Consider the following 116,804-nt stretch of genomic DNA (forward strand, 5'->3'; position numbering starts at 1 on the left):
AAAGTTATAAAGGTAATTTAAATTTGCAATATGTAATTTTGTATCTTTTTTATTATTTTTCTTTATTATTAAAATTATTTTTTTACTTATTTTTTAATATTTTTCAAATTTTTAAATATTTATTTATTTGAAAAAATTTTCAAATCCGGTTATTAAAACATTTGGAAAAACAAGTCCAAATCTTTGAACTAGTTCCATGAATTCCTCTCACTCTCGCTAATGGAAGCCCTGCTCTGCATGCGAAGCTCCGGAGATCCCGGTGGTGCCGATCACCTCGCCGGCGTCGCCGATCACCTCGCAGAAGACCACCCTATCACTTCCCTCACCTCGCCGACCTCCGTCCGTGTCCGAGGTCCATGCGACGAGCTTGAACTATCATGCAAACTACCTCCAGATACTTGGGAGGTACCAGGAGAAGCCCCCGCTTCCTTTCATCCCTGGCTCAGGATTATTCTGGTGTTGTTGAAGCCGTCGGAGAAGCGGTCTCGCGATTCAAGGTCGAGTGATCGTGCCCTCTCCGTCGCCGGTCTCGGATCGTTCGCTGAGTTTATTGTTGATGATGAGAAGGATCTGTGAGTATATTTGGTTTGATTTCCTGTTCATTTTGGTTGTTCAATTTATGAATTTATGCTGATTTACTGTGGAATTTTAATAGGATTTTTGGTTCAATAAATGTGGATTTTTTAATATTAAATTTAGGGTTTTGGCTTTAGCTAGCAATTCTAATTTCTTGTTTTTATTGAATTGACTGAAGAACGCGGTCTGGCAGGACTGTATTAATTATGAAATTAGTGAATCAGAGGCACTGTTCATGGTAGGATATTTTTGTTGCTGAATAATGCTACTAGGAAATGTTAAGAATCCCTAAAGCCTAACAAAGGAACGAGTGTTACTAGCTAATACCAGTAAACCAAGCTGTACATGGAGAAAATGCAGAGAGAGTCAGAGTAAGAAAGCTAGCAAGTTGGGCAGGATTGTGATGTGCTCTTTCAATGGTGAAGGCTTAATAGATAATGCAAGTAAATCTAATTTTTTGAAGAGAAGAAAAATATAGGAGTCATTAATGTAGTCCTTGCTCACAACTGAACATGCATAGTGCCGGGTGTTTGGACACATGTCAAAAGAACATTGAGAAGTCAAAATACAGCCAAAAAATGACAAAAAGATATAAAGTCATCATACTTGTTATTTGCAGTCATCACACAAGCAAAGCCATCGGCCTACTAGATCTTCAGAGGTGGGGTACCCACATTCAGAAATGTCAATGATGTTTTTGGTCCCTATCCACCATGGTACTATAAAGTTCCCTAGTAGAAGTGTGCTCTTTTCAAAATCTAAAATGAAAATTTTCTCCCGAGTTGGCTACATTAAAAGAAAGACACTTGCTCCTCTTCAAATGTTTATTATTTGAAAAGGCAAATTAAAAGATTAAGTTATAAACAAGTCCTTTATGTTTTTATAACTATCAAGGGAATTGAGATGGGAGTCGTTTTCCTACCCTGCTCCATCCCTGAGTGATCCTCTCATGTCTCTGCTAAAAACTTGAGAGATTGAATTTTTGAATTTGGGTTAGGCTAGGCCTGCAGGTTCGGTTGGCTTGCTATCCTTATTCTTCAGTGAGTTAAATGAAATGTGGAGGAGTTTATCTCTTCACGGATCATCATTCGTTGAAGTACATTGGGCAGCAAACTAGGATGAGCTTCATGCAGGATGGATGAAGTGCAACAATTCATCTCAGTGGTAGAAAATTAAGTGCTTGATGCCTTGGGTTGTAGGTAACATTTAAATCATACTATTACCACTAACATGACATTTATGAGAATGTTAAAGAGTTATATTTTTACTAATCGAGACTTCAACAGCATTCAAAGAAGTATACAGTGGAACAACACAATCTATAAGTGATCTTGTGCAGGATAGATTTCTTTTTGTCAGAAATTTATTATTTATCCCTTTATTTTTTACTTTGGCAGCGTGTGATAAAAGGGTTGCAATCCTTTTAGGTACTTTGGGATGTTCTTAACCAAGGCTATATTAATTGCTCACAACTCAATTTTTAATGAACTGACAAACATATAGAAAGTATCTGCATCTTGATAAAGCATCAGCTAACATTTTTAACAGGGGCATTATCTCTACGCTCAGATTTTTCTAAAATGATGCTCATATGCTAAGGTTATCCATATGCTCAGATTTGGTTGTAAATCATTGAAGACACATGCATTGACGACTATATTTAATTTCTTTTAGAGCAAACTATGACGCCCATTCCATCAAGAGTTTGGCGAGGGATGCTAGAATATTATTATTAGAGATGAGCCATCCGAATCAGATGATTCGATCCGGTATATGATTTTTGAGCTCGAATTTTGTGAGTACTGATCCGAATTTTTAAAGATAAAAACCGAAATCAGAATCGATCCCGATTTTCAGTTTATTCTTATATATATATAGATACATATTAATAAATTTTACAGTTTTGTAGGGGCGATAAGTCAAATCAGAAAAAGATTCAATTCCCTAATAAAAATTATATTCTTTTTATTTTAATTCCTTTTCTTATAGTTCTTATCCCCCATGTCTTCTTTTTAGTCTTCATTTATTGATGAGACATTTGATGTTTAGGTTGTTTGAGTTTCTTAGGATTTTGATAAAACTTTTATTATTTTTGTTATGATTTTTGTTGTATAAAAATATAAGATTTTAATGATCTTTGTAAGATATCGCTTGTCATATCTATTTTTATGTAATGTTATTATATAACAAAGTTCCATAAGATAGATAAAACGTAATTTTAATCGGATATTCGAGTTTTTCCCTATTAATGTCAATTTCTCATACTAGAAATGAAACCACTGCCGCCGTGTATAATTTGGATAAAACATTGCTCTACACTTTATCCCCATTTCGAGAAACAAAAGTAATTTGATAAAATATTGCTCTACACTTGATCACCATTTCTGGAGAAACAAAAGTACCGTAGTCTATTTCTTATATTCGATTGTTAGCATCACACTTTTATACTGTTTCTTACAGATAATCGTGCTCGAGAATGGAAAGGTGGTAGAACTCAGGGTCCGCGTGAAACTCCTCAATGTCAAGGGCAGGAGAAGATATCGAGAGGCTTTTGAATCAACAGACCAACATAATGATGCGGTAATACAGTTTCAGTAGTACTTAAGCAGTGGGCTCATCAGGACCCAACAAATGATGCGATGCTATGGTGCTACCAATTTAATTTCGCTGCGCATAAAGTTCAATTGCTAAAGTTCAATGCCTACAAAAGACAACTTTCGCCTCAAATTTTCTTCTCTTGTATACATATGTATGTACACACACAGATGAAAAAGTAGGTGTATACAATGTGTTCAAAGAGTTATTTTTCCTGTCGTTGGAATGTGTGGAACAGTAAGCTTCAGTACACTATACAAGTTGCATGTACGAGATTTGTAACATACACATTGCTTGCTTATTGTATGGACAGACTTTGTGATGTGCCTGTGAGAACTAGTTACCCTAAACAAGTTTTGCGCGCTGAATTTTGATACACATTCCATCTGTATATACTTACTTGTACCTTTCTTTGCGCAAATGAAATGTCTTATGCTGCATCAATTTAGTTTCAGAGAGTATGTTGTAATTAACATCCAGTCTTGTTCTCATTCAATTATGTGTTGGGTTGATATTGATGTTCAGGTCTCTGACCATTGTTAACCACCAAAATAGTTCAACCTGCTAATGCGCATACATATATAAAGATCAGAAATTGTTCTCCAGTTTAATCCCAACAAAAATTCAATTCTTTTTATTGCATTAGTGAATAACCTTGAGTTTTTCAACCTTTGAACATATATCTTACTAAATTAGTAATAAAACAACATGATTCATAGGTGGTAGCCAAACTGAATGCCCATCGATGTGGCTTATCAAACATACAAAATATTGATCGCAATGATTAAATCATCTGTTAATATAAAAGCTTCTCTGGTTACAAAAAAGAAAAACCAACACTAGATTATTTTTAGCTACCAGACTTGAACGATCTCCTGAATTGAAAAATCTTTTGTGAAATCATTTCACATTCTTGATGCCTGAAATCATTTCACATTCCTTTGTGAAATCATTAGGTCTTTGTAAAAGATAAAATGGAATATGATCATTGCCTGAAAAATTAAGAATCTTGATGCAATCAAAACATAAAGGAGATCCCTAAACTTCAATTTTCAACAAATAATAAGAAAACCAAATTTCTAATGGTTTCACAATTTCCTGAATTGAAAAATCTTTTGTGAAATCATTTCACATTCTTATGCAAAACTCAAAAAATACATCCCAAATTATCAGATCTAGTTTGCCATCAGCCGGGCGTGATTCTTTAGAGAATTTCTAATATGCAATATTTATTTAATTACAAGGTAAAATCAAATAGCTAAGAAGTATAACAAAAATGTCATGCACATTATTTATCATGCTTATAAAATATTATGATATTGCATTCCTTTCTATTTTCATCATCACTGCAAGAATTTCACCAGGACCATCATATTGAAATGAAGATCACAAAAACAACCATTCAACAAAAAGCTTAGGCTGAGGATCAAAAACTGAGCTCATGAAGTTTTTAAATTCACACTCGCAATGCAGTCTCCCTTATGTGCACGACCACAAGGATGACAAATTTCTCTCCTTAAACCTGCAACATTAATACATCAAGACAATGTAAATTAGTCAGTGTATCGATACAGCTCTTGTTCTCTAAAAATTAAAATTTTTCGGGAAAAAAAATTGGGGGCAAAACTGACTTCTAGCATCAAAACCAAATTTCTAATCATCTAACAATTTCCCAAATTGAAAAAACTTCTGCGAGATCATTTCACATTCTCATACATAACTCAAAAAATACATCCCAAATTATCACATCTAGTTTGTCATAAGCTGATCCCCCATATTTACTTAAGCACAAGGTAAATCCTAATAGCCAAGAAGTAAAAGAAAAATAACATGCACATTATTGAATTGCGCTTATAAAATACTATGAGAATTTAACACTACAAGAATTTCACACTTGTTATTTTGATGTAGCCCCTCATATTGAAATGAAGATCACAAAAAACAACCAATCAACTAAAAACTTAGGTTGAGGATCAAAAACTGGGCTTTCATTAAAACAAACACATGGAGTTTCAAAACTCACACTCTCAATGCAATCCCTGTAAAGTGCATGAACAATGAGGATGAAAAATTCTCTTCTCATACCCGCAATATTAATACATCAAGAAAATTTTGATTAGTCAGTGCGTCTATATGGCTCTTGTTCTCTAAAAATTAAGGCATGCCAGAAGACAAAAAAGCAAAAAAGACTTCTAGCATCACAATGGCCAATGACACCAAAATCACAAACACAACTAACAAAAAGTGTGAGAAGAATTGGAATTGATTTCTTAATTATTGGAGTACAATGGGCAGCACATATATACACACATTAACCCTAAATTAATCCCACAATTTATGGGATCCAAACAAATCAGAAAATTATTCCAACAAATCAGAAAAATCATCCTAATTTTGAGTAACTACCAAAAAAACTTCTAGCATCACAATGGCTAATGACGCCAAAATCACAAACACAGCTATATGTAAAAATGAAAAATACCTACAAAGCACCAAAAAAAGTATCTTCCTGAGATAAAATTAATACCCAATTCAAAGCAGTTTTACCAGACTTGCAAATTAATCATTCACATAATCAAATTGGTAACTGAAAAGGAAACAAGATTTGTAAAACTCTAAATGAGGGATGGCCAAGGTGATGATGATAAAGCCAAATTTTTCCTTTGTTAGAGGAAGAACGGTTGGTTATTAGAGAATAAGGTAGACTGCCGCCCCAGTTAATGTTCGATCGGGATGATATGCCAAGGTAGTAGAGGCCGTCCTTTCTTTAGCAAGTCCAATCATCCTCCCCGAATCCTCATCCTAAAATACACAACAATCATGATGAAAAATCACATTACATCTTGAATCTTTGGTAAATTTTTGGATAGAGATAAGATTGGTAGACAAAGTTGGAACATGAAGAACATTTTTTAAGGCGAGTGATGAATTTATTCTAATATCTCCTACACCAGCCACGGTTATTAAGGAACCATTGCTGTGGCAATTTTTCCATTACTTGGACATGGGGTGTAATTTAGGAAGAAACTAGGTGAGTTGGTCATATGGTCAGTTGCACCTGAGTCCATGACCCAAGAGTTGATAAAGGTGTTTTCCAAGACATTCAACCCAATAGAAAAAGGAGACTCACCTGAAGACACCAAGGAACAAGTACCCGAGGATTTTTCCAGGCTATTGATGAGAGTCTTCAATCTTTCAATGTCTTCTTGGTTGAATCCACTAGATTCTTATGGAAATGTTGTTGTTTCTTGAATTGCAGCAACATTTGCATTTCTAGCCTTTGTTTGTTCCTCTCTTGGTGCCCATTCACGACTTGGTGGCTTGCCATGGAGTTTCCAACACCTATCCCTGGTATGCCATTACTTTTTACAATAACTGCACCACAAGTTATCATGGTTTTGAGGTCGTCCTTGTCCTGACTCCCCATTTTCTGAATTTTTGTTCTTCATTGCTTCTCTGGTGAGATTGCTATCACCATCTGCCACCATGACCGAGACATCATTACTCGGGGAATCAAGCATTAGTCCCCTTCTACTTTCCTCACTCCGGATTATTGCAACAACTTCATTAAAGCAGGGAATTTCTGGTTTTCCAAGAATTTGAATCCTAACTTGATCAAACTCATGATTGAGTCCTACAAGAAAATCTTAGATCCGGTCTTGTTCAATGAATTCTTTGAGAATTGCAGCATCATCTGGACATTTAGTTTTAATCACCCTATAGTGATCGAGCTCCTGCCAAAGAAACTTCAATTGATTTGTATATTCTGTAACATTCTTGTTCCCTTGCTTTGCAGCCATTGTTTTCACCTTCACATCATAAACTTGGGCAGCATCCTTTGCCTTGGAGTAGGTTTGTTGAATTGCATCCCAAATCTTTTGCGGTTGACAAAAACATGCACGTATCGCTGATTTATGGGATTGAGTTCCATAGCCACGCCATAATCATTGAGTCTTCATCCCATGCTTCAAAAAGTGGATCATTCCTATCCGGTCCAAGCCCTATGATGTGGCTGATTTTTCCTCTGCCTTTGAGAATGGTTTAAACCAATTAAGACCACTTCAGATAATTCCTTCAATTAAGTCGATATGCTGCCTGAATACTCTGAAGTTCTCCTTAGTGCTGTGACCGAACAGATTCTTCCAATTGATTCAAAACATAAGATTCAGACGTCTCTGATATTGCCATGAATTCAATTAGAATTTGGAAAACAAAAAACAAGTCTGTGATGAAGGACTTGTTAGAAGAGAAACTGCAGCAATGAAGACTGCTCGAAGAAGAAAAAAGAATCCAAAGAAAAAAGAGAAACCGCAACAATGAAGGCTGCTCGAAGAAGAAAAAAGAATCCCAAGAAAGAAGAGAAGAACCTAAAGCTCTGATACCATAACAAAAAATGATACCATAACAAAAAGTGTGAGAAGAATTGGAATTGATTTCTTAATTTTTGGAGTACAATGGGCAGCACATATATACACACATTAACCCTAAATTAATCCCACAATTTATGGGATCCAAACAAATCAGAAAATTATTCTAACAAATCAGAAAAATCATCCTAATTTTGAGCAACTACCAAAAAAACTTCTAGCATCACAATGGCTAATGACGCCAAAATCACAAACACAGCTATATGTAAAAATGAAAAAAATACCTACAAAGCACCAAAAAAAGTATCTTCCCGAGATAAAAATTAATACCCAATTCAAAGCGGTTTTACCGGACTTTGCAAATTAACCATTCACATAATCAAATTGGTAGCTGAAAAAGGTCGACAATGAAAAAAATAATTTGAAGCACTTTCAAACGAAAATAGAATTTGATTTCAAGAGCCTCACTTTCACTGAGAATGCCATAAATATTTTTCGAACTAACATCTTCTATTAAGTCGAGTAATTTATTCTTGCCTTTTTCTTCTTGTCGATTTTAACAACACGCTCCCACGCAGTAATAGTGACGATGAACTTGGTGAGTGCTTTCTATTTTGAGAGCTGCCATTTTCATCCTTACTTGTTAAATCCGCAAAGACGATAACCTTGGCCTAGACGGCGCAAAAGCCAATAACTTGGTTCAGAGAGACTCGCTCCGTTCAGGATCCCTTTCTGAAACGCGCTCCGTTCAGGATCCCTTTCTGAAATGCGGATACTGATTCCAAGGTATGATCTGCTCTTCTTTCACCAAGCAAAGAATTATTTAAATTTTTTCTAAATCTCCTTCTCTTTCTTTCAGATGCCTTATCAAATCGATGTGCTTAACATCGCATAAGCAAGATCCCAATTGCTAAAGCACTTTCATATTCCATTTGCGACTGAAAAAGCATTTGATTCGATTATGTTGTCGTAGAAAGGGTTTCTTGCTACATAGATCAGGACTATCTGTTGATCCATCTTTCTCGTTTTCCGATTTGGTTCAAATCTTAGGTATTGTTTTAGGGGAAAAACAGTTATGCTGTTTTTATGATCACTTGACAAAAAAAATCATAATATTGAAGCATGTGAATCTACTATTATTTTCGCAGTAAACAAGCTCTGATCTTCTTTTCTAATTTCTTGTTTGCCAATTTCTCATGGTAAATTTATTTGTTGAGCAGCATTCTTTTCAAATGTTTGATTCAAACATCCCCCAAGGCTAATAAACTAACAGATCTGCAGAATAGTTCAATTGTTTAGGCTGCCAATGTCTAAACTTTTATAGAGGGAAATGATGCATGCTAAATCTAACACTACTTATTATGATTTCATACAGTTATCCTTCTTTAAAAAGTGAAGGTTGCTTAAGTTTCAATAGTTGTCCTACAACAATCATTTTTTTTCGTTGAAAGGAAAAGGAAATTAGGGATGGCTGCAAGGGATAAGCGGAAAAACATCTGCCTAATGGACACAGAGAGAACTGATACGAAAGGAAGAAGAAATTTGATCAACCAATGGATACCAATCCTGAATTAAAAGCATCGAGAAGCAAACAAGCCAAAAGCGTGGCAGAAAGAAGAATATCAAACAAATCTATAAGGTGAAAAGTTAATCTAGTGATCCATTTTTGCACTAAAATGATCACAACTCTCACTTGCCAACTGGATTAGACAATGGTTTGTGTAAATTCAGTAGTAATTCATGATTTTTTAGCAAAGATTTCTAAACATTTTTTCTCTATGCAATTTGATTTGGTTGTCATAGCACATTCGACAGTTGAATCAGGTTGCATGCAATAGTCTAGAATGGTTTCCGTGCCCAAGTTTCATTTCTGCTTCTCTCTTTCATATCCATGTTGACTCCATATAATTCCTGATTGTGCGCAACCAGTTGCATAAATTTAGTTAGCATAGTAGGTTGGCTTATGCAAGCATGAACCAAATTGGGGCTGGAGCAATACAAGCAAACATTAGCGGGGTGTCTTTTGGACACATAATAGGTTTTTCTTTTCATGTTTATCTTCTTTCCCTCAACATGTGCCAATGGTTTGAGAAAGTTACATGCTTCTTGCAATGGCCATATGTTTAACTTTATTCAAAACAATTGCTTAAATATTTCAGTTAAGAAGTATGCCTCTATACATGGCCAGAATAACCAATAATCTAGTATTATTCACCTTGAACATTTCAGAACATTTAGCCATACATGCCAGTTATGGAGACCTAAGGGCCAGCTTTCTTCAAATAAGGTGATGCTTATATAACGCATGCATGGACCCTAGTGTTGAAATGTTTTCCTTAACATGTGTGGAAATAAAACAGGATTCAAGCAAACATGGAAATGCACAACTAATTTCTTAGTCAGAGACCTTCAAGGTTGCATATGTTATGGCAGAGAAAGCATGTAATGAAATCACTGTCTTTGCCGTATGTATCAGGAAGGGTCAAATTATAATCAAGTTCACGATAAAGCAGGAACGAGCAAAGACACTCGAGATGAAGTGGAAGAAAACAATGCAGCACCAGATGGAGTTGGACCAAACAGTGAAGGACCAGAAGGAGCTGAACCAAATAACAAGGAACCAGATAGCGGTAGAATGCCCAATCAAGAAGAAATTGGAGCTAGGCCAACAAATGAAGGTGATATCTGATTATAGGATTCAATAAATTGACATTATATCTGGCATTGTTCCATTCTAGTTAACTACGAAGGAGTAAAATAACTTTCCCTTCCCCAGATAAATCATCAATATACACACCCTTGATTTCCCAGAACCCAACTGAGAGGTTAATCACATACATTCTCGATGTTTTAGAAATGTAAGTATATACTCACAGTGATGGCCCTTATGAATTTTCTATCTAAATAGTTGAGCATGAGAAGATCATGATTGCTCTTAAACAGTTTTAAGGTCCTGAAAATAGTATGCAAATATTTCAAAGATAATTCATGGTTTTTACTGGTTGCAGAAAAGATGAGCATGAACTGTTCTCAATGCCAGAAAACCTCGAGGTCGGTTGTCAGACAATACTTACGCAATTCAATACAAATGTCAACACTCCAAGCACTGCTAACGCGCTATCACTTCTTTCCTATTTAGGCTTATGATTTGGGGAAAAGCATAGATGTACCAGGAGACTTGGCAACCCTCAGGCAAAAGCATAGAGATGGAATGTACCAGTCTCTGGAGGAATTCAAGGTTCGTTCGCCTTTCTATTGGTTCTGATCTTCCTCTTTGAAATTGTATGATTTCATACCTAAAACAGAAATAAAAATTTAAATTCTTATTCTTGAATCCATGAATGCAGAAAGATGTTTTGAATGTGTTCAACAAGGCATTAGAATCCAACGCCCCAGACACCATCCCTTACCAAGAGGTGAGATCAACCTGAAATAGGGGTTCCTCATCTTGTTGATGCAAAGGTTTGCAAACTAACTGTTCAATCCCTTAACATCAGAGATTGACTGCTTGCTCTTGCAGGCGAAATCTCTTCAAGATCAGAGCCAATCAGATCTTCAGATATCTGAGATCCAACCCGCTCTATGCAGAGAAGGAACTTGCAAACTGGCATCAAAAGTATTTCAAGTATAAGAAGAAGCCAGCGAAATTTGAAAAAAGTCCAGGAATTTTTTTAAAGTTGAAATTTTTAGAATCTAGGTTGCGCCCCAGAGCTGCCAGCAACATGAAGCAGAAAAACGCTGTCAATGATGATGCATCAAACAGAAGAGCACAATCATCGAGGACCAAAAAGAATCCCAAGCAAAGGGTTGGTAGTTCCAAGACCTATGGTAAAAAAACTGGCGTGATTTTTTATGGTAAGAAGGAAGTATCCCACAGGAAACCATACCATTCATGAGTATTTCCAATATAATTTCACAAGCTGAAAGGAAAAAATTAAAGGCATTATATATCATATATCATTTCTGTCGAGCATTCTTTGTTGAACAATTGTTTATTCTGTTCTTTTCATCTTTAAAATCTGTAAGCACATTATAGGGCCTGTTTCCAAGTTTTGAAAAAGGCATATCTACCAAAAAAAAGTTTCAAGAAGGTATTTTATTCGGTTTTCATAGAACATATGCTTTTTATATTCCTGTTAGTACTATCTCATTCAAATTCACAGTAGCTAAAACATAACTTTTGGAAGTGTTCCTATTATTCAGACGATGAATTTAGAAGACCAAATATTTTCCATTATTCGCAGATCCTCAAGATTTTGAGCAGTCCAACTCTCCAATAGAAGACAGAAGAAACACATATAAGCCTGAGAACAATTCATTTGATGAAATAGCTTCAATGGCCTTTCAACCCATGAAACTCGTTCGTGTAAGTTGTATTTGTCACATCTATATTGCTCTTACCACCATTCCAATTTCCAGTGTTACTCTTCAAATTGTTTGTAATAGATTGTCAGGTATGTATCATGCTGCTCTCTATGTATTCAGTTGCAACTATAAAACATGTCTCAAGCTTAATGAAACCAACCACTCAATAGTAAAGCCTATTACATTTATAAGTTATCTGCAGCAAGATGACACAACAGTACCAAATTACCAATGTCTTGTACGAACTTTAAATTCTCACTGAATCTAATTTTTTAAATTCCATCACTTTCTCATATCACGCATGATTAACTGAATACCTGCTTCTAATTGTTGGTGTTTAAGATATGCATCACTCTAAATCACTGACAACAGTCATTCTTTCTTCAGCAAAATTGCTCTCATAGCTATGAGGAGAGCCTGAGGAAATTTGTCAAGGATGCAGGTCCTGTGGCTAAGTTGTTGGTGGAGAAAAAAATTCAGGAACTTGCAGAACAAACCCAGGCTTATCAAGCATCTAAATATGAAGAATTCTCCAAACCTCAAATGATTTCCCAAATGCCTCAAATCGGTGACTGGTCCAAGAGCAACAAATTAAATGCTGATCCAACCAACATTTCACTGCTGACAGAATCATACCTCCAAGGAAACAGTGCTTCTCCACTGCAAAGCAATAGCTATGCTGCAATGTTTGATTCAACCCTTTCCGTTGCATCTGCAACAAACTATTTCAACATGTGCAGCTCAGAATATCCCCCTCCTGATAATAGCTTTGCTGAAAATTTAAATTCTGTTCAAGGAGCCAGCTGTGAACCGCACACTGATGATCTGGTTAATTGGTTCTCTAAGATTGGAACACCTGAATTCTTACAAGGCAGCATTTCCAACATGGAAACAAGTTCAATGGGAGCTTCTGAAAGTGCTTTAGGAGTGAATTCTCAGCTGCTTTATGGAGAAGGTAGCCAAGCTGTGTATCCAAACTTTGCTAGCTCAGTTACCGCAGGTTTAATGACACATACAAATAGGAGTTCTGAGCTGAAACAACCTGAATTCTCGCAAAACGCCATGTTCAACATGGCACCAAGTTCACAAGGACATCTCGAGACTGATCTTGGACTAAATTTACAACTGTTTTCTGGTGAAAGGGTGCAGGGTCGATACCCAGGTTATGCTAGCTCAGTTACCGCAGGTTTAATGACACATACAAATAGGAGCTCTGAGCTGAAACAACCTGAATTCTCGCAAAACGCCACATTCAACATGGCACCAAGTTCACAAGGACATCTCGAGACTGATCTTGGACTAAATTTACAACTGTTTTCAGGTGAAAGGGTGCAGGGTCGATACCCAGGTTATTCTAGCTCAGTTACTGCAGGTTTAATGACACATACAAATATGAGCTCTGATCTGAAACAACCTGAATTCTTGCAAAACACCATGTTCAACATGGCACCAAGTTCACAAGGACATCTCGACACTGATCTTGGACTAAATTTACAACTGTTTTCTGGTGAAAGGGTGCAGGGTCGACATCCAGGTTATGCTAGCTCAGTTGCTGCTGATTCAATGACACAGATAAATAGAAGCTCTGATCTGAAACTACCTGAATACTCATCAAGCAGCATTTTCAGCGTGGCACCAAGTTCAAGGGAAGCTCTTTTAGGAGGCAATGCACAACTACTTTATGGCAAAGGGAAACAAGTTGCATATCCAAGCAATGACACCACAACTAATGCCGGTTTCATGGCACAGAATGACAGTAGCTTTGATATGACACAACTTGAATATTGGCTTGGCAACATTTTCAATAGGGCACAGAGTTCGACGGGAACTCTTGAGAGTATTTTCGGAGGTAATTCACAACTGCTTTCTGGCAAAGGGAATCAAGCTGTATATCGAAGCAATGCAAGCTCAAGTACTGCTCATGCAATGACACAGACAATTAGTAGCTCTGAGCCGAAAGAACCTGCACCACAAACAGCCTTCAACTTGCCATATCTGCAAGCACAGCTTGGCCAGTGGAACCCGCCAGGACAACAGCCATTTTCTGGCTTTGAAGGAAGTCGGCCATCAAGTCCAGTGGGGGAATTTTCAGGCGTGGCAAGCTTCGACGAACATGCAAACCCAAGTTACCTGCCTGGACCAACCAAGGATGCTTGAGACCTGCTAGGTCCACACTGGAGGCCTAGCAATGGGTAGGTTTATCTATTAATAAAGTTTTATATTCCGTATATCAGTTAATCATAAACAAGGAGTTCAACCTATGTTTACATAACTAGAGAGACTATGAAGCTTCTCATCAGCATGTAATTATTAAGGATTGAGGCATTGCCTGTAAGCTATGTTTACATGTCTAGAGAGACTATGAAGCTTCTCCTTAGTATGTAATCTAAATGGTCTGAAACATTCCATGCAACTTGGTTTTACATGGCTAGAGAGACTATGAAGCTTCTCCTCTGCATGCATTTGTCAAGTTTAAAATATTCTGTGCAAACTATATTTACATGACTAGAGAAACTATGAAGCTTCTTCTCATCATGTAATTTGTAAGATTTGAATTATTTTGCGCAACCAATGTTTACATGACCAGAGAGGCTATGAATTTTCAGCATATGATTTTTCAGGTTTGAAATGTTGTGTGCAACCTATGTTTGCATTGTCGGAGAAACTGTGAAGCTTCTCCTCAACACATGGTTTGTCAGGTCTGAAACATTGTGCTCAAACATTGTGATCAAACCAATGGTGGCATGATTAGAGAGGTTACTCAGCATGTGATTTTTCAGGTTTGAAATATTGTGTGCAACCTATGTTTGCATGCCTAGAGAGACTATGTAGTTTCTCCTCAGCATGTGGTTTGTCAGGTTTGAAACATTGTGTGCAAACCTATCTTTGCATGACTGGAAGGACTATGCAGTTTCTCCTCAGCATGTGATTTGTCAGGTTTGAAACATTGTGTGCAAAACCTATCTTCGCATGACTAGAAAGAGTAAGTTTCTCCTCAGCACACAGTTTGTCAGGTTTGAAACATTGTGTGCAACCCATCTTTGCATGACTAGAGAGGCTACGAAGCTTCTTCTTCTCAGAATGTGTTTGTCTGGTCTGAAATATTGTGTGAAACCCATGTTTATATAATTGGAGAGGCTATTTAGTTTCTCTCAACATGTTATTTTTCAGGTTTGAAATATAATGTGCAACTATTTTTGCATGACTAGAAAGACATGTAGTTTCTCCTCAACATGGTGTTTGTCAAGTTTGAAACATTGCATGCAACCTATCTTTGCATGACAAGAGGGGGTGAAGCTTCTTCTCAGCATGCTATTTGTCAGGTTTGAAATATTGCCAGCAGCCTATGTTTACATGATTAGAGAGGCTATCAACCTTCTCCCACCACATGGTTTGTCAGGTTTGAAATATTGTGTACAGCCTATCTTTAAAAGCTAGAGGCACAACAAAGCTTCTACTCAGAAGGTAATTTATAAGTTCGAAACATTGTGCATTCTATGTTTACATGAGCAAAGAGGCAATGAAGCTTCCCCTAAGCATGTAATATATAGTCTCCCATAAAAGCTTCTAAACAAAGAATCCACTCCTATGACAATCAAATGCATCACAAATGAATGAACCAACAAAAGAACAAACTTTCCACTCACTCTAACAACAGAACACACACCTGAGAGTAGACACACAAAAGCCCTGCCAAACACTGGGAGTTCACCATGATAGTCACATCATCGCTTTCTCGGAAAAGTTTCCTCTAATCTCTCCTCCATAGCAACTTAATCAAATGCTTGGCCTATAAATTGTGCACATCCTGTTCTGTAAAGATGGGAATTTGGAATAAAAAACAAACAGCTCAAGTATTTAGGCTATAAATTGTGGGCATTCTATTCAGCAGCAACTGGATAAGATTTTGTGATCATCAATAACAACACGCTAAAAAAATCAAAAGAAAAGGAAACATTCTTCCAAACTAATCCTTACAGAACTAGGACAGTATCTAGTTTCTCTAACTGGTCTTCACAGAAATAGGATGCCCTGAATACATTAAATGTTAGCTAATCAATAAGATGAAAATTTCCTAAGTTCTCAAAATCAACCTGATTCCAAATTGAACGAAGGAAAGAGGGACTTCGAAGGAAAGTAAGTTGATCAAGTGTTTGGCATGTAAATTGTGTGCAAGCTATTGTGCAGCAACTGGATAAGATTTCATGGTTGTCGACAACAACAATCACAAAATCAAAAGAAAGGAAAAATTCTTTGAACTAATGCTTGCAAAACTAAGATTATATCTAGCTTCTCCGGCCAGACTAAATGATAGTTAATCAATAAAGGGGAAACTTTTGTCTGTTCCCAAAAATGAACCCAATCCAAACTTCACAAAAAGAAGATAGCGAACTCTCTCTCTCTCTCTCTCTCGAACAACAACAATAGACTTAAAACAGAGGAGGAGAGAGGGGGCTTGAGGACAAGAAGCAGCTTTGTCTCCCTCCTAACAAAACACAGCCATAGAAAACCCATGATTTCAGCCCCAACTAAGAGCAATCATAAAAATCTCATCCAATTATCCACAAAATGACATCCTATGATGTGGAACAAGGAGATATGCTTGTTCACCTCAAACCCAACCCAAAATTCCAACTTTCTTAGGCTTCATGAAACCTTTCCCGCATGAATACAACTAAATCTACATCTAACAATTCCTACGCCAGTAGAAAGACAAAATCACAGCATAAGACAAAATTCTTCATAAAAACCAAAACTTTATCATCTAAACAACCAATCCAACATCAAATCCACGCGAAAAAGATCATAAATGTTCATCCACTGATTATTCTATGAATCACACCAAGAGAAACGAGATAAAGAAGAAGTACCAGCTCATGGATGGATCATAAATGTAGTGAAGGAGAGGTATTGAACTGCTGGATCTTGATAGAAAGACAAGGTACAAGATAGAAACAAATGAATGAAGGCCTTTCACTCATTCTCTTGCCCATTCTCTTATTTAGTATATTACAAAACCTTCCCTTTATTATTATTATTATTATTATTATTATTATTATTAGTTTAAAAATAATAAGCAACCACTAAACTAATGAGATAAGAAGGCCTCCTCTGAACGAAATGCATTATAAAATTATAAACTATATATATATATATATGTATATATTGGGGAGTTTCCAGAAATCATGGCTGTAGGCCACTTGCATGTATAATTTTATAAATTAATTTTTTAAATTTTAAATATTTATTTAAAAAATAAATAGAAGACAAGATGCATGAATCATATTAAATATTTTTAAAATATTGTATGTGTGCGTGTATATATTGGGGAGTTTCCAGAAATCATGGCTGTAGGCCACTTGCCTGGATAATTTTATAAATTAATTTTTAATTTTTAAATATTTATTTAAAAAATAAATAGAAGACAAGATGCATGAATCATATTAAATATTTTTAAAATATTGTATGTGTGCGTGTATATATTGGGGAGTCTCCAGAAATCATGGTTGTAGGCCACTTGCATGTATAATTTTATAAATTAATTTTTAAAAAAATTAAATATTTATTAAAAAAATAAATAGAAGATAAGATGCATGTGTAAGTGCAACTCCAACCCATCTGTATATATGGCGTTTTTAAGCAAATTTGGCGCAGAATTTGGTCCAATCCAGCGCCAAATTCTGCGCCAAATTTGCAGAAGCGCACCACTGTAGCAGCGCTATTTTTTTATTTTATTATTTTTTCTGTTTTCATTTTGAATTTTTTTTTCAGTTTTATTTTTTGTTTTTTTTATTTTTCAGTTTTATTTTTTTGTTAATTATTTTTTATTTTTTTAGATTATTATTTATCTTTTTTTATCCTTTTTGATTTTTTTGTTTTTAATTTTTCAGTTTATAATTTTTTTCAGTTTATTATTTATTTATTTTTATTATTTTATAATTTTTAGTTTTAATTTTTCAGTTTATATCTTTTTTATTTATTTTTTTATTTTTATAAAAATTTATATTTATAATTTATATTTCAATTTAATTAAATAATTTATAATTTAAGTTTGTATTTTTTTCAATTAATAAAAAAATAAAAATTAACAAAAATAATACATGAAATATAACTTCATTAAAAATAACAAAAATTACACGAACAATAAAATAAAAAAACATAAAAAATAGTCATAACATAGATTATCGTCGATAGCAATAATGTGTTATTTTCACTGATGGTGCTTGTTTGTATGTTATGTTTTTATTAAGTAATTAATGTAATGTAATGTTTGTATTTATATTTGTAGTTTATCAATCAAATTTTATATTTAATAAATATTTATAAAAAATTATAAAAATAAAATTTATATTTTAAAATAATATAATATTTAAATTCAATGGTTAAAAGTGAAAAAATTAAAGATGATTAAATTTATTACTAGTATGAATATAAAAGTGTGAAGTAAGAAGAATATTCTTAGAATATTCTATTTTAGAGTTAAAAATAGAGATGATGGTTGGAGAATTTTTTACTGTAGCAGCTGTATTTTTGTGTATTGAAGCGCCAAATATAGAGTTTTGGGTTGGAGATGGCCTAAGGAAATGTGAGAGCACGTTATAATTCTCATTAGAATAACAACCCAATAAATAAATACATGAATATGTAAGAGTATGTATATATGAGCAAGAAGATATAAGGTATATACATATGCATTATACATAAAGGTATATTACTCTAACACACCCCTTCAAACTCACAGTAGATCATAAACCGAGAATTTGTCAACTATGAATTGAAATCGAGCGACATTATGTGCTTTAGTGAAAAAATCAGTAAGCTACTGTGTAGAAGCAACATACGGAAGAAGAATACTGCCAGCATGATAATGATGGCGAACAGAGTGCAGAGAGACCTCAATATGCTTTGTGCACTCATGAAACACAAGATTTGTAGCAATTTTGATGGTACTTTGATTATTACAATAGATAGGAGTGGTGGCAGATGTGATGATACCAAAATCTATTAAAATCTGACACAATCAAAGAACTTCCTTAGCAGTGGAGGGCATAACATCATCCTCAGCCTCAACAGTGGAAGAGCAACAGTGGATTGATTCTTGCTTTTCCAAGAGATAAGTGAATCTCCAAGGAAAATGTATAAACTAGTGGTAGATCTCTAATCAGTAGCATCACATATCCAATCAGCATAATAGTATGCTACCAACTCAAGAGAGGACGTGGCAGAAAAAAGTAGAGATTGAGTGATAGTGTCACGGAGGTATCAAAGAACTTGTAGAAGTATAGCATAATAAGTAGATTAGGGAGCACTGACAAACTGGCTAAGAAAACAAATAACATACACAATATCTAGCCAAGTGATGGTCAAATAAACAAGAGCCCACAAGTGCTCGATAGCGGGTATGATCAGTCAACAGCTCACCGTCAGAAGAGGAGAGATGATGATGCAACTCAATATGTGTGGAGGCAGTGCGGAGATCGGTAATGCCAGCTTGTCAAAAAATATTAAAAATGTACTTTTGTTGAGACACCAAGTAACATAAACGAGAATAAGCGACCTCAAGACCTAGAATATAACGAATGGGTCCAAGGTCTTTCATCTGAAACTCAGTGTGTAACCGCTGTTTCAGAGTAAGAATAGTATTAGCATTAGTACCAGAAATGACCATATCGTCAACATAAAAAGAAAACGAATAGTAAGGCCTTAAGGAGTCTGCCGAGTAAAGAGAGCATAATCATGAGAGCTCTCGGTGAAACCAAGAGCATGAACCACACTGTGAAAAAGCTCAAACCAGGCACGAGAAGCCTGTTTGAGTCCATAAATAGGCCGACAAAGATGACAAAAATGTTGGGAAGGATGAGAGAAACCAGGAGAAGGAGTCATATAAACATCCTCAGAAAAATCTCCATGTAAGAAGGCATTGGTTACATCTAACTGATGAAGTAGCCATTGACGAGTCACTGCAATAGTGAAAAAAAGACGCACAGTAGTCAACTTGGCCATAGGAGTAAATGTCTCCTCATAGTCAATGCCATACTCCTAAGTAAAACCATAAGCAACAAGACGTGCCTTGTGGCGCTCAATACTACCATTAGCTCAAGTCTTGACCCAATAGACCCATCGACAACTAATAGGAGTAACACTAGAAGGAAGTGAAACAAGCTCCCATGTATGCATGCGCTGAAAGGCATCGAGTTCCTTTGTCATAGTCTACTGCCAATAAGGTGACTCATAGCCTCATGATAAGACTGCGGCTCAGAATGGTGGTGAATAGTAGTAAAGAAGGCCTAGAACTCTTGGGAGTAAGTAGAGGAAAGAGAAATTACATACCAAGTAGGAGGATGGCGAATACAGTTTGGGTAACAAAGGGAGACATCAGGAGCATCTTTCGGAAAGGATGAGCCGGTGGGGAGAGGAGGCAAATCACCAAAATCATCAATGCACCCAGAGGATGGAGGAACAGAAGAGGTTTCAGTTGAGACTGTGGGAGGGGGCACTAAATTAGCAGTGATGGTGAAATTTGAAATGATTACAAAAGGTAGGGAAGGGGGCGCACTAAAGGAAGACTGAAGAAAAGAAAGATTTGAAGGAGATGAAGAAAAGTAGGGTGTATCTTTAAGAAAGGTTAGATGATGGGAAATATGAAGACGATGAGATAAAGGATCATAGCAGTGATAGTGTGATGTTAGTATGAAACTAAGTGGCTGTCTCTACTAATTGATGTCGGCCAATGGGATGTTACTATAAAGCCAAGTGGTTGTCTCCACTAATTGATGTTGGCAAATTTGATTGAAGTAAAACCAACCAATGGGATCACACCGGACGTTGTCCCATTGGTATCACCAACAGGAAGTAAGAGCTCAATCAGCTCAAAAGGGGAGAATGCAAGGATGTGCAATATAGTTGAAGGAATTTCATGCAATGATGTATAATGGCTTGAGTTATGATGCTTGTGTTAAGCTGATTGCACAGTACTCTTTAACAGTGTTGTAGGAAGGTTGGAGGGGGAAAGGGGGGCTGATACTTGTCGGTTGAGGCGCTGGTGCGGCTCGGAAGCTATGAAGGAGGACATGAGTGGTGGTATGCGAAGGTTAACAAGTTTTTTTTATTTAAGAGAAAAAATGGGTTTGGATGTTGTTGGCGAGGTAGTCATGGGGGCAAAGCAGAAGCTTCAGATCCAGCAAAGAAATGATGACACCGATGAAAGAGGGATAGTTCTAGCAAAGATGTGACAACTCCGGCGAAAGAGAGACGAAACCGGCGAAGTAGCCATAAATCCGACGAAAGATGGACAGATTTGACAAGAGGCCAGATAGCCGGAGTTTTATCGAAAAATCGCCGAAAATTACCTTCTCTGATACCATGAAAGAAAATGTGAGAGAAGAAGTTATAATTCTTAATGGAGTAACAACTAGCCGTGGATATGGGCCAGGCTGAGTCGGGTCTGGGTTGGGCTAGACTCAAAAATACAACACATATATCCGAGTTGGGCTGGGCTGGGCCATGTTCAGGCCAAATTGTTTTGGTCCAAACCCGGCCCATTTGATTGTCATTAGGCCCAAGCCCAGCCCAACCCAACCCAAGAAATAATTGTTTGAATGTCAGTCCTCAAACAGAAAAACAAATACAAAATTAGATGAAAACATGCACACATTCCTATACATTTTATATATTAAAAAAATCAAAATCAGAGGCTAAAAAGTTGCCTAATTTTGACTATTTTCAAACCTATTATATATATATATATATATATATATATATATTATAAATAATATATTATATATATTATTTATTTATTCGGGTCGGGTCAGACTAAAATTCATTTGACCCAAATTCAGCCCGAAATTTAATCGGGCTAAAACATTTGAGCCCAACCCGGTTCTTTGGGCCAACTTTCCAAACCCAGACCCTGTATTTTTTGTGCTGGGCTCGGGCCAGCCCATGGGTCACCCGGCCCATATCCACCCCTAGTAACAACCAAATAAATAGATACATGAGTATGTAAGAGTATGTATAAACATTAAAAATATAAGATATATACATATACGTTATACATAAAGGTATATTACTCCAACTAGGGGTGAGCAAAACCGGATACCCGATTTGGTTTTTAAAATCGGATCGGATATCCGATTTTTTAGATCGGCAAAAACTCGACCCGTATCTGGCCGGTGTAAACCAATACTAAAATTCGGGTACCCGATTTAAACGGATATCGAATATCCGGATCCAAATTTAAGTTTTATCTATCCCATGAATTTATTTTATATAATAAAATTACATAAAAAAACAAATATGAAAAACTTATAACTTATAAAGAGCATTAAATTCTTATATTGTTTTCCCCACAATAAAAGTCATAACAAAAAATAATAAATAGTTTTATCAATCTTAGTCATTACACAAAAAAAAACATTCAAATAATTTCTGAAGCATTAATAATGATCACTGGTTGCTAGAGAGAACAGATTTGGATTGAAACTAGAGAAAAAAGGTTGAGGGGGTGATGGCTATTGGGGACTGAGAGACAGAAATTTGGATTTTTTTTTTCTTTTTATTTTTAACCCGGTATAATTGAAATTTATTAATATATATAACTATATAACTATATAACTATATTACTCTTTAAGTTATTAGATTAGACATTTGGATATTTTTTTTGAAACCCTCATAAAATTTAAATTTATTAATATATATATATATAAATATATAAATAGTTTAGATGAGGGATTTGAATTTTTTTTTATTTTTTTAGACCATATAATATTATTTTATATCTAAAAAATTCGGATTGGTACCCGATCGATATCCAAAAAATTCGGATAAAAAAAGAATCAGATACCGAATCATCGGACAAATCGGATCATCGGATCCAGATTTTTTCTCACCCCTACCTCTAACAGCATGAATCATATTAAATATTTAAACAATATTAAAAAAATAAATGGAATATATATAAATAGAATATATATATATATATATATACATCATCTCGCGGACGTCCCTCGAGATGATGTCTGACTAATTTTAATAGGGTTGAGCAGCATGATTGATTCGATTATTGTCTTTGAGATTGATTGGATGATTCGATTAAATCATCGCAGTATCTCATTTTTTCTTGTGTTTATAAATAATGCAGCGATATTCGTTTCATAGAACGATGTCGCAGCATTGGATTGAAATCGCCCATATCAAAGATTACAAATCTGTGAACGTGGGCAGACGATGCATCCTCTATATATATATATATATATATATATATATATATCAGGGGAAAATTTTGGAAATTTCGATTACGTTGACTTTTCTTGGCTGGGAAAAACAAGTCCAAATCTTTGAACTAGTTCCATGAATTCCTCTCACTCTCGCTAATGGAAGCCCTGCTCTGCGAGAAGCTCGGAGATCCGGTGGTGCCGATCACCTCGCCGGCGTCGCCGATCACCTTGGCGAAGACCCACCCTATCCCTTCCCTCACCTCGCCGACCTCCGTCCGTGTCCGAGTCCATGCGACAAGCTTGAACTATGCAAACTACCTCCAGATACTTGGGAAGTACCAGGAGAAGCCCCCGCTTCCTTTCATCCCTGGCTCGGATTATTCTGGTGTTGTTGAAACCGTCGGAGAAGCGGTCTCGCGATTCAAGGTCGGTGATCGTGTCTGCTCCGTCGCCGGTCTCGGATCGTTCGCTGAGTTTATTGTTGATGATGAGAAGGATCTGTGAGTATATTTGGTTTGATTTCCTGTTCATTTGGTTGTTCAATTTATGAATTTATGCTGATTTACTGTGGAATTTTATAGGATTTTTGGTTCAATAAATGTGGATTTTTTTTAAAAAAATATTAAATTTAGGGTTTAGCTTTAGCTAGCAATTCCAATTGCTTGTTTTATTGAATTGACTGAAGAACGCGGTCTGGCAGGACTGTATTAATTATGAAATTAGTGAATCAGAGGCTCTGTTCATGGGAGGACGTTTATGTTGCTGAATAATGCTACTAGGAAATGTTACGAATCCCTAAAGCCTAACAAAGGAACGAGTGTTACTTGCTAATACCAGTAAACCAAGCTGTACATGGAGAAAATGCAGAGAGAGTCAGAGTAAGAAAGCTAGCAAGTTGGGCAGGATTGTGATGAGCTCTTTCAATGGTGAAGGCTTAATAGATAATGCAAGTAAATCTAATTTTTTTGAAGAGAAGAAAAATATAGGAGTCATTAATGTATAGTCCTTGCTCACAACTGAACATGCATAGTGCCGGTTGTTTGGACACATGTCAAAGAACATTGAAAGTCAAATAAAACCAAAATGACAAAAAGATATAAGTCATATGCTTGTTATTTGCAGTCAACACACAAGCAAGCCATCGGCCTGCCAAGATCTTAGAGGTGGGGTACCCACATTCGAAATGTTAAATGATGTTTTGGTCCCTATCCAGCATGGTACTATAAGTTCCCCTAGTAGAAGTGTGCTCTTTCAAAATCCAAATGAAAATTTTCTCCCGAGTAGGCTACATTAAAAGAAAGACACTTGCTCCTCTTCAAATGTTTATTATTTCCCCCAATATATAATGCAAATGTAGGCAAGATCAGATCCTCGTAAAGAGCAGATATACCAAGGATATTTTCATCTGATTTTGAATTCAATGAATACAGAACTTGCTAGTTTTTTTGCCTTGTTGAACTTATAGATTAGAAAGGTTGTGTTGGATCAACCTATGGAGACTTTTCTTTTCCTTTTTTTTGGTAAGATAATGTTTGTTAGGAAAATAAAGAAATTATAGCACCAGTATTGGTCTACATGCATGAAATATAGGTCATCGGCCAATCACTTGTGAATTGGATTGTTTAAATTTGGTAGGTTTCTCAACCGATTTGGTCACATGATCTGTGATTGTTGTCATAAGGTTTATGGATGATGAAACCTGTTATATCATAATTTGATCCTGAGCAGGCAAATTTCACTTAATTGTACTAGTAGTTGTGTTCCATGAGAGAAAGTGATTAAGAAATATCCCTCGGAGGCTCAAACCACCCTTCTTTGTAGTTTTCGTGATTCATCTTTTTGTGTAAGTGGAAGAAATTTATGATATATTTCACTAAACTGATGTACATTGTGTTCTGCATGCTAAAATATGGACACTTATTTCATTAGAATTTAGTATATGGCTCTATTTTGACCTGGTAATTTTTGTCTTCTTGATGCTTGGAAAAAGACTTCTAGTGCCTGAAGGATGTGATTTGCTTGCTGCTGGTGCACTTCCTGTTGCATTTGGTACTTCTCATGTAGCCCTTGTTCATAGAGCGCAACTCAAAGTTGGTCAGGTATTAACCCATGTTTCTTTTGTATTTTCCTGTATCAAAAATTGATATGTTCGGTAATGCTGTTTGACTTTCCTTTTAACTATATTCCTCTATTAAACAATGAGGCATAACTTATTAGCTTTCCAAATGCAGACAATTATAACATTCCTTTGTTACTATTGCCACTTAGTAACTGTTATTATAAACTTTTAATTGCTTTATTTTGTTATTTAACATATAAAGCTCAGGGTTGGAAGAAAAAAGGAATTAGCCTGGTTGAAAGTGTGAATTGTAGGCTTTGTGGAAAGCCCTGAACTTATTCATACATATGGCATTTGCTTTTAATGACTAACCTTAATGTTTTTAATGGATTGGTATTTGTTATTAAAACAAAATTGCAGGTTTTGCTTGTTCTTGGTGCAGCAGGAGGTGTCGGTCTCTCAGCTGTGCAGATAGGAAAAGTTTGCGGAGCAGTGGTCATAGCTGCTGCTAGGTTTCTATCTAGAGCGCCAAACTTCTAGTTGTTATACGTTTGTTTTAACTGTGTGTATTTATTTGTAGAATAAACCCCTTGGCTGTATTCTGAATTTCAGGGGAGCTGAGAAAGTGCAGCTTCTGGAGTCATTAGGAGTTGATCATGTTGTTGATTTGAGCAAGGGAAATGTCATAGAAAGTGTAAAGAAATTCCTGAAGATGAGAAATCTCAAAGGAGTAGATGTCCTATATGATCCAGTAGGCGGGAAGCTCACAAAAGAAAGTCTCAAGCTTCTCAATTGGGGAGCAAGTATTCTAGTCATCGGGTTTGCAAGTGGTGAAGTTCCAGTGATCCCGGCAAATATTGCCCTTGTCAAGGTACTGCAGAAAGGATTTTGTTTCCCCATTGGATGCACATGATCTCTTTTCTTTGATCTCATACATTTTTATTCTATACCTGTATATAAATATAGGGTACTACTGTAATCTAGCTTATTCAGGTAATATTTTCTTATCTCCTCTCCAGATCCATTTAGGGGCCTTTCAACTGACAAGAAAGCCTTGTTCTTGCAAAACCTTGCCCTTCCCTGTCTTTGATCTTTGAATGGCAAAAACACAATCATCCTCCAGTAGTGAACATAACCCAACCACAGTTGCTTCAGTTCCTGTGTCTTTCTGGATTTCATTAATTTGGTTAGATATCATTTATACATATTTTACTTTGTTTCGCACTTGTATCTGCAGAGTATTTTACAGGTATAGTTTGTATTGACCTCTTCTTTTATGTTAAAACATATTTCAGAATTGGACTATTCATGGACTGTATTGGGGTAGTCACAAAATCCATCAGCCTCATGTTCTGGAGGATTCTCTTAAAGAGCTGCTCTCTTGGCTATCGAAAGGCTTGATTAAAGTTCACATATCTCATAAGTATAGTCTTCATGAGGTCAGTAACTTTTCCCAATACAAATTCATGGCTTCCACTAAGTTCTACTAAAGCTTTCGACGCACATTCATTAGCTTTCACTGAGCATCACCAAGTTGAGTGTTTCATATAAGGCATGTGCATTCTCTTGTTCATTGCAAAAAATACAGTTGCATGTCTTAGGGCTTTCTCAGCCTTGTCTATTTCTGTGCGTTGCATTACTAAGTTACTGTTTAAATTTCAAATGATGACGTCTCTCCTTATAACATATGTTATCTTGAGGAGGAAAGTAATGAGTGCATCGATACGCCTTGTATTTTCTTGTTTTCTGTCAAAAATACATTTTTCACCTTTGTCTATTTCCACGCATTACTTTTCTATTTAAATATTTGTCTCTTTTTCCAAACTTTTGTTGGAGATAGCATGTAACAAAATGAAAAGTAAAAACGCATGGGATTTGTTCTTCGTTTAATGCTCTTGATGTCGTATTTTATGCAAACTCAGCTTGTGACCAGAAGAGATGAATCTATCTAGCTAAAACTTATAAAGATAATGACTAATTAGCATTCCATGCATTAAAGTGTAATCCTGAACGAACATTTACTATGTTTTGATCATCTTATATAACAGGCGAATCTTGCTTTTACCGCAATTAAAGAAAGGAAAGCAATAGGAAAAGTTATGATTGTCGTCGAGAAATCCTCTGGAGCAAGAGCAAAACTCTAATCTCTGAATCTTGAATAAGTGGCAGTTATTCCTCAAGTGTTCTCTTGTAATATTAATATATTATGAAACACTGAAATAGTTGAAATAAGATATCTGTTCTAATTATCTGACAATGCTGCCATTCTTCTTAATTTAACTTTGTCTTTTGTTTTAAATGCTTCAATATATATTTTGGTCTAGCATTGCCATTATGTCTTCAAAAAACAAGAAGAATGCATGTTCTTATCAAGTAGTATTTTCCCAGAGAACTGAACTTCAGCCTTGTGTGTGTACATATGTATTATGCCCTTCCCTTGTGAAAAAAAACACACACACACACACATACACAAAGGAAAGCAACAAGTTCATTAGTAATTTGATGAATTAATGATAGTATTTTCATGCAAGTTATTATTATTAAAATTTGCATTAGTTTAGAGGTACCTTTCATCCTGAGTAATGTTATTGTTATTGACTTGCTTTTTTTCTCAATTGATTTGCATCTGTTTGTCTAATTGAAATAAAATCATGAGTTTAAAATAAATTATTACATTTGACAATTTCACTAACATTGAAATAAAGAAAATAAAAGATAGATAAGCCACAAAGAATGCAGACAAACCAATAAAGAAAAAAAATTATAATAAAAGAAATTTAACAAAACCTTTCTTACATCTTGTCCGCATTCTTGGTGGTTTATCTATTTCTTCCTTTGGTTTTATAGATCTATTTTAATGTTGCTGGGTAATCTAAAATTTATAAAAATTATATTATATTTTAAAATTATAGTTATTTAAAATATGATTTAATAAAATGTATAGTTGCTTAATTTATTAGAAGTTGTAAAAATACATAAAATATAGAAAAATAAATTAAAAAAATAATATTTAATGTTTCATAAGTCTTTTAAATGATGAAGTAAAAAAAAAACCTCTAAAATAGAATAAAACGAGTATATATATATATATATATATATATATATATTATTTATTTATAATAATGTCACAAGCACTCACCAGTCTCACCTCAACCACCACCTCTCACTGAAGAAAGAAACTCTCACTCAAGGAAAGAAAAGAGTTGATTATCATCCTCCTATTGCAAAAGTGGTTTTTTTTTTTTCAATATTCCAATGTTTTCTCCCCTTTTTCTAATTTTTTTAATGAACTCCATTATCCACTTTATTTATAAGAAAAATCTTTCTATACAGTTTCTTCCATGCCCATCTTTTACTTCAACATATTAAAAAGTGACAAAAAAAAACCCCAAAGAAATTCTCCTCAGTGAGTGTGCCAGCCTGTTGACATAAAGGTTTCAACAGATGTACTCTAACCCAGGCAAATGCAAGAAGAAACACACCTTTTGAAATGGTTGGAACTTTTTTTTTTATTCTTCTTTTTAATTTACTTCTTCTTCATGTTTTCTGTAGAAAAAAACATTGGCAAGCTCTCCTTTTCTTGGTACTGTTCCTTAACCTTGTGAAGTGTGATTTTGAATGCATTACTTGATGTTTCAAAGTGAGTTGCATTTTCTCAACTAATGACTTGAACAGTGATAATTAAATTGTTATTTTTTTTTCATAACATTGTTGGATTCCCACCATCTGATAATGACAGTGCTAAAGATGATGTTAATTACAGTTATTTTATATTAACTAGAAAAAATAAAGAAAATATTAACAGAATATTAATGTTTAGAAAGATATACTTTATGATATATATGTTGGAGAATAATTAAAAGTTGTTAGTCAATATCTTTGTTTGTTATTCGTTCAATAAATTGTGGAATCCTATCAGTTTGTTTTAGCCTATATATCTAGTGATGTTTTGATATTTATGCAAGGACATTCATATAAATAAAAATTATTCTTCTTTATTATTATTTTTTTTTCTCAAAATTCCAACAATATATTGGTACTCATTTTAGTGTAGTCATTTACCTTGCATCATCAGAGTGCAAGGAGGAAGCAACAACTTCATATATATATATATATATATATATATATATGATAGAGATGAAGTGGCCAACTAGTTAAAACGTCATATTGTTACATTATGAAAAGCTCTTTTTCTCCCCTCAATATATAGTTCAATTAGATTGACTCAACAACCTTCCTTCAATTACCTTGTATCACATGGAGTGAAACTGTGGACCATTTACTCATGAATTACCAATAAGCTTCTATAATTTGGGTGCAATTCTCCATGTCCTTCAGTACTCCCAATATTCCTTTCAATCTTACAGATTTGGTTCTACCGAGCTAGCACTTCAAGTTTAGATGGTCTTAGGGTCTCCTTCATCCATATAATTTTTCGGAATATTTAGCTCAAAAGAAACAACCGAATTTTCACTTGCACATCCCTTTCTTACATTTTAAAAATCTGCAAAATTAATCATTTGCTAATCTCCTGGATTCATTCAGTTTTTGGTGGCCAAAAAAGTCAAGATTGGAGAAGTTCTTCTATTGATATGAAGAAGTCTCAGCTTTGCTAGCCCACTAGCTAGCAGCTGGAGCACAGTAATTCTTGAAGTGTTCTTAGAGCTCATTGGTTGTGTCTATTATTATGTTTTGTTTTTTCATACTTTTCCTCTTCCCTCTTTTTTAATTATAGTTTAGTTTTTGTTCGCTTCCAAGTATGTGCGACTTGTTGTATAAGTCTTTCTCTTTTTTAATAAATTGTGATTTATCTAAAAACCTACCTTGTACTTGTGAATCACCAGACAATGCAACCAATTACAAAAGCAAGATATTTATATATAAATATTATATATATATATATACACACACATGTTCTAGCTATTGGTTATTGGTTAAGTTTTCTTTTGCTTTAATTATTGAATTATTATTCTTTGCTTATAGTATAGCCCATTGCATGCAACAAACACATAAAATGAATAAACCTTCTCTAAATAGCAAAGCCTTCACTCATCAAAGAATCCATAATTGGCAAGCAAATGTTACTCACTTTGAAACCCCCTGAACCAAATCCAAGATATTTTTACTGTCCTTTAAAACTAATTACCACTGTATATAACATGACAATATATTGAACATGCATGGCATTAGGGGTGGCAAAAATTCGGGTCCGGACAAAACCGGGTCCGGACAACTACTAATATAAATAGAAAAACTTGTGTCCGGACTCGTCCTAGTTTTAATCCGGACAACTTAGTATGTCTAAACCCGGGTTTATTTTAAAAACCGGGTTGTCCGGATGTCCAAATTTGTCCGAATTTATAAGTTATTTTTAAGTCAGCTCAAATATTAAATTATACAAAAATAATTTAATTCACATTAAATCGAAAAAACATTAATAATCCAAAAACTCAACTCAAAATTATAGAAAAATCTAAGTCTTTAATAAAAAAACAATATATGTTTAAAGTTTTTATAAGAATGAGCTTTAAAACAAATGGGCATCAAGGTCGGGATTTTTAAAGTTTTAGGGGTTAAACAGCGCGCTTGTCCGAATTTACTAGTCCGGACCCGGATTTAAACCGACAACTAGCCACGTCCGGGACCTACCCGATTTACAAACCTTACGTCCAAACCTTTTTATTCCGGGTCGGATAAAATCGGATCGGGTATCGGACAGATTGATATGCCACCCCTACATGGCATGGATTAATAATATTGGTGTAAGGGTGGCCATTTCCCAAAGCTAATGCTCCCACTTAGGGATACACACAAGCACACATGAGCACAGTGTTTAAATAATTAATATGAATACTGTGTACTTTGTGATGAAGAGATCAAGAGGGAACCTCTCATGCACCGCCAACTGCACCTCAGTGCAAGCAATAAAAAGCTGACAAAAATGTACTTTATATTTTTAGTGTTTGGATGAACATGTGTACTTTCATTATGGATTAACTCAAACTGCTTAGCCTTTTTTTTTAAAAAAAGCTTTTGAGATCTTTTTACTGTAGAAAATGAAATGATGATCTTAACTTTTAACAAGATCTAAGTTAACTTTAATCCATGGAAAGACTAGCTAGGTTTAGGGTTTCTCCTATCTATATTTAATTATATGTAACTTTCATTATATTAAGGAAACTCTATATAGATTAACTCAACTTGCATTGTAGTGTGTATTTATACACACGAGGGAGCGTTCTAGATTTAAAATCTAGCTAAAAGCATTTTACAGTAGTTCTTAGATTTGTATTTAATGATTACTATCAATTCAAAATATTATTTAATAGTACCGAAACATTAAACATACATAGTAGAATAATAGTATCTTTGCATAATTTTCTATATAAAATAGCCGTTAGATGATGATTAATTGGCTATCATCAAACATCTTTAAATTATAATAATAACTCTAAAAACGTACATATATGACAGTTTTTCTTATATATATATACCAATCCATCAATTTACTTAGTATTAAAAAAGCTAGATAAGTTTTGATGCGCAACGATTCTCATTTATATTTTGTTTGATAAACAGAGTTACAAGCAATTAAAGGGGGAAAACCTAAATAAACTCAATCCTAAAGCTGGAGGTAAAACACAGACAAATTCATTCCCATGTGAGTATCAAGATTAAGCAAGTCTTTATATATATATATATATATATATACAAGAATAATCTCTTTCAAAACTCTAAACTCTCTCACATACACATGATTGTTTCAACTTTGAAACTGAAAAGACACAACAAGTAGTGGGAATACACTGTTCATATGTACATATTTTAATCTCAACTGGCACAAAGTTTATTATTTAATTTTAGCCTGCTAACATATATATAGGAGAAGCACTTTCCCACCCAAAGCCAAATAGAAAGGCTAGCACTGTCTAAGGTCAATTCAATACCACCTATATATCATATATATCTTTATGCATTAATTACTTGAAGAAAATATGACTACAAGTTCCAAGAGCCCATTATATATAATTATAAGTTTCTAGAGGTACGGACTTGTAATATATATATATATAAGGTCACTATCAAGTATCAACAAGAAAGAGAAGAAGTGTTTGTAGTGAGTTAACTTTTATCATGAACATGGTTCCAATTATGGGAGAATAGTATCATAAGTTTCATTGTTTATATGTCTTCATCTTTCAAAATATATGAAAACATGAACAGATGTATGCATATCTGACAGTTACAAAAATTTAAATTACTAGTGTGTGAGTTTGATCTTTCAGGAAGTGAAAACTTGTACAAATATGACACTGATGGAAGTCATGTATCATAAGCTTTTCCTTGATCTTAGAAGTGAGAAACATGGACATATATAAAACTAATGAATGTATATATATATATATGTGTGTGTGTGTGCTCTATTAATTTATGTCTAAGAAGTGAGAACCTGGACAAATATTAGTATCATAATTAGTTGCAGTTATACATATGTATGTTTACCTTATTTAACTTAATTAAGTGAAAACAAGAGAACATATATACATACATACATATATATATATATATATCTTCACAACACTAAAATGAGTGGTATCATAAGTTTCACTTGTGTGTATATATGTTTACCATAATTTTAAGAAGTGAAAACATGAGAGCAAATATTACACTGACAGTAGTATGATAATATCATAAATATATTACCACATAGTTTACCTTGCTTTTAAGAAGTGAAAGCTTTAACATATAGAAGAATAATGCCAGTAGTATTAAAAGCTTCATTTATATCTGTATATACATTTACCTTTCGAGAAATGAGAACATGTATATATATACATATGTATATGACACTAATGGCTGAAAATATGAACATGCATATAATAGTAGATTACTAAATGCATTTTTACCTTTTTAAGAAGTGAAACTAGAATTTTTATTTTTTTTACTATTAACATGATCAAGCCACAATTGAACCCACAACTTCTAATTAGGAACGAAATGAAATACTAACTCTCTTATCGCATAGATAGTTGTATTAATTAGTATGTTTTTCTCTTAAGATCAACATGAATAACAAGTAAAAAAACTAATATATTGGATTGACATGACATAAGCTTGATTAGTATACACATTTTTTAATTAATTATAACAAGCTGTGAGAGCATGAGAACAAATACAACTAATGGCTGCTCTGCATATATGTTTAGTTTAATTTTAAGAAGTAACAGTAGCAGGACAACCATCATTATTCACATTTACCACTAATGGGATTAGAATCATAAGCTTCATTAATTAGTATGTTTTCCTTTTCAGAGTTGAAAAGAACATACACAACACTAATCTATTGAAGTAATTAATATATAACATAATTAAGCTTCATTAATGTACATGTTAATCACCATAATTATAACAAGAGAAAGCATAAAAACAAATACAACTAATGGCTACTACATAGATTTAATTTAATTTTAATAAGTGAAAACATGAACATGCATATATAGCAGTAGGACTGATCATAATTCACATTTACCACTAATTGGAGTAGAATCATAAGTTTCATTAGAATGTTTTCGATCCTATTAAGAATTGAAAACAAAAGAACAAGCGCAATACTAATCTATTAGAGTAATATATAACATTAATGAAACAAGAGAAATATGAAAACAAATATAACAGCAACTAATGTTACTAGTAAATATTGTAGTATTTACATGTTCATCTAAACTTTATATTAACAAGTGATCAGTAAGGAAGTAGCATATCCATATATTGATCATGAGTGAAAATTAAGAGAATTAATTAAATATTAATTAGAGCAATTAATTAAGGAGAGAAAGAGGGAGCCCCCTTCAGTCCAAGCATGAAAAGAAGAAGAATGAATTATCTCCCGCATCATTCTTTCATTCACACAGTGCCTTTCACTTCAAACTTCATCTTTCAAAATTAATTAGTTAACTTCTTCTTCTTCTTCTTCTTCTTCTTCAATGAATGATGATCTTCAATGGTCACTGAGTGTTTGAATGAATGATTCGGCAGGCAATTCAAACCTCAAAACTATCCATGAGTGGACTGAAGCAGGCTCACTCACTCCATCCTTTATTTTCTCTTCTTTTTTTTTCACTCAGTTAAACATCATGCATATGTTACATCAACCCTTTTTCTTGTTTTCAATGAAGTCATGTCTTTTTGTTTAATCCATGAAGTGTTAACTAAAAGCTTGCCTAAACAGATCCTAATACTTGATCTATTGGATAGAAAAAATAATAATAATAATTAATATAATATGGGATTTACATATATCAATGAAGTTCTCTATCAAGTTTAAAGACAAGTATCATCTCAAAAAAAGAAACTATCATCAAATCAAGACATCATAAAACATAAATATAACAAAGTATATATATAACTTGTTCATCTCTTCATATGTATATATCAAACAAACCCTAGCCAGGAAAATGAATATCTAGTGATTCAAATAAAGAAAGAAAGGATCCATAGAGAAGGTATATTATTACCACATGCTTTTTGATGATAAACAAAGATAAAAAAAAAGAGAGAGATCAAGAAAGAAAGAAAGAGTTTTACCTTCCTGATCTATTCATGTTCATGTTGCATAAACCTCAACTGCTTCCTTTTTCTCTCAACATGATCAAGATCATGTTCTTGAAAAACATAAAAAAGGAAAAACAAAAAACAAAAAACAAAAACTCAAATCATACACCATTAAATATGCTTCATCAAACTCCACAAAACTTCTGAACATGCCAAGTGATCTCATGATCAAAATAAACACACATGTCGGAGAGATGGAATCAAAGAACTCAAGAAAATTAAACAAGATCTATGACGAAAGAGAAGCAGATGCTCTTGGCTTATGAGGAGAGAGAGAGAGAGAGAGAGAGAGAGAGAGAGAGAGAGAGAGTCAAAACTAAAAAGAGTGATTCTTGTTTCATAGGAGTTAGAACAAAGGTCACATGGCACCAAAAGAAGGAGTTATATATATATCTGAATGTGAAGCTAATTAAGCATTATTTCAGGAGACAAGAATGAATGGGGCATGTTAAAGAATAGTATAATTATATATCATTTGTTACTTTCTTTGTGAGTAATGTTTAAGTTGATTGCACTAAGGCTAGGCTACCAACCTAACACTGTGTTGATAGTTCTATAAGTCAAGGCTTTGGACCTATAGATTTGATTTATTAGAATGCTATGTATACTTGGTCTTAAGCTTATCCTTAATTATCTACTTAAACGTTTAGATCATTGGAAACTATACATATATATATATGTGTGTGTGTGTGTGTGTGTGTGTGTGTGTATAAGGACTTCATTATAGTGACCAAATTAATTAACACATATGTTATAATTTCAATGAAGGTGGGCTTGCAGCATTATGTAGATCACTTGTTACTTTCTTTGTGAGAAATGTTTTTGAGTTGATTGAACTAGCTAAGCTACTGTACCTAACTAAGACTGTTGATAGTTCCATATGTCAAGGCTGTGGACCTAGCTAGATTAGGTTAATTAGAATGTTATGTAAGTTTAGGCCTTAAGCTTATCCTTATCCACTTAAAAGTTCATTGAAACTAATTGTATATATATATATATAGTAAAGGACTTCATTATAGTGACCAAATTATTAGAGAGATGTTATAATTACAAAGAAGTTTATAATGTGTGTGTATATATAATATATGGAAATATGCATCGAGTTAAACAATTGGCAGAGATTTGGTAAGGGGTTTACTCTTTAAATGAAAAGGATTATTGACCGATAAAAAAATGGTTGATCAATATATATATATTGTTCTTCTTTGGAAATGAAAAGGAAAGCAAATCTAAAATAATTATTTAATAATGATAAAGTAAAACAAATAAGGTATTTGTATTACATGAGAATAGCTCTGGATGCATAGATGCATATATATGACATTGCTTTTTTTTAACTTCATCATTCTATGATTAACATTTAAGCAAAGATTGAGTTAAGAATTAATTGATATTTTGAGGGACTGATAATGGTTGAGAATTTTAAGAATTCTTTCTCTATACAAAGATGATCACACTCGTAAAATACATATTTAGATTTTTTTTTTTATAAAATATAGATAATCCATGTCAAGGACTTGTAAAGCCCTGAAAAAAAATAGCTCAGTACATTAGTGTACTCTCTTTGTGTGAGTTAAAATTTAAACCCATCTTTCAGTAAAGACATTAATACCACATAAATCGATTATAATTAAAAATATATATATATATATAATTTATAAAGTTTTTAAAAATTTCCATTTAGGTCTACCTCAGTAAATGGACCTTCATTATACAAATAAAAAATAAATTCCAAATACTCCAAGTTGCAATGAATTGATAAATAGTTAGCAAGATATGTTATTTTTAGAGTGTAAACTAAAGTTCAATTCTCATAGATGAATAAAAACCGGTGATCCACGTCTCCCAAAAAAAAAAACAAATAAACATAAAACAACTCAATAAATCATAAATTAAAACAAATCCATAAGCTATCTTTAGCAGATGAGAACTAGTAGATGCATTCAAAGATATTCTCAAATTTTTCAGCGTACTATTTGAGTATTTAAGCAAAAATCAAGAAAGTGATCTTGATTGAGCAACAATGATCACAAACTCTAATATTTATTTTTAGAAGGATCACCACTCTAGCAGACATAGCTAGGAGATAAATAATAATTAATCTTGTAGATTTTTATTAAGAAAGCATTCAACTTTAATATCTTGAGGAATTCATCTTTAAAAAATCAAAGTACTAAACAAAATGAGAAATAAATTGAGAAAAAAAGGATAGACAACGTGATCTAGAAAAGTAATGAATTAAGCTTATGAACACACTTGATCTATGAATATTTGTAGAACTTTGACTTGCAGAACTTTCAATCCATAGATTTGCTAATTAAATTTGTTAATTAAAGGATATAAATCCGTATAAATTTTAGGTGGTGTAGATCTACCATTCATAATTTTTTTAAAAAAAAAAACACCGAAAGAAAGGAAGAAAGGACAACACGGGGATTAATAATATCTCTAGAAATCGATCTTTAAAAGAAACTAAAATACTAAAAACGATGAGTAATAAATTGAGAAAGAGAAACAATTAATACTCTAGAAAATTAATGAAGTTTTCGAACATCCTTGATATATATAAATATGCAAAACTACCGATCCATAAATTTTAAAAAAAAACATTGATAATTAAAAATAGAAAATCAATTTAAATTTTTAGTGATAAAGAACTACCATCCGTAAATTTGGAAAATAAAAAACCAAATATATATATATATATATATTCCAAAGAAAGCATTTTAAGGATTCTTTTTTTAATCGTTTCTATATAATTAATCAACTTCACATCATGCCAAAAAATTACAAGCTAAAAAATCATCAACAATTCATTATTAAGTAATATTATTTTATACAAGCATATCTGTATCCCTAAACCATACCATTATATTCATTAATTTAAGTCAATATCAATCTCAAATAATGTACCTTCACTAAATTAAAATAAGGTAAATTAAGTATCAAAAGAAGACTTGATCAATTCCACAACTACAAGTTCACAAATGATTAAATTAATCTCGGCATTTTGTATGAGTAGCATATTAATCATGTGATATTATTTATCATGTTTATCATGTCAAGTTGAAGTAAAAGTACAATCAAGAAGTAGAAGTCCCAGTGAGGCAAGCAAACTTCTTTGATGCCTTTGTCTTGTTGTCATAGTTTTCATGTTTATCAGTGTTTTGAGAGTGCCAAGTGCCCAACTGCTGCTTCTCAGCCAGTTAAAATTCATGCAGAGTCTGTGTAGGTGTCTTTCAGTAGTGCACTCTCTGGTAGGTAGTGTACTTTTAAGTTTTAAGTGCACAAGATATATATATATATATATATATATATAACAATATTCTTGCATTTATTTTGTCTTCATGTGAATCATGTCTACTTTAAGTTTATATTTAATGTATATCAAAAGTTTCTAAAAGGATAAATGAAATAGAAATCTTTTTTAAAAAAAAATTATTAACTGTTGGGTATTTTTAAAAGGACCTGATTACCTTAATCACATATATATGTTTATCAGATTTATGTAAATGATATGCATCAGGGTTTTGTGAGAAACTGTTTGTGTGTATGTTTTGTTTTTTTTTTAAAAAAAAAACTAATAAAGAAGATAAATATTTTTTTTGGTTTCTTTTGATGATTTTCTTTTATGTGTGTTTAGAGATTTTTGTGATTTTTAAAGTTTTAATTATTATTAGTTTTAATTTATAAAAATAAATAAATATCTATTATGAACATAAAACATAAGAATTTCTATCCTTTGGCTCTCTGTTCAATATGATAATTGATATCAAGCAACATGTTACTTATTGTAAAAGTCTTTATTCAACAAAAGGGTAAAATAAATAAATTTATATAGTTCATAAATTTTATCAAAAATAATAAAGATATGAATTTTATACTTAAGATATATCCATATCCTAATATACCCATTTTTAACAAAAACAAGTGGGTCATAATGTCATATAAAAATATTATATAGAACTATATATTAAAAAAAAAATTGACTGACAAAAAATCATGTTATTTTATTAATGGAGAAAAATTGAACCCTTTTATATTTGGGAGGAAGCGAAGCGAAATTGCATAGGTGATAGAGAGGTAATGTTATAAAACTATGAAAATCAAATCATAAAACTATCTAATATTTTATTTTGTGTTGTTGAAAAACATAAAAACAATTTTACAAGAATATAAAATAAACATTATTGTAAATATTCGCCTATCCATTCTTTAAAAATCAAAACAATTTAATATATATATATATATACATTTTTTCAATCCTAACTCCGATAATATTAAGAAAAAGACTCATTTTCAAATCTTTAACATGATGTTGAAGATTCTCGCTTAGTTTCAAATATGACAAATTTTTTAATAAACTCGTGATTTATCTATTTTTATTAAAAAAAAAAAAAAGCAAATTCTTTACACCTAATCATATCAACTCAATTATATGCCCAACAAAATAAAATAAAGTAAGAGGGAAGTCCAAACCTGCCGGACTTTTGTGATGCTCTCCACGGCAAAAGCAGCCCTGAGAACATAAAATTTGATAATAAAATGAACAATATTTAAGCATAAATTTATTTAAAAAGAAAAAAGAAAAAAAAAAGGAAGACAGAATGAAAGAAAAGCGCCAAACATTTACACTGCCAGTTGAAGATATCTTCATTGAGAAACAACACAGTGACAAAACAATTCTATACATTTCTCAATTCAGCAAACAACATGCCGTGAATTCATATAATTTTTGCCCTTCTATGTTATATATACCACCAGCAACCGCTTCTCTTTCTCTCATTGAAAATACAACCTTCATAAGGAGAAAGAAACCCGCCAATGAATACTATGAAATACTAGTGGGGGAATCAAATCCAAGAGATGTGTTGATGAAATAAACTTCAGCTGCATGATAAACATCAGGGGAAATTTTCATCCCATACCACACTGCTTTCCCTATCAGAGTGTCACTGTGTTCGGGTTTGAAAGTGTGATTCAGAAATTAGAACAGCTGGAAAAACAGACTTGTTGAGCCGTCACCAAATGATCGAAGGTCTGCGGGTTTTACCAACGCCCGACATAGTGGACAGGTGCGCTCTCGCTCAAACCTGATTAAGAATGAGAAATGTGATGGGCATTGTTATGTCTGTTTGTCAAACAAATGAAACTATTCTTGCATGTCTCTAAAACAAGAGCCTTAAAAAGAAGTAGGTTTGTATTTTGTATTGTGGGAAATCCTGGTCAAAGTTAAGCAACTGGAAATTAAGTGACTATGAGAAAATTGAGTATGAGATGCACTACCATTCAGAAACACAGTCTTCACAGAATATATGCTTGCAACGAAGAAGAATAGGAACGTGCATTTTCTCTTGGCAGATAGCACACAGATCCCCAGCCGCAATAACCTGCATCAGAGACCATAACAATGAGTGCATGACAGTATCTGATTTAAAAGTTCAAGTCCAAGGAACAACTGTGAAAGCTATTATATTAAAGTATGATAAACATTTATTCTCCATAAAGTTCCTTCTATTTTGAAAGGGACAGGATGAAAACTGTTATGGCAAAATGATAGTTAAAAGTACTAATAGCAGCCTTGAAAAGTTAACTGGTAATAATATTCCTGCAAGTTTGCCTCTGAAAGACGCCATTACACAATTAAAAAGCTAATGTAATGCTGACTGCATTGGCATAAGCTGGAAAACTGAAGTGCATTAGTTCTCTCATCCCAATCTCTCCTCACCCCTAAGAAAATTTACTTAGCTCAGAATGTAGTGTGAACTCTTCTACTATCTGCTTTGCAGCAGCTCTACCAGTGGCAGCTCAATTCCTTAAAGTTCACATCTACGTTTCTTGCAAATCTACTGTTTGTTTCAGGAGCAACATAGTCCATGTTGCATCTTAGATTTAAGCCACATAATCATTCTACAGGTTGTATCACCAGAGAAAATAATCAGATGGCAATACAATCCTATACCTTACAAACCAATGGTGAGGATTGGACTTCAGACGAGCATGGTGCATCGAGTTAATGACATAATAGAGGACCTCACATTCATAAAAGCAAAACATATAAAGTCAAGTCAAACATAGAGCAAGCTACAGAAACAGATACAGTCCAAAGAGGTCACACGGAACATAAAGAACTTTCACGTATGAGTTGGGAATAGTTGTGTTGACAGAGGACTTAATGGTGGATCGGGAAAATGGAGAAATAAGAATTCCACATAAAAGACAAAGTCGTGTGTGTGAACATGCCACAGAATCATAGAAATTAAAGCAATTTCTCATATTAGTTGGGAAAAAATTCCAAGTAAACAGAAAAAAATCCATTTGGGTAAAGAAATTCCGCATATTAGTTGGGAAATTTAGCTAGGAAAAGTTGCCTTGACTGACGCCTTAGCATTGGATGGAAAATATGCAGAAAAAAAAATCCTGGTTAACAAAAAGCATTAGATGGAACATACACAGAAAAAAAACACCTGGTGAACACAGAAAAATTATGCGTGCAAGTGTGATGGAACTTCTAATGCATATACTGCCTTTACCTGCTCTGCGGTTGCATAAGATCCATAATGCACATCTTTACGTGACAATGCCTTCAATGCGGTTATAAATGATTGAACCTGTAACACATGTTCAGAAAAAAAAAAACTTCAGTAAATATATTTACCATGGTTTCATTATGACAATAAACAGTATTCATCATGGTCCTCAATAGTAGGTATTTACATGAAAGGCAACAATAAATTAAATATATCAACAAAAATATTCATACCTTTTCAACAACTGATGTAAGTTTAAAGGTTAGGTACAATCCAGTAGTCAAAGAGGAAAAGAGGCTCCCATACTCTTTGTTGAGGAAGAATCGGTACCAAACAGGCGTTGGTAACAATGCACGATAGAGAAGAAGAAGATATTCCACAAGCGTCAGCATTTGCCCCTGAATATAAATTGGATAAAATTTTTAAATTTTCAAATATCAAAATCTGGTGGGTGAACGCCTGGCGAAGTTCTATCTAACAGGCATGCATTCAAATCAGAGAATCAATAATCATGTGCTGAGAATTACAGTTAAATGTCATAATGTAAAAGATAAACCCATCATGGTGCAACACCCCTTTACATCCTATAAAAAAAAGGACATTTTCATCAAGAAATGCTAACAAATAGTGCATTTCATTCATATTCTCATAGTAGAAGGAATTCACATAAGCATGGTTAGCTGAATATCGATTTATTTAAGAAAATGTTTTTCATAATACACCATGATATTTTCAGTATACTGGAGAGAAATCCATAATTTCTTAGTAATTAGTAATTACATGTAACTTCCTAAAAGCTTTATTGTTAACTACCTCCCCACCATAAGTTTAGAACTCCCAATCCATACTTTAAGTATGGTTTAGCTTTAACTAGAGACATGACAATTCAATATTGCGCCAAGGTGATGATTTAAAGCAGCGAAAATAACTTAAATCTAAGAAGCCAAAGGAAAAGGCTTGATTCCAAGGGAAGAAGTAAAAAGTGGGTACATTCATCTGAGGCAGGAAGCAAAAGGAGTAACTTTGATTTTAAGGGAAAAAGCAAAAGGAGGAATTTTTCATCTAAGTGTAGAAGATTGGCATTGAAGGGCAGGTTGTTAATTTAAATCAAAAAGGCCTTTTTGGAGGGGAAGAACTAATAGTATTGGTCAGCATATCCACAAATATTTCATATTTTTCATCGTAATTCAGGAAGTTACCCACACGTATGGTGAAAATTCCAGGGAGTTATATACAATTATATATATATAATCTAAGGGTTATATGAAATTACAAAGAAATAATGAACTCCTCAACATATACAAAATAAATAAATAAATAAATAAACAAGAAATAAAAATTCAGAGAGTTATACACAAAAAAATGCCCTTAAGGGTGTATATTACATGGCAACAAGGAAAAGAAAACTGCCTACCTGTCTTCGGTAGTTTCGACCCCTGTTATTCTTGTAATACATCAGCAACACACATTTGACAACCATTGCAGCTTGGCGCACCATTGTGTCTGGACAAACAACAAACCAGAAGCTCCTCAAATGCACTAGGTCGGTTGTAAATATAAGATAGAAAAAGAGAATTCTATACCCTCAAAATGGTTACATGATAGCTTCACAAGAGCAATAAAAAAAAATAATGATAACAATAAAATAAAATAATAATGGATTCAAACACATCCATAAGGGTTTGCAGGTGTCAAGGGGATGAAGATGTGGTGGAAACATGGTTTCTATGTCTTTAGATGCATCAGGGTGCATGTAACTGCACTTTTATACAGTAAAATTAAAAATATATATATATATATATATATATATATTGCAACTAAAATATATCGATTATAAATTTATGAGCTATTTAAACCTCATGATGCGAAATATTGACCAAAATTAAAACAGTATTCTAAATTATAAGAGCTAGCCAATGGATATATGTCAATAAAAAAATTAACCAAAAGTACCAAGTGAACAAAGCCAACAAATGTTTCCGTATTAACTGAGAACCCATGAACATAAGTAAGACATGAATGTCTCATGCAAGTCACCAGAGGTATTTATCAAACGCATAAAGCAAGATATAGACGTAACGGATTGGATTACAAGCTTCTTTACAACACCTACTGGTATTAAAATATAGAACAAGAAGGTCCTAAGCATACAAAAAGACAACAATAGTGCATAAAGTTAAGCAATACCATTAACCATAATTAAAAATATGGCATGCCAAAATGGAGGTATCTCTTTTGGAGGGAGCAAGATCAATGGATGTAGAACATCATCATTCCTGTACCACCAGTAGACTGAAAAGACATGAATCATGAAAAGTAGGGTGATCCCAATAAGCACAGAAATTTTTCTTTCCCCCTGCACCAAAAATGATCGATATCACATGAAGGGTCGCTTAACAACTAAGCTCTATACAGCTACCAAATGATACAGATAGAACATACAATGTCCTATAATAGTCCATTATTATGCAAAAGAAAAAGACTTCTACAAACAAGGATGATGTGCTCAACCCCATGTCTTCTTAAACGTTATCAGAAAAGCACAAGAAACCATCCTAATCAACCAGAGGGAAATTTCACCTTAATTCAAACATCGCAACATAATAAGCACAAGGAAAAGAAAAAACAAATAGACTAGAATTCCACCACTTCACATTTCCATCTGAAATTTAATAGTTAGAAAAATGTAAAAACCACTATCCAGCAAACTTTGATAAGAATGTGCCAATTTGAGAAGAAAAGGAAAGCACATGACCAGAAAGGACATGACATATTCCTCGTAGGAATGTGCAGAAGCAGCAGACCAATAGGTTACATGTGGACATATTCTGCATCACATATGTAAATATAAGCTTAATATAGACGGAGATATCAAACCTTCAATGCAGTCTGTTTACGCAATATATCATTTGACTTGAACATCACAGCAGCAATCCAGATTGTACCAAAGAAACCTGCCAGCCCTTACAAAAGACAAAGAATTAATAATTCAATTATAGTAAGAAGAAGAAGAGAAAAAAAACAAAGCAAGGTTAAGCATACATCAACTGACACGTACAACTACAAAAGTTTAGTTGATCACAAGTACATATTTAGGTTATGGAAATGGGAGACACCAATGTGAAAATGAGATGTCAGTTGATGACCATTTTCAATACATTTAGAAAGCATAAGACCTGTCAGGAGATCTCATATATTAATTCAAAATCAACCATAACATAGGGTAAAATCCATGTTAAACTTTGAAGATGATATAATTTGAGATCAGTGTTACTCCTTAGCATTCACCAGGATTCACATCAAAAGACCAACGTGGCCATGCACAATTTGATGACCATTTTCAATACATTAACAAAGCACAGTAATTAGTCTCATCAGACCTTCCTAGTCCAAACAACCAGACACTCAAGACGTGCTTATTCTTCCCAAAAGATATAATCAAATTTATAAAGATGAGTAAAACACTGATCATGACCTCAGAGATACTTCTACCAATGCACAGCACCATAGTCAGGAAGGAAAACAATCAGCAGCCAGAGTAATCACAGACACCACTAGTAACAACCAGCAAACATCCAAAGACACCACTAGTAACTACGAATATGTCATTCTAACTATAATTTCCACAAAGGGATCACATATACATATAAAACAACCACACACCTTGCAAATGCTGCCGAATGAACACCACCAACAAGAGCAACGAGAAGGGCAGTACCTGCTCAACCCACCTCGCTAACTGCTGTATATCATACCTCTGGTATGAAGAATCCCTCCCATTCCCTCCGGCCGCAGGGCTACCCTCCCCATCGGAGCTCTGACCATTATTAGCCCCTGGCACTGACAACGGCATAGTATTAGCTGAAGTATTCAGCGCCTCCCCAACACCTACATCACTCCCACCACTCCCGACCTGCCGCTCCGCCTGCATCACAACCTGCTCCGCACCAAGAACCTCACCAATAGCATCCCTAGCAATCCCTCCCTCCCCCACCCACCGCCATTCCAACCCTAACATTCTCCTGATCTCCAGCACCAATAATCCTTATCGACACCTCTCCACCCTGCAGCATTAGTGCCCTCAGGATCATCCGGCTGGCCAGGAACACCACCACCCCCACCGATCAAGCTCTCGGACTCAGAATGCCCCGATCTCGTCCGAAGAATCCCGGTGTACTCCAACAACGCCGACAGCCGAGCCTGGATGAAATTAGACGCCGAAAACTGCACACCATATCGCCGGGAACCACCAGAACCCGCCGTGCCGGCTGCAAGCCGGTAACCCTCCGAGTTCCCGCCAGAAGACTCCATCCCCTGAAAACGCAGCAAACCAGCACCGATACCGGCGAGATTTGGATCAAATCAAAGCAAATTCGAGTGAGATTGTGTCGAGGACAGAAAAATTGGATTGCAAACCCTAATCCGGACGACGCGGTGAAGACGAAGGCGCGGAGAAGGCAATGGAGGTCGTCGTATATAAAAATGAGTCTCTCTCTCTCTCTCTCTCTCTTGTCTTGAAGAAGGAAGTGAGAAAAGAGAGAGAGAGAGAGAAAAAGGGGGGTAAGGCCGTGAGAGTGGGTGGAGAATGGGGATTATTACTGCATCATGTGATGATGGTTTTCCATTTTTGGCCCTGGATATATATATATATATATATATATACATACATATATATTCTTTATAGTTAATAAAGTTTATATTTTATATTATATATATATATATATATGTATGTATACCATTATTGAGGCTTTGATCATTATGTGGTATTTCAATTTATGGGGTTAAAATATTTATAATATTTATATATATGAACGAATATGGACAAATTAAGTCTCAAATACATATATAAGCATAGAGTTAATATTTAAACCGTGTTCTCACCCTTTATAAGCTGAAATTTAAACCTATTTTTTTAATGAGATACAAATACCTTACATAAAAGGACCCAGTGCTAATAAACAAAAAAAATCTTTAGTGTATATATATATATATATATTAAAAATATACATATACAACCATATTAAAAGTGACACAATCTCAATCTTTGTTGTTTTATGTCTATGCTTTATCTTAAGAATTGAAATAAAAAAATGTATGCAATCTTCTTGGTATTTATGTAAATATTATATATATGTGTGAATATATATATTTTTGAAATATGGACAAACTACTTAAAGGTGTACAAAAACGTAGAGTTACTATCTTACAACACTTGTGATCTCATTCTATATGAGCCCATGTCTTCAACAATGACTCAAAGAGTTGATGGGTTAATACTAATAAACTAAAAAGTTATTGCCAATTTTTAATTTTTTTAAAAAAATATGTAAAATTTATTTATTCTATACATATTCATTCCCGAACTTTTGGTATATATATATATATATACACACATGACAATATGTTTTCTGGAGATATCTCCAAAAAAACGAATTTAGTGACGTCTCCACAACAGCCGTTAGATTACCCATCTAACGAGCTGCTATTTCATTACTAACCTCCGAAGTGGGGTTAGTGATACTAACACCCATTTTTTTAGAGTTGTATTTATAATAAAACAACAACCGTTAGATGATAATCTAATGGTTGTTATGAGACGTCCCGGGTTTTACAAATCTAAAGACATCCCTAAATTACTGGTCCTCTATATATATAGATATAAATATCACTTATATTTTTGTGTTTCTATATGAGATATTGTTAATAAACTTATTTATTTAATAACATAGATAAGTCATTCAAATACACACATTTTTATTATTGCACTTTGACTATATATATATTAGAATAGAGTCACTTAAATACTTTTAATCACTCGATTATTAACGTGGTGACAATTATTGATTTACTATATAAAAATCATATTTTGTTTTATAACTTTATAAAATTAACATGTTTATATTTAGTCATGTAACTATGTACGTAAACAAATTTTATGAATTACCGATTTTTCTTCAATCAAAAGTTAAGAGTAACTTTTTTTAATAAATAAATTATATATATATATATATCAATAATTATTAATTATAAGAAGTGTAAATGAAGATAAAATATCAACACTTGCCTGGATTTTATAAACAGCACTAATTGATACATAAACTAATCATCAAATTTAAAACAAAGAAAACAATGATATATGAAGCTTCCTCCGGATTCAACACTACTTTAAAAAAAAAATCTTATTGTCGGAAAAAAATTAATAATAATGATAATAACATAATTAATAAACCAAAGTTGAACATTTGCATGTGTTAAACCAGAAAATAATATAGATTATATATATATATATATATATATATATATCTTGCTAACCAAGAATAATAAATATATTCAATAAATAGTGAGACAAAAAAATTCAATACATCCACTACATGTTTTGATTTTGCATAGATTTTGAGTACTAAAAAGAGTAGGTCATGATGCATGTTCATCAATAAAAATCTAATGGCAAAGTAGAAGCAAATAAATAAAAGACTTATATAACAAATGCTAATTGAAGTATACATGATATCTTATTCTCAAAATATATTTGGATTTTTAATAGTGGAAATTACCAAAAACACCCTCTAAGTTTGCATTATTGCTAAAAATACCCCGTTAGTTTTGCACTCCCCAAAAAACCATTCTTTTTTATTTCCATGCTTTTCAACCCCCCAAAGCATGTAACGGATGTCAATAGAGTTATTTTAAAATTTTATGGACAAAAATGCCCTTGCATGGGGAGTCGTGACTGCAGCCATTTCGGCGGTATGAGAGGAAGTGGGGGTTTTCCGTAGGGTAACCCCAAGAGAGGAATTTACTGGAGCCTTTTAGTTATTTTTTCTCAACTAGAGTCTTCAGTTAAACCATTTCCGAAGCTGTCTCCGAAGTTGTCTCTACCGGCGCAGCCTCTGTAATTGCAGCTTTTCCCTTTCCACCAGCATCTCGAAGGAGAAGTCCCCCGCGCAAGTAGTTGGCATTTCATCAGTTTGCAAACTAAGGTATTGAGTATGGTTTTATGTTAACTGCTCTACATAAAGAAAGATTTTTTTCGGTTTTTGTTTTTGTGCTCCTATTTTTGTTGGAAGATATTGAAGTCTCATGGGGGATTTCTCTCTGGGGTTTTTGTTAGTCTCATGGGAGATTTCTAGCTAGGGTTTTGTATTGTTTTGCGCTTTCGTCTCAGATACACTATCGGAAATAGTCGATTGTTATGATTTGTGTAATATTTATAATGTATAATTCCCCTTTCATTTGATATGGTTTCGCTTTTAAAAAAATGAGGGTTTACGCTTTAACAAATGAGATGTTACAGCTTTAAATTTTTGTTGTCTCTCGCTTAATAAACTAGTTCTCTGCTTTAACAAATGATATCTCCGCTTTAAGAACCCGAAGGTTACCGCTTAAAAATCTTATATTTCCGCTTAATGTGTTGTTATTGTCAGCAGCTTTTTGACTACGGGCGGTCAACCTAGTTAATGGGCGATGCTATTCGACACCCGTGAGTGGAGACCTTAGTCGAATTAAAAGATAACACGACCCCTCGACACTCGGAGATCATCCGAAGGACACTCGCTTGCAGATTCACTCGAACCCGAAGCTATCTACCAAGAGAGGGCCCTTCTTGATTCTCTATTGCAAAGGTACGATGGCCGCACTAATAAATTCGGGATCGGGAAAGCTCTGAATTTCAGGCCTCAAGATGTGGCCCTCGTTCTTGGTCTGCGTTGTGATGGCGACGCAGTCATGTTTAAGAAGAATAAAATCCGCTCAGTGTTCGAAGGTAGGTATTTATCAAAAACTTATGAGAGACACAGAGACTCCATCAAGAGCGCTCTTGTGCAACTTGTTCGACGCAGGGGAAGAAGAAAAATTTTGTCAAACTCCCGATGGTGTACCTCACGTGGTACGATCCCTCTTCCCAAATACATCATGCTCGGTTCCGAACCGGATCGTTGATTATGTCGATGATCTACCCGCCATGGGGGCGATACGTATGGGCGCAGGAGACGCACTAGCGGGTCGATGGAGGACATTCCACGAGCAGCACTCGAGCTGCAAGATAGATGCGTCGGAAGAAGCACCAACACGAGATATATTAAGGGGTGCTCGGTCACGCTTAACGTATGGTTTTACTGAATGACCGAAACGGGAAAAGAAAAGTCCGATTCGCAAGATCCCAAGGATGCCGTGCTACGGTGAAAGTAGTTACCTGAAAGCAAGCTGTACGGTAGAAACCAACTTGTCATCGTCGAAAGGAAAAGAGGTAATAAATCATGGACAATGTTTAATATAAGTCTTTAATGTTTAAACATTTTTTATTTACATGATTTAAAAATTATTAATAAAGGTTTAAAACATTTTGTTCTCCGCTTTAAATAAATTCGATAATGTTTAATATAAAAAAACTATGTTTAACTTTTAGTTGTTATAGTTTAAACCGAATGATTTCACTGAAATTGTTTGGTTTACATATGTTAGTTTCTCGAGCTAGTTCCGTGAGTGCTCAAGAAGAAATATATGTTAGGGGCCAACCGACGGATGGATGTTATCGCTCCCGAACCACTTGCTCAAAGGCGGGGATGAGAGGCGGCCTCTATCGTGCGCGCTCAACCCCGTCTCGTGACTTTCCGACCCCACCACGCGCACGCATTCCTCGACGCCGAGAAGCCCTCCCCACCACGCCGATCGCAACAACCCCTACCACGACAACGACAGTTCCCCCAATTGTGGCAGCTCCCCCGACCATGGAAGCCCCTCCGACCGTGGCATCCCCACCGGCGACATTAGGCGAAGATCTCACTACAACTCTTATGCAGGCGTGCTAGATATTGATGACCGAAGTTTCCTCGACTTGTCACTCGTGTTGAGGCTCGGAAGGGACGTTCACAATCGATCGCGCCGTCCCCTCCAAACAAACTCGAGCACCCGAGACGAACGAGGCGCCGAAATTTGACGACGACGACATCATCGGGTGGCCATTCCAAGACGGCCACATTCGAAGAGACTTACGAAAAAGAGGAGAACAATCATCGCTCTCGTCTCCACCGTACCGACGATGAAACAATAGCAAAACCATCGGCGGCCGATCGTCGCATCGAGTCTCGTCACCGTTGATGACATGGCCATGACGATGGAGGACATCGTAGATGATGTGGTCGTTGCCGCGGATGAGAAGATCGTTAACTCTCTTGTTAACGAAATCCCCGACCCGGTGGAACCTGCTGTCGAGATTGCGGCATCAAAGATGGACACAATTCCTGAAGAACAAGAACAAGCTAAGGGTTTGTCTCCCGATGATGTTGTTGTCATGGCCACGACTGAGAAGATAGTTGAATCTGTTGCCGTGGCCGTGGCCGACTGTACCGCATCGAAGCAGGACAAAATCCTACAACGACAAGAACCATGTAAAGATGTGTCTGCGGTTGATGCTGTCGCCGTCGTCCCCGCATCGAAGGAAGATGCGGCTGGTGCTGAACACCTTCAAGACTCAACGAAAGTGCCCCATGAAGACCCCGACCGAGCAACGCGAGAGATGATCAAGGCCAATCAACAATGGGACAAGACGGCTCGGCAAGTCTTCGTTCCGAAGAAGAAAAAATGGGTTGGTCAATCTCGTCTTAACAAATACGAGCAGGAGTTGATGAGGATCTTCCTTAATTGCCGTATGGACAGGTAAGTTTAAAGTTTTCATGATAGGGTTTAAATTTTGTTTATAGTGTTTAACTTTCTATTGATAGTGTTTAAATGTTTATATGTTATCGTTTAAGTTTTCTACTTAACGTTTAATTATTTATAATATCATTTGAACATTGATAATATCATTTAAATATTTAGAATATGGTCTAATTATATCTGTTATCGCTTTAATCTCAAAGACTCGTCATGTGGAAGAATGACGTTGTCGCGACCACACTGTACAATTTATACACTCGCTGAGGGGAAGGAGATGGTCACAGATGATGTGATGGGACGCTTTTGTATGCATAATACAAAAAGTCGCGAGCAAAGTGCCATATCCCTACAAGAAGCACGCCTCCATCACAACACCGTCTGGCGCTTGTTTATGTCAAAGCGTGACGACGCATACGAGACAACTATGGCTATGATCGGAGATCGTCGTCAGGCAGCTTGCATGAAGTTCAAATTGTCATCCTCCCGATAATAATGAATGGTCACTTCCATGTCGTCGTCCTTGACAATGACAAACAAGAATACAGGCATTATTCTTCATGCGCGGGGTACGAAAAAGACGCGTCGGACATGGTAAGTTCTTTAATTATGTCCGATTGATAGTGTTTGTTATTTAATTCGGTATTTTAATCTCAACTTGCATATCTCGACAGCGGAATCTATTCGACACGGCTGTCGATATGGAGTTCGGCGAGTCGGCGAGTCGGCGATCGCAGTACCCACCTCGCATGCGACATGGAAACCCCACGCAAAAAAACAAGGAAGCGTCGATTAGCGCCGCTTATGTCATCGCGCTTTTATCGAGCAATTACTTTGGGGTGAGAAGCTACGGCTCACCGCAGACGGATGCCTTCACTCGAGATTAAAGTATGTTACCCACATACTTAAGGAGGGGAGGGCAGCCGGCGTCCATGAGAAAGGGGGGTCGTCCGAAGCGGGTTAAATTTTGTTTTCGCAGAACATGACTTGTATATGTCAACATCAATTTTGTTTTCGAATGTAAACCAGGAAAAATTCAATTCATTGTTTTCATTTTTCGTTGAACATGACTTGTACATGTCAATGTAAATTTTGTTTGTTTTCAATTGTAAAGCAGGTTAAATTACATTCAGTTTCATTTTATTGTTTAATCTACAGTGTGATTGTTTACATTTCAGTTTAATTATTTAACTTTACCATATATCGTTTAAATATCAGTTTGAAACATTTAAAATTATAGGTTCTCTGTTTAACATAACACTGTCTCTGTTTAAATAACTGATAACACTGTGAAGGATAAGAGTTTAAATATATGAAAAATTGGCAGTCAATTCAAATTGTTTCTCTTTAGAAGTTAGCTTATTTACAATGCCTAGTCGGCGACAGTTTCATTACAAGATCTACGATTGTGACTGGATCCATGGCGTGTGATTGTTTACATTTCATTTTAATTATTTAACTTTACCATATATCGTTTAAATATCAGTTTGAAACATTTAAAATTACAGGTTCTCTGCTTTAACATAACACTGCTCTGCTTTTAAATAACCCGATAACACTGTGAAGAATAAGAGTTTAAATATATGAAAAAAATTGGCAAATCAATTCAAATTGTTTCTCTTTAGAAGTCAGCTTATTTACAATGCCTAGTCGGCGACAGTTTCATTACAAGATCTACGATTGTGACCGGATCCATGGCAACGGCTGCAATGTAACTCGTGGACATCAAACTCTTGCGACTCGATCCTTTTTCGTCTAGGACGCCCAGGTTGCCTTCTCGTCACAGGCGGTCGCAAACGAAGCTCACGATTTCCGTCTGAAGGCCTGTCATCGTCGGGTATGGGGAATATAGCTTCCTTATACGCCGGTTTGTAATTGTCGACGGTGAAGTAGCCGCTAATAAATCGATGAACGTTGGTGTATGTCTGCATTATTGCAGCGCAAGCGTGTTTGCAAGGGATACCATAAACTTGTTACCTTCGACATGAACAAGTTCTGATGGCAAGATCTACAGAGTTGCTGCACTGGTCGATCAACAAAGATTTCGGCTATCCTCAACAATTATCTCTACCTTCGAATGTATATCTGGGCATAAGTAGGTCTCCCATTTGTTCGCTTGCTCACGCCGGTTACATAACATGCGCATCAACTTGAACCTGCAAATAACGTTAAACAAAGATAGTGATGGTTAAATAATTCGTAAACATGTTTAAACATTATTGTAAAAAGTTAAACGATAAGATCAATATCTAATGTTGGAGAAGTCTAATTAAACAAAGATGGAAACATTTTAAAGGGTAACACTAAATGTTAAGTGTAAATCAAAATTCGCAGACCTTATGGAGTCGACCATTTTCGTCACCGGTAAATGACGAGATTCTTTGATACAAGCATTGAATGACTCCGCGACATTTGAATACATCTCACCCCAACGATCACCTCTGAACAGATAATTCGACCAATGTGCCATATCCGATTTATTAATCAACCATTGATGAGCTTCGGGTGATGTGGCCTGCAGTTCATTCACGGTATCATCAAAATCTTTAGCCATGGATGCCCACACAATGCGGAAGCATATCGACCAGCACTCCTCCCTCAATGCCTTCCCAAGTCTGATATTGGCTTTCATAAAATTGGCCTCCAAATATCGAAGACAGTATGAATGTGGCGAAGAAGGGAAGACTCTCGCAATTACGTTTACAAAGCCCTTCGACTTGTCTGACACGAAGGTAATTATCTCATGATAATCTCCTTCCTCGTATAAAGCATCGCCTAACTTAGATATGAACCAAGTCCAATTGGCATCGGTTTCGTTGTCGACTATACCGAAGGCGACGTGGAAAAAACCATTGTTTCCATCTTTCCCTGTGGCACCCAGTAGTGTACCCCGATATTTTCCAAGGAGGTGGGTACCATCGAGAAAATGACGGCACTGCAAGCCCTCTTGAATCCCACAATACACGCTACCGAAAGAAAAGAATGCACGTTTAAAACGATCACCGTCTCTTTCCACGATCGCAACGTTGTCGGGATTTGTCTCAGCCACCTTATCCACATACCAAAAGCAAAGCGATCGTAGCTGGAGATGTCATCGCTGCCGAGGACCACCCAGGCATGCTCTTTTCCCAACCAAGCCTGCTTGTATGGTATGTGGACACCATGTTCCAGCAACATGTCCTTCTGAATGTCGATGGCCTTGTACAAGGGTCGGTCCTTGAGCTTCTGAATCACTCGTGCACTTACCCATTTTTTGGACGCTTTCGGATGTGACGCCGAACCTATGCCACCACCGCAAGTGTGTGACGGGTTGATTATCTTGATTCTGAAAGTATTTTTATTATACTCTTTTGAAACATAAAGGCGCCAACGACAACCATCGGCAGCGCATTCCACAGTCACCCGATGTTTTTCGTTCTTTATAAATTTGAAGTCAAAATTCCGTTTGATTGCATGATTTCGAAGTACATCCCTGAAATGTTCAACACCGTCAAAACGTTGTCCAATATCCAACGACAGCACTTCAGAATGATCTGACGAGGAAGGAAGACATCCCACACCGTCAGGGTCACCATGGGATTGAACGGGAGCACTCGCAGAATCTGAATTCCTGCCAACACTTCAGTCAAATGAAAAGATCAATATATTAAGCGGAGAATATAATATTTAAAGGATAATGCTAATATTTAAATGTTAAATTAAATACTTAAACCGTTACCAATTAACGTAAATGAATAGTATAATATGTTAAGCAGTAACTGACATATTTAAACAATAATGAACCCATACAACTGGATCAAATAAAAGAGAAGGAACTTACAATGAGTAAAACTCATTTTCATTAGGATTCCATGAATGGCACATTGTCTGCTCCTCGACAACAAGATCAACTACACCGCATTTGAAGATGGAGTGCACGTGACACATTCGACTGGAAGTCAACATCGCTTTTCTATTGACAAACCGCTTTTATATCCATCCGGTGTGATAAACTTCACCCTCGACAAGGGAAACTTCGAGACCCCATCGCTCACATATCTCAGCTAACACCAACTCCCAAGAAGTCTGAGCCGTGAACATTAGCACTCTTCCCTCCCACGTTGAATCTAGCAATACCGCAAAAATTCTCCATAATATACCGGCCGAAAACCAAATCGTACAAACCAAATGAAATGAAGAACAAAAAGAAGACGAAGAAGAAGAAAAAGAAGATGTAAACAACAAACATCAGTCAGATAGGCAAACAAAAAAGTGCACAGTTGTATGCATAGAGGATAGACTAGACGTGATGTGATGTGATTGGGCAGTATTTTTTCCTCCATCTCAAGGGCAAAAAGTGAAATATATGTCAATGTCGCGAGGAAGACATATTGTCATCGCTCGAATGAAAGTTCTCACCTCAACATGAGTCTCTGTTTAAACGTCAAGCTTTTTATGTTTAAACAGATACATATAGTGTTTAAAATAACGGTTAACTTTTTAACTAAAGTCTATATCATGTAAATAATATGTAAACCGTTTAAACATCTTTATGTATGTGATTAAACACCATTGTCATTGTTTAAAGAGTAAATCGATTATTGTTTAACTATTTGTATTGTTTACAATGTCGTTCTTTGTTTCTCAAATTGTTATGTCTCTGTTTAAATTTGAAAAGTTATCACAAGGTGATGCTCAAATAGGTTTGTTTGTTTAAAATATTTAAACGTTTAAGTATCAGTTTCTCCCTTTAACTTGATTTTTCTCTGTTTAAATTTCATTTTCTTATTCAATATCAACTTACTTAAAATACAAATCTCTGATAACATTCTTATTCAATATTAACTTTATTTTGCCCTGTTTAAATTTCATTTTCTCAGTTTAACATTTTCTTATGAAGTATCAACGTAATTACAATGAAATGTACTTAAAATACAAATCTCTGATAAAAATACATTTAATACAATACAATACAACATTCATTTTATTATTAAATATCAGCGTAATTACAAATGACCTTTACTTAAAGTATAAATCTCTGATAAAAATAGAATGTAAGACAATACTAAAATTCTCTGTTTAAGCTTCAAACTCTCCGTTTAACACACGACGTAACCATCACGGACAGTCATTGCTTTATAGATCAAGTACACCTTTAAATAGGGTGTCCACAACACTCGCTCCAGTCAGACCACATTTTTTTATAGATCAAGTTCTTTTTAAAGGATATGTGATGAACCTTCTTCTGGTAATCATCCGCAATCAACTTGTAAGTGAAACTTTCTTTTCTTGACCCAAGGCGAAACGCACTTCCGTCATTGCTTACCCGTAGAGTAGAGCAAGAAGGCGAGCATTTCGACTTGGGCAAGAAAAAGAAAGTGAAAACAATCATGACACATCCTGTAAAAAGTCTATGATCTTAAAAATGTGGTTTGAATGGAGCGAATGTCGTGAACACCAAATATTCGACTCGACAGGATGACCATCACACAAGAAGAAGAGGAAGAGGAAGAGGAAGAGGAGAGGTTGCGCCAGTAGAGTATGTTCAACGAAATGGTTCTTCCTTCCAATTCATACTGCGAAATCCAACAGCCTGCTGCCGCTTTGGCTTCCGATTTTTATGTGCGACGGCAGTGGAAACGCTTGGGTAACCGAAGCGCATTAATTACACTGAGACCCTGCCACCATCGCGTTGTATATTTTTAAGCGGATAAAAAAATACGCTTTTAAACGATAAAAGAACAAATTTAAACATAGAAACCAATATTTAAACCATAACATATATATTTAAATCTAAAGTTCAATATTTAAACAACACTAAGAAGTATATACACAATGCCTACTCGCAGACAGATTCATTACGACGATCCGCGATTGTGACCGAAGCGTGGTAATGGCTACAACACAACTTGCGGACCCGGAAGGGATGGCAATGTCTAAAACGCAACTCACCGTCCCCTGGACGCTACGACTCGATCCTCTTGTATCTAGCAACAAAGACAAAAACTCTCCATAATTTAATCGGAAGAGCTAAAAATTGAGTACACCAAAATGAGAAGAAGAAAAAAAGAAGAACAAGAATAAGAACAAGAACAAGAAGAACAAGATATGAGCACCCTAAACTTTGTTTGAGAAAAAAAGCAAGCGGGAGGCATTGGAAAAACTATGCATAAAGTTCGGACATGATATGATTGACGCTCATTTTTTTTCCCTCCTTTTGCAAGGGCAAAAAAAGGAATTTCATATCATGGACCCACTTCAACTTACCGGCGGGGGGTTAAAGGGAATGTAAAAGATAACAGAGGGTTGTCCGGGGTGTGCAAAAGTTGGAGGGGGTTTTTGGGAAGTTTTGAAAATGACGAGGGGTGACAAGTAATTTTCCCTATTTAATATAATGACTAATTAGAGAATTTATTGTACAATTTATCAAAAAAATAAATAAATAAATAAATAAATAAATAACAAGCTCACAATAATAATATTGTTTTTATTGAGAGGTTGGGAAAAAACAGAATACCTTCACTATGCATGGTAAATTATCATTAAAAAAATTGCAGTTATTCATTTTATTAACTTTTAATAGTTAATAACAAACACAGTTATTTATTTAAAGTAAATATTAAAAAAATTTGGTAGAATAACTCAAATTCCATACATCATAAGACAACTTCAGTTAAACCAACAAGGAACACAGATGACCAAACACAGTAAATAATGGCACAAAACCAAACAGAATAACAAATTAATAAAGTGATGAACCAACAAGCATCCATGATAAACCTAAAAGGAAAAACAGTTTGAATCAGAAGATCATTAGAACATATATATGTCCTCTCACATTTTATTGACAAACCAAAATTCAAGTACATATTGCAGCATAGGTATATATATATATATATATATATAGTTCTATGTATTTATATGATCATTCAGTTCATGTATTATTCTGATTCAGTTCTGGGAAATAGTCTTTGCCGAGATTGCATTACCGGGTTGACGATTCAGGCGACATCCTCAAGTACATATTTCACAGAATTGATGGAATTATAAGTATTTACATGACTCAGTTGATGTAGTTTTTTTCTGATTCAGTTCTGGGAAATAGTCTCAGGCAAGAATGCACGGCCAGGTTGACGATCTGAGAGACGTTCATGGCTACGAAGAAGCTGCATGAATGTTAGGACAAGGAGATCAGATACTAGAACTATTTCAGGAGCTGTCAAAATGCATGAGATCAAGATCATATGGACTTATTAATAAATTATATGAATATTTAAGTTGTGTAATATAAACAAATGATGGTTTCAGACAAATAACACTAGTTTTCACACGGATGAAACTCATCTGAAAGCAGGTAGCCGAATATAGACTTAATATATTGTGTGCTTATTGCTTAATGAAGGCTTGTGTATCATACAACCAATTATAATCAGCGAAGGTGCTCATCTGGTTCCTGAACTATACCTATTTTGGTCCATAAACCCAAAAACAGTTACATTTGGGTCCTTGAACAAAAAAGTGCATAAATGGTCCCTTATCTATGAGAAAAATGATCAATTTTTGTCCCTATTCAAAAAGACTTTTTACACAACAGGAAAAAATGAACATTTATATAGGGACCAAAATGAATCTTCAAGTATACTTTAGGGACTAAAAGTACATTTGCATCTTTATTATCATTGTTAATTAAAATGATACATGGGAATATATATATATGTAATTGATGTTCAGTTGGTTAAGTTAAATTGGCACATCAACAAATCAAGTTGTACTTACGCACTTTATACATGACAGCAAAAGAATAAAAAATATACAACATGGAAGAACAATGAGGCTGGACTGCTATAGCAATTCAGAACAAGTTGCTAACAAGAATCTCAATTAAGAGAACAAACCTTTGCATTTACACCATCAGGTATAATCCTGTTCTCACTCTTCCACTTCAAATAGTCAGCACGGTTAAATTTGGTAAAACCCCTGAAAACGAATGGTATAAGTCAATCAGCCTTTGCAGCATATGGCATACCAAAGTAAAGAATATATGAATAGCAAAAGAATTAATACGAGTTCAGCTACCGATAATTAGTTGAAAGATTAGTTGCAGTAAAATACACATACCACTTTCGGCTGACAATGATTTTTTGACGACCAGGGAACTTGAATTTGGCACGGCGCAGAGCTTCCTGTGCATGATGGCCATTGCTATCCTTGCAACGAACAGACAGAAGAACCTGGCCAATGCTCACCCTTGCACAAGTTCCCAGAGGCTTTCCAAATGCACCTCTCATTCCAGTTTGCAGCCTATCAGCTCCAGCACATGAAAGCATTTTGTTGATGCGCAGAACATGGAAAGGATGCACCCTCACTCTCAGATGGAAACGCATCCTTTCCAGCATACTTAGCCATGTACTTGTTGCATGCGATCCGAGCAGCCTCAAGAGCCTCACTTGAGATATTCTCCTTTTCACAACTGACCAGATGAACACATAATGGGAACTCATCAACTCCTTTCTTCTGTTTGTAGAGTAATGAAAAGAAAGTATGAGTAAGAGAAGGCAAGGCACTCAGTTTTAGGTTCTCAACATGAGATTCCAAAAAGGATCTACTTTGCATTCACCCCATTCAACATACATATATAGAGATGGCCAACAAATGCAAGCCAACTCACAACCCACGTGATAACTTAAACAGTACAAGCACCTACATAATAGAACATGATAATAATCTAAGATAGTTGACTCAACATAACAGAGAAAAGACTAAACCCTGTTAACGTGTAAGCCATGCATGCACAGCTAGTGTAGCTACATAAGGTTTAGCTTCTGGACATTTCAACACCCTTCCTTGTTCAGAAGCTACCCACTCCGAGCATGCTTCGGAAGTACTCATGCTTTGTTGCTCCCAACGCCTTGGTGAGTATATCAGCCACCTGCTCATTGGTGCTGCAATGAATCAAACTAATTATTCCATCTGAGACAAGGCTGCGAATGAAGTGAAAACGAACATCAATGTGTTTGGTTCTTCCGTGCTGCGTTGGGTTCTTCGCAATTGAGATGGTTGACAGGTTATCGCAGTGAATGACAATAGTGCTGCTTTGTATTACTCTCATGTCCGCTAGTAGTCGTCGGAGCCAGATGGCTTGACACGCTGCAGAGGTGGCGGCGATGTATTCGGCCTCAGTGCTCGACAAGGCCGTTATCTCCTGCTTCTTTGAAGCCCAAGCTATTGCCCCGGATCCTAAGTTGAATACCCAACTTGTGGTACTCCTCCGATCATCGACGGAACCGCCCCAGTCGCTGTCAACGTAGCCGGTTAGCTTGAACTCGGGAACATGCTCATACTTCAAACCCAGTTTTACTGTACCGGAGACATAGTGCATAATACGTTTTATTGTACCAAAGTGATGCATGGATGGTTGCTGCATATATCTAGAGACTAACCCAACAGCAAACATCAAGTCTGGTCGGGTGTGTGTGAGATGGAGTAGCCCCCCGATCATCTGTCGATACTTTTTCTCATTTGCAAGGCCTGAACTATCATTCTTTTGTAACTTTTCATTTGTATTCAGAGGTGTAGTCATGTGCTTGCAATTGCTCATGCCGAACTTCTTAAGTAAATCTTCTGCGTACTTTCTTTGGCTCACAAAGATGGTTCCATTCTTCTGTGTTACTTCCAAACCAAGAAAGTATTGGAGTAAACCCAGATCTGTCATATCGAAGGTGTTCATCATGCTTTCCCTGAACTTGTTCACCATTGCCATTGAAGACCCCATGAAGATGATATCATCCACGTACAAACAAAGAAGCAAAATGTCAGAGTTTTTGCTCACTTGCATGTAAACAGTGGGCTCATTCTTGCTTCTCTGGAAACCCATCTTAGTAAAATGAAGATCAACCTTACTGTACCACGCCCTCGGGGATTGACGCAATCCATAGAGTGCTTTATGAAGTTTGTACACTGATTTTTCATCTCCTTCTCGAACGTAGCCTTCGGGTTGTACCACATACACCTCCTCATGAAGATCCCCATTCAAGAATGCCGACTTTACGTCTAACTGGAATATTGGCCACTTGCGTTGAGCTCCCACTGCTAAGAATAATCTAACTGTTTCCATGCGAGTGACCGGTGAGAAAACTTCATCAAAGTCGACTCCCGGCACTTGTAAGTAACCCTTCGCTACTAGGCGAGCCTTTCTCTTGTGCAAGGAACCATCAGAATGATACTTAGATTTATAAATCCATTTCAATCCCACAACTTGTTTACCCTCTGGTAACCTTGTTAGGGACCATGTGTTGTTCTTTTGGATTGAGGCAATTTCCTCATCCATTGCATCCTTCCAAGCCTTGGACTATGAGGCTTCTTTGAAGGAAGTTGGGTCAGTAACAGAGAGTGCAAAATCACAAGACTCATACAAGTCCTCTAATGTTCTGTATCAAACACCATGCCCATCATTTGAATTTCTAGAACCTGGTGAGTCATCATCAGGTGAGGGAGACTCTGTGGATTCAACTCTGGGTTGCTGTGTATCAAGATCATCACTATCAAACTCATGTGCATCTTCATCAGTAGCTAACGGTGTTGCATCAAGCTTTTGTTCAGGATTCCAACACTTTTCCTCATGGAAAGTCACATCCTTGCTTACTATAATCTTCCCAGTCAACGGATTCAAGAGACGATAGGCTTTTGACTCACCACTGTAGCCAATAAACATCAACTTCTCGGCTTTTGAATCCAGCTTCCCGCGCTGCTGAGGGTGAATATATGCAAACGCGAGGCATCCGAACACTCTTAGGTGATCGACAGCAGGAGTGAACCCAGTTAAGGCTTCATATGGAGTGCCATCTGCCACAGCTGAAGTAGAGGAACAGTTTAACAAGTAAACAGCAGTGGAGACAGCTTCTCCCCACAAATCAGTAGGAGCGTTCCTCTCCATCAGCATACAGCGCGCCATCTCCACGACCGTCCGGTTCTTCCGTTCGACAACGCCATTTTGCTGCGGAGTGTGAGGAGCTGTCAGTTGACGCTTGATGCCGTTCTCTTCACAAAATAGCTGGAACTCACCGGAGGTGAATTCCCCCCCTCTATCGGTCCTCAAAACCTTGATGGACCGCTCGAGCTGCTTCTCCACCATTATCTTGAATGTTTTGAAGCGCTCAAAGGCCTGTGACTTAGCCTGCAGGAAGTATACCCATGCATATCTTGTACAATCATCGATGAGGAGCATAAAATACATATTACCTCCTCGGGTTGGTGTTTGCATCGGGCCGCAAAGATCGGCATGTATAAGCTCCAGTGGCTGCATGGCCTGTCTTGCACCTTCAACTGGGAATGAAGCTCTTGTCTTCTTCCCTTGCGCACAGCTTTCACATGGACTTGTTGAGATATTAGGAGGCAATCCTTGGACAAGCTGTCCTTTTGATAGTTGTTGAAGTCTATTAAAGTGCACGTGCCCGTACCTCATGTGCCAAAGTACAGAAGCATCTTCTTTGCAAGCAACATGAGCTGACCCTACTTCATTAATTGAGAGAGGAAACAACTTGTGATGTGTCATTTGAACCCGAGCAAGGAGAGAGTTTGACTCCTTGTCTCTGATAATGCATTCTTTACCAATGAACATCACAGTACATCCAGAATTTAATAGTTGTCCTATGCTCAATAGGTTGTGGGCTAATTGAGGGACAAACTGGACATTACCAAGCTCCCTTAGCTTCCCTGTCTTTGATTTAAATATCACAGAGCCAATCCCGGCCACCTTAAGAACATTATTGTCACCCATCTTCACCGTTTGTTGTATAGATTCGTCAAGAGTTTTGAAGATACTCTTCATACCAGTCATATGGTTTGAGCATCTGCTGTCAAGCAACCAAACATCCTCATATTCATTGCTTGACACTCCACTGGCCATGAAAAGGTGTGTAATCTCTTCTTCTTCTTCAGCAACATTCGCAGCTTTATCCTTGTACCAGCACTGAGCTTTATAGTGACCGAATTTCTTGCAGTTGTGACACTGCACTAACGCTCTGTTAGGTTTGTTATTACCTTGAAAGGCTTTAGTCTCTGAGCTTCACCCTCTTCCTCTACCACGTGAGCGACCTCTGAAGCTACCTCGGCCTCTCCCTCTTCCTGCATTCGAAGAGCTCTCACCTGAAGCAGAATCTGGCTTAACATAAAAAGCCTTCTCCTCCATGTGATCTTGTTCAAGATCCAATCTACCTTCATGACCTCTGAGAGACCCACTAAGTTCTTCAATGGTGAGAGAACTCAGGTCCTTTGATTCAATGATGGAGGACACCACATGACTGAACTTTGGAGTTAAACTCCGGAGGATCTTGCCAACAACTGTTGGATCACCGAGCTCCTCTCCCAGGGCTCGAATATGGTACACTACAGTTAGCACTCTGCTAATGTAGTCTTGTACCTTTTCTCCATTCTTCATGCGTGTATTCTCGAAGTCTTGTCGATGAGAGTGAAGCTGGGCAGCAGCTCTCTTGGTGCAGCCTTGATACTCACCCTTTAAGATGTCCCAAGCCTTCTTTGCATTCCTTGTTTGTGAGATTCGGATGAGAACTTTTGCATCAAGTGCTTGCTGTATTAGACATAAAGCCTTTGCATTTCTTTTGATGTTCTCTGTTCTCTTGTGCTCATCTTCTTCTTCTTCATTATATCCCTTCTCAACCATGCCCCATAGATCACGAGAGAGGAGAATGGTCTCCATCTTCAAGCTCCATAGGTTGTAACTCTCTCCATCAAAAGGAGGCACATTGGTCTGAGAAGAGCCAGCACCGCTGCCATTTGCAGCCATTTTCCTTCAAGACTGGACTGAAACAAAGTCTCTGATACCAATGTTTGTAGAGTAATGAAAAGAAAGTATGAGTAAGAGAAGGCAAGGCACTCAGTTTTAGGTTCTCAACATGAGATTCCAAAAAGGATCTACTTTGCATTCACCCCATTCAACATACATATATAGAGATGGCCAACAAATGCAAGCCAACTCACAACCCACGTGATAACTTAAACAGTACAAGCACCTACATAATAGAACATGATAATAATCTAAGATAGTTGACTCAACATAACAGAGAAAAGACTAAACCCTGTTAACGTGTAAGCCATGCATGCACAGCTAGTGTAGCTGCATAAGGTTTAGCTTCTGGACATTTCAACATCTTCTTCATCCCAACATCATAGATCCTAATCTTCGGATCTGGAACACCACGGCAATATCGAGATTTTGGGTACGGCTTGTTCTTGATTTGGCGATAACATCTAGCAGGTCCTGAACATTAAGTATCCAAATTTATTAAGCGAAATAACATGGTCTCTCTGAAGACTAAATCCCAGATAAATATTAAATCCCACATTTTAGCAACAAGAGTTTAATAATTCTAAGAGAAAAGTTCCGCAAGCAACATTCTCCACGTAGTTGTCTGTAACTAAATTGACATAATTTATTCATCTCTGTGATCCAAGCCTCAAATGATACATAGTGACAATAAGCCAATCAGATCATTCAAAGAAATGACATGAACTCATGAGTCTGAAGGAATTAAACAGAAAATAGGACTTCCTTAAGTAGAATTGATTCAGAATTTCACAGTGAAATCTTGCAAACTTAAGACAAGAAATCTCCAAGTTAGAACAAAAACCAGGAATCTGGCAAGATAACTTTCTAATAGAATAGCAAACCAAAGACTTCGAATTTGGCAAGATAACTACTAAATTCTTAAAATTTTAAATTCATATATGCATGCAAACAAACATACAAGCATGCATGTAAGCATCCATTTATCCATCTATCCATCTATCCTTCCATCTGCCATAAACCATACATAAAAAACCTAATTTTTATACTTCAGGATTTCAATTTTCAAGGCTACTCACTAACAAAACAATCACAGCAAGCTAGAAACGTCAAATAAATCCATCACCTCTTGTTATCATGTATACATATTCAAATTCCAATCAGACGTATAATTCACCATCTAAAACCCCATTTCTACTTACACTTACCATCAAATCCAATCAAAACAATCAAAAATTCAGAATTCACAGCAAATTAAACCCTAGAAACTAATCCACACATCCAATAACCAACACATAAGAATCCAAACACCAAAAAAACACCAACAACCTCCACACAAACGAGATGCAACACACTAGAAAATGGAATCAATCAATCAAGTAGAATGAACTGCAAGCGAACGAAGGATCGAGACGCTTACTTCTCCCCATTGCATCGCCGATGAACCAAATCGAAGCCCGGGAGCTGATGTTCTAGTGTTCGAAGTGTGGAGAAGCTTGCCTCTATTTATAGAGCAATGAATGAGGCCGAAGCTCTAATATGGGCCGGAACTTTGACTCTTTACTCGGGCTTTCAACGGCCCAAAAGGTCAGCCCATATGTATTCAGTGTGCATTTTTCATTTGCCTCCCTTAAAAATAACAAAATTGTCACAGCCTTACTTCTCCAAAATTACTATTTAATATTATATATATGGGAGAAAGGTAGAGATTGAGAGACATAAACACAAACCGATATAACAATCGTAGATAAATAGTAATGAAACCATGTACATGCAGGTAGAATAAATAGTTGGGGTGTCAATAGAGTGCTAATAGAAATAAAAAATCAAGTTGATGGTTGTGATTGGCAAATTTATTATGATGATCATGATTGGATGTTTCAGATTAAAATATTATATATCTTATTTTACACTGTATAATTATTTATGCACAATTAAAAAGAGAGATGATTTCCAATCGTTGAATTTTAATCTGAAATATAACCATAAGGAGAATTGAATTCTATGGATGTTAGTTAAAGATGCGGGTTATATATACAAACATTAAGTCATCTAGAGCCGTTCTTAGAACATCCCAGATATTAAAAAGCATGAGAGAAAAACTGCATGAGAGACACATAAAGAGTTGGTACAGTAATAATAGTTTGAACAATAAGTTTTAACTGTTGTGAATGGTTCAAATCAAAATAATATGTATTCCATTTTTATTATACTATTATTTTTAATCATAATAATTCCAAATGAAAAAGTAATACAAATTCGTTAAGATCCAACAGTTGGGATTATCATCCTTAGAATTTAATTCTAAGGACTGGCGTACTAGATGAGCCATCTATATATATTCATATAATTAAAAAGTTTATTATATGGGTTTAAAAAAATTCATTTTATCAAAGTCAAGCCATGAAATGTTTGGGAATAAAGATGCAATTAAAATAAAATTAAAAAGAGGAGGGAGTAGTGAGTAATTATCTATTTTTTAAGGGGGTGGCAAGTAAAAATGTAATTCAGTATTCTTGTTCTCTCTCTCTCTCCATTGTTGAGCTTCCTCTCATTCTCTCATGGCGAAGCCTCCAAACCACTTCCTCGCCGGAATCCGCCGCCTGTATTCTAAGCAATCCTTCTCTAGATCCAATCCCTCAGCTCCGGTATTCCGGAATCTCTGCTCCAATCCATCCCCAATCCATCCTCCTTTTCCGAAACTCCCATTTGATTCCCACCTCGGTGAGCTCCTCTTTAAACCCTCATCTTCAAATGCTCTCCTTTCCCGAATCCTCTCCCCTAAGCCTTTCAATTCGAGGCGTTTCACCTCCGTTTCATCGTTCAAGCTGCCGCCTTTGCCTTCGAGGTCATTTTCTGCTAAGAGCTTTGATGCTAAGGGGAGTCTTGTTGAGAAGCCATTGACGGCGGTGAAGGAGGTGCTTTTGAGGTACCGGGAGGCGGTGGGGTTGCAGATGGAGGCGTTTTGGAGTAGGAACTATTTGATTCTGGTTGGTGCAGGGGCTGCGGCGCTTTGCATTGTGCTCTGGAGGATCATGTTTGGGGTTGCCAGCACTTTCGTTGGGCTCTCGGAAGGGATGGCCAAGTATGGGTTTTTGGCTCTCGCCACTGCCATGGTGGCCTTTTCTGTGAGTTTTTCCATGCTAATATATAGTTGGTGTTGCAAGTGCGTGGATACTTTGAATGGAATTGTTGCATTGGTTTTACGTGTGTGGTAGCCTAGAAGGATGCCTCCTTGATGTCCACTTTCATTGTTTTCTTAGCAACGAACACAAATGGTGACTTTTTGCTGATGTTGTTGTGTGTGGGTAAGTTTTTAGATTGTTGGTATAGAATAGTTGCATTAGTTTTACTTGTCTGAAAACCTAGAAAGATTGGTCCTTGATGGTCGGTTGCATTGTTTGTTTACAGAGAACACCAATGGTTCAATGAAACTCTCTTTTCTTGATTGCTTTTTACTGTAGAGATGTTCAGTGTAATGAGGAACATGGGGTGTGATTTTCAGGGGATTTGGTTAGCGAGCTTAGAATTTTTATTTTGCTTACTTTGAATCAAGGACATGTTAGAGAATGGGATACTGTACCCTTCATGAACTAGAGTGGGTGGTGATTTGGTGATTAATGGAAGAACAGCTGTTGTTATAACAAAATGTTGTCAAGGTATTTAGCAATTTTTCTTTTGTGATAGAGATTGAGACTCTATCTCTTATTTTTGCTGATAATTTTGATAGACTTCACGATCCAAGGCTCCTGGCTCCTGCCTATGTTTTATGGCATCAGAAAAGTCATGAGACTATTTCATGAGCACATAGTAAGCACTAAATTGAATGTAAAGCCTGCAAATTATTTGATCTGATCTATTTGTTTTGTTCTACCCATTTATTAGTAAATGTTTGTTGTTTTTGTTTTTCAATTTGATTCAATTATTTACTCTTTGTTTTTAGGGTATGTATCTTCGATCCAGATTCACTATCAATCCTGATAAGGCTTATAGAATTGCAATGAGGAAGTTAAATACAAATGCTGGGATTCTTGAGGTTATGGGTGCTCCTCTGTCGGGGACAGACTTGAGAGCATATGTTATGTCAGGAGGTGGACCTAAGCTGAAGAAGTTTAAGTTGCGGTTTGGTGGCAAAAGGTGTTTCCTTATTTTCCCAATTAGAGGATCTGAGAGAAAGGGCCTTGTAAGTGTTGAAGTCAAGAAGAAAAAGGGCCAGGTTAGCATTTAACTTATGTGAATGCCTATGTTTCTAATGAGGCAACATGCATATATTTATGAATTTAAATATGGGTATAATTACAATGCAGCCTGAGTTTTTTTCCTATTCCAGTTATCATTGGCACAAGAACCATGCTGCTGATGCCTTTATTTGATAAGTGAGACCTTATCTCCAACATGACAGTAGTCATATGCTATTTTTAATGTATTTCAAATTACTTGCTTTTGCTTAAAATATAAGATAGGCTGCATGCTTTACTGAGGGCTCTTGTTTGATACTGTAATGAAAAATGTAATTATCCATTTACCTACAATTTTGATCCGGAAGATATCAGCAGAAAGTTACTGAACATTATTCATGCAAAGACATGACAGATTAGGCCTTGCATCTATTGGTCACACATGGTTCTAGACTGTATGAATAAAGTATCATCCATCTTTCTTCCCTGGGTTCTTAAAATTTAGGTTGAACTGATGGTGGTCAACGAGATTCAGTTCATTGGAACTGTTCCTTTTCCCTGCATCATTGTGGCTATCCATGAAAGAATACTTAATTGCATGAATGCCTCCTATGTTGAGGCTGGTACATTTTCCTGTCTAGCTGTCTGACTTCTAATAGGTAGCTGATAAATGAAGTACATGAAGACCTAAATTTTACCTTATGTATTGCAGTATGACATGAAGCTTCTGGCAGTTGATATACCAATGTCAAATGGGCCTGATCAGCGATTATTCCTAATTGGAAATGAGGAAGAATATAGAATTGGTGGAGGATTGATATCTGAACTGAGGGATCCCATAGTAAAAGCAATGGCTGCGGAGAAGGAGTTTGAAGTTCTTGATGATAAGGAGGAGGAGGAAGATGAAGCAAGAGAACTTGCAGAGGCGGAAAGAAAGCAGCGTGAAGAGGAGAGAAGAGTGGAGGAAGCTGAAAAGAAGCAGCGAGAGGTTGAAAACCTTGAGAAAGCCACTACATAGATAGAAATTTCAGGTAGCTGCAAGTCTCTTTTTCTGTGATTTTTCTGATGAACAGTAGCAGTGATATGCTCCCTTCAAGAAGCATTTTCACATCAAGACACAAATAAATTTTGTATGATATGATATTCACAATATTGTTTCATTTCCTGTCATTCGGTCTTTGTTTTCAATTTTCACTACTCATGAGGCTTATGAAATACTTAATAAATACAGTTACATCCATACTTGGACTTCAACAATTTTATGAGCTTCCCTTTTTAGTTTTTATCATAATATTTTATTTGATATAAAGTATACATTGCTTGGTAGCAACCAAAAGAGTATCTGATAAATAGTTACAAGGAAAGTTCCTGCACCCTTTCAGCATTTTTGTCACCTTATACTATTGTTAGGCACTTTTATGACAAAAATGAAATAATTAACTTCTTATTTCTTTTGATTGTTTGATAATCTGACTTCTGATGGCACTTCATCCTTTATGCAATTTTTTTTCACACTTGAGGACCTTTGTGCGCCATCAAACCGCAGAGCTTGCAGAAACCACCATGTGGATTTCTAAATTTTTTCTGAAAAAGAGGAAGTAGTAATTTGCCAATATTGTTCTTCACTTGCTTTCTTGAAATTTCATCTTTTGACTTACAATCAAAATACATATAGAATGATCATGTCATTCCTTTGCTTAGCACCCCTTGATAGTTGATATCATATTGAAATTGATACAGTATAAGACTATTTTCTTTTTTTGCATTGTCAACTAGGAGAGAATGCATGTCCTAGTTTCTAAGGGACAAAATACATGGGATTCGGCAGTTTAAAGGTGCGTGTGCCCGAGCATTCTCCTCTTAGGTCACTCCACTGATCTCCAATATTCCCATGTATTCTGTATCCTTCTTCAACTAATTGTTTCCGAATTCTTGATTTGAATATCGTCGCACTCTGTCCTTTATGTGTTGAGTTTCTGCAAGCATAAAAGTCTCCGAGTTATTATCAGTCTATCGACGTGTGTTGCATACAGTATTTCATTTATCTGAGAAATTTGAAATTCTCCAGTTGCTAAATTATGTTGTCATATTCTGAATTTTTGCTGCAAAATGTCACTACTATGAGCAAGCAAAGAACTTAGGCTCTGTTATGTTTTTCTTGTTTCAAATCTTGTGGATTGCAACTCGAGGAGCCAAATTTTTCGTATTATCTTCGATGAATGAAGAATATTTCTCTACAGTCATTTCACTATTAGTGATATTTTCATGCAGTTGTAATTCTTTTTGTCGTATTCCAATTAGAATATTGATTTGTGTACTTAATTCTTTCTCCTGAAAGGCATATATTCTCCTGCTAAATTCTGTTATATCGTTTTCGGTTTCTTACTTGTGTACCCCTCAAAATCAAAACATTTACATATACAGCCCCCCATATGCACTAACTAGCTACAAATTTTGCAGGGAAATTGTACAAAACAAAACATAAAACCCTGCTTTTTTAATGATTAGAAATTAAATTTAAAAAAGAACATCACCTCATCATAAGCTGCTCATGGCCAACAAATCCCTGCATGAACAAATTCATAGTTGTTGATGGTCCTAACAGCAACTCATCTCTTCCAGTGATCAGGAACACCTTGAAACCATTCTCTATCAAAGTCTTATAAACTCCAAGTATTTGAGGAATTGCAGGACAAGCTCCTTTCATTGCCCAGCTCTTAAACCCTTGAGGATCATAAGGATCACACCTGAAACAACCCAAAATAAAAATGTGAAAAGAATACGAAAAAAATAAACAAGTGTTCGACAAAATGCCACAGAGAACCGATGCATCACCCGAACCGTTTTCCTTGATAGTAAATGATGTTTGAAATGCAGGTATCATCAACATCAAGAATCCAAGCATCTTTGTCGTCGTCTTTAACGACTATCGAGCTCAAGAACTCGTATATCTGATCAACGACCATTTCGACATCCTTGTTGTATTGGCCGCGAAGCATGTAAGATTTGACATAGATCAAGCAAGCGGTCGGGACCGTTGGCCACGGCTCCATGTTGTTCGCTTCGACGGCGAGTCTCCAGCTAAGACATAGTCCGTTATCAAGATTGAATTGAGTTGTTGATATGGTTGAGCTGATGACGTGCTTAAATCCACTGGCCATGACCAGAAGTAGTAGCAGTAGTTGCCTTAGAGACTTCATGAATGCTAGGAAATGGTACTCAACTACTCACTCTTTAGTTCCCTGTCAAAGCATGCTTTGTTCTCTTATACAACTAGCTTTGGAGATTTTGCATGTGTAACCCTATAAAAGTGTGTAATTTTTTGTGTATGTGTGCATTAAATCCTATTTGTTAGTAACACCCTAATAAAAATCAAATGTATTAATGTGTTGTTGTGGTCAATGGTTAACTGAATCTTTTCTCTTGTACTTTTTATATTTGTTGAATCTAATTTGAGGAAAAAACATATATGATTTTTATGAAAATGTGTAGGTGATTATGTATTTATATAAGGGTAGATATGTAATTAAATACTAAAAATTGAAAACATAAAATTTTAGTATTTTTTGCAAAAATATGAAATATATATTTTTTTAAATCAGAATAATTTATTGTTAATAAAAATAAGAAGTAATAATGAATAAAAATTGTGATTTTTTTAAGTGTACACTGCACTTATAACTCTAGGTTGGTTAATAGACCATATCAAACCTTAAATTATATCAAAATGCAACTTTAAACACATATATTTGACACGTCACAAGTATATAATCTCCAACCTTAAAATATTATTATTACAAGAAATTATATCATATTGGGTTAAAGTTCAAAGGGTATAAATGACAATTTAATATAAGAGAGTATAGGTGTATTTCTTTTAATTAAAAAAAAAACAAAAAAGTTTAAAGAAAACTATCATGGGTTGGCCTTTGGTGCAGAGAATTCATCTTTATGAAAAGGAAAAAAAGTGGAGAAAAAGATATATATATATATATATATTTATTTATATTTAAGTTTAAATATTCTCAATAATATTCATGAATCACATTATACACTCCCACTTTCGGTGATGCTTTCATTACAGCTTTTTTATAATATTTAAATTTCATAAAATAAATATTTCGTCTGGAATTATATACCAAAACATTTTAAAGTTAAACCAATGTGATTTTTTTTTTGAAAAGTATGTACAAGTAGAATTCAAACTCTTAATTTTTAAGTAAAAAAAATAAAATACCAATTACTCTTAATTAAATTTTTTAATTTATATTTATTTATATAAAAATCATACTCACATTCGCAATAAAAAAACTAGTTTCAATTCTTACATAAATAAATAAATACACGCACGTATATATAATTTGTTTTACTATTATCATGTATAAGATATGTATAGTATAAAATATCTCAATATATATAAAATATAATTTACATAAATGAAAATAATCATATCTTGTCTATAAAAACTCATAATTGCACATAAATTATTTTCAATATATAATTCTTTTCAATAAAATTCAGTTTTTTTTTTATACTTATGAGTATATATATAGAGAACCGGTAATCCAGGGACATCTCACAACAATCATTAAATTATCATCTAATGGTTGTTGTTTTATTATAAATATAACACCGGAGGTGAGGTTAGTAATGAAACAACAACTGTTAAAGTGATTTAATAGCTGCTATGATGACGTCCCTAAATTCATTTTCTGTCTATAGAAAATATATTGTGACATATATATAATAATAATAATATATTAAAACCAAATATATATATATATATATATATATATATATATAGATTCCTACATAGGAGCTACTATTTTAGTTTTTTTAGTTTTACAAAATTAGGCCAACCATTTTGACCTTTTGGCATTCCAACATGTTTGTAAGGATGAATTTTCTTTGTTTGGTACAATAGCACTTTGGTGTGTCGGAGACATGACTTTCTTTCAAAATAAGTTGGGAAAAATTTTGCACCTTTATAAATGACCACGACATAACTTATTAAGTCACTAACAATAAAGATGACATTGAACTTAAATATCTTCATTTAAATATTTATCTAAAAATAATCATTAATAAAGAAATATTATCAATACCTAAAAATAAAAGTAGGAAAATTATATGCAAGCGCCAAAAAAAAAAATCATTAATTGTTTAATTTTCTGAGTTATTTTACAATCTAAAATAAAATCATAATTTATTTTAAATCACATAAAATTTAACTATAATTAATTTATTTAAAACTTGAGAACATCTAAATAAGTGAATTATAGTTTGAAATTTACAGAGTAAGTCGAGCTTTACTAGTTATATTTTGTATTTATTATTTAAGTTTTTTATTGACATACCTTTAAACTTCATCATCTAAAAAGTTTAATGAAAATAATTTCATATATATATATATATCACGATAACAAGTTATTAATTTTAACTATTTAAGGCTGGCTATATAATTTTTTTTATTCTATATTACTCTATCAACTATTAAAAGACTTAATAAACTAAGCTTACACTATTTAGTCTGTCATATATTTATATATATATATATATATAACATATACACACATTAAAAAAAGGTTTATTTGCTAATTAAAGTGAAGTTAATAGAAACAAAGAAAAAAGAAAAAAATAATAAAAAAGAAAAGGGGGAGATACTCACTGTAAAGAAAGGAGTGTGGCATGCATGAATGACAAATGAGTGGAGAACACATCAACTAGCAAATTGATTTGTCATCCACTCAAATCAAATATGTACCAAAATTGACTTATTTCTCCAAAGTGGAAACCAAATCAGCCCTTGAACGAAAGTGGTTTTTCTTTCAAGATTCTTCTACCCACCTTACATTCTTATTGGGGTAGAACTACAACAACTAATTTGAAATTCCTTCAAGGATTCACCACTATAACAACCGCTTTCTTTATCCATATCAATCTCAATTTTTATTATCATAAAAAAAAATTATTACATAATATCAAAATATCTCTAAGTAATGAACCAAAAAAAAAAAAACTTTTTTTTTTAATTGTGAAATTTTAAGTGTATAAGAGAGACAATAATAATACCTTGAATGAAAAAGGATGGGAAGCACAAGTACAAAGATCAAAGAGAGTTGTGAGTGTTAATATGAGAGCTTGATTAAGGTTTGAGACTTGGTGTGAATTTATAGGAAGAAGAGGGAAGCAATGAGATGTGGAGGATTTAAAATTACAAAGATGGAGGGAAAAAGGAGGACCTCTTTTGAATTTTGAGTGCCATTTTGGTGCACCATAACAAATCCCAAATGGTTGCCACGTGGCCCCACTAAGTTTTGGCTCTATCCCAATTTGTTGGATTATCATGATTGAATATCTTAATTTTTTTAATGAATAATTCAGATTGGGCCGGGTCAATTCCGGCCGTCGATTTATCTAAACTTGTAATTTTTTATAATATAAGGGAAAAATTGTGAAGTTTGAATTTTTACTAGAATTTTGTTGTTTATTACATATCAACTCACATATAACAGGAATAAACAAAATTGTATAATGGTAAAATTATAAAAATAAATATATAAAAAGAAGTTAATTTAACATGTATAAACATAAATATTAAAAATTTTATTAATGTGAATGTTTGGCTGATATCTCATTTTATCATGAGTCAAGACTCAAGAGTAACTTTGTTTAAATTTGATCTATCATTGTTTGATTTTAGCATATAATTATAAGTGACCAAATATATACTAATTTGCTCACTAACCTAACATTTTATTTTTTTTTACTTATTTTAAATTATAAATATTTACTAAAAATATTGATGAGATTGGATTGATACTAATAATCATAAAAAAAGTTTTTCTCGTAAAAAAATATTATAATTTTAATAATGTTAAGTTCAAAAAACGTAATTTACTTATTAAATTTAATATTACAATATAAAATGGTCATATCCATTTTTGGTCCTATTTGATCCGAGTAGGCCTAAATTATTGATAACCTAAAAACACCATCTTATAAGTTTCTTAATGCGACGGCAAACCTATGCCATCTCTCGCACACAAAATAGAGTAGAGCTTGAAATTTAAGTTAAATATTTGATTTAAAGAGCATATTTTGACATTTTTCTCAATTGAGAATACTTTTGATGATGCATAAATAGTGATATTTGGACTTTGATGTGAGAGGATCATATGTTTTTTTAAATAATATTTTATTAGTGAGAATTTTGAGGTTGAAAATAGGGTAAATTTTTTAGTAGGTCACTAAGCTTTTGCTCATTTTCACTTTGATCATCGAACTTCAATTTGTATCAATTTGATCACTCAACTTTAATTTGATTTTACCGGGCAATAAATTAAGGATTTCAACCCCCAATTGATTACATGGTTGTCTGAAAATCTGAATTAGTCCTCCCCATGACACATTATGAAGTCTATTGGAGGTGTTTATGTTATTGAAAAAAAACCACATCATTCATTTCAGGGCTGGAATCCCATGATTTACTACCCACTGAAATCAAATTAAAGTTGAGTGATCAAATTGATACAAATTGAAGTTCAATGATCAAAGTGAAAATGTGCAAAAGTTTAGTGACCTACTAAAAAAATTACCCCGTTGAAAATAACTGATTAAGTCCATTTGACTTGCAACATATAATTTTTTCTTTAATTAGTGGACAAAGTTAATTTAAGCAACTTGGATATAATTATCCATTACTTAAGCTTATATTAAACCAAACATTATTGCCAATGGGTCCCAATATTTTCTTATAAATATGTAGATTAATTATTATAGATTCTCTCTAAATTGTTAAAAATAGTATAGGTAGATATGATCTATTGGTAAAAGACAAAATTACATAACAATATCAAGATACGTATCTTTTCTTTAGATAATATAGAATAAGTAAGACACAATTTTTTTAATCTTAATTTTTGTTTAATTATATATATATATAATCTATGGACGCCTATTATCAACCGATAGATCTCGATCCAACAGTCAACATCGATGAACAATAAGTATCATAGTAATATGTATAGTAATTACTGTTAATCAATTCAACGGCTGATAATTAGATGTCCATAGAAGATGTATTGTTATATATATATATATATATACTCCATGCTTTTTAAATTTTTCATATTTGTAAATTGATTCTTATTTTTCAAATTTTTTTAAAAATAATTTTTAGGATTTTAAGAATTTTATTTTATCTTAGTTTAAAATTTAATTTTTACTTAAATCTCTTGCCATGAGTTAAATTTCTTTAAAATCAACTTATGTATTATAATATTCTTCAATTTTTGAAAGACAATGGAGTTGCAGTAAAAATAACTTATTTTATTAAAATATTCTCCACAAGTCTAAAAGCTATGTTATTCACATGTCTATACATATACATATTGAATTTTATATTCTAGAAATAGGGAAAATATCTATTTGAAAAGGACTTCATTGACTTGCAACCAAAATACAAAACAAAGGAATCACCAAGTTCTCATTTTTTTGGGTGCTAAATTACATGATTTTGTTTGGGGGAAAAAAGAAAAAAAAGAATCATAATTCATGTTCATGAATCATCCAAGAAAATTTGTCATCCTTTCTTAGTTTATTGTAATTTTACCTTTTTTATTTTATTTTATTTATTTATTTATTTATTTATTTATGGTCAAAAAGAACAATGATAAGATGTCCACCAATAACACCACTAAACACGCTCACTTAAAGAAGTCTTATGTCTTTCAAGTGGTATTGTTCTTTATGGCACTGTACAAATATGCAATAGATCCCAATATTTCTCTTTTTTTAAAAAAAAAGCAAATGCAATAGATCCCAATATTTCTCTCTTTTTTTTTAAAAAAAAAAAATTCAATAGATCCCAATATTTCTCTCTCTTTTTCTTTTTTTTTTTAAAAAAAAGTTGATTAAATTTTAATTGAAGATCACATTATAGTAAATAATCTTATTGATAAAAATATGAAAGAAAACTTAATTATATACATATTGTTCCTTTAAAGACATTATTATTTGTCACACCCCGAACCCAGCTCACCAAACCCGGTGCGTTGACAAACGGCCGTACACTTATAGTGCATAGCACAATAGGCATGCAAGGCCTCAGAAGTCAGAACATATTACAAACCATAACATACCATCTATTAGAACTGTAATTTCAAAAGTCAAAATCAGAAATTTACAAAGTTTAAAATTCGAACTTCAAATACAAGCTGGTGTTCTATACATAAATCAAATATTCACACAGACAGAAAGATAACTCAAATTTAGAAATGATCAAGAACATAATCTCTCGCTAGTTCACTAAGATGTCTGTTGAACTAATCACTCGAGATTTGAAAAAATTCAACAACAAGATTACGAGCTTGACAGCCTATTAAGCACCCAGTAAGCACCAACTAAAAATATAGGGATCATTTACAAAAAACATAATTTATCAAAAATCAGTAATCAAATTTATTTATATGAAACACATATGTCAAAAACTGAGCATATAGGTCCCCCAAACAACTATTGTCAAAACAAAATAACAGAATTCATATATTTATCCTCGGTGACCTAAGCCAAAATATCAGAGCTCATTTGGTTACCCTCAGTGACCTGAGCCAGAATTATCAGAGGCCGTTATTCTTCACCAATAGAAAGCGGTGGGAAACTATAGTTTCTATATCAGAGTATAAATCAACACGGTCAGTATTTAACCCCAGTGACAGGGTTAGTGCATAGTTAATTGGGGACTAGTTTCTATGTCAAAATACTTCATGTTCACAAAACAATAAACTATCAAAATTCAGATTGGGCAAAATACGAATAATTTGCCAAACAAAATTTTTAGCAATCGCATGATCCCATTTTATCAAAGCAAAATAAACCAGTTATTTTTATCCAAACATGAACAAATAATTTAAAAAATATTAATAATAATTAATCAGAAATTAACTAAAAGATATATGAAATTCAGAATTGAAATAATACATATTTAAATAAGCTGTCTAAAACTTTAGAAATTAAATAATCTGAATTTAAATAAATATTTAAACCTTTTAGATAATTCTAATTCAAAATAAAATATCACTAACTCGAAATTTCAAGTGATTTAAAGTAATTCTGAAAATAAAAATAAATAAATAATTCAAATTTATAGGTGGGATACTTACTTGATTAACGGCCAAGCCTTACACCATTGGCATGTCCTTTATTTGGGAAGAGATTCTATTAGCTTTCAATAACAATATCGAGACTAAGAGCTTGTTTGGATCAGCTTATAGCTGATCCAAAAGCACTTATTTCATAAGTTAAGTGCTTATGATGGTTTATTGGTGTTTGGATTAGCTTTTTTGGATAAGCTGAAACTGTAAAATAAGCCCAAAAACAGCTTATTTTATAAGCTACAAAAGACCAGTTTTTTTTATTAAGCACTTAACTTACGCAAAAGTACTTTTCCCAAAAGTGCTTCTACAAAAGTCAAAAAAAGCACTTTTTTTATAAGCTCATCCAAACAAGCCCTAATAAACAATAGTATTAAAACAAAAAGATTTTTTAGAAGGGAATAAATGCAAAAACTTTAAGCTATTATTCTACGCTCCCAAATATTGATTATTGGGAAGCTCTAGAGGCCATATCAATAATTCCAACATATTCACTGAGTACTAAAACCCTCATAATTTCACATACACTTTTTCAAATCACAAATTTCAAGATTCTGGGAATAATAGACACCTAATACTATGACATACGTAATTCACACAACTTAGAGTAGTACACGATTTATAACATTCAATTGAATCTCCGACTATTTCTACAGGCTTGTATAATCAGACGTATCCCTTTCAAATATGAATATCTCTCAATATAAAACTTTAAAAGCAATAATATTTTACATGCAGTCAGATAACTCAGTAATGCATCACTTTCTTATTTTACCATTTACCAAATACAACATCTAAGACCATGAAAAACACCAAACAATTTTCAAATTCTGCACAATAATATCATTGGGCACAACTACACTAATAATGCTATAACTTTTAAACTACTCATCCAAAGAATCTAAATTTTTATAGGTATCTAGAAAACATCAAACTCTATAACTTTTTTATATTACTCTTCTCCAAATTCCATGTACAAGACCATCAAATTGTCTAAGCAATTTTTATGTTTTCTGTAGAAATATTATTTGAGTACAAGTATAGTAATATGGCCATAACTCAACCATTACAAAGGCATAAATTCTGAAATTTCTCATATCTATAGATACTACTGACTTCTACAACTTTACTATATAATTATATATCTAATTCAAACTCTAAACTCATGGAAAAAATAAAAGCTCCTCAAGATTTGCACAGAAGTCTTATCCGAGGCTATTGATTTTAAGTGCTATAACTTACAGAATACACATGTAGAAAATCTGAAATTCTGTAGTAAACTAGATAAGAATAAGATCTACATATTCCGTATTTTGATCTACTCCAAATTCAGTCTCTAGACCTTCCAAAATTAAAGAGGGATCTCTGCTATACTAACAATAATTTCTTAATTTTATCCTCAAATAAATCCAATCCTTAACATAAAAAAATCAGAATCTTACCTCAACCACTCGCAATCAATCACCCACAGAGGTGAGTTCCTCGTCTTTGTCGCCAGAATCAGGTTGAACCAAAGAGAGATGTTAGATCTCACTTTTCCTTAAACAACTAAACCAAAACATGAGGAGGCAAGAGTGTGGGCCTTTCGAAGGAGACATGGGTAGGTTTTCAAATAAAGGTAAACTGAAAAGTTACAATAAGAGAAAAAAAAATTCTAAGTTTAAATCTAGCGGCTAGGATCTAATCAAGGAATTGGGTCCACATTATTATTATTTATTTACTTATTTATTTTAGGAGTTTAACTTATGTAAAAAAAAAGGTAATTGTTGTTATATTCTTGTAAAAACAATATTTGTTTTTTCCCCCCTTTAATCATTAATCAATTACAAACATTATAACAAATGAAATCAATTTTTTTTATACAAACGACCATTGTCTATTAGTATTTTTATCGTGTGTGAGTTAATGTCTTGGACGAGCCCTCACCTTATCGGTGCACATGAGTGGAAGATGCAACATCACCGATGGGTTAATTCCTCTAATGAGGATTTAAATCCTCACTAGTCTACATGGCATATGAGAAATACATGTTAATGTTGTTAACCATTTGAATCAAATGGCTTTGATATTTTTTTATCCTTGAAAATGAGTAATTAAAATGAATATTTTTATAAAATTAAAAATATAAAATGAATATTTTCATAATTTTAGTACATACTAAAATTATTTTGTTCAAGTGGTTAGTTGCACAAACACAAATTGTTTCGTGTGGCGTGAGATGATATTGCACTTTCTACTCACATGTGCGATGAGGTGAATTCGTGGAAATAACTCACATATTCAACATGTGCATTTGCAATAATCAACACATGAGGGAAATACTATCAAGTGCTTGTCGTGTTTGAAAAAGTTTGGTGTTCATGGCTTAATTCCTCCGAGCAGATAGTTTTCTTTCAAAATATGCTTATAATTACTTATTTTTTTATAGGACCATTCTAGCAATTTTCTCTCTCTTTCCTGTTTTTTTAATTGGCCCACTATGAATGGTGAATAAATGAACAAGTTGCATCCGAATCCATTAAAGATCTCAGATGAGATCTCACTTCTATCTAACCCGTTAAGCCTAACAAGATCCGAATCCACTAACCCGGCACTCGACTTGACAACACAGATCCGAACCCGTTAAAAAAATAAACCCGAATCCGATAATCTGCTTCCAATTCGGATCCGTTTTGCTGTTTATATAATCCGTTATCAAATATCGGATCGAATTTTCGTGCGATAAAATTAAAAACCCGATTGGGGTTTCGTTTCCTCGAACCCTTCTCTCTCTCTCTCTCTCTCTCTCTCTCTCTCTTCGAAGAAATCTCGATCCCTTCCGATGGCGTCCTCCGCGATGATCCTCGATCCCAAGCCCACCCTCTCGGAGCCTCCCCCAAGCTTTGCAGCGATCCCCTCCACCTCCCTCTCACCCGGCGGTGAGGACGATGACGACCTCTACGGCCGCCTCAAGTCCCTGCAACGCCAGCTAGAGTTCATCGACATCCAGGAGGAGTATGTAAAGGACGAGCAGAAGAACCTTAAGCGAGAGCTTCTCCGCGCTCAGGAGGAGGTCAAGCGTATCCAGTCTGTGCCCCTCGTTATCGGCCAGTTCATGGAGATGGTCGACCAGAACAATGGGATCGTTGGATCCACGACGGGGTCCAATTATTATGTCAGGATCTTGAGCACGATCAATCGCGAATTGTTGAAGCCCTCGGCGTCGGTGGCGCTGCACCGCCATTCGAATGCTTTAGTTGATGTGCTGCCTCCGGAGGCCGATTCGAGTATTTCGCTTTTGAGTCAGTCGGAGAAGCCGGATGTTACTTACAATGTGAGTTTGATCTGTTGCCTTTTGTTTCTGGATGTTGGGTTTTTTAAAGATTTCATTTTTGGGTTTTTGTGTGTGCGCGGCTGTGAATTAGGGTTTCTTGTTTTTTGATATTTTGTCCGGTGGTTTTAGTTTTAGGATAGATTTATGAGAATCAGATGTTTGAAACAATTTCGTGGGCTTCAGGTCTTTGGTATTTTGAATGAATATTAAGTGTTAGCTAACATACTGTAGGATCTAGAGCTTGGTGATTACTGTAGGTATTGGAGCTTGGTGATTTGATTTGGACTAGGTTAAATTTATGATCTCTGTCCTGTTTATGATTGTGAGCTAGGGTTTTGGTGGAGATTGATTCTCTGGTGAATTTTTGGAAAGAGTGACAAGCCCGGTGTCTCACAATGTGGAAAGCGCTTAGTTAGAGGCTTATGTTTTGATCTGGATTTGGTTTAAAGCTCTGTTTTTTATGCATATAGGGTTGTAGTTACTTGTTCTTTTATTTCATCTATGAGTTGGTTCCATTGTCATGTGTGGTTATTTGTGGTTATGAATTAGTGTTTTGCTGCTTCCTTATGTGATGTGAGCCACTTGAATTGTGAATCTTACAACCTGCTGAATTTAGGTTTGTAAAAGCACGGATCATTTCTGAGGCAATTCATTGATTCATCTGTGCTTCTGCTTCTAATGAAATGCCATTGTTCTGGGTGACCTATAGAATCATTAAACTTCAGAACTTTAAAGAAAAAGTAATGTATGTTGGAGGATTCTAAGAAAATGATGGAACATATGTGCAGAAATCAATTCATGAAAAACAACTTTAGTAGTACATTCTAGTGTGGATGCTGGGGGACATGGCTTCCACTATTTCTCTTGTTTTGACAATCCTTTTACGTCTCTTAACTGATTTATGTATATTTATCCTATAAAATCATTCAAATGATGGAGTTTGGAACATTTTCTACCTTTTGAATGCTCTGTTGGAGGCACACCTTGCACATTTTGATGCTTGTGGCCCCTAATCTTCTGGGCTGAAAATTCGCCAGTTGTAGGTTTGTTTTTCTTTCAAGCAAATGATGACGAGTATTACTTAAAAATTCAATGTATCTCAATGCGCCATCAATACATATGGAAAATTCAATGTCTTGGAATAGTAAAATAGCATCTTATTTTCACAGTGAACAGTTCCCTTAGGTTCTAATTTGTTTTAGAATGCTCATTATAGCCCTGGTTGGTGACTCTAGAGTTATTTTTGTATGGATTGAAGGTGTGCCTTAGTCGTGTTAAGTGAAATTGATTGGTTTAATTTGAGACCTAGTGTTGTTAAGGCGCGCGCCTAGGTGCCCAAGCGCAACGCTAAACTTCCTTAGCACCTCGAAGGGTCTAGGGCAAGGCGCTTTTAGTCAAACGAGGGTTTTTTGTGCTCTTTTGCGCTTTTTTTAAGCCCAAGGTGCAAAAAAGGCGCGCCTGATTGAAAAAACTGTTGGTCTTCTATTGTTTAAAAGAGCCACAGTTTACTAGCCATTGGTATTTGAAAAGTCTCTAAATCTATTAAAAGGGCCACAATTTACTAGGTATTGATATTTGAAAAGTCTCTTAAGTCTATTTAAAGAAAGTTTTCAGCTATTGAAGAGGAAGATGACAATGAAGTAGAGCTTGATGTAGATGGCTATGATTTTGAATGAGGAAAAGAAGATGAAAACATGAATTTAGAGTTTGACATTAATGATGATGATTATTAGTTGCTTATGATTTTAGGAATAGAATTCTGACTTTAAGATAAGACAAGTTTGTTAATATTAGAGTTTAAGGCTTTAAGCTTTCTATTTGTCTATTATATACCATATATATACATATATATATATATTCTTTATGTGTGTGCGCCTTACTTCGATTAGGCGTGTGCTTTTTTTGCGCCTTGCACCTCGGGCGATATAAGGGTCCTAGCTCCTCGGGTGTGCCTTGCGCGCTTAACAACATCACCTACATCCATTTAAGCTTTGATTGCTTTCTACCTGAAGGACATTCTGCGTTTCTGTTTTATTCTTTATTTTCCATTGTGAATGTTGGGAGGGGTTGCTTATTCATGAGGGAGTATAATTGGCTAATTCATTTTGAAGTGATTGGTTTAGGTGTAGCAAAATAAGGTTTTGGTTTATATGTTAGGTGGGTGCCCTAGAAAGACCATCATGAGAACTTAATGATTGATGATATTTTTCCTTTTATGGCCTTTCCAACTTCCCCTGATCTCAATTTTATAATACTATCAGTCTTTGAAATTGTATAGCCCATCTATTATTTTAATTCTTTAGCAAGTGCAATTATTGTTACTGAGAATGAAGGTTAAAATCTATGTTTGGAATATTTCTATGACTAGTTGGTGGCCATTGTGGTTACTAGTTGTTGGACTTAAAGGTTTTAAATAACTTACTTGATGTCCACTAGAATATTTGTAAATAACTGAGTGAAATAACGTGGTGATCAGATTTTCTTGTTCATGTAACTACTAGGAGAGCTGTCTCTTATGTCTATTATTCATGAATAATATCGGTTCGATATTAAATATTTCTGGGTTTTTGCAAGTTTTTTAATTTGTTTTTTAGTTATGCTGCCTAAATTGTGGAGATTTGACAGTCAATTATGTGTTTGCTGGTTCTCTACAGTATAAATTCCTTCTATTTTCCAGGTACATAACCATATTTTATAGTGGATATTTGACTTACATTTATTTGTTGTAATTAGGATATTGGAGGGTGTGATATTCAGAAACAGGAAATACGTGAAGCTGTGGAATTGCCATTGACACACCATGAATTATACAAGCAGATTGGTATAGACCCTCCAAGGGGTGTCCTTCTCTATGGTCCACCTGGCACTGGTAAAACTATGCTTGCCAAGGCTGTAGCCAATCATACAACTGCTGCATTTATACGCGTGGTCGGTTCAGAATTTGTTCAGAAGTATTTGGGTGAGGTATGTCTAATAAATATTCCACATGCATTTGATTCCTTTGTGCCTCTTTCTTTCTCATGGTTTCAATCACTGATGTGGCAATTTTTAAGTAATTCTACTGGAGCAGAAATACTGTGGTTTACTTGTCCTTATAATCTTACTGAGGATTCAACCTGCATTATTTATTTTTATTTTTGTGTGTGTGTGTGGTGTGTGAGCATTGGTAGCATTCAGCAATCAATTGGCAAGTCCTGGACTTCATCATTTCATGTAGAGCATACTTTCTTATTTTTCTTCCCCCTAAACAACTTCTCTTGTTTCTGTATGCTGGTGTCACAGGACTGCTTTTTTGGCTGTTCATTGGTTGCATATGTGCACCACTTGCATCTTTTGTTGTCAGTTATCAACTTATTTGTTTGTACTTGTTTGTGATTGTGATTAGGGTCCCAGAATGGTTCGTGATGTTTTCCGTCTTGCCAAAGAGAATGCACCGGCAATTATTTTTATTGATGAGGTTGATGCTATTGCGACTGCTCGTTTTGATGCTCAAACTGGCGCTGACAGAGAAGTTCAGCGTATCCTCATGGAGCTCTTAAATCAGGTAGGCGTTAAGAATATGTAAATCTAAAAATAATGCAACCTCACATTTACAAACTCATTTTGTCTAGAAATATTTGTCTTTCTTTTTCTGGATTTCCACCCAGTTTGCGTTTCAAAACTGAATCTAATGGATGCAGCGGCTTTGTTTTGTTTAAACAGTTAGTTGTCATTGGAAGATTTCAACTCTTCATTGATATATTTTATCAATATTTTAATCATAAAGAGAATAGACTGTTGGTTGCTGGTCTGTGTTTTGCAAAATATCAGAATCTTCATTCCATGGTTAATTTTGATAACCTATTTCTTGGAAGATAATGACCTCATCGACCTGGTTCATGGCTTTTATGTTATGGCTTTGCATTAGTAATTTGAAGGGATTAATTTTTGGTCTTACCAGCTGCACATAAAGCATGGTTTTCCTATAGATATTGTTTTCTTACGTCTTTCTCAACTTCATTCTTCTACTCTCATGTGAATGCATTTGCAGATGGATGGATTTGACCAAACAGTGAATGTTAAGGTTATAATGGCAACAAACAGAGCTGACACTCTAGACCCTGCCCTATTACGTCCCGGTAGGCTTGATAGGAAAATCGAGTTTCCCTTGCCTGATAGAAGACAAAAGAGGCTTGTATTTCAGGTACTTTTTCTCCACTGCTCTAAGTGATTTACCTGCATCATCAATGAGAATGAGGTGACTTCTTTGATCTTGCATCTATAACAAGTGCCCTGATATCCGTTAAAAAAAAAATAGGACCTTACTTAAACATCCACTGCTCATCTATCAATGAAAGTGTGCAGTTATAAACTTCTATTATAAGCTTTTCTGGAAGTTATCTGTTTATAGACTGAACTTTACTACTTGAAATTCTAACTTTGGTGAAACAATGGGAATAAATTTGTTAAGACTAAATTGAAGTTGAATGGGTGCATGACATTTTTGAGCTGAGTTTTAGTTTGCAGCGATTTGAATTATGTGACTTAACTGTTATATCTTCTTTTTTATCTGTTGGATTTGGGATAGAAAGCATTTTATGGGATTCACTTGACATTTGGAGAAACTTTGTCGTACATAGCATGACAGATACTGAAATTAAGCAAAATGCACTATATTGATATTCTACATAAATTAATATTCTAAACTAATTGTAAATCTGAGTTTTTCACATATAACTGCCATAGCCTTGTTAAAGGAAGATACTTCAAGCACGGGAGTAACTTGGTTTGTTCTACCAGCCTGTTACTAATGATGGGATTGCTTCATAATCTGTATGCCAAAATCCCTCTAGGAATTAAACTTCTTTACTTTCTTTGACCTTTCTCCCTGCCCCAACCCCATTCTAATTTTGCATTCTTTACCTTATGTATTGCTTGCTCTTTAGAGCACTGAGTTCAAAGGTATGGTGCCAACTTATGGTAACCAAAGGAAAGTGTCTTGCTAATAGTGAAATGTCATTAGTTGTCACTAGTAATCAAGTTGCTTATTAGATGTCATTGTTAAACTAGCAAAGAGAAAGACTCTACGATGTTAAACAAGATAATTTGTTTTTTATATGCAATATCTGATGATGATTCCTAACATATAACTATGCTGTAATGGTGGCTCATAGTTTGCTGGCCCTACAGTTGGTTATTGCTTCAGTATAGGATTTGGCTTGCTTTTTGTTTTGTTCATTTTTTTCAGGAAACAATAATTTCTAAAGTAGGATTTAAAGATTTGTAATATGAACCAGAGAGACAGAATTTGGTTGGTTTTCTGGCATTAGATTTTGAAAAATCTGAAAAAAATTTAAGCTCCTATTTTAGTTATGAAAATCTTTTGTGCATGCATCTTATTGCCTTTGTTCTGGTTTTTTACAGGTCTGCACTGCCAAAATGAATCTCAGTGATGAGGTTGACTTGGAAGATTATGTTTCTCGTCCAGATAAGATTAGTGCCGCTGAGGTTAGTTTGCTTTTAGCATGCCTTCTTCTATCTGGAATCTCCGTAAGTTAATCTATGAAAATTTATTCTAGTGATGTATATGTGGGATATTTGTTCCTGTCAAGTTTTAGTATTTTTTTAAAGCCTACTCTCCATAATGCATGTCTTCAGTTTTCAAATTGAAATTCCTGTGCATTTGAACAAGGTTCCAAAAACCAAGCGGTGGGGCATAACCAAACCAAGGAATGGGGGCAAAGTCATAATGTGACTTACTGGCAGATCTTTAGAATCTTCTATGCCTTGGCATCTTCAGCATAGATAACTGAAAATGTTCTAAAGATTGAGAGCAAACATTTAGAATGGTCAGGGGACAAGAGGAATTGTTAGGAATTTTGAAGAGTTGCTTCTGCCAGCAGTATATTTCAGTATTCAAAATATTTAAATCATTTTTAGAGTTGTTTCTGAATAGGAAGAATATTATTAGGGACATTATGCAGATGGTTACTAAGTGAAATCAGTTTGGAGATTGTAAATTGTACCCACAAATTATTCAAGACATTAATGAAGATCTGGGGCCAGAAGGCAATGTCAATATAAAGGGTGACTGTTCAGCTCAATGTGCTTCATTATTGAATTGAGAGCAATTTTAGGTTGTTAATTTGTGGAAATTTCTATCTTATTTAGGGAACTAACTGATCATTGTGGTTTCCAACTTATGCATTTGTTTCTTTGAACCTTTACTCATTCTTTTTATCTCCCTGACAGTTGTTTCACTTAATATAACAAACAGTTTGTGGTGTGAAGTCTGCATCATGAACACTAGATGGGAGCATCCAAATTAACTTCCTATTTATTGATGTGTTGCCATGTGTACCGTTACTTGCTTCTTATCTTTGAGAATTAGTCCTTCTCTGACACTGACACGTTACACCTTTGCTTGGTTCTGCAGATTGCAGCAATCTGTCAGGAAGCAGGAATGCATGCTGTCCGAAAAAACCGGTATGTGATTCTTCCCAAGGACTTTGAGAAAGGCTACCGGACAAACGTGAAGAAGCCTGATACTGATTTTGATTTCTACAAGTGAGAGACCTCAGTTTGTGAAAACTTTCAACTTTCAATTTACTTGGTACCATTCCACTACTAAATTTCATGTAATTGCACCTCAAAGTTTCATATCTGGTTTCCTCTCTACCTCTCTTTTACCCAGTTCATTCACATTAGACAGTGACTGCAAATGACTTGGCTAAGAACTGAACAAGTGTTTCAATATGATGTTCATGAGTTTAAATTTGTTATGATTGCTGATTTATAAACAACCAATACAATGTCATGCCATCTGTTAGTTGTTACATGACTGTTGTGAGTTAATCACAATTTCAATTCTTGACGTATAAAACGGAGGATTCGTTCATATATGCGAATCATTCATAGATGTTCCTTAGCTGTACATTCATTGAACACTATATTGAAGTGCAGTCTTGTCGTTCGAACTCGCTCTCAATGCCAGGAACTGTCCTGTTCCATTGAAACCGTAGTAGACATGATTTCTTATCCATCTATTTTGCACTATGATAACCATTGCAAATTCTTTGTGACCCTACTTCTCAATGAAGGTACAAACATTTTATTTGTGGTTTTATTCTACTTTGCCCTACTATGAGAGTAATGGCTCTTGCTCCCCATGTGTGCCATGACTTACTTTTCATTGTTTTCAATGCTCTTCTTGATGACTCATGGCTGCTTTAGATCTATAAGATTTTGCAGAAATTTGAGAAAAAAAAATGTGTGGCTCAGTGGCTATTCTTGAAAGGTATGTAGGGATCACATCCTCTCATTGTGCCATTCGTATTATGTTTCTTGTCTTTTCAATTTCTTCATTCAAGCAATCACTCCTGTTGTCAATCTCAAAGCATTTCTGATTGAGATGTTGCATGATTAAGCAATGCATTTGGATGTGATTGGAAGTTTGGTGGCATAAAAATCTATGGATACCCAATTATCAGCCGTTGTATCACGATCCATTGGCTGATATTGATGAATATTTATTATACTATTCTAAAAGTAATTGCAATATATATTTTTGTAGTACATGCTATTTATCAATGCCATTGGATTAAAATCCAACAGTTGATAATGGATATTTATAGATTTTTTATCTATTGACATCCATAGAAAAATAGTCTTCACATATATATATATATATATATATATATATATATATATATGTATATAATGGAATGGGATCATCATATGCTGGCATTCCAATGGCAAAGTAGGTTGCAGGTTTCATAACATGCAATGCATGGTGATGGTATGATGGTAAATATAGAAAGTAATTGGTTGGTTGTTGGCCTTTGTTTGTCTGGCCTTGGGACCTAACTTTGGTGTTTATCACTCCTTCCTTGGCCCTTTGATTTGGCGCCCTAAATGCTGAAACCCAACTATAAAAATGATGGTAGGATGCAAGTGGGATGGGGCTGGACAGGGAATGGGATCTCCATCCCCAACCCCATTCCCGTCTCAAAATTCTCTGCGAGAGAGAAATTTCCTCCACTCATTTCAACGTAGAGATCTTCGTGCGGTCGGAGAATTCCTGCGGGGGCGAAGAGTCTTTAACCCACAAAATTTTTTTCCTAATTACACATATAATACATCATATATGAAATTAAAAAAATAATAAAATATTTCTCAAAATAAGTATTATTTAATGTATGAGAAAATAACAAAGAAGTAACCGATCGTATGAAGAACCAAAGAAGGAGAACTCCGAAAGTTGGGGTTCATAAGAAATGTTCTACTTACAAGTTAAAATTTCAATAAAGTTGATAAATTAATCAATTTAATCTTAATTTTAATATAGCATATTTTTCTATAATAGGAAATAAAAAGGTTTTGATTAAAATTTTTTAAACAATTTTTTATATAATTATCTCCAAGTATTGCATTGGAATAACACTAATTTTTTTATTAAAAAAATCTAAAAACATTATTAATAAATACCAAAAAAATAAAAATTTTTAAAAACCCAAATTTGGTCATTATAATATTATATCAATATTGATTTTTTTAATAAATAAAATTAATCATATGAGTTATTTTTAATATATATAATATATATTTAATTTAAAAAAATCGGGAATCCTTCCCTCGTGGGATTCCCCCTAGTATCTCTAGGGGGAGGCGGGGCGAGAATACATTCCCCATCCCTGCCCTGAGGGGTTTATTTCAGGGAATTCCCACCCATTGAGGCAGGTCCCAGCGGGAAATGGGGATTCCCAGCCCAATATGCATCTCTAAATGATGGATTTTTTTCAGTCCATCTTTCTTCGGAGTTCTCAAAAGATTATTTATCGGTTAGGTGTTTTTCCTTTCTTTTTATTTATTTTATTTTTTTGTTTTTTTGCATACGTCTTGCAAAAATTAGAATCCTTGGCATGAAACATTTTTTACATATTCCATTCAAGGAGTATATGCCCAAAGGAAATTCTTGATAATCTCACATATAGTTTTGCATGGGTATTTATAATATAATTTGGCCTTATATTTGTATTTTTTTATAAAATCTTGAAATTTCTTCTTTGTGTTTATATATGTGTGTCTATATATATATATATATATATATTTGATAAATACTAAACAAGTCACAAACCTTCGATTTTTCCCTTGATTTTTGGCTTAATTAATGAATAAAATATCAATTCTTCTATTGTTCTATTGTAGGGGTATATGTTTGCGTATGCATATGTGGGAATGAAATATGAATTCTTCTATTGTTTTATTGTTCTATTGTAGGGGTATATGTATACATATGCTTATGTGTTTGTTTGCCGTGCTATTATTTACTTAATTATCGATTGTTATATCAAATTATCAAATAATTTTAGGCAAAAAATCTTTTTTTTTGCAGTAATCTTCAAAATAGTTTCTCTATTATGGTCGCCATTTTAGTCCTTCTATTATGAAATGCGTTCATTTGGTCTCTTTATTTTTCTCGATTGGGAAATCTCAATTCTTGCCATAACAATCATCATTGTTGTCATCCATTTTCATTGATGTGGCATCCACTAACACCAACAGATCATATTTAATATGAAAGAAATCAATAAATAGCTTAAAATATTGGTAAAGGTTTCTATTTCAATGATAGTGCATGCTACATTAGCATGATTTGAAATGATGCGGGAATCTTTAATAATATTTTAAATCAATTATTGGTTTCTTTTATATTAAGTAGGTGTTAGTGGATGCCACATCAAAGAAAATGGACAGCAAGAATGACGATGGGTAGTATAAGAACCAATATTTTTCAACAGAGGAAAATAGTGGGACTAAATTGGCACATTTCATATTAGAGGAACTAAAAGTGCGATATAATCATAATAGAGGGACTAATTTGAGGATTATGGTTTTTTTTCTTTTGTTTAGAAACTTCAAAATTCATTATCAGATATATAAATATAATAACTAATATATATATATAAATATATACACAGGTACATAGATTATTGTTTATTAAGGAGATTTGTTTACAACTATCGAATGATGATCCAATGGCTATTATTTATGCAAATACTGTACAAATCAATGTGTAATATTGTTTGGCATTATTTAATGCTGTTCATAAATGAATTTTAGTTATTTGATGAAAATTTAACGGTTACTATTAATGTCCATAGATTTCAACCCTAGATAATGGATCCTCATATATATATATAAATATATATATATATATAAATAATTATAACTCAAAATACTAAAGAAATGTAAAAACTGATAATAGTACCAACATGAGTTTTACTATTAAAGCTAGTCCTACATGTACGAAACTCTTTTAACTCTTCTCACATCGACCATTAAATTGCACTGTCATTTGCAAATGAATGGTTGGTGTTTATTTGTTCTATTTAAACCAATCTTTTCCATCACTCATTTGATGTATCACCTTTTCAAATAATCAAAATAAAAGTGTGTTCGAGCAAAATTTTCTGCGGAGCAGTTTAGTTACTTATAAGTAGCGTAAATACTAAATAGTTGTAATATAAGTGATTTTACATATAAATGACTATTTAATTTGATGTACAAGCTCCATATATATGTAAGTAGATTTGTATTTTAGCCATTTTTACAATAATTTAATTTAGTGTAAAATTTATTGTAAGTTGAAATGTAATAAAGTAGGTGGTATCCACTGACCATTATATTCATTTTATATTTAATTAAAAAAAAATTTAATACAATAATTATTTTTAATTTTAATTATAAAAATATTTTAAAGTAATAAATATTAAATAAATATTAACTATTTTTTATAATTTAATATTTATATGATTAAATATTTTTATGTCAAAAATATTTTTTAAATTGAAAATATTATACTATTTTTAAAAATTAATTACAAAAATATTTTTAAGTAAAAGAATTAAATAAATATTATATTTTTATAATTAAGTATTTATATAATTAAAAAATTTTATCATAATTTTTTACATAATTAATAAAATTAATTATAAATATTTTTATAAATTGAAAATATGATAAAAATAATTAATAGAGTAAGTGTTTTTAAAATTAATTATAATTTTTTTTCAAGTAATAAAATTAAAGAAATATTAATTTTTTTAAATTTAATGAATAATTTATTAAATTAGTTAATTAGTTTCTATTAAGTTAATTTTTATGATAATAATAATAATAATATTGGGTAATCTCACCATCTTATTTACATAGTAACTATATCTTTAAATTTACATCAAGACAAATAAATAAAAAATAAACACGGTTTTTCAAATTACAACAAACTAAACAACAATGATGTAAGTTAAAATATAACAATTTAACTACACTGTAATTTTATTTATGGACAACTAAACGGTTTTTATGTTAAAATTCATTATCATGTAGATCTGTTGAATTTGCTCATTACTTTGGAAATAAATGTTGTTATTAAAAAAATCTGAATTAAATAACTAAAACAAATGCCCATCCCTAATATTTTTAATGAAACTTGGTCATTATTTATTGTTGGAAGGGAAGCATGTCTCATTATTTATTGTTGGAAAGAGAAGTTGAAGTGAAACAAAAAAACAAAACAGATATGGTCCTTTAATTTCAAGGGTGTAATTAAAGAAGACTTTGAAAATAATACAATTGAGAACATGAACTCCGATTTAATAAAATGCTAGTGGGCTATAAAGAATTCCGAATAAAATGAGAATGCCTGTCCGACACCGACGGCATGGCGAACGGATTCTCCAGTCTGGCACTAATAAATTATTCTTATTAGTAATTGACTTGTATACTTAATGGCCTCACTCGGTGACAAGTTGGAGTCTGTTGGTTTAAAAAAATACTCCCTCTGTTTCTTTTTATCTGTTACAAATCCATATTTTTTTTTATCTGTCATTTTTTAACATTAAAAAATATTTATTATATTTTTTTCAAAATTACTCTTAACACTTTAACTCTTTCCTTGGAATTAAATATGAAAGAGAAATGTGAAAAATATAAATTAAGGGTAATTTTGGAAAAGTGACTAATTTTTTATAAAATTTTGTGAAAAAACTAAGTTTCTTGGTATGCGAGATTCAGTTAAACACGACGGATAAAAATGAACGAAGGGAGTAACAAATACAAGTAAATTGTAGTAGCTTAAATAAAAAAATAACAAATACAAGTAAATTGTAGCAGCTTGATATAAGTTAAAATATAACATTTTATTTACACTGTAATTTTATTTATAGACAACCAAACGATTTTTATGTGAAAGTTCATTGACACATAGATTTGTTGAATTTGCTCATTGCTATGGAAATAAATATTGTTCTTAAAAAATCTGAATTAAATAACTAAAACAAATGCCAATCCCTAATAATTTTAAGCTGAAATGAGCAAAAAAATCCCTCCAAAGTTAAGGTATTCACAGAAACACCCTTCTAATTTGAATATTCACGAGTTCATCCCTCCTTTTCGCTGCATATTAATTTTGGTCCTTGCGGTTTGCTAAATCCGTGATTTTTGAGGAGAAAAAGATCGAAAATGCCCCTCGATTACATCAATGATGTGTTCTCTTTCCACGTTGGGAAGTGGCGAGTTAAGCGGCCACGAATCCCGAGAGGGGAGTGTTGGTTCTTTGCTGCGCCTTCTCTCGATTGCCCTTTAAATTACGAGACTTGCCCCTTCGGGATCTTGAGAGTTACACACATTGAAGCCACGTGTTCAACTAAAAGGTATTGAGAAGAAGTTTGCTAGAGCTTTCCCGGGTCTTCATTGTTGTTTCCTTGACACCATCTCCATACTCTTGAATCAGCGAACCTGAAGGTATTAATGGAAGATTGTAGGGTTGTTTACATCGTTGTTTTGGGTTTCTAGGGTTTTGTAATTGAAGGTTTTTTAATTTTTGTTTGTTGTGTATGATCTAGGCTTAAATTTGGAAAATTGTCGTTCTTTCTCGAATGGAAGATGATGTTTATAAACGTTTGGTTTTAGTTTTTAGCGTTGTGCTCGTGTTGTTTACCCCTTAAATTATCGGTTTTCATTTAAATAAATGTGTTTCAACTTATAATTTCTAGTTTCGCTTAAATATTATTGATAGCTCGTTAATCCTTCTTGGTGAAGGTATTGGACATTTAGCGACCAACCTTGTAAGCCGCGGTGTTATTTGGTCTCTATAGTGGAAAGCGATTGTCGAGTTAAGACAAAAACATGAGTTCTAGACATTTGAAAAATCATCCCAGAGTACTCCTTTCGCATCGTTAATGGAAATTGAACCTGTACTATAAGAGAGAGGATTGCTCGATGCTCTGTTGCAAAGATACGATGAACGCTCCCAAAAATTTAAAATTGGTGAGAGCTTATTGACGTTTAGACCAGAAGATGTATCCATTATTCTTGGTCTTAGATGCAATGGGGATGCAGTGGTTTTCAAAAAGAGAAGGCCACGTTCAGAATTTGAAGAAAAATATTTCTCGAAAAGCTATGAAAGATATAGGGAAGCTATCAAAAAAACTCTTAGCACACTAGTCCGGAAGAGAGAAGAAGAAGAAAACTTTGTGAAGATATTGTTGGTATTCATCATGGGGACCATGCTTGTTCTCTCGAACTCATCATGTTACATGCTCCCAATTGGCTTGTAGACTATGTACACGATCTTCCCACAATGCGGCGCTATGCATGGGCGCAAGCCACACATAAGTGGCTTATGGATGACGTCCATAAAGCGGCGCCGGAGTTCAAACAAGATGCTACGGTGAGAAGACAAACACTGAGCTACTATGTAGGATGTCTTTTGTCGCTCTAAATATTTGGTTCTCGAAGGAGCGGCATCGGCAGAAGGTGCGATTTGGTAAGACTCCCCGGATCACGTGTTCACAGGGGTGAACAATTTCAAGAAACAAAGCATCCATTGGTTCATTGCTATCATCGATCGAGGGAAAAAGTGTGTTTAGTTTACACTTAACTTATTTAGTGTCCAGCTAATAATCGGTTTAAATTTTTATTTTACACTTAAACTATTTAGTTTTCGCTTAAGTTTCCTAGTTTTCACTTGCAAAAATCTGTTTTCAGTTAACTTTTAGGTTTTACACTTAAAAAATATACTTTTTAAGCTTAAAAATTAGTGTTCTACGTGTTTCAAAATATGTAGTTTAGACTTAATTTGTTAAGGTTCCGCTTAAATTGGTCTTGATTGTTGTTTTAAGTTTTTCGTTTTGAGTATCGTTTGTTTACCTTAGCAGTATGTCATTTCCACATTACGCGTTTCGGCCCTGCACAGCTAACTGAAGAAGAAGCTTTTCGTCGAGGACAAGCCACGTGGAGAACAAGTGGCTAGACAATCGTCTTGGCGCGAAAATCGGGAGAACTCACGAGGAAGCGTGAGCGGTCTCCCCTCGACACTAAGGATCCCACCACGTCGGGGTCAGCGTGGTCTGTTTACGGTAATCCAACGGGTGGGGTAATTGATGAAGACATTGGGTTACGTTCATCGAAAAAGTTTAAGAAGTTGATCGAAACTGTTGGTGGGCTTCAAACCAGAGTTGAAGTAATTGAAGTCGTGCCCTTCCAATGTCGCATCGATGGTAGCGACACCAGGATTGCGGTGAAACAGCGGCGCAAAAAGAGAACTTCGGTGGAGAAGGGTTATCGGTGGGCTGAACACAACCATTGCCTCTTTCGCATCTGCGATTCGATGATGCTCCTCTCGAGCCGATTCATAGGCGATCTACGAAGGTCTCGCGATTGTGCAAGCCGATTTCCGACCATAAACGGCCTCCAAAAATTGCTCGAAGGGCGAAAGTCAAGACAAACTCGCTCCCTCTTCACCCGATCTTCCGGATCCCAGCATCATCCCACGCCCTTCCCTCTCTCGCTATCCAAAGCAGTCCCTACCCGCTTCATCGGGCTGCATCTGCGCCATCCCGCTCACCCGCCTCGGGACTGTCTCCTCATATACCCACTCGCTTCCCCTCCGCGCCCGATCCGTCATCTCACTCTCCACAGCACAAGCTAACTCCAGCTCTTCCCTCTGCGCAGCGTCCGTCATTCCCACTCCCTTAGCCCTCATCGGACCCATCTCTTCCTAATCCCTCCCCCAGACCCGCCCACCTTCTGTCCTTTCCTGACCGAACTCGCCGCTCATCTTGTCCACTTCCTTCCTCTCGATACCCGACGGTCATCTCCACCTGGTGCGTCACCACGGTCGCGATCGACGAAAATGTCAAGCGTGGAGTCTATAATCGAATCACTAACATCACTCAGAAACGATCGCCCTTCCCGTCGGCGGTGGCGCGAAACCATCAATCGACACTCATCGATGAAGCGTCGCTTGTCATCCCAAAAACAATACCGGCTACGTCGTCGATTGGCGTAGCAGGTAGTCGGACGACCGAACAAGTTAGTCGGACTTTTTAGGGTACCACCGGAACAAACACCCTATTTGGATTTATGAAATTAAATAAAAGTCGAACAAGTCGACAATCGACCACTTTTCTAAACATCGAACGGACGTAGTAAGCATCATGTTTTTACTTTTCCTGTCTTCACTTAAGTTTAATGTTTACATTTAATTTTAATGTTTTACGCTTACGTTTTTGTTATTCCAATTAAACTTATATTTTTCCGCATAAGTGTTAACGTTTCCACTTAAGTTTCAAATTTTCCTCTTAACTTTAAAGTTTTACAATTAAACTTATATGTTTTTGCATAAGTTTTAATGTTTCCACTTAAGTTTTAATATTTTCATCTTAACTATAAATGTTTCCAGTTAAGTTACAAAATTTCCGCTTAATTTATAATGTTAAAGCTCAATTTTTTGCGTGCTACGATCTAGTGGGACTTATGTTTGGAAGAATGATGTTTCACTACACCACTTTCGGGCAGGGTGTCTACTCTAGCTTGGAAGGGAAGAAATGGTCGTGATGATGTGATGGATGTATATGTGATGATAATCATTGAGCGGATGAATAACGAGCAGTACACTTATAATGTGTCTTGGACAGCAATCACCCGACCACTTGCTCTTTTTGATGTCCTCATCAGAGCACACGAGGAGAAAAGTCATTACGTCATGATGGCGAGATCGTATGCGCGCGGTTTGCGAGATGTCGGCGTCATCTTGATGCCTATTATACTTCATGGTCACTTCCATCTCGTCGTACTTGATAAAGTGAAGAAGGAATATATTCATTATTCCTCGTCTGTCAGTCTGAAATATGATCAAGATGCTATCCACATGGTAAACAATGTTTTCATTCGTTTAAACTGTTTCTATTTTCATCACCGTTTGGCTTGACGATGCATGTTTTGTTGTGCCGAGGAACTATTCGATAAATGTTTAGTAGTGAATTTGGTGATAACGCATGTGAGCTTTACCCTCTCGCGACAAGAACGAAATGTGCCCGTGGCAGGCTGATACGACGATTGTCCGATCATGTCGTGCGCTGTAGAGCAAATACTCGGCGGCGAGAAACTAAAACTTCCAGCACGGACATTTCCACACTTTAGCGTACGCTTTGTGGCTCGAATATTGATGGATGGCATTGCCTAATGGTCGTTGAACTTCCGGAGAATCAAAGAGTCACAGTAGGATATGTTTAGCGATATATTCTCATTAACTTGACTTTTCTTCTATTTTTGAGTTCGGACAAGTTACTTATTTGCATATCACTACTGATGCTTTGAACAAGAGGTTGTTTGTCATGCACATATATGCTTGTCTACTTAAAAAGAATCGTACTTTAGTTAAAATTAGTTCATACTCGCTTTAAAATGTCGCTCTATAATCACTTAAATTTAGTTTCATCTTGCTGAATTTCGTCATCTTGCTTAGAAATTAGTTCATCTTCTAGTTAAAATTTGTTGTTTTTCACTTAAAACTAAAACATACCGCTTTTCTTGTGGCAAGCTACATGTGAAATCAACATCATGTAGTCGAGTCACTGCATCGATGCATTCACGAGGATCTGACGCTATGACTAGCATCATGGCAACGGCTGCATCGTAATTCGCGAACGATTGATGCTTGCGACTCCAGACGCTTCCGTCTTGGCCGACCAACTGACTTCTTGGTGATTGGAGGCGCATGGCGGTTCACGGTTGATATCATCCGGTTTTGTCATTATTTGGTACTAGAAATATGGCTTACGCTGACATGCTTGTGTGCAAGAGTCGATGTGAGTAGTCATCGACATATCGATGAATATTTGTGTCTGCCCTGCTGTATTGCCTCACATGCATGTTTGCATGGAATGCCATATACCGCCACCTCACGACATGAGCATGTCGGCGCTCGCGTCACCGATGCGAGTTCTTTATCCGTCAACCACTTCAAAATGGTCGTTGCTCGAGCGGCCGATCGATGGGTTGTGTGACTTTTTCAACAAGTTCCTCAATCTTTCGATGTATGAGGGACATAGACGTCTCTCCCATCTCGTGAGGATTGTTCACGTCGATGACACAACATGCACCCATCGCCTTAAAACCTGCATATAAGACAAGTCATGAAATAATAAGCGGTAATATTAAAAGCTTAATCGGAAACACTATAATTTAATCGTAAAGCGATGTAACTTAGGGCGGTAACAATCAAACTTAAGCGAAATATTTGAACTTAATCAGAAAAATTATAATTTAATCATAAAGCGATGTAAGTTAGCCGAAATCTTAATATTAGCGATAAAAAATTAAACTTACGAAAAATTTAAACTAATCGGAAAAAATTATAATTTAATACGTAAACTATGGATCTTAAGCGGAAACAATTAATATTAAGCGAAATCATTGAAACTCAATTGGGAACAAATAAATTTAAACGGTAACAAATAAATTTAAGCGAAATGGTGCGTACCTTATCGAGTCTACCATGTTTGTGACAGGGAGGTGGCGTGCCTCTTTTATTCATGCACTAAACTGACTCCACCACATTTGAGGTACATCTCCCCATCTCTCACCTTTTGAACATGTAGTTCAGCTTAAGTCGCGGATCGGTTTGCGCATCAACCATTGATGTGCATCCGCTCCGATGTGTTTAACGGATCGAGGGGCTAACGCGTCGTAATTCTTTTTCGACACATGAAAAGCGCAATTCTCGATAATATGAGACCGGCATCGTTCTTTTCAATGACTTGCCATGTCGCACTCCATCCTCACCTACTCCACCACCCACACCCCCACATGGGCTTTTTCCGACTTTGACTCAATCCCTAACTCGTCCATCCAAGCAAGTCATTCTTGCACATTTTGATGCTTGTGGCTCCTAGTCTTCTGGGGCTAAAGAATTTGCCCGCAGTTGTAGGCTTCTGTCTCTTTCAAGAAAAATGATGATGAGTATGCCTTAAAATTCAATGTATCTCAAGGCCCTATCAATACATGTGGAAAATTCAATGTCTCTGAATAGTAAAATAGCATTTTATTCTCATAGTGAATGCGCTCTCCTTAGGTTCTAAATTTGTTTTTGAAAAGCTCATTGTAGCCTGCTTTCGGGGACTCTAGAGTTATTTTTGCATGGATTGAAGCGAGCCTTTAGTTGTTGTATAACTAGCTAAATAAAAATTTGGTAGCAACGTTGGGTTATGTCAGGACATTGTTTTAGAAAGATCATTGTAGCCCCTGCTTTCAGGGACTCCAGAGTTATTTTTGTATGGATCAAGGCTGCCTTAGTTGTTGTATACAACTAGCTAAATAAAATTTGGTAGCAGCGTTGGGTTGTTTGTGGACATTCTTAAGTGAATTGGTTGGTTTACTTTGAGACCTACATCCCTTAAGTTTTGATGGCTTTCTACCCGAGGGACATTACGCGATTTGCTTTATTCTTTTATACGTTGGCCAGATATGTTGGGAGGGGTTGCTTATTCATGAGGGAGCATAATTGGCTAATTCATTTTGAAGTGATTGGTTTAGGTGTAGCAAAATAAGGTTTTGGTTTATATGTTAGGTGGGTGCCCTAGCTAGGGAGACCATCATGAGAACTTAATGATTGATGATATTTTTCCTTTTATGACCTTTCCAACTGCCCCTGATCTCAATTTTAAAATACTAGCAGTCTTTGAAATTGTATAGCCTATCTGTTATTTTAATTCTTTAGCTAATGCAATTATTGTTACCGAGAATGAAGGTTAAAATCTAAGTTTTGGAATATTTCTATGACTAGTTTGGTGGCCATCATGATGATTCTGTTGGGGATTTTTCGGGTTTTTGGAGCAGTGGAAAACTACGAGAGTTGCTTTCGTAGCAATTCATTGTTTCCACCATATTGTGAGTGATTTTTCACTATTCACACACGACACGTGATACTGGGCGCACACCGCCGCGTGAATCTCGATATCTGCGATCTTGTCGCGGGCGGTATGCGGGTGCAAGCTCTGCCGCGCATCTCAAAGCACAAACTGATCACTGAGATAGTGTTCATTGGTAATGTAGCAAATCACTATTTATATACAGGGGCTCCATCCGGCCCAAAACACCCATACACTTTCAGCGCGACCTTCGCGGCTTGTATGCGTCTGCGAACCGCAAAACAACCTTGACAAGATCCTTGAGCTTTGAAAGTCTTTCCAAATATTTTACAGAGTCTTTAAAGCTTCAAAAACAAGCTCAAAAACACTATCAACCCTCCGGTTTTTGTTAGAATGATATAAACAAGCATACAACGATTCAAGACAACGATTTTTAGCGTAGAAAACTCAGATCGAGGGAAAACCGGGACTCATAGAGCCTCTTAAACTTGCATCCACTGAGGTCAGATAATGAAAGTTATGATGGATCTTCTCTAGCTAACTAGAGGTTTACATGCATGAGAGAATAACATTCATGAGAGGTATTTGTATGACATTATCACCATCATCATCAACAAGGATGGATAATGTCAGCCTACGCACCGTGGGCCGCTATGTGACAACCGCCACGACAATCCCGAGGAGGGACATACACCACTCAACGCCGCAGTCATCTCAGGGGCTCACAAACTCACCCGCTAAAAACAACACCACAGCAAAGATACCAAAAGCAAGACTTTCACTCAAAAAGTCAACCGTGTAGTAAAAGACATACAAGTCACTAGACACAAAGTTAAGAACACTAGTGGATCCATTGCAATAACACAATGCAACTCCGTTTATGATAGAATAAAACAAACCCGACTTGGGATGCAAATTGCAGCACTTAAAACGCCTCTCGCTGACGACCAAACCACTAAAAAATGGAAGAGAGTAGGGGTGAGTAACCATAATTACTCAATGAGATGGGTTAACACAAATCTAAAAAGAATATCAAAAAGCAAATTGATGAATTCCAATAAAACGCGTTTTACAACTAACATAAATGAGCGAAACATTTCACATTTGCAACACAATGAAAGTACAAGATATGAAACCTTGGTATTTAAAAACTGAAATATAGGTTCTCACGAGTATAGACAAAACATCAACATGTATAAAACAATTGCCTGGATATAAGTTCCCAAATGAGTAGAAATTCCAACTTAAACAAAATAAAATCCTAGATAATCACAAATCCTCAATTCGCATAATACATGTTACGAAAAACATTAAGATATAAAAACATGTTATGCAAGAGATGACACTTCGAATATACCAATTGCACGAAAATATGATTAACCGCAAATACTAAAATTTCATTTCGATCAAATAGTAATGGCTAAAAACACTCTCTCCAACATTAGTCGCCATCGCGATTAGGTTGAGAGCCGTCTGAAAGATCTTCAGCACCTTGACGTTGTCCCTACCGGTCCCCCGTGTAGGTGACCCCGGGGATCGATGTCATCCGATCAAGACTCACTCTCCCACCGATTCTGGACTAAATCAACGCTCGGGTCCATCATGATCATCTCTAGCGGCGTGGGGACTCACTCTACTGCGATGAGTCGGACGCTTAGCTCATTGTTACCATCCAAACCCGCAGATGACTGGATCCTCATATATAAATATATATATATATATATAATTATATTTTATAAATAATTATAACTCAAAATACTAAAGAAATGTAAAAACCGATAGTAGTACCAACATGAGTTTTACTATTAGAGCTAGTCCTACATGTACGAAACTCTTTTAACTTTCTTCTCACATCGACCATTAAATTGCACTGTCATTTGCAAATGAATGAGTTGGTGTTCATTATTCTATTTAAATCCAATCTTTTCCATCACTCATTTGATGTATCACCTTTTCAAATAATCAAAATAAAAGTGTGTTTGCGCAAAATTTTCTGCGGCCAGTTTGGTTAGTTATATGTTAATACTAAATAGTTGTAATATAAGTTGTTGTACATGTAAATGATTATTTAATTTGATGTAAAAGCTTCATATAAATGTAATTAGATTTGCATTTTAGTCATTTTTACAATATTTTAATTTAGTGTAAAATTTATTGTAAGTTGAAATGTAATAAAGTAAGTGTTATCCACTCACCATTATATTCATTTTATATTTATTTAAAAATATTTAATACAATAATTATTTTCAATTTTAATTATAAAAATATTTTAAAGTAATAAAATTAAATAAATATTAAATATTTTTTATAATTTAATATTTATATGATTATATATTTTTATGAAAAAATATTTTTTAAATTGAAAATATTATACTATTTTTAAAAATTAATTATAAAATATTTTTAAGTAAAAAAATTAAATAAATATTATATTTTTATAATTAAGTATTTATATAATTAAATAATTTTATCATAATTTTTTACATAATTAATAAAATTAATTATAAATATTTTTTATAAATTGAAAATATGATAAAAATAATTAATAGAGTAAGTGTTTTTAAAATTAATTATAATTTTTTTTCAAGTAATAAAAATTAAAGAAATATTAAATTTTTAAATTTAATGAATAATTTATTAAATTATTTAATCAGTTTTCTATTAAGTTAATTTTTATGTTAATAATAATAATAATAATATTAGGTAATCTCAACATCTTATTTACATAATGAACTTATATCTTTTAAATTTACATCAAACCAGAATAAAAATTGCGTTTCAAATTATAACAAACCAAACAACGATTATGTGAATTAAAAATATAACAGCTTTTTCCTCAGTAATGAATTTTATTTATAGACAACCAAACAGTTTTTATATGAAAGTTTATTGTCACGTAGATTTGTTGAATTTGCTCATTGCTTTGGAAAGAAATGTTCTTAAAAAATTTGAATTAAATAACTAAAACAAATGCCCATCCCTAATATTTTTAATAAGACTTGGTCATTATTTATTGTTGGAAGGGAAGCATGTCTCATTATTTATTGTTGGAAAGAGAAGTTGAAGTAAAAACAGATATGGTCCTTTAATTTCAAGGGTGTAATTAAAGAAGACTTTGAAAATAATACAATTGAGAACATGAACTCCGATTTAATAAAATGCTAGTGGGCTATAAAGAATTTCCGAATAAAAATGAGAATGCCTGTCCGACACCGACGGCATGGCGAACGGATTCTCCAGTCTGGCACTAATAAATTATTCTTATTAGTAATTGACTTGTATACTTAATGGCCTCACTTGGTGACAAGGTGGACTAAAAAAATAACAAATACAAGTAAATTGTAGTAGCTTGATATATAGCTATTAGCTAACATGGGAGGTCACCGCTCACCAGCATTTTGGAGAGAGAGAGAGAGAGAGAGAGAGATGGAGACTATAGTTTCCTTGGCTGTGACGAAGCTGGCTGATCTCTTAGCACAAGAAGTTGGGTTTCTCAAAGGAGTAGATGATGAGCTGAGATCCCTTCATGATCTTCTCCAATGGATTGAAGCACTCCTTAAAGATACCGATATTCACAGCAACAAAGATGATGAACGTGCTAAGCTTTGGGTGAACCAGGTACGAGATCTTGCTCATGACTCGAGGACATCATCGACGACTATGTCTTCAAAATGCATAAACACAAGTCCATCCGCGGTTACTTCTCTTCCCTTAAGAACATTTGTTGTTCTTCCTTCAAAATTAGTAATCCTCCATGAACTTCACAATAATATTGGCAAGGTCAAGGGGAGAGCTCAGGAGATCTATAATAATCGTACGTTTGCCTATGGGAGCATTGGAGCAACTTCTTCAGATCCATTTGCCAATAAAGAAAGACAACCACCACCATTGATGAGCAGGAGACCAAGTCCAGTTTTGGAGGAGGAGGTGGATGTTCTGGGCTTTGATGCGCATTTCCAGTCATTGGCAAGGATGCTGATTGGGGATGATGTGAATCAGCTGAGGCGTGCTGTGGTATCGATCACTGGCATGGGAGGTGCAGGCAAAACCACTCTCGCCAAGAAGATCTTCTCTGACTCTGGCATCAGGAGGCACTTTACCTGTCATGCATGGATCTGGGTCTCACAAAAGTATCGACCTCGAGAAGTATTAGAGACCATTGCTAAAGATGTGATTAGTATGCCTAAGAAAGAATCGAAATACCGAAGCGATAAGGAGTTGAATCAGGAGGTTATTAAGTACTTGAAAGAAAAGAAATACTTGGTGATCTTAGATGATGTATGGAGCAAAAGAGCTTGGGATAGCATCAAAGAAGTGCTACCAGACATGATGAATGGAAGTCGAGTGTTGTTAACCACTCGCAACCAGGATGTAGCATTGTATGCAGATAGGCAGAGCCCTCCCTACGATCTCAGGTTCTTGGGAGAAGAAGATAGCTGGAGGTTGTTTTGCAGAAAGGCAATTCCAACAAAGTGCAGCAATGATTGTCCGCCAGACTTGGAAGATATAGGAAGAAAGATGGTAGCGAAATGTTGCGGTTTGCCGCTTGCCATCATTGTATTGGGAGGGCTGGTGTTGACTAAACGGCAATCAAAGGAGGAATGGAAGAAGATGCTAAAAAGCGCCAATTGGCAACTCAGGCAGGGTGAAGAGCAGATCTCAGAAATGCTAGCTCTCAGCTACCATCATCTCCCTTACTATATCAAACCATGCTTTCTCTACTTTAGCATCTTCCCCAAGGGCTCTCTGATCAGTGCCAAGAGGCTTATGCGAATATGGATTGCGGAGGGGTTTATCCAACCCAGAGGCCAGGAAACAATATTGGAGGAAGTCGCAGAGGATTACCTGGAGGAGTTGGTGCATTGGAGTATGATTCAAGTGGTGGAGAGACATGATCATGGCGGCATCAAGATTTGTCAAATCCATGAGCTTCTCCATGACCTCTCAATATCTCTTGCCCAAGGTATGAACTTCATGCATATTTCTAGTAATGACAATGAGAAGAATATTTTACATAAACCCCGTCGACTTGCTTTCCATGATGACAAGAGTACTAGTTTCATTGCTCAATTGAAGTCTACTGACTCCACTTCTCGTTTGCGCACTATAACTTTGATAAGCATATATAAGAGGACCTCTGAATTGGAGAAATTCTTCCATAATATTAAGTTGCTGAGAGTTATAAATATTCAGGGTACAAGAATCAAGTCATTGCCGAATGATATAGGAAAGTTAATCCATTTAAGGTACTTGGGTTTGCGTTGTACAGATATAAGAGAGCTGCCATCCTCCATCGGCAAACTCACTAATCTGCAAACTCTTGACGTCAAAAATTCCATGTATATCAGTGAGCTACCAAGTCAAGTGTGGAAGATGCAGCGCAATCTAAGACATTTGGAAGGCACTGGTTTTTCCATCAAGGGACAACCAAGCACTGAGAGCCTGCCCAATCTACAAACTCTGTCAAGTGCTAAAGGTGACACATGGTTGGAGAATGGTTTACAAAAGATGACAAGTCTAAGAAAACTAGGAGTTCATGGTGTCACTGGCACTTGTAAAGTGGCATTGTTAGATTGTCTTAGCAAACTAGACAATCTCAATAAATTGGCATGGAAAGCCGGGCAAGATGGTATGGTACCTAGCTCAATACTCTCCACTAGTCAACACAAGAATAAACTCCAAGTTCTTTATTTGCATGGCCGATTGGAAGGGCTGCCAGATGTTACTTGCATGCCTGCGAGCCTCACCAAGTTGACCTTTGAATTAACAATGCTTCGAGAAGATCCCCTATTGAAGTTAGGGAAGCTAGATAACCTTCAGGTTCTTAGATTAAGACATCATGCTTTTGTTGGAAGGGAGATGATTTGTTCGGAGAAAGGATTCCCTCAATTGAAAGTGTTAGAACTGAATTCCTTACTTGAATTGAAGCTGTGGAGTATAGAGGATGAAGCCATGCCAAAGCTTAGAGAACTGGAAATAGAGACATGTCCTCTGAGGATGCTTCCCCAGGGCCTTCCAAAGGTTACCAGTCTACAAGAGTTAAAAGTGATAGGCATGAATGATAACTTCTGCAAAAGGTTGAGACCAAATGATGGTGAGGATTGGGAAAAGATCAAACACATACCTTCAGTCGCCATCATACCTGCTCGTTCTGTTAAGATGAGCCCGTTGTCTGGAAAAGTAACAGCGAGGAAGAGATTTTCAAAAAACATCGGAATAAAAACTATATTTGGTTGAGAGAATTAAAAAAAAAAAAACTTAGGGGTTATTTGATTATTTGTAACTAGCTGTAAATAGCTGTAATATAGCTACTTTTATTTGTAAAATGCTGATTGGTTTCTTATAAAATGAGTTTTATATGTCAATAGTTATGTAATTTTGTGTACTTTTGCAGTATTGTAACTTACATCAAACAACAAAATATTTGGGTTAAAATCATCATCATTCTTCATTCTCTTCGCTCTCCACGTTATGCAACAAAAGCTAAGGAAAACTTATATAGTAATCAATTGTTAATATAATTAAACTTATAGTTATTTATATTTTATTTTAAAAATACCAAATTTATTTTAATTTTGATTAAAAAAATATTTTTTAGACATAAAATTAAAGAATATTGCATATTTTTAATTTAATAAATTATCATTAAATTAATTAAATCATGTCTCCTACATTAGTATTGACACTGTGAATGTCGAATATTGTATTTTGGATGAAAGTTAACCCTTTATTTGATGCTTAGTTATTTAAGTTTCTGATTATTAATTGGCATTCCTGTTATTTTTATTCAAATTCAATACTAAAAAAATATATTATAAAAAATTATATATTTTTTAAATGTAATCAATATTATATTAAATCAATTAATTAATTTAAAAATTAAATTAAATGAATTATTTTTATTTTTGAAATTTATTAAATAATTAATAATAATAATAATATGTAATCGGATAATCTCATCCATCCACTTACACAGAGTGACTATATCTTTTAATTTATACTCAAAACAAAACAGACAAAAAAGTAAATACATGCGTTTCAGATATAACAAACCAAAAGCAAAGTAATGATGTAAATTGAATTTCGAGTATTTTTCACTTACTACTATAATTTTATTTACATGTAATTTCACTTATATGTAATGAAACAACCCCTAAAATATTTTTCTATATTATTATTAAACATTTTAATGACCCATCCTTTTCTTCTCATCTTCTAAACTAATGAGTTGCTGAGGGTAGATGTGGATAAACCACAGATTTATTGAAAAGTAAAGGAATGACAGTGCAGAGATAAGAGCCTCTCTCCAGAAGTGAGGGGGTACAAAATACAACAGAAAAATATATGAAAAGAGCATAAAATAAAAGAAGGGTAAAGGAAGTCTAGAAAGGTGGAAGACACCATCTGACATCTCAGGCCTGCCCAAACAAAAGTAGGAGCATCTACTCCTAAGCTATATCATGAGCAGGATCGCCAGCAGGATCAGAGTCTCTAGTGCTAAGGAAACTGAGGGAGCGGTTAATTTTCTGAGATACTTCATTGAGTGATTGTTGATGTTTATCAGCAGCTGTTGAAAACCAAGAGAGAAGTATATTAGCAATTTTAAAGATAATATTAATGTGTGGCACATCATTTTAAATGAGTTGTCTTTTCAGTGTCCCAAAACAAAGAACTTTGAACTTTGATCTATATTTCTAAATTATTCCCTAAGTTAAATTAAATGAATTTCTCTCATTAAATGCTTCTTCTGTTAATTTTTATTATTTTTAACAACTCCTTAATGAATGAATCATCCAGTATTTCATTTATTGTGTGGTATCGAAGTATTGAAAGTGGTAGTATGACTAAGAAGGTGAAGTTTTTCCTTAACCGTTGTAAGTGAAAATTACTTTTATTAGGGTATACAAAATCTATTAAGAAAAAATTCCAACAAAACACGTCTATTTATTTATATTTTATTATAGTTGAAAACCAATTTAAAGTTTTATAAACAACACTTATTTACTATTGACTATTATATTTTTTACGGAGTATTTTGATATTTATTAATTGTTTTTAATAAATATTAATTAAAATCATAAAAATAAATAATACTAATTTATAAGGGTATCAAGTCAAATATAATTTTTTATAGCTAAAGGCTTCATAGCGAAAGGTAAGGCATGGTGTGAAATGGCTCCGGTTTAAGTCTCGCTAAAATAACTTCTATTAAAAAACCGTCTCCGAGTGGGTTGGTATTATAATTTATTTATATTTATTAAAAAATAAAAATAAAAAGTATATTTTTATTAAATAATCCTTTGAAAATATTAAAATTACATATAAGACCATTTTTAAGATAATAATAATCAAAGTTAACTATTTGATAGTCTGGTCTCTGGAAAAGAATCAATTTAAGATATATATTATAGTTAAGGAGGCATGAGTAATAATCACTCAACATCAACTCATCTATCTTCCAAAAATTAATCATGAGTCAAACCAATTGAGATGTTGAACATTGATGCCATGAGTCCATGACTCATTAGCTCAACTTTTGATGTTGTTCATTTATCTTCATGTAATTAATGTTTATAAATTAGACCTAAAAGTAAAAAGTCCCAAAATCGTAGCGCAGCGATCACGTGAGGGTCACAATCGCGAGGCAACCCGATTGCTGCCACGTCGCACTCCATCCTCACGTACTCCAACACCAAACCCCCCCCCGCATTACCTATTCTGACTTTGACTTCAATCCTGATCGTCCATCCAAGCAAGTCATCCTTGCACATTTTGATGCTTGTGGCCCCTAATCTTCTAGGCTAAAAATTCGCCAGTTGTAGGCTTGTTTTTCTTTCAAGAAAATGATGACGGGTATGGCTTAAAATTCAATGTATCTCAAGGCGCCATCAATACATGTGGAAAATTCAATGTCTTTGAATGGTAAAATAGCATCTTATTCTCACGATAAACAGTTCCTTTAGGGTCTAAATTGTTAGATTTTATATTTTTGGTACTAGTGGGCCCTATATGGACTTTATATGGGCTTATGAGTCTTACACCAAAAAATCTCAAGACTTAGTGACTCAACCTCTATTCATATATATAAACTCATTACAATTCTATTACATAACCGATGCAGATCTATATTTCCAACATTCCTCCCTCAAGCTCAACTCGCGGGTCGAACTCTGCATGCACTTATACACCCGGGAGGTCCTGCTTACTGTGACTTAGTACACTACTTTGTGTCTCGTAGGTCCCATACACATGGACTTATACACTATTTGTGTCCTGCAGGTCCTAATTTAACTCGACTTTATGTTTCTTCCTGAACCCTCGTAGGTCTTTTTACTAGGTCCCACTATAACTATATCGTGATCATTTTTTTTCCCTCAAGCTCGATACCATGTTAGATTTTTATATTTTTGGTACTAGTGGGCTCTATATGGGCTTTTATATGAGCTTAGTAAGTCTTACACCAAAAAAAGTCTCAAGACTTAGTGACTCAACCTCTATTCCTATATATAAACCCATTACAATTCTATTACACAACCGATGTTGTACTATATTTCCAACATAAATTTGTTTTAGAAAGCTCATTATAGCCCTGTTTCAGGACTCTAGAGTTATTATTGTATGGATTGAAGACGTGCCTTAGCCGTGTTGTATAACTAGCTAAATAAAATTTGGTAGCAACGTGGGTTCTCTGTGGATGTTGTTAAGTGAAATTGATTGGTTTAATTTGAGACCTACATCCCCTTAAGCTTTGATGACTTTCACCGATGGACATTCGTGTTTCGCTTTTATTCTTTATTTTCTCCATTGTGAATGTTGGGAGGGTTGCTTAATTATTCTTTAGGGAGCATAATTGGCTAATTTATTTTTGAAGTGATTGGTTTAGGTGTAGCAAAATAAGGTTTTGGTTTATAAGTTAGGTGGGTGCATGAGAACTTAACGATTGATGATATTTTTTCTTTTATGGCCTTTCCAACTTCCCCTGATCTCAATTTTAAAATACTATCAGTCTTTGAAATTGTATAGCCTATCTCGTTATTTTTAATTCTTTTAGCAAGTGCAATTATTGTTACTGAGAATGAAGATTAAAATCTATGTTTGGAATATTTCTATGACTAGTTGATGGTCATTGTGGTCACTAGTTGTCGGACTTAAAGGTTTTAAATAAGTTTCTTGATGCCCACTAGAATATTTGTAAATAACTGAGTGAAAAAACAAGGTGATCAGATTTACTTGTTCATGTAACTACTAGGAGAGCTATGATCTCTTATGTCTATTTTTAATGAATAACATTGGTTGGATATTAAATATTTATGGGTTTTTGCAAGTTTTTTAATTTGTTTTTTAGTTATGCCGTCAAAATTCTGGAGATTTGACAGGCAATTATGTGTTTGCTAGTTCTCTACAGTATAAATTCCTTCTATTTTCCAGGTACATAACCATATATATATATATATATATATATATATTTTTTGAAAAGGTGGATCAACCACATAAGTATTAATAGCAAAATAAAGAACAAAAGTCAACAACCACTAGATGTGGTTGCGATCAACAACAAAAGAAACAACAAAGATATAGCAAAGAACATCAGCCCCGAAAGCCAGAGGCCCCCCACCCCCCCGCGCACAAGTATAGTCATCACCTAGCCCGCGTCAGGAAAATGTGTCTCCTCTGGAGTCTCTCCCAAGTCAATCGCCCGGCGGCCGATGAACTCTAGGCTTCTTCTAACAGTATTGATGTCGTCGTCCATCTTCTCTCTATGTCCCTCTGTGACAGAAGAGCACCAAGATATGATCATACGATCAATATTCAGAATGAGGCAATGTATATGCATATGATTGGCCTTGAAAATACAATCATTCTAGCAAGCCAAATATTCCAGATAATTGCTTTCGCCACTAAATCCCCAAACGCCTTTTTGTTATTAGGCAAACAGCTCCTCCAGAGGCCCCACAGATCTTCCAGTGAGGCCGGTGCTGAAGGTAAATGGAGAATTCTGACGAAGTATTCCCACACTTGTTTAGCGATAGGACAATGAATGAAGAGATGATTGTTCGACTCTGATCCGGCATGACACAAGACACAGGTAACTGTGGGAAGCCTGTTGCATCTCCTGATCGCTAAATTTTCCAAAGTTAGAATCTTGTTTTTCCATGCAAGCCAATTAAAAAGGTTGATCTTCTTCGGACAGCCATCACGTCAAAAGAAACGCGACACCGGGCATCTGAGACCACCGTCAATAAGGAAGTTGTAGAAGGACTTCACCGAGAACGACCCATTCCCGCTAAGTCTCCAACTCTTTTTATCCTCCAACTGACTAAGGGGTCTCCTCACATATGTACGGACTTGGCAAATAAACTCGTTACCATTAAAAAAACTCTCATCTAAGAGATGGACAAGCTCATGTAAAGTGTCGTTAGGGCAACGACTCATGCTAAACTTATCAGGCCACAGGTTTATAGGCGCAATGCCGTTGATCCATCCATCCTTCCAAAAGAGTGTTTCCTTACCCGAGGTAATCTCATGAGAAATACCACTCCTAAATGCCGGTAGGCTGGTCAAGACCCCTTTCCAAAAGAAGGAAATACGCCCAGATTGATTGGGCCATAACTTAGCCTTAGCGGAGCCGTAGTTGAATTGAATAACTTTAGCGCCACCCCAAGAGGGGTCTAACATATACTACCACAGCCACTTCCCGAGTAATGCCTGGTTGAAGCTAGCCAAATCCAATATACCCCATCCCCCCTGATCCTTAGGTCGACAGAGATTTTTTTCCAAACCGACAAGCAGTAACTCGGTTGATCTAAATCGGGCCCCGCACTGTAGAAAAATCCCTTCTAATTCTATCGATACCTTTAATGACCCAACAAGGTAATCGAAAAATTGACATCCAAAATGTCGGAATAGCAGACAACACCGAATTCACCAATGTAAGACGACCGCCTAAAAACATATGCTTCATCTTCCATGCCGCTAGTCTACGTCTCACCTTGAGAATAAGCCCATCCCAATCTTGTCGGCGCGGTCTACTACCAGAGATAGGGATCCCCAGATAAGTGACAGGAAGAAGATCGACCTTACAATGTAAATGCTCGCCGCCACTCGATCCGGGAGCTCGCCCACTCTACTTGAGAACAAACATGTTTTTGCGAAATTCGTTTCAAGACCCGACATTCCCTCAAACAAATACAGGATAAGTTTAATGATCCTAAGGTCCTCAAGCCCCCCGGACATTAAGATCAACAAATCATCCGCATAATGCAGATTGCATTTACTCCCAAACTCCCCCAGAGCAATTAAAATTTTGTTTGTGAGCGCGTGAGCAAACATTGTGCTAAGAACGTCGGTTACCAACACAAACAATAAAGGAGATAAGGGATCCCCTTGCCTAAGCCCCCTTTGATACCTTATATAGCCACTGGGGGATCCATTAATCATAATGGATGCCTTAGAAGAGAGAAGAATCTTTTTAATCCACCCAATCCATCTATCTCCAAAACCTCTCGCCTGAAGCAAATCAAATAAGAAGTCCCAGTCCACAAGATCAAACGCCTTGGTAAAGTCCACTTTGAGAATGTAACCCGAAAGTTTACGCTTACGAAGGCTAAAGAGAAGTTCCTCCGCCGTAGCAATGTTGTCCAAGATGCACCTCCCTTTTAAAAAAGCCGATTGGTCCGAGTCCATCAATATATTCATAACCGCACTGAGACGAGTTGCCAAGATCTTCGAAAGAATTTTTAGTGTGGAGTTGATGAGACTGATGGGACGATAATCCCCCGTCGTTTCTGGGGTCTCCACCTTGGAAATCAGTGCAATATTCGCCCAATTGATGCGTTCTAAATTCGCTCTCCCCCAGAAAAAATCGTCATAAAGTTGCTTCAAATCCATCTTGATAACCTCCCAGAATTGTCTGAAGAAAAGCAGAGGGAAGCCATCTGGTCCTGGCGCCTTATCCTTACCCAAGTCAAACACAGCTGCTTTGACTTCCTCCATCGAGAACTGTCTTTCCAATTGCGACAGGTCCACACTATTCCTATTCGCATATAATGTCCGAAAGTCGATCAATAATCATATATATTTTATATTGGACATTTGACTTGCATTTATTTATTGTAATTAGGATATTGGAGGGTGTGATATTCAAAAACAGGAAAATCTTGAAGCTGTAGCCAAGGGGTGTTCTTTATGGTCCACCTGGCACTAGTAAAACTATGCTTGCCAAGGCTGTAGCCAATCATACAACTCCTGCATTTATACGCGTGGTCAGTTCAGAATTTGTTCAGAAGTATTTGGGTGAGGCATGTCTAATAAATATTCCACATGCATTTGATTCCTCTGTGTACCTCTTTCTTTCTAATGGTTTAGACTGTTGGAAAATGATTGAAGATGGTGCTATGATGAACAGAAGTGCAAGGAGATTGACATCCCATCTTCAGAAGATATGCCGGTTATGGGAGAGTACGTTGAAGATCTATTCATGATGAATGTTTTTTTTTTAAGGTATCTTGTTTTGTTTTTAATGAGCACAGTACCATGCATTATATGCACGTACGGTGTGAAGTTTGCAATGTTATGCTTTTACTCTGCTTTGGTTGTATTGTTTTTTTGAGTTTGAAGCTAATGTAGTTTTTTTGCGCTACTTCTCCATAACAAGTGTGTGTGTGTGTGCTGTGCTGTGTGCGAGTGTGTTTGCACCTGAAGAGTTCTACATAGATCACTGATGTGGCAATTTTTAAGTAATTCTACTTGAGCGTAAATACTATGGTGTAATTGTCCTTATAATCTTACTGAGGATTCAACCTGGATTATTTATTTTTATGTGTGTGTGTGTGTGTGTGTGTGTGTGTGTGTGTGGTGTGTGAGCATTGTTGGTAGCATTCAGCAATCAGTTGGCAAGTCCTGGACTTCATCATTTCATGTAGAGCATACTTTCTTATTTTTCTTCATCCTAAGCAACTTCTCTTGTTTCTGTATGCTGGTGTCACAGGATTGCTTTCTTGGCTGTTCATTGGTTGCATATGTGCACCACTTGCATCTTTTGTTGTCAGTTATCAACTTATTTGTTTGTACTTGTTTGTGGTTGTGATTATTGTAATGTTTGTAAAATTTCATTTTTCTTCAACTTTGACTGGTTGACTGAGCTTTTGGTGAGTGGGCCCCCGTTGTTTGTCTCTTTGCCCTTAAAAACCGGATCTTGATGAGCAATTATTGGCATGTGTTGCTTTGTTTAGTTTTAAGGGGAGCAGCTCAAAAGCTTGTTGTTGTGGCATCTTCGGGAGGCTGAATTTCCAGTGTTGTTCTTCTCTTTGAAGCTTGGAGTTGGGGAGATTCTCTCACCGGCGGATCCTCGGAGAGATTAGAGGTAGGTGCCTTGCCTTGTGAACTATGTTTGGTTCTTGAATCTTGGTCGCCCATCTATAGTTTTTTTCTAGCCTCTTAATTGTGGAGATAATCTTTCCTCGAACTTGTGTTTGTTCATGTGCTTTTTAACCTGGTGTTAAGCTTGTCTTTGTAAGCTAAGTTAAGTAAATTCTGGTATGTGTGGTTTCAACATTAGTTGTTGTAACAATTTATTTGATTTTTGTACCTTGTTCTGCTTGTTGATGATTGTATTTTAATGGTGTTAGTTCACTTTTAAATTCATGCACCTAGGTAAATGCATGTTGGTTTGTCAGCATGTTTCCTTAGTGAAAATCGGCATGATGCATTTGTTTTCTTATTAATTAATTTGGTGAGATGAGCATGCAACTAGAGTGTGTTCTTTTGGTACATGTAAACATGATGTCTGCAAGCATGTCTCTTGAACATTGTCCTTTTAATTAAGTTCTTAATCCTGTTGATCATGAGATCTTAAGTTTTAGTTTGATTTTTTAATTGATGTCTTATATATGTGTGTGTGTGTAGTTCAGGTTTTAGAAATTCTTTTTCGTTGAGAATTCATCCATTTCTTGGCTTTTCATGCTAATGTTTAGTTTATTTTAGTTTTACTTTAAAATAAGAAGTTTATTTATAAATGCTTGTGAGTGCATGTTAGAAATATAGATTTATATAATATGAAACATGTGTTAATGATGATTATTAGTTTTGAAAATTTTGATGTGCTGGTGCTTATTTCATAGCCTTCTTGGAGTATATGTATATGTATAGTTGATTTTTTGTTGGCTTAACTCCTTAGTTCTCTTGTAAACTTTTAGTTGCTAGTATGTGCATGATTGTTTTGTTGTCTTGCTAGCTTTGAACTCTTTTATTTGTTGAATTAGCTTGAACTATAGTTGTAATTTTAGGCCCGGCCCAAGATTTGTAACCTAAATTAGATTATTCTGTCTGGGTAGATCCATACCGGGCTGTAGTTCGCGGGACTTGGTGAACCCAACTCTGTAGCTCGGAGCCGAGTAGGCTCTCGTGACCAGATAATTCGAGTATTTCGCAATAATTATTATTTAATTATTGCATTGTTTGATAATTTTATTTATTTTGCGTGGTATTTATGTTTATTTATTTATTTTCTTATTTGCATTATTTATTCAAGAATTCCTCCGTCTCAGATTCCGTATTTTTCATGGGTTTTTAGTACATCTCCATTTCTGGCTCGCCCAGCTAGGAGGAGTAAGTCCTAGCCATGTGCACATGTTTTCTGTAGTAGCGCTTACCCCCGATCACGGGTCAAGATCCAGCCTCGTGGTCGTTGATTACTATTAGCCATGGAGATGTATTTGCCGTTTTTTTCGTGGTTTTTGGATTATTCCAAAGATTCTGCGTGATTTTCCGTATTCTCGTATTTGAAGCATGAGCTATTATTCTGCAATATCTACTATACTTGTTGTTTATCCTGCGATCCCATCGCCCCTCGATGCTACGACTCGACCAGATTCTGCTGCAGAGTAAGACGTTTTTAGGTCCTCAAAAAGGTCGAGAGTCGTATTGTCTCACAAGTATCAGATCTTGTTATTACCCGCCAGAGTGTAAGACTTGTATTCTCGATTGTATTTGTAATTATGAATCATAGGTCAGTATTTGTATTATGTGAGGGTCGCTAAAGTCCAGACTTGTAGTATTTTAAATTTCCAAGATCCTATTCATGTTGCTGTTTTATTAATATCCGCCATTCAGGCTCGACCGACTCGTGCTTACTGGCGCTCGCACCCAGTGGGGCCCAGTCCCATTGGATGCGGCCGATCTGTCCGCATGGGCCTGGCTGTGGGGCTGACGTGACA

At 35.0% G+C, this 116,804-nt stretch overlaps 6 protein-coding genes and 2 long non-coding RNA genes across 10 annotated transcripts; 4 read left to right on the forward strand and 4 right to left on the reverse strand.

Moving 5' to 3' along the window:
- Positions 1 to 4,235: 4,235 nt before the first annotated feature.
- LOC120265920 lies at positions 4,236 to 10,976 on the reverse strand. 2 transcript variants are annotated; one of them, XR_005537805.1, is made up of 4 exons: positions 10,949 to 10,976; positions 10,613 to 10,834; positions 6,302 to 7,346; positions 5,263 to 5,973 (listed from the first exon to the last, which is right to left on the reverse strand). It is a non-coding gene; the product is annotated as an uncharacterized LOC120265920 (long non-coding RNA). The 2 variants fall into 2 exon arrangements; XR_005537804.1 differs by lacking the exons at positions 5,263 to 5,973; positions 6,302 to 7,346 and adding an exon at positions 4,236 to 4,693.
- Positions 10,977 to 11,232: 256 nt separating this feature from the next.
- Positions 11,233 to 16,939, reverse strand: LOC120265921. Its single transcript, XR_005537806.1, has 3 exons — positions 16,775 to 16,939; positions 15,571 to 15,716; positions 11,233 to 11,361 (listed from the first exon to the last, which is right to left on the reverse strand). It is a non-coding gene; the product is annotated as an uncharacterized LOC120265921 (long non-coding RNA).
- A 6,246-nt stretch (positions 16,940 to 23,185) lies between these two features.
- LOC120265579 (quinone oxidoreductase-like protein 2 homolog) lies at positions 23,186 to 27,453 on the forward strand. The gene is made up of 6 exons (XM_039273516.1): positions 23,186 to 23,619; positions 25,110 to 25,218; positions 25,599 to 25,690; positions 25,791 to 26,049; positions 26,474 to 26,617; positions 27,227 to 27,453. Exons 1-6 carry the CDS (start codon positions 23,276 to 23,278, stop codon positions 27,320 to 27,322), a joined length of 1,044 nt encoding a protein of 347 aa, XP_039129450.1. The 5' UTR covers positions 23,186 to 23,275; the 3' UTR covers positions 27,323 to 27,453.
- A 12,069-nt stretch (positions 27,454 to 39,522) lies between these two features.
- Positions 39,523 to 65,213, reverse strand: LOC120265411 (RING finger and transmembrane domain-containing protein 2-like). The gene is given in 14 exon segments (XM_039273305.1): positions 39,523 to 39,883; positions 40,077 to 40,180; positions 41,324 to 41,401; positions 41,554 to 41,718; positions 42,735 to 42,823; positions 43,508 to 43,676; positions 44,198 to 44,274; positions 44,984 to 45,103; positions 45,218 to 45,233; positions 58,846 to 58,927; positions 59,069 to 59,328; positions 59,330 to 59,466; positions 64,122 to 64,226; positions 65,173 to 65,213. Coding segments are annotated over 14 exon segments (1,518 nt in total). The 5' UTR covers positions 65,183 to 65,213; the 3' UTR covers positions 39,523 to 39,777.
- A 1,065-nt stretch (positions 65,214 to 66,278) lies between these two features.
- Positions 66,279 to 69,172, forward strand: LOC120265972. Its single transcript, XM_039273916.1, has 3 exons — positions 66,279 to 66,880; positions 67,696 to 67,968; positions 68,643 to 69,172. Exons 1-3 carry the CDS (start codon positions 66,314 to 66,316, stop codon positions 68,946 to 68,948), a joined length of 1,146 nt encoding a protein of 381 aa, XP_039129850.1. The 5' UTR covers positions 66,279 to 66,313; the 3' UTR covers positions 68,949 to 69,172.
- A 334-nt stretch (positions 69,173 to 69,506) lies between these two features.
- LOC120264631 (acid phosphatase 1) lies at positions 69,507 to 74,056 on the reverse strand. The gene is made up of 4 exons (XM_039272456.1): positions 74,003 to 74,056; positions 70,766 to 71,172; positions 70,465 to 70,677; positions 69,507 to 69,906 (listed from the first exon to the last, which is right to left on the reverse strand). Exons 2-4 carry the CDS (start codon positions 71,128 to 71,130, stop codon positions 69,729 to 69,731), a joined length of 756 nt encoding a protein of 251 aa, XP_039128390.1. The 5' UTR covers positions 71,131 to 71,172; positions 74,003 to 74,056; the 3' UTR covers positions 69,507 to 69,728.
- A 6,775-nt stretch (positions 74,057 to 80,831) lies between these two features.
- LOC120265527 (26S proteasome regulatory subunit 6B homolog) lies at positions 80,832 to 88,158 on the forward strand. Of its 2 annotated transcripts, none has more exons than XM_039273464.1 (6): positions 80,832 to 81,397; positions 84,131 to 84,361; positions 84,783 to 84,941; positions 85,428 to 85,580; positions 86,801 to 86,926; positions 87,069 to 87,254. In XM_039273464.1, the coding sequence occupies exons 1-6, from the start codon at positions 80,906 to 80,908 to the stop codon at positions 87,129 to 87,131; spliced, it is 1,224 nt and encodes a 407-aa protein (XP_039129398.1). In that variant the 5' UTR covers positions 80,832 to 80,905; the 3' UTR covers positions 87,132 to 87,254. The 2 variants fall into 2 exon arrangements, with proteins under 2 accessions (XP_039129398.1, XP_039129397.1); XM_039273463.1 differs by lacking the exon at positions 87,069 to 87,254 and adding an exon at positions 87,813 to 88,158 and having other exon boundaries at positions 80,835 to 81,397; positions 86,801 to 86,884.
- Positions 88,159 to 104,002: 15,844 nt separating this feature from the next.
- Positions 104,003 to 106,930, forward strand: LOC120265292 (probable disease resistance protein RF9). Its single transcript, XM_039273165.1, has one exon. It carries the CDS (start codon positions 104,017 to 104,019, stop codon positions 106,825 to 106,827), a length of 2,811 nt encoding a protein of 936 aa, XP_039129099.1. The 5' UTR covers positions 104,003 to 104,016; the 3' UTR covers positions 106,828 to 106,930.
- The last annotated feature ends 9,874 nt before the right edge of the window (positions 106,931 to 116,804 follow it).

The sequence above is a fragment of the Dioscorea cayenensis genome, chromosome 7 (assembly GCF_009730915.1).
Source record: "Dioscorea cayenensis subsp. rotundata cultivar TDr96_F1 chromosome 7, TDr96_F1_v2_PseudoChromosome.rev07_lg8_w22 25.fasta, whole genome shotgun sequence".
NCBI classification, from domain to species: Eukaryota; Viridiplantae; Streptophyta; class Magnoliopsida; order Dioscoreales; family Dioscoreaceae; genus Dioscorea; species Dioscorea cayenensis.

Excerpts from the sequence above, each read along its gene's own strand:
- LOC120265527 (XM_039273463.1), top strand. The coding sequence starts at position 80,906 with ATGGCGTCCTCCGCGATGATCCTCGATCCCAAGCCCACCCTCTCGGAG. Across the intron at positions 84,942-85,427 it reads TCATGGAGCTCTTAAATCAG|ATGGATGGATTTGACCAAAC; the intron begins GTAGGCGTTAAG and ends ATGCATTTGCAG. Across the intron at positions 85,581-86,800 it reads AAAAGAGGCTTGTATTTCAG|GTCTGCACTGCCAAAATGAA; the intron begins GTACTTTTTCTC and ends GGTTTTTTACAG.
- LOC120265292 (XM_039273165.1), top strand. The coding sequence starts at position 104,017 with ATGGAGACTATAGTTTCCTTGGCTGTGACGAAGCTGGCTGATCTCTTA.
- LOC120265972 (XM_039273916.1), top strand. The coding sequence starts at position 66,314 with ATGGCGAAGCCTCCAAACCACTTCCTCGCCGGAATCCGCCGCCTGTAT. Across the intron at positions 66,881-67,695 it reads CTGCCATGGTGGCCTTTTCT|GGTATGTATCTTCGATCCAG; the intron begins GTGAGTTTTTCC and ends CTTTGTTTTTAG. Across the intron at positions 67,969-68,642 it reads TCAAGAAGAAAAAGGGCCAG|TATGACATGAAGCTTCTGGC; the intron begins GTTAGCATTTAA and ends TATGTATTGCAG.
- LOC120264631 (XM_039272456.1), bottom strand. The coding sequence starts at position 71,130 with ATGAAGTCTCTAAGGCAACTACTGCTACTACTTCTGGTCATGGCCAGT. Across the intron at positions 70,678-70,765 it reads TATCAAGGAAAACGGTTCGG|GTGTGATCCTTATGATCCTC; the intron begins GTGATGCATCGG and ends GGGTTGTTTCAG. Across the intron at positions 69,907-70,464 it reads CATGAGCAGCTTATGATGAG|AAACTCAACACATAAAGGAC; the intron begins GTGATGTTCTTT and ends TTATGCTTGCAG.
- LOC120265579 (XM_039273516.1), top strand. The coding sequence starts at position 23,276 with ATGGAAGCCCTGCTCTGCGAGAAGCTCGGAGATCCGGTGGTGCCGATC. Across the intron at positions 26,050-26,473 it reads CAAATATTGCCCTTGTCAAG|AATTGGACTATTCATGGACT; the intron begins GTACTGCAGAAA and ends AACATATTTCAG. Across the intron at positions 26,618-27,226 it reads ATAAGTATAGTCTTCATGAG|GCGAATCTTGCTTTTACCGC; the intron begins GTCAGTAACTTT and ends CTTATATAACAG.